This window comes from Pleuronectes platessa, chromosome 1 (assembly GCF_947347685.1).
Source record: "Pleuronectes platessa chromosome 1, fPlePla1.1, whole genome shotgun sequence".
Taxonomy (NCBI): Eukaryota; Metazoa; Chordata; class Actinopteri; order Pleuronectiformes; family Pleuronectidae; genus Pleuronectes; species Pleuronectes platessa.
Window position 1 is genome coordinate 18,175,288 of NC_070626.1, and position 144,179 is coordinate 18,319,466.

Sequence of the window (144,179 nt, forward strand, 5' to 3'; positions counted from 1 at the left end):
AGGAGCATGAGCCCTCTCCTGTTCCGTCCTCTCTGTCTTATAACACAAGCCGCTGTTTACACACTGGGGTCGTGGACTCTGTAGTTACAGATACCGCTCATATCTCTCTGTCAGGTCCCCTGAGGATTGACCATAATAGTCATAGTAACGCCATACATGGCACACAAAGAATGACTCAGTGCTTGAGGCGGGGGGAATCAGATCTGTTCCCTGGGGACCTTTGATTCCATGTGTGACATGACTGACACTTTATTGACCAAAACCCTCACACACACAGAGGAGAGTGACTGACTGGCTCACTTGTCATCTGACGCTGCTCTGATAGTGTGTTTTGATTCGTCTGGGAACAGTTAGAGTACTTAACATCGCCAGATCCTTCTGACATGGCCAAACTTTCCTCTCAATTGCGAAACATCCTGTCTCGTTCAATGTGGGACACTTGTTGAGCGCATCACATGAGGCTCAATCATCTGTAAACGCAAACACACAAGATGCAACACCGAACGCTCACCCAGTACACATGGACTCAATCTCAAATTAGTTCTAGAGAACGAGGCGGGTGTTAGCGATCAGAGCTGATGAGAGGCCAGCTCTGTGAAGTGGCCGGTGCCAGTGGAAACAAAGACGTGCTGTTTTTGGACCGGCTTCCATGTCTGACTGCGATAGGGCCGGATGGATGAGTGGAGGTGCAGGCGGCCCTAATTGGACACCTACTGAAACGGCACGCGATTGGACTGCCGGCCCCTAGTGATGTCATCTTGGCTCGGGCTTCTGCTGTTTCGCCTGCAAAAAAACATATGAAACCAATGTTCTGTCTCAGCCACAACCCGACCATATGAGGTGGAGGATTCTGCAGGTTTTCAGTCCAGCTAAATGTGGGAATGAACTAAATCCTCCTATGATGAACTTTTACCCAGAGAGGAGGAACTAATTAAGTGGTTAATTAATTGCATATTTTTGGTCTGTTGTATCACAGCATGCTATTTGCAAAGTGGCAGTTGCAAGAATGTTTTTACACACAAAATTCACCAGTTAACTTAAAGCTGTGTTTATTTGACTGGAAAAACAAAAACACTTTGAAAAAAGAAATGCAACCGATACATCCCACCCCCTCTCATTGGCACTATAATTAAAGCTACGCCCCCAAAACACATGAACGCGCACTGACTGACAACTGCTAGAGGCCGACTTCTCTGTGACTCGCTCGCTAACTTCTGACTATTGTCTGTACTTCAGCAGTTTATGTGTGAGCACGGCTGGTGAGCACAGGCTGGACGGTTAGTGACAGACAGGAACACCAGCCAATCGTTTCATTATTAAGGTCCTGCCAGGGCAACAGACAGTTTGTTTTTGTTTTTTTTCTCCACACAACCTTATTTATTAATGGTTATCAGACAAGAAGAATATTTCAAGGAATAAGAAAAATCCTTTTATTTTATTACATATTATCTTTAATGATACATGAACAGATGAGTTTGCTATAAATACCAGACATGTTAGTGCACCAACTGTAAAAATGCATGTACAGGATAACCCATGAAAAGCTCAGAGAACATTCAAGTCTAACTAAGTATTTCTGATGTGCTTGCATTTGAATGAATTTGTGTTATTGTGCGTGTTTGACTTCTGTGCAATTAAATAATAGTAGTAATTGCACATTTTGTTCATATAGTGCTTTTCAAGACATTTTCAAAATTCTCAATATATATGATCAATGAATGATTCTCACCCCTTTAAATTAAAAAATTCTTCACGGACTAATCCCTGTTTAGCTAAAATACCCCAAATCTTGAATCCTTTCATGTTGGATTTGGTTTTACGGACCTTCTTTGACCACACACATTGATAACTTGACTCCAGAGGAGGAGTAGATGGGGCAGAGGAAGATACGAGAGGCTTTTCTGAGAGAGCTCTGCCTGTTAGTACGTCACAGCCAATCTAATCAGCCTCCCAGGACAAAAGAGGGCAACAGAGGAGCTCCCTAATTGCTCATTTGTTCTGTATCTCACAAGCACTCAGCAGCACTAACTGGCCACAGTCTCAGCCCCCGAGCTTTGCCGTGCTCTCCCTAACTGCATGCACACACGCAGATGCCCACACAGTAGATGTTTACTTGTAATCATGGTATTTAGTTACAAAAACGTATTTCCTCAAGTACATGACATGGAAAATATAAATCATTGCAGACCAGGGACCTTTGAGCGGAGTACAATTTTTGCTGTGCGGGTTATAGAATTACAAATCTGCATCTTAGCTCACACTGTTATAGAAAATGAGCTGGCAGGGAATGTATCCCGACTTGTTTTATTAAGAGGTTAACTAACCACCACACCAGTGTTACAGTCAGTAGATGACATAGTTAAGAGCAGAGTGAGACTGATTGAACTGGACTTGGCAGGACAGGGAGGCAGCAGCTTCAGCACTGAGGAGGATCTGATGCAGCCACTGGGCAGGAAAACACAACCGTCACACAACTGCTGCTCCATGAGACCTCTGCACTAAACCACTCGTTTATTTATGTATCGCTTTTGTATATTTTTTCATCTTTACTGAATCTATGTGTTTACAGGCATTTAATTATTTTATCACTGCAATATAGTCAGTATAACACTTCACATCCTATTTTCTACTGCTGTGTCAGAGAATTGTTGCAATGCGACAACATTTTTTAAATTGCTATGGTGAAAAAATATATCGCTAATGTACTGATTATATTTTTATCATTGCTGTTCTTTTGGTAAGAATATACACAGTACCAGGGTTCATACCAGAATTAAGCTCTTTAATGTGATGCACACACAAATCTCGAAATAAGGGCAAATCAGTAAATCGCAAGAATTCAAACAAAAGTATGATACAATTACCAAACCAGTTAATATTATATTATTGTGAACTGCTGAATGTTAACAATTGGCATTAATTCTTCTCTTAAATATTCATGGACACACACACACACACACACACACACACAGCCCGGGCCTGCAGTCACTGGGTCACAAGGTTAACACAAGCCAATTACCAAAACAGTTAAGGAGGAGACAGGAAACACAATATTTACCACATGAGTGCCACAGTGATGTACCACACACAGAAACAGGTCGTTTATGCCTCGCTCTTTAACTCAGCCCTCAGGTTTCACTGTAGAGAACCAATTCTCCTCTCCTCTTTTTCTTTTCTTTTGGCTGAGCCTCAACCCTAATTAGGGACTCTAGGATGGACCGACTGGAAGACAGTGGTGGATGGATTTTCTTTTAAAATTGTGTCTAACATACTGAAATTATATTGAATATGAATTGATATCCAAACAGTTAAAGCCTCCGTCAGTTAATCCCACCGACACTGACCACTCAGTACCAGTTCAGTCTCAGTATCCGGTCACACGAGGCCCTGGATTCAGTTTTGGCACTTCTCTCTCTCTCTCTCTCTTTCTCTCTCTCATTTCATGTAACCTGCTAGGTTTTTGGAAGGTGTGCAGCTGTCAGGGTTTGTGGGTCACACTCGTATCACAAAATCAGTTTTTTTTCTGGTGTGCAAGGAGACAATGTCCATGTAAAGCTTTGATGTTTTGACAGTGCAGATAACTATAAATGTCCGTGTATCACACATGTTTATATTGGGGATGTTTGGTATGACCCTGGCGTGTGGCTGCGGGACAATGCGGGGGGTCCCGCTGTTTCCTGTTTATCACATCTTCCACGTGAATGTCAAACAGTTTACCTAACAAGGTACTCTCTCTCTCTGTCTTCTGTCTGTCATGCACGTGCATGCACGCCCACACACGTACACACACACCCACTCACACACACACACTCACACAAACATGTACACACATGCATCATCATGCACACTTAGAAACACCTGAAGACTCTTATAAGTACACACACACATGAACGTGCATCTAGCAAACACTCGAAAACAGAAACACATACACACAAGTGCACAAACATTGGGTGTAAATGAAGCAGGAAGTGAATAGTTTCATACATATACGTGGGAACTGGAGTCATCCTGAGGCCACAGCATCTCATCCTACAACAGCTGATATAAATAAGTATGTACTATTCATATCTTTTCCTGTAGTTTATATAAAATATTATGAAACTGAAAATGATAAGCAAAGGAACAAAAGCAGAGCAAGTTAACAGAAGTACAGTTGCAATATTAGTAGTAGTATTTGTCAGAGTCGCATAATTTGTGGGTGTAAAGTAATATTGTAAGTTGAGGATCAGTTTATATTCACACTGATCTGATCAACCAGTCTGTCTCACTTGGTTAACTGATACCTTTATAGCTACAGTATGAAATCCTGCAGTATGATGTGGTCCTACTAGCACTGCTTTTGTACAGACAGAAGGTTTGTGGTTCATCAACAAAAGTTATAGTTCCTCTATAGAAGTATACAGTCTTTTTGTTTGTATTCATATTTTTCTGCTTGAAAATCAAAACAAATAAAAAATCAATAACATCAAAACCAAAAAGCAGTGTACAAGGGAATGGATTCTTGGTATAACATGCATTTGCAATGTAGGTTTTATATCAGCAGCATTTCTTTTCTTCCAACCAACAGGAAAAACAATGACACTGAGAAGCCTTTTCAGGGACAGCGCCGGTCTTCCTGGCGTAGTTGCAGGGCTTTCTCCAGACTTAACTGTCTTGTAAACCATGTGAAAGCTACACAAAGTAACATGATAGCCTACATGTCAGAGTAAGCGAGAGAGAGAGAGAGACAGAGAGAGAGAGAGAGAGAGAGAGACGGAGGGAGGGAGAGGCAGGAGGAAAGAGGGGGATTGAATGAGAGGAGGCACGGGTATGCATGTGAACGGCTGGAGGAGGTGGTGGTAATTTGCAAGCTGGGTTTTAGAGCTTTAGAGGATCTGCCCTCTATCTGATATCCAGCATGGCTCTAAACCCCTCGGTGGGTGGCTGCGTGTTTCCTCTGGGTTTTGACCTTGTGCTGAATAAACCTACTGAATAAGGAAATGAGAAGTGATCCCTTTATTTATATAAGCACTACTACTACTATTAACACAAATACATACATATAAAAATCGATATATCTTATATTTCAAATCACAAAATCCAGAAAAAATGACGGATATCAACCAAATAAGATAGAAGAAAATAATAATACATAAATTGTAAATACAGGTGAATACTGTATTTCATTTGTGATACACAAACAATTTGCCTCGAACTTATTTGAAGCTGTCTTTTTTGTTATTGATCATTTTACACTGAAAGTCAAAAATGATGAAACCCACCCACAGCGAGATCTATTCATTATTGAATAACTGAATCTTTTTTATAGTACAAGTGGTGGTCTGCCTACGTTATCCACACCACAGCTAGTGCTCATCTCTGTTCAGGCCTCCAGGTGATGGTGGTGAGGACCTGGGGCAGCGAGGGGTGTAGATGGATGAGCCAGACATTTTAAACAGATTACACTGCGAGGGATTAGGAACCAAATGGAGTCCAGTGAGACTTGATGTCCCCACACGGATCAGACTGACAAGACGTACATCCACCAGTTCAATTTGGAAGGAAAAACACAAAGAAAAGTATCTTACACGCAAACTTTCCTCTTTCTTTTTTTCAGATTTTCCTGTTTTCCCCTTCTATATGATTTTTTTCCACCATGGAGACTAAATGCAAGAATGATGATTGTTCTGTTTGGATAGTGCACTGTCTAATAGTGTGTGTGTGCGTTCGTATAAAAGAGACAGACGAAAGGAGGGAATGAGACAGCAGATGAATGCGTGTGTGTGGGTGGTCTTCTAAAACAAGCGCGCACGGCCGTGGAGGTTCTACAACTGTTAAAGACCGCAGGAGCAGCCTGAATGAAATCACAATATGCCGGGATGAAAAAAAGAGAGCGAGAGACGGGGGGAATAGTGTCCCGCCGAGACGTGCTGAGGGGTCGTGGATGGGCCTGGCTGCTCCGCTCTACAAAGCAACTCTTTCACGAGGGGAAACATACATGGGTTGGCCGTTTCACCCAATAAAGTTTCAATAGATTTAAATAGCTGGACAGGCAGAAGGCAGGTCTGAGTGTTGAGAAGCAGGAGGCCTTGAGTCATCGGAGCCTGCTGCTTCGACTGCGGCTTTCAGATCCACATGCGCACGGAAACTGGAAGATTAAGAGAATAAAGAGATAAATGAATGACGGGAACTGGTCAGACAAAGATTCTGTATCTAAAAGATGTGACAAGTTTCATCAGACAAGTTTTGTGTTTCCTAGAAAAAATGCTGTAACGGTATAAAGATGCAGAAGATGAACAGCTCGTCCAGCATTGAGTATCCAACATCACATCCATCAACCTCACATCCATCAACATCACATCCATCACCTGTTGATTGCACACTTGTCTGTTACCATTTGTGCACTGATGCTGGAAGACAGACTAAACCTGACACTGACCCCGTGTGTATATTTAATTAGAAAGCAGCAGACAAACTCTCTCTACCTTTATTTGCCCCACTTTTCTTCCCCCCCTCCGTCTCTCTCTCTCTCTCTCTCTCTGTCTCTCTGTCTCTGTCTCTCTCTCTCTCTCTCTCTCTCTCTCTCTCTCTCTCTCTCTCTCTCTGTCTCCTGCACTCACTCTGACAGGCTTCACTCTCTCAGTCTGTCTGTCTCTGTGGATTTCCTGTGGCCTCAGGCTCCTCTATATCCACGTCTCTCTAGGGACACAGCTTGTCTTCCACTCGCACACACCCCAAACACACGAGCAAACTTGGACACACACACACACACACACACACACACACACACACACACACACACACACACACACACACACACACACACACACACACACACAATCAGCTCAGTGTCTCTGGGGCTGCGATGATAGTGATCTCTAGCCCAGTCCACCACTTCCCTCTGGGGTCAGAAAGGAATAGATGCTGCCAATAAAAGGGATGTTATTGTGTGTGCGTGTGTGCGTGTGTGCGTGTGTGTGTGTGTGATGTCAGTCACTCTCCTTTGTATATGTGAGCCTGCTGTATCCCTCTGAAGGTTTAGACCTACTTTTATTTGGTGAAGGTTTGTATGCACCAGAGAGATGGATGGAGAGATGTAGAGAAAAACAGACAGAGACAGAGAGAGAGAGAGAGAGAGGGGGACTTTGCCCTGTGAAAAGAGGATAAGGAGGGCAGAAGCTCTAGTAGCTGGAGGGCTTCAGCCTATGCCAATGGTTTCCAGATGGTCCTCATTTGCCCTGCGCTGCACCAGTACATTATCGACTGTCCTCCACTAAGGATGTCCACAAAAACACACACAAACACACTAACATGCACATACACTAATACAAATGAAAAGACACACATAGACATGTAGAAAAGAATGCAATAGTAAAAATAGAGAAGATTTGATGTGGGAAAGAAAATGATTTAGGCCCTTTACTTAAACTGTAGTTTTCACAAATATATGTAACATGTGTGTGTCTGTGTGTGTGTGTGTGTGTGTGTGTGTGTGTGTGTGTGTGTGTGTGTGTGTGTGTGTGTGTGTGTGTGTGTGTGTGTGTGTGTGTGTGTGTGTGTGTGTGTGTGTGTGTGTGTGTGTGTGTGTGTGCGCACTGTATCAACCAGTGATCATGGATAGATCCATTGTTTGGCTTTAACGTAAAAAGAAAACAATAGATGTAAAGACAATTATATTTTTTCAAGAACATTTATTTGTTTATTCATAAAACTTTATTTAGGCTAATAATTTTTTTTTCAAATGTTCTCAAATAATTATCTGCCTCAAAATTCCACTATCACTCAGATTTTAGAAGAACACTTTATCCTGCATCTATATTTACTTAAAAAGTACACATTGTGCAAACTATCCCATTTTTTTGTACTAACAATAATATTTATTTCAAACGATATATTACAGGATTACTAAATAACAAATCAACTCAAGCAAACATTTTTTAAGTTGCAGCTGATAAAGGTGGAGCTCAGTTTAAATATTTTTAGGCTATCGTAATTAAATTCATAATCTTGTTTGTAAAATCTTAATGTGCAAATGAGTAACTGGTGTGAACTAATGTCAAATCCATGTTATTGAATAAAACACAAGGTGCAGTTTGTTACTTTCCACCAATGAGAAAATGAAATGTGAGGTGAGAGATGGACATAGATGAAGGTGGTGTGTGGCAGGAGGTGCTTCCCACGCGGTGCTGTGCCCATACAAAGAGTCAGTGTTCAGGGGCGTTTCGGTGTGGCCATGCGTGACTCGGTGGTGTGAAGCTGCCTGTAAAACCACAGAACCAGGCACGGGTCAGGGGCAGCAGCATACACGGAGGGTCAGCCTGCGCTTTCTCACTGTGTCTGCGCGAGTGTTGGGCTATGTGTTTGTGTAGGGTGGAGGTGGAGGGGATGGGAGTGTGGGTCCATTCCTCTGTATTTTGGGAATCCACATGGTATGAGACAGCGTGTCCTCTCGCACACATGGCACACGCTTTCACGGAGGACTGTGATGTGTGGCCTTCCTCAGCCATCACCTCACACACACAAACACACACACAAACACACAGATTCTACAAACAAAAACACACAATCTTCTGTAGGCACCTCTCACATACACTCATCGAACTCTGAGCTCTACATATGGTCCCAGTGTTAACCCTGTCCCTCCTTTGTCCCAAACCAGAAGTTATCATCAACCAATGATAGATACATCTGTAAACTAAGGATATATCATTAGCAATAGTTAACAGCCTCACAGTGTTTACATAATTGATACACAGCTCTTGAGGACTGTCAAACAAGCGGTGTGGATAAATACGTCTTCCAGGTGGAGCGATTGATCACGAGAGGTCTGACCCCCCAGCCAGCAGCACCTCGACCTCAAGATCGATTGATACCTTCATTAGCCAATTGGGTTTGGCCCCAGCCTCAATATAAGGACTGTGTTTGTTATCGTGTGAGAGAAATGATTCCGGAGAGATTGAAGCAGGCCGCACTGATACAAAGAACGGGAGCGATGGTGACAGAGGGAAAAATAAAGAGAGGGAAGAGAGAGGGAAAGTGGCGCTGAGAGGAGGGAAATGTATAGAATTGGAAATGTTGAGGGGGGTTCAGTCCCGACTGAGAGTGAGAATGAAAGAGGACGAGCGGCAACTCATCACATCCACAGTGTACATGTGCATTCATGTGAATGTGTGCGCCTCTGAGTGCAGGTTGCGTGTTGCCCCCCCCCAGCATACGTTAGATGGTGTATGAATGCGCTGGCAGGCTGAAACATCTGGTTTCCATGAGAGCCTGAGTAGGTTGAGAGCAGCCAAGTACAGCACAGAAGGTATTAGAGGTAATTTACTTATTAGAGAAAAAAGACTCAATCTCAGGAGCTGTGATTGTAAATGGAGATTGGGCTTATCTGAAGGACTATCAGTATCCCTGCAGGGGAAATGCAAGCAGGCAAGCGGTGGCAATTTAACATACACCCACACAAACACACACACACAAACACACACACACACACACACACACATACACTATGTGATTCATTGTAACAAACACACATGCTGTAATGCAAACTCAACAACGCACAAACACACCTAACCTTATTTGGCCTCATTCTATTACAATGTTTGAACTCGTTCTTATTAACTGCATTATCGTAACTGTTAAAGCGTCGTGTCAGCACAATGACAACACAGCTGATAAATAAGACATGCAGTATCCATGACAAAATATGCAGCACAGTGTCATGCTGAAAACAGGGGTGGCCATGTAGTGCAAATCACAACAACAGATCATGAAACACAACAGCATATACGAAAACACTACTACAAATTACAAAACTTAACCAAAGATCACAAAAAAAACGATGGCAAAAAAATGTGTAAATGTAAAATTAAAATAAGAAAATACCGCAAATCAAATACCATTACGCACAAATAAGAAAACACAATGGCAGATTACAAAAAACAATGGCAAGTGGGATAGCATTACGACAATTAAGAAAAAACAACAACAACCAAGAAAATACAATGGCAAAAGAGGAAACACTTTGCAAAACATGTTTCTTCTAAGCATTTCCTCCCTGTTAGAAAGACCAATCAGCGTTGAGCCTTCTAATGGCCTTTTGTCATTAGAAGTTAATGCCATGAGTTACGTGATTTTGCGTTTCAGGGCCACCTCCGAAAAACTGAGTTATCGTGGATTTGATAGGCAAAATTTATAAATTTCTATATAATAAATCATTTAGCTAATTTAGCAACGCTGGGCATTAAACAATCATTTGAATAGAAGGTACCCAAGTTAGTGTATGTGCCATTACAAAACAATAATAATTTGGCAGGTTGTGATCATAACGTCAATCACATAACAGATTTAAGATATAAAAGATCATGCTGCTTTATTTGGTTGTGGTGAAATAATCCAGACTATCCCCCTCACCAGTCCCTTGACTCCCCAAACACAGAAGCCCTTTCTCTCCTCCCTCCTCTGTGCTGCCACACACAGACACACCAGAATAAAGCCTTTTATTCTTGCTTGTGGTGTAACAGTGGTTTCTGGGCCAAGCTGGTTCAGCTGCTGCACAATATGTGGGTGCACTGCAGGACCCAAATAGTTACTTGGAGAGCTTGGGGATGACACCACGGCAATAAAAAGAGGCAATTATTTTCCCAGTCATTTCATATGTGCGTCACACTCGACCCGAGCCGTGTGGAAATAAACCAGAAGCCGGGCCTGAAAACTGGACGGGGGACAGGAAGGCAAGAAGAAATGTGGCTGATGTCTCACGTTGATTTACCTCAGGCAGTGTGAACTGCACCAACTCCCCACAGTGGCAGGAGGCTGTGTGTTCACCATGCTGTTACAATAATCCAATCACCATCAGCGAATACTTTTACTCCATCACACTTTGTGTTGCTTTAAACCAGGCAGACCTCGTGCTTTATTGTTTGTGTGTTGCTGCTGAACACTGTCATGGAGAAGTTATTCCACTGAGGGGCACCAAGAGATGACATCAGTGTTCAGGGATGTTGACGCTGTTGACGTCGTTAAACGGTTGCTTCTATCTGTCGGTAAATCTGATGACGCTTGTGGCTGGTGAGTCATTGTGATAATACGTCTGCAGCTTGTTGGAGACATTTTTAACTCTCTGTTTTTTTACTGGTAGTTTTGCAATATTAGAGTACCTGAAGCAAGTAACAAAGGGCAAGTAACAAAGTACAAAATACTTTGATACTGTACTTAAGTCGATTTTTCAGGTATCTTCACAAAAACTGTACTCTCTTCTCCTCACGTTTTCAAAACACGCTTGTTACTTTAGTTTAATGCATAATTACACACGATGCCGTTTCGAGACTAATATTAATGTCGGAACATCCGTACATTCGTATGACACCACACGAGCAGTATGGAGGCATGTTATGTTTTTTTTCCTGTTGTATTTGTACGTCTGAAAATAGTTCACTAATTTCTTCCTTTGTATTGGATTTGGCTGCAACACTGTTTACCCGTGAACTTCCAAAAGTGTTTTGTGAACTCAAACACTTCACCCACCCCTCCATCAGCCGAGTGCTGAGTAGATAATGAGTGAGATTTCATTTCTGGGTGAACTATCCCTTTAAGTTAATGCAACATGAGTCTCAGTTTGCTTTGCCAAGATACTGCCAGTAGAACTGTCTTTCAGTATTTGTACTTCTACACGAGTAAAGAATGTGTGTATTTTTGCACCTCTGACCTGAAGTACAGATGAAAACCAATGTGTTGTAGGTGCTTGGGCATCGTTGGTATAACCAACCAAACAACCTGTCCCTCCAACCCCCATCACCCCTCACTCTTTCTCAGACTGGCTGACCTGCTCTGACGGCTGTCGAGCAGTGATCTACGTCTCTGATGTACTCCCCCAGAAAAGAAGCCTTCTCCCCTGGATTCTGACTCAAGCACTTACCAGCCACACTGAGCCTTGACTCAGCCGAACCTTCATATGCCAAAAAACACACGAGAGACATTAAACTGAACAACGCACTGGCCTCTGACCTCTGCGTATCACAGAATCAAACACGTAACACTAACCTACCCCGAAAACACTCACAAATGCGCCGTTATTGCGCACATCAGCTGCTCTTTATCTTCCAGCTCCCACTTATTTACGTAGGCGAGGAAGAGAATAGCGTTCCTGCGTTGTTACGCGTGTCAGTGTGGATTTATGTGCGTGTTTGGTCATCAAACAACCATGTTTGGCAAGAGGAGCGAAATGAACAAAATCGGCCTGAACAACTTTTTGGTGTGTGGGTTCAGCCCGGATCTGTTGTATCTATCTCCTGAACACATTTGCGATTGTGTGTCTGTGTGTGGTACAGGGAGAGCTACATGTAAGCTGATGTGCGTTTCACTCCACCGTCCACCCTCCGATTCACCTTTGCTCTTTGGAGGTGGGCTACAGCGTGGTCAGCAAGCGGTGCAGGAACAAACGCGAGATGTGTTGTGATGTGTTTGTGTGTTTGGGGTGGGAGGGAGATAGGTTGTTGGATTAAGGGAGAGAAGTTTTGGCACCCAATCCGTTGATTGATGGTGTAAATTGGGTGGGCTGGGGCTCACTGAAAGCAGGAGTGTGTGGGTGACGTCTGCCCCCGACTGTCTGCTCCCTGATCGATCCCCGCTCGGTGGTGGACAGAGGAGCGCTGCTACTGATAAAACAAGCTCACACACGTAGATTCACCCACAGATTAAATTCCCATCCTGCACTCTGTGTGTGTGTGTGCGTTTGTGTGTGTGTGTGTGTGTGTCTGTGTGTGTGTCACTGCATGTTGGTTTGTGCCAGACTGCTGAAGCCTCGCTGCAGATTTTTACAAGGCAGAGCTCCTCGTCTGTTCTGTGTCTCGGTGTCAGGGTGACTTTACCACAGTGATCTGGCTCATTTCTAGTTCTCCGTTGTTCCAAAATGTTTTTCTCTCACTTCTTTTCCCTCTGTCTCGTTGTTTCTGTTTTCCTGTTTACGATCACTCTTATCCTCCAGTGCTTGGGCCAACATTCCCAATGAATGCTGACCTGCTAGAGATAATAACATATAACAATTCTAGATTAAAATGTGGAAAAACAACTCGGCCTATTTTATATATTTTGTTGACTTGTGTACTTGCAAAATGTTTCAAACAATGTTCAATGGCAAACGATGGATGACGAGGGAGAAACCCACTCGTAGCCAGTTAGCCAGTTGACTGTTTGTGTTGGTCACTCATTTTCGTTTTCTGCTTAGCGTTAGAATACATAAACTCAATCGTGCAAATGATTTTCGCCTGAGACGTGTCAGTAAGATTTTCACTGGTAATGGTGGTGAAGACATCTCCCATGATCCCATGGGTGCTTCACGATGTCATAAAACTATCGGCCTTGTGTTGTTGTTTTGATTGAGAAACCCCTCGCAGCCTAAAGCTACAAACTGGACGTTTAAAGAGTTAACTTATACACAGTAGCCCATTTCATGTCCACTTGTGATTTTGCTTGTAAATAAGCACGCAGTCCAACGTTTGGAAGTTAAAACATAAGCCTATAGTGTTTCAGCAGATTGATTGTACTTGGCCATGATGACGGTCTTTCCCAGCATCCCTCTATCCGTCCGTCGGTCCATGTCTGGGTCCGGAGAGATGCTCTAACCACCACTGTCTGTGTGGCCTCCTTTGTTGTAATGTTAGGCTGCTGTTCCCTTTCCAGAGAAACCACAGTGTGTCATGGCCACAGAAATAGATCTGTGTTTACATCACCTTAAACCCAGCTCAGTTTTTTTGTTGTTTTGAAAGATGTTCTGTGGTGAACTCTGTGGAAAAATGTTTCTTTTTCTTTGGGTTGGAAAAGGACTCGCCAGGTATACATATAATATCGACTACGGTTGGATGAACGCGGATTTCACGTCATAAAACTTGGGCCTACTTTTAGACGGCTTTAGAAATGTGATTAAAATATCTTTACGTTGCATTTAGATGTTAATTTATGAATATGCATTTCCTGATTTTATGTCATGACTATTGTTTTAACTACAGGGGGATTGATGATGGGCCACTGTAACCCTTTAAGTGGGGTATTGGAGGATTGTGGACGTTCCATTGGTTTCATAGCATTGTGCAGGACTCCCCCTACAGGATACAGACAGCACTGCTGCAGAGTGGAAAAGTAACTCCTGAGCCACGGTACATACTGTACCTCCGTCAAGGCCCAACTAGTCCCATGGAATCCAATCAAGCTGCACCAAATAGATTTTCAATTTCACACACTGATAGATATGTGTACCCTCAATGTGCTAGTTTTTTTTTCCTTCAGGACCCATGAATTATTGCCCGGGAAATGGAAAATACCATATCTCACAATGTAAAAATAAAAAAAGGTCCTAGATCTGCCTTTTGATCTTGATCAGCACCAAAATGAAATGGATTCTCCCCTGACCCATGTACCGCATCCTTCCACCAAGTTTCATGGAAATCTGGTCAGTTGTCTTTCTGTAAACTCGCTTACAAACGGACCTCAGTGGAGGTAGGTGAGGCACGTAATAATAAAAGCCACTTAAGTTACATTTATGAGGAACTGCTTGTATATGGACAATGATTTAAAATTGTAAACTCAACTAACATAAAGAGAGATTAACCAAGGAGATAAATACATGTGCTGTTTAATTGTTACTAATTTTACTACGTGCGTTAACTCCTATGACTAACTGCGGTCTGTGTTCCTGTGCTCACGGTTCGGATGAGTCAAAGACAATAAGTCTGAGTGTCCTCCGCTTCTTGATGAGTGGCTGATAAGACGGCAGAGGTCAGATCTGAGTGGTCATCTCCTCACTGCTCTCAGAGCACGCCATAAATCACACGATTGTGTCTGGGTGCTGTCGGGCCTGCCTGCTGCCCACCGGGGTTAAACCAACAGAGCTGAGAGGGGAGGCTGACAGACAGAGGGAGGCCTGGGTAAATGCTGCTCCGTCTTCTTCACTCAAAGCAACACAACCGAATCTGTGGTGAAGGGAGTGAAGACACACTCTCACTGTAGACACACACTCACTGTTGCTGCTAATATGGTTTCTACCCTGCAGGTTTCAGTAGTGTCAGCGACTTTCCTCTGTCGTCCTCACATCTTCCCCACTCCAGTAACATCTCTTGCAATAACATAGGTGACTTTTTTCCCATAGTGACTCATTTTCACTCTTCATCTGCTGCGCCGTCTTTTTCCTTCCTCATCCCTCCATCCTTCCCTTAAGAGCCGAGCGGAGGCTTGAGTAATGGAGGCCTTACCAAGAGCTAAAGATAGAGCTCCTTAGAACATTCATCTGTCATTCCGTGACAGTATTGTAATCAGGCCTACAAGATCCTGCTTACAGGCCCAACCCGACCCGACGAGGGGCTCGAGCAGACCAGAGCCCGCTGGACAATTTCCAACCCAGGGGAGGTGTGCGAGTAAACACAGCATGACGCTCATACATCTAATCTCGGAGCACGGAGCACAAATTTATACAACACTGCTGAGAGCTGTGGAAGAACACGATAAATAAGTTTTAACGTGGAGTCGAGTGGTGCCACCAAGGAGAAGACACTGTGGGAATAAGAGTCAGAATTAAAGTGAAACTGACGACAAGGTGACAACTCTTAATATTTCTAATTCGATAAAAAACTGTTGTTGAGAAATTTACGGACCAAACAACCAAGACTTTATTTAAGAGTATGACAGAAGGCTCAAAGTTTGGATATCAGTCTGAATTTTTGAAACATTTTAAAGAAAGGATGCACAATATATTTGTAATACTTCTCTGAGTGCAAATATAATGCAGCCTCAATAATGCAATGATACACACAAATAATTAAAAATTATTTTTAAATGAGAAATTTCAGTGGAAAACCTGACCTTATCTAATGTTACCGTGTGTACATGTTAAGTAATTGTTGGGGATGAATGTCCACCCGGGAGAAATCTATCTTCCTGAAATCTCAAATCTGGGCTTCAGCAGCGCTGCTCTGATTGATAGGTTGAGGTGTAATATGCGGCTTTGCTTCATTCAGATCTCATTATTTTGGATTACATGGGAGTGTATGCACAGTGTAAACCGTCAGAGCGAAACTTTAACATCTTAACCAATGGTGGGATTTTCTAACATTTCCCAACAATAACAAATGAGTGTCGTCTGCTGGAGTGAGTGGGACCAGAAGTGAACGACACTGGATGATTCAGCAAAGTGTGATCAGTCACGTAAATACCTGGTCCAGCGTAATATTCCGGTGCTTCAACCTTCTGGTTTTGTCATGATGAATCTGTGTCTGCAAATGCAGAGGTGGAGGGAGACGGAAAGAAAGAGAGAGAGAGGTGGAGTTTTGCTGGATGTTATCAACATCCTGTCTGTGTGACCTGGTGCTAATGCCCATGTAAGACGGCAATCTGATGGCTCTGCTAATCCCTGTGAGACTGGAGACAGTATAGAGATCGGTCAGAGACACACACACACACACACACACACACACACACACACACACACACACACACACAGATGGAGGGAGGGAGAGAGAAAGTCAGAACACTGTAGTTTTATATTATTTCATAAAAAACAAGCTAGTAAAATTACATGATATGACACTCATCGTGGTGTTTAACCAGGTAATTCGGTTGTGTGTGCTATGCAGCCTATAATCCTTGAAGGGACACAAAGTTCTGTTTAGATCAGCGTGGCAGCAGAGACGGGAACAAAACACCTCTCTTTCCAAGAAAAGTCCTCCACCCTCCACTATCTCACACACTTGCTCTGAGTAAGAGGTGTAAATAACCCAGAGGATCACTACTCCCCAGCCAAACAGATGGATGGTCTCACCGTGCGTAAGGGTTAGCAGAGCGAGTGGAAAAAAGGAAAACATTGCACGCAGCCAGAGATGGAAGTCATTTCCTGAGAGAGAGAGAGAGGGAGAGGGAGAGAGAGGGAGAGGGAGAGAGCCCAGGAAGTCAGCTAATGTGGGAAAGGTGAGAGAAGAACGAAGGTTGGGTTTAAGGTTAGATGAAGGGTTATGCATGCGCCCGGAGATGCAGTCGATGTAACTAATGATGGATGGACACCCCAGAAAAGGAAATGTAAGGTGGATTTGGTGTGTGTGTGTGTGTGTGTGTGTGTGTGTGTGTGTGTGTGTGTGTGTGTGTGTGTGTGTGTGTGTGTGTGTGTGTGTGTGTGTGTGTGTGTGTGTGTGTGTGTGTGTGTGTGTGTGTGTGTGTGTGTGTGTGTGTGTGTGTGTGTGTGTGTGTGTGTGTGTGTGTGTGTGTGTGCGTGTGTGAGAGAGAGGGGGTGTTCTTCCTGCGTTTTAAAGTCAACCTCAACAATCACGTCTCAGTACTGAGAGGCGTCTCCCCGCTCACATACAGTGCACACACATCACGTACATATATATACATGCACATACAAAATCATACACACCATACGAATATGAGATTTTAAAACCAAATATGAAGCATTTGAACCACAGTTGACTTTGTGTGATGCGGTTAACGTCCGTCCAGGTCAGAACATTTTACAGCATCAGACGTGAGCAGGATTCCCAGGTGTCCAGGTATCAAGAGCTGGCATCAGTTCCCTCAAGCTGCTCTTTTATTACAGGAAATCACCGGAAGCACGAAATCACCAGAGGAACGAGCTCCTCTCTGTCTCCCTATGAGATGGAAATTGTATTTGCTGATCTTAACTTCTCAAAAGGGCTTGTTAAGAGTTTGAGTTACAGTAAAAAAAAGTTGACTTGAATATAGGGCAGCACGGGAGTTCAAATTTGGCTCAGTGTGTTTAGGGGTAAAGTTATAGTGAAGAGATAACAACTTTTTACCGCCAGATTGTGTATGTGTGTGTGTATTTGTGTACGTTATGTATGTGTGTGTGTGGTCCTGCTGAAATGATAGATGTGTGGAGAGGGCGGAGCGAGAGGCAGGGGGCCGTAAACAGTGAGACGTGCATGTAGGAGGTCTGGGTGCAGACTAATGCCAGAGCTGTCAGGAGCCCAGACAGAGATACAGATAGATTCCATCCCTCATACTGCCACCTGGTCTGCAGAGACGCCGTAAACCCTCCCTCCAGCAGCCCGGTTTAATGACCGTCCGACCAATGGATGATCAATTCACCGCAGTGCTGGGGTCACCAATAGGCACCAAGGTGTATCATCCACCAGAATTTATTGATACCCAGCCTCGTTGTGTGTTTACTGTGTGTTTGTTATCCTTTTTTTGGTTTTACAAATGACGATCACAGATATGCCACTATCGTTATTCTTCTACCTAATGCACTAGCTGAGTCTTTTAGTTAAACAGACTCTAAGATATATGCAAGATAATTAATTCCTTATTATTTCAGTTATTAACTTTATAAGATGTGACAGCGACTAAGAGAAAAACTGAGATTTAAGCCTCTAATTGCAGGTTAAAAATATTTTTAACAAAGGAAAAGAAAGTTGCAAAACAATAAAGAATCTGAAAATTCAGCTGAATATATTTTGTCATTCTTCTCTTTATGTTTTAAAACTTTTTATCTTCTACATAGAACAGTGATGCACAAGGTATACTAATTCAATCAGGCTTAACTTGTGATGTTTGGCTTGATGACTTATCCCTTTATAAACCACATTAAAGTTCACTAGAAATCGTTTTTTTTCTTATTTGGATCTGCACCAAATTGCACACACTCATAAATATCAGTTCCCTAAACATGCCGGATTTATTTTGTCAAGATAATTTTCTGAGCAATCTAGTCGAATGTTGGAAAACTTCTTATCTCAAATCTTAAGCAAACAAACACAGATGAAAACATTACCTCCTTGGTGGTGGTGATAAGTCATACTACTAACAACATAATGAAACAGAAAACTAATAGAAAAAAGCCACCTAATCATGTTAATTAAATGCAATGAGAGAACAGAGGTGAATTTGCTTTCAGAATGAGGAAACAAAACTTTTGCCAGCTGGTCATAAGAACGACTTTTGTATTGTCATTGTTATTGGTCCATTTCTTTTGACGGGGCATTGGAATACAGTGTCTACTGTTTATTAGGCTTCTATATGTTGTTGCAGGAACCTAATTCAGCCATGTGTAAAGGGAAACTGAAATAAAGACCTGAAACAGACAGTAGAGTAAAGAGGTGAAGTGGTGTTATGTACTGGTGGGCATCGCAATGCAGTTTTTATTGTTTTAATTAAAAAAAAAAAGAGATTTAATCTGCAGTCATCCTGCTGCAGGTCCTTGGTGATGTGTGTGAGCCTGTTTGAGTATGTTTGTGATGTTTGCGTGTGTGTGTGTGTGTGTGTGTGTGTGTGTGTGTGTGCGTGTGTGTGTGTGTGTGTGGAGGTGGAAGTCACCCCTCTTCTGACCCTCTCTGCGCCCAGAGGTCACACATTGTTCAGGAGGACGCAGACACGCACTCTGATGGATGGCCGTTCAGGCCGTTTCCCCAGGTTCAACTTTACTCGGGAAATCGTAATTCACCCCCTGGGAGAGGCTGAAGGCGGACCGGGTCCTCGTAGACGCTCCAGGCTAATTTTCTCCCAGAATCCAGGATGCGATGAAGAGGCTGAGAGCTCTGCTGCCTTGGCTAAGCTTCACAGAGAGTTGGAGTAAATCTTCAGTTCACAGTTGTCCCCTTTGCTGCACTAAGGACCAACGCCATATATTGTTCCACCAAACATATCGCTTGTTTTTTTCTTCACGTACATTCTACGTGCCCAGTCATGCACATTTACACACAGTCTTCGTCATCAGATGGTGTGATGTCATGCACTCACTGACCCAGTGTTGAATGTTAATGTGATTGTGGCGGTGAGTGTGTGTATGTTTTTGTAAACTTATTCAGTCGTGTCACTGGCATTTGTTGTCTCAGGATGACAACATGTAGCTATAACCTTGCTCTAGGGTTCAAGGTCGAGTGTGTTCATCATCTTAAACCTCGATTTCACATACCCTCTACTCCGGGTTTCACAACATCAAAATTCAACTAAACAGCTCTTTTCACGAGAAACAAAAAAAAAAGCCCCTCTCATGAAAACATGCTTGTTGAATCCACAATAAGTACTCTCACATCCCCAAACTTTGAAGGAACTCTCTCAATTCCATGCCCAAAATAAAACTGTAAAGCAGCTTTGACTTATTTTCTCACACTTCCATGAAGTGGACTTGCGGCGTGGACATGGAGCCGAAGCCCGGCTCTGAAGAAAGTCTGATTCTTCAAAAAAAAAGAAAGCACCATCATTGTTATGAGGCACGTTGTCCATTAGTTTCCAGGACTTTATTCCATAATGACATCATAGGTCACTCAGGCTACCTAGTGGGGGCCAATGACCAAGACTGATGATTCCTCAGCTCGGTGCACGCCATCGCCACCCGCACTCTCTGCCAAGTATTCAATTAGGGTCGGTGAGTAATTGGGTGTAGATGAGGTAGAGATCATTGTTGAACACAACATGGAAGGTCTTGGAAAAGTGTGTGACAGAGAGTGAAGGAGAGAGAGGGAGGGATGGAGGGTTGCCTGTCACGCTTTGAGCGACTCGTTGATAATAAAAAAAGGACTTTCTAAACAATCCGCATAAACACTCGGGCGGACGTCTGAGGAGCAGGGCCTGCCTGCCATCTGCCTGTGTGGATCATCAATTCAAGGACACGGAAAAAGACAGGAAAAAACATTACAGAAAGAGTAAAGTAGTAATACAAAATGTAAAAAGCTTTAAAGATATAACCACTAAAAAAATATTGTTATAGAAAAATCGAATGCATTTTTGGGGAGAAATGTTATCAGACCCTAGCCTCAAAAGTATTTTTTCAGTTAGCGTGAAAGTATGAATGTTAAAACCTAATGTGTGTTTGTGTCAGTGTGCAGTGGTTTTATGTGGTGACTGGTTTTCAGATAAGATCAGACCTCAGTTTATGTATTCAACTCCCCGATGACTTTCCCTCAATAATCTCCACCAGACTCTTCAAGTCTCTTTTCACAGCAACAATCTCTCAACGTATCTGTTTGTTCCTGTTTGCGTTTCCTTTGTACTCGAGTGTAATTGTTGAAGCAACAGACATGACTGACAGAGAGGTGTAGAGGAGTCAATGTGGAAAAAAGACACCACCAACTCACTGTCACACTGAAACTATGAGAAAGAAGCTCAATGCTGCAATACAAAGTCACTATAACCTCTTTTATTGTATCATATTCTTGAGCAACTTCTGTCGATGTTATTATCATAGCAACATCCTCCATGCAAAGTTTAATATGCAGGGTAATTCCAAGGAAATATCTTTAATTGTGGTGGTCACGCGCGTGTGTGTCTGTGTGTGTGTGTGTGTGTGTGTATGTGTGTTTGTGTGTGTGTGTGTGTGTGTGTGTTCCATCTTGGTTTTAAATGTAGCAGAAAAAAAACAAATAAACAGTTTCTCAGATAGAGATATGATCTGCTTCTCCTGATGGAATCTCTTGTGGAAATGAACGAATGGAATTGTCTCTGTTGAAAACGGATATGAGCAGCAGTGTCGAGCAGACCAAGGACTTGTGTGTTCTCAGTGGCACAAAGGCTGCATGGGCAAAACAAATACTACCTTTTGTTTCGGTCGACCTAAAGCAGCTCACATTATAAGAAACTGTAAACCACAGATCTTAAACAATGTTCTGCTGATGCTGAGCCAGTGAGAAAACTTACACCCATAAATGTACCACATAAAAGTCTTCGATATGAGTGTGTAATATGATCAGAATTTAATGATTACAAAAAACTTGTTTAGAAATAGTTCAGTATTAACATAAACCGCGGCTTTTGCTAAATGTGGTTTAAAATGTATATTTCAGAATTATGCTGTACTGCCTTTCAGCAATAATAGTCCTTGGCTGTTTTCTGCCACTAGATGGCAATACAGAGTTGTAATAGATTAGTGTGATATGGTCTTAAGTTAGTTTTCTTTCATTCAGTGCTGAGAACGTAAAGAAGAAACATGCACATAAAAATAAAAAAATGTAGATAATATAAGAAAATAAGATTCATTTCAGCTCATGTCCCACCGATAAGTTGTTTCCTCTTTTTCATCAGTTTCACTATTTCCTTCTCAGGCCCTTCAGCCCTCTTATGACATGAGCTTAGGTTTTTGTCCTAAGTTACATAATTAGGATTTTCCCCCACGCTCTTTCTATTGATGTGACCTGTAAACTGGGCAAACCATCATGGTAATACAGGATCTGCTTCAGTGGTTGCCTGTACACGGTTCACAAACATGCAAAACCTGTGACAAAAATACACTTGAACCTCTCGTCAGATTTCTGCTTTTAAACATGCAAATCATTTGCAATTTCTCTTGTCTGCTGGACGTAGTTTGAAGTTTCCCTCCACCGACCCAAGTTTTATTGATATTGTAATAAAGGTTTCATGTTCATCAATGTGCAGCCTACCAATTCATTATGAGACGACCAAACAACTGAGACATGAACCAAACAGATTCTCTGTGTGAATTATATCGGCTCTGCAGTAACAGGTAATTCCACTCGGTTATATGATGGTCATGTCTGGAATCTGGTTTTTCAAAGGAGGAAGTATGTACTGTCACTGTACTTTCTACTGAAGCATGTGGTCGACAGACAGCTTGGCCCACCGGCTCCTTCAGCTGCACTCGAACCATTTTAGAGCAACTTTAAATAATCTCCATCCCAGTAGCACCTGCTGTCTGGCCAGTGTGTGGCCTCTTCCTCAAACAACTGTTTTGTCATCATCGTGACTTATGCAGTCGGTTAAACGGTATAGTTGGAAACAAGATTTTGTTCCTCAATCAATAATGGAGAAAAACATCATCAACAAAAAATTACAATTCAAAATGCTTAGGAAGAGTGTGTGCCATGTGTTTTCTGCTTGGCCTCAAAAAATGAGGGGATCACACACAAGTGGTATTGTAATGGAGTTGATAAGCATTTTTCATATTTCTGTCACTTTTCGATATGTGTTGAGAAAGCTTTAATTCTGCTTCTCAGGTAACACATCTATCGCCTCTCTGGCTGCCCACATCCCGTCACCTCAGTGCTTTGCATGTACAAACAAACACACACACACACACACACACACTCAAAGACGCAGAGTGAGCACTGAGCTGTGATCTGTCAATACATGCTATCATGTTCCCCTGGCACCGGATCCCAAGGGACTGTCACCCCACCCTGGCCTTCCCCTCCACCCTGGGCAACTATCACCACCTTTTTACAAGTTTTGTTTTACTCGAATATGAAACCGAATCACACCATGCATAGTTTTTACTTAAAGCTCACTAACTTGTAGCTTAAGAATGTTCCTGCCTGTAAATCCTTGAATTGTAAATACTTGGGATGTTTTTATCAGTTTTTTTTACAAATTCTAACTCACATTTCACGATCCCTACTTCACTTTTGCAAAAACTCTTCACACTCTTGTTCCATATTTTAAAATCAGCACTCGCACCAGAGTTTCTCTTCCAACAAAAGAACAGTGTCATTCTTTACATTCTTTACACTTTTACCTAAAAACCATTAATGACAGGTGGCATATTTTATTTCTTTACTGTTTCTATCTGTTCAAATTTAAAAGCAACATTAAGGTTCACATGTCTTTATGTTGCTGTGGAATGGAGATTAAGGTGAAAAGTCACAATATTCTTGGATTAGCTGCAAATCTCTCTGTGGCTGGTAGATGTTAGTAAAACATTTCATTGTCTAACAGATTTACAAAGTGTTCAGTCTGTTTGTTTCCTCTATAGCAGAATTTAGCAAATCTTATCAGTCTGACAATAATCTCTGTTAATGTTTAGGGTTTTAAACTTAAATGTGAATACACAGAGTTTTGATTGTGGCTATAAATGAGAGCAATTTTCAATCATAGCTTTGAAAAGTGAGTTTTGTCCACACTGCTGTTGTACTGACATTGTGGATAGTTTTGAAAACGTTAACTTGTTACTCAGAACATAGAGATGTGTGTAAACAGATGTTTAAAAAAAAAAAAAAAGATAAAGGTATCTTTGTTTCCTGCTATCTAAAACATTCAAGGCACTGAAATATAATATTTTATTTCATTCTCCTCTCACCACAGCCGGGTGGATTCCCTCCCATTCATATTTCACTCCCAGACACCAAAGTTTACAAATGGTTTGAACCGTTAACATGTTTTTCACAGCGGGTCTGTGTGAACGACTGTTCCTCTTTTCAGGGGAGAAGTTGTGTGCTGGATCATCTTCCTTGGCTCCTTCCTGTGTTTCCTGTCCAGAGACAGATCAGGCGGTCAGGGATCACCAACGAGTGCCGCAACCAGGACACAGACTGACGCAACTCTCCGCTGTCCCTTTCCCTCATTCAGATACAATGTATACTGTTAAATGTTGCAATGGAGATTAAAGGGTAGTTTATTCCTTCATTATAAGTTTACTTGTTAACTGATTTGATGGAGGTTCATTGTGAACATGATGAATGTGAACTGTTGACGTAGATCACCACCAGATCAGTCACATGTGATGAAAGGCTTGGCGGAAATGTTTTGCTTTTATGTTGTTGTAATTTTGCGCCGGGATAATTGACTCATCTAATAAATAGAAAAGTAAAGACATTGATTTAAAAATAATCAGGTTACAAGACACAACAAAGTCTAAAGAGTTGACAGGTTGTCGAAAAAACAACATTTCTTTGTACAACCTATCTTCTAGTCTATAACATCTAAATTGTTTTAAACCTTAAAGTAGTCATCTCTAAAGTCACGACATTTTTTGATCGTCATTTGACAGAATGAACAGTTAAACCTGAAGAGGACCTCCGTAGGTGCGAGGCCTCAGGGACGTGTAGTTTGAAGGACATGAACTGATACTGATTAGAGGATCTGAGCCTTGATCCGTGGCTACCGTAGTGTGTGTGTGCATGTGTGTGCACAACATGTGTGGTTTAGCGGCTTTCTCCCTGCATCCCATGATGCGGCCCCCAGCGTCCACCTGTCTCTTCTCTGACAGTGTCCTCAGTTCTCTCCCAGTTCCTCTGTGGTTGACTATTTTCATCTCAGCCGCTCTGATTCTAAACCATCAATTTCCCCAGAGACACCACCAACGCCTCTAACGCCACTGCTCGTAGAATACAACCTGCTCAGGGAAAATCACGTCTTTCCACCCGAGGGTTGTTTGCATATGTTGTGTCCCACTCAATTGTGCATGTAAATGTTTGTTCGTCTCTGTATGTTAGTCTTGTGATTCGCTGGCAACCTTCCCTGGGTGCAACCCGCCTCTCGCCCAATGTTGGCTGGGATTGGTCCCAGTCTCCGTCCGCGACCCTCAAAAGATAAGGGGTAAAGGTAGTGGATGTCTTAGTTACCTGGCACAGCCTTGATGATTGTGTTTGTATGAATGTATAGGCCTCATTGTGTGTGTGTGTGTGTGTGTGTGTGTGTGTGTGTGTGTGTGTGTGTGTGTGTGTGTGTGTGTATGTGTTTGTGTGCGCACATGTCTTTCTTTAGTTCCGAAGGCCAATTTTGGTCCAATACCATCATTGTGAGGATATTTTTGCTGGTCCTCACTTTTTCAATGGGCTGTTTGAGGGTTAAGAATTGATTTTTGGGTTAAGGTGAGAATTAGGTCAGGGTTAGGGTTAGGGGCTAGGGAAAGCATCATATCAATGAGTGTCCTCACAACTACAGAGAAACGTGCATGTGTGTGCGTGTGTGTGTTGTGTGTGTGTTTCTGTACTCATGTCTTTGTGAGGACCGTTTTAAGTCACTACAAAGTGAGGACATTTTGGCCGGCGCTCCCTTTTTCATTGGGCTTCAGGATTGAGACTTAGTTTAAGGCTTAGGTTTAGAGTTAGGTCAGGTTTAGGGTTAGTCATTTAGTTTGGATGGTTAAGGTTAGGGAATGAATAATGTCAATGAGTGTCCTCACTAAGATAGAAGTACAAACATGTGTGTATGGTGGGGGTGGGGGGTGTCTGGGTGTTTTTTTTTCATTTTGCAGTGGAAAGCAACAGCATAACTGAAAGGTCAGTGCTGAGCAAACAACCACACTATTAAGAGGAGTGAGGAGTCAGCAGTACAGACAAATCAAGAGACAAAAAAGTGATTCCTTTTAAACTTCAAGGAAAAGCTTTCATTTGCAGTTATTCCTCTTTTGCTTAATTTCCTTGAAGCGCTGCTATTTCACGAAACACATGCTTCTTCTTTTAAATGTCTGTGGGTGAACATTGTCGATATAAATGTTATGGAGAAGATGGCCATGGTTCCGTGTGTTGGCAACATCAGTTGTGTTTGTCACTTGTCTCTAATGGGTAATTGTGGGAAGCCTCAGACGCCCACAAAGAGGTTTTGCAATACAAAGAGAAGCGGAGTGCAGACATCGAAAATGTGAGAAGAAAAGAGATGGCCTAGGCAAAAAACTGCACATGAGCATGTGTCTCCTTCTCCTCAGTCACACTCCCTGCCGGGGACAGGAGACAAAATCAAATCATGTACATAAGTTCAACAGTACAGTATTTTTTTTAAATTAACTTTTTACAGCTTTAGTAAAAGAAATACAAAATCAGAAGTAAAAGTAGTCTTTGTGAAAAAAAAAGGCCTTCTTCCTCCATCAGCATCCCAGATCTGTTTACTCACATATCACAGTGAGGGATCAAGGGTTTTAACTGAGAGACGTACAGTATTTAACAATTGACATCACAATTCTATACTTTGCTGAAAATATAAACTATTTGAGTGTCTTTCATGTGAAACCCTAACCCTAGATTACATGGCTGAAGCTGTTTTTGTATATATTTTCCTTTTTGTGATAGAAAAGAGCAGAAATTTTGTCCCCCACAATGAAAATATACAATGGTTTGAAGCTGCAGAAAAATAACGTTGGATGTTAATCTATAGTGTTGAAAACCCTAAGGAAATAGCCCAAACCAACAATATTTTATTACGTGTCTCGAACATTTCTGGATTTCCTTTCCTGTCTGAGGTTCTCAGCGGCAAACTCATTCTTATATTTTAAACACTTCTAAAATAATAGACTTAGATTTTAGAAAAAAAGTTAAATGATATATTAAAATAGCTGAGCGCTGTTGTTTTTAAGTTAATATTTCTCAAACAAGAGTCAATAGAACTATAGATAATAACAATATAGTAAATCATTAGGCTCCCCTGTTGAAAGTGGAACTTAAAATGGTAAAGTAAAATAATCATTAGGGCTAGGGGTTAGGGTTAGGGTTAGAAAATTTAAAAACTGATTTTAAATATTTAAATTCGACTTTATTATTTACCCGTCAAACTTTGGCAAGAATTATAGGACAAAACGAACAAAATTTGTGTTTGTTTCCTTGTTTTGAGGTTTGCCTTTATTCAAACCAACCTGAACCCAAACCTTATGCAAGCCTGTGATTCCTCATTCACACATACAGTAGTTGCATCCTTGATGTATATTCTATATGTATAAATACATGACGATTATCCATTCTCAGGCATATTTGAGGAGTGGGGGTAGAGTCAGTTTCCTGTGACAGTTTTTGAAGTAAGTTCCTGTTCTGTGGAACTTAGAACTCCCCTATATAGATAACCACATACACACACCTGTACACAGACACACACACACACACACACACACACACACACACACACACACACACACACACACACACACACCTGTGGTTTTATTCAGTGAACCATTCATGTAAAAATTACTGTAGAATAATTTGAGTAAGCGATTTTATCAATTACTGTAATATGAGGAGCACATGACATCTTTCACTATACAGTATTTGTATGAGTCATTAAAACTTTCGCATTGGTGAAAAACACTACAACACATGCAGCCAAGCAGTTTCTCAATAATATTTAATACATTTATTTGGGCACATTCTTCTTTTCTGTCTGTTTTATAAATCTTTTGTAGAACTTTCACCATTCAGGTAAATGTGATCTAGAACTAGACCTTTATTAGTGATACATGTACAGTATGTGTAGAAGTATTTACAAGTACCATTGAAAACACGTGTGTTTTGTATTGGGGAACTGAAATCGAATCATTGTGTGTGTATGTGTGTGCTTGTGTGTGTTTGTGCTTGTGTGTGTGTGTGTGTGTGTGTGTGTGTTTGTGTGTGTGTGTGTGTGTGTGTGTGTGTGTGTGTGTGTGTGTGTGTGTGTGTGTGTGTGTGTGTGTGTGTGACTCTGTGTGCGAGTGTGCGAGTGTGTGTGACTGTGTGTGTGGTCCAGGTATTTCTCAGGTACAACCGTCTCACTACATAATTACAGGATTACTCAGTATTCAAATGAGCAGTTATTACTAGAGTGTGACATTGCATTACATCACATTGTGTGAGAGTAGTTTTAATATGGTGACACTGTCCCGGCTGGCAGACATATTTTATTACTAGAAGTTGTTGACACCTACTGAGAATTGTTTACTGATTCTAAACAGTTCTCATTCATGCTCCATTACCCTGTTGATTTCACCCCATGCTTTTAACGGAGCAGCCACATGAGACATCAGAGATGATGAAGACTAAGAGATGTCATCGTCTCATCTGACGCATCCAGTCATTCAGAGTCAGCTCATCACTGGAGTGATGGTGAGGGACTTGTCCGAGAGTTTCCTTGTCTCGGGAAGCCAAGATCCTTCTTTTAGTTTCACATATTGTTTTAGTTTCATCATTCCTACACAGGAGTAATTTATAGTGTTCAGTCAGGGTGGTGGAGCAGTTCCCTCTATACTACTTTGCTATTGCCATTGAAGTGACAGAACCAGGGTGCTCCTTTTTAAGATGTTCCCGACAGTTTTGTTTTTCTTTTAATATTGTCTATTAAGCCTTTGGTAAATCTTTCATCAAAGACGATATGAAATGTTAAGTTCATATAATAATATTTTATATATGCAGAATTTGAGATTAACATCTTTAAACTATTCCAATCCTACCCTTAATATTTATCAACATTCCTAATGAACTGGATGGCAGTATAGTATTTTGTGTAGTTATGTTGCTACAGGTTCCTAGCTCTACACATTGATGTTAATGCTGTGTTGATAAATGAAATGGCAATGGTGTGGTTTAGAAAAATATTACATAATAAAAATATACATATGATTATAAAAAGACAAACTCATTCAGTTCAATAGAAACTGTTTAATTTGAAATGGAGTTCATACAAAATTAAGTAAAATTAGGATCACATTAAACAGTCAGATAGTAAAACCTATCCTCGATATGATCCCACATTACATCTAAAATGCTTTGCAGTTTTTTATCAATGTACATAAAGATTTATTATTTACTTACAAAAGAAAATATAAAAATATCAGACACATATGTCCATTTGTTTGGTTCATCCAATTGGCTGCACCATACAGGACATGACTCAGCTGCGAAAACAGCAAAAAAGGATAATGACACGAGTTGACATTAAAATGCTGTTTAGAGAACAAACAATTGTTTTGAGGCTTTCAGTAAAAGATATAAAAGATTTCTTAATACAATCGACAGAATGATTCTGTTCAATTAATCCAGCAGGTGAGTTGTGTGTAATTTCTGAAGACTGTACAAATATGAACCTTACTTCTATATTTATATTAGGGACGTCCTAATATTGAGCTTTGCCGCACTTGAGAGTGTGTCAGGTAAAACAACGACTCTCCCTAAGATGTGATGGATTTTTGCCTGGTACATGCTGAAGAGCTCCAGTCAGGTGTGTGACTGCTCACAGCTCAGGCAGTGATCGGCATGTTTTCCCTGTAGCAGGCGGAGCTCTGGGGTCCACTGTAGCTGCACAGGCCCTGATAGATGTGGGCCATCTGCTCATTGGTCGCAGCATCAGACAGGTCCAGGTTTGGGTTGTTGCAGTAAGGCTGTGAGCGACGCATGTTCACGGCCTCCAGCAGGTGCTGGCAGTTCACCGCAGTGATCTGCATCGGGAGAGAAGACACAGAGGTGTGTGCTGTGAGAAGGTGTCGAGACTCCAATATCCAGGTGGAAGAAAATTCATTCCTAATTTTTTCATTTTCTCAATTGTTTGAGTGAGACACGTTTTCTGTCTTGACTGGTCTTACCTGCACAATGAGCAGTTTGCTTTTGGCATTGTTGAGATTGTGGAGCTCTTCTCCAAAACACAGAGTCACTGTCGGATCAGGAGCAGGAATCTGACCCTCCTGGTACAGCTGTACAGCTGGAACACACAGTGCACGTAAACAGTTAGTGGGCAGACCATGCATTGATTCAGAGTCTTACAAGCTTTCAAATAATTAAATGTTTACCTTGAAGAAACCTTCCTGTGTCGAATATCTTGACCACAGCATCCCTCTCGAGCTTACAGGGCACTGAGCTGTACGGCGAGCCCACCTCTCCCAGCCCGCTCCAGAAGACTCGGCTCTGGCACAGCCTCTTGATGAAGATGCCCTCTTGGTTGGAACGGACCAGCACACCTCTCTCCACGTGGCCCAGGAGCTTGCACGTCACGTGGCGCTGGCGGTCGTACTCGATGTGCTCAGCAGGGGGAAAGTGAACATTCTGCATGCTGTCTGAGCTGTAGAGAGTGCCGCGGCCCAGGTGCTGCTGTGGAGAGATCCTGCAGCCTTCAGGGTGAGTTACCAGTGTGTTCTGCATCGGTTTCCCTCCATAGTAGAAACTGATCATCATCTGGGAGAACGCTGGAGAGGAGAACATGTAAAGATGTAAGGTTAGGCCTGTTGCACTCCATGTTTTTTTTATTATTACTATCAATACTTAATAGTGGATCTGAACCAATGCATACTACGTACCTGAGCTGACAATACTAGGTGGCAAAGGGTCCTGGTGCACTGGGAAAGCTGTGAATTCAAGAGAGGAAGACATGACTTAAGAACCTTTTTTAGCACAGTGGACACAACCACAGTGTCATGTCATTACTCTGCTGCATCATCAGAAATAATGTTTCTCTCCCAAAGAAATAATCGCCACAGTCAGCAAACCTCAACAGGATGTTAGTCAATCCTTCCATTGCAGAATTGAACAGACGAGCAAACAACCTCTATTTAGCACCCACAGTCAACACTGAGCTTTCCACTGTGGTTACTTTCAAACACATTAAAGCTCAAATCTCACAAAGACGGAACTAAGAGTCGTGCTTGAGAGATGAGACCAAAGGCAGAGATGAGTGGATAGGAAACAAACTGCATTACCATTGATGCTGCCTTGGGACCAGTACTCTGGACTGGCCTGGATGTTACAGCATTCGTCCTGCAAAATACAACAACACAAAAAGATGTCAACAAAGCACCTTTCTACATTTCATAGCTGTGGAGATGAAGTGGGTGTTGCTGGAGGAGGCAGCGGAGTGTGATCACATAAAAACAGTAATACTGAGGTGAGGGGCAATAAAGGCAAAGGGCATCAAAAGTGAAAGAGTGCAGCAGGAGAGAGGTAAGAGGTAAAGTTCATGTTTGAAGTGAGAAGCAGCCCTACCTCTTTTATGAGCTCCTCTATTTCTGCAGGGCTGCAGTCAGTCAGATCACCAGAGCTCGTGGGAGCTGCCATGGCCATCACTGAGTTTTTACCTTCTGTGGGCGATAGAATTACTCACTGTGATTTCTTCTCATGGTTCAAACACAGGAGGTTTTAGCCGCTGCACTGATCCACAGTTTTCTCATGATGAGTCACAGAAGAGCAATGCTGGCTCTCAAGACACCATTGGTTCAAATGTCATAGGAAATTATTAATCGAGACTTGGATTTTGACTTAAGGTGAACACGAGAGCCACGAAAACAGAAACACTCACGCTTCTGCTCCTCCTCGGGTACGATGCGGTAAACTTTATACGGCTCGGAGATGTCCAGCTGAGACCTTTCTGTCACCTCCTCAAAGTCAGGACTTTTGTTGAGGGCACAGCGGAGTCTGGTCTTCCATGTTGCAGGCTCGGCCTTTTCGCCCTCCTTAAACTTGCCTTTAAACACAGCCCAGGCCTGTGGAGTGGGGGGGAAGATTCACACATATTAAGGATAGTTTTGTGAGAAAGAAAGAAAGAGAGAGAGTCTGACTTTCTGTGAATTTGTCAAATATATTGGCTAAATGCTTTGTTTTTGAAAATAACTACACCTTTATTACTGTATTAAAAGTAAATGTATCAAATATAGACCAATTAAAAATATGTCTTATACTTAAGACAAATCCAACAATCACAGTTAAAGGTCCATACTATCCTTGGACCACAGAAGCAGCAGACTTAAAGAGGTGAGATTCGACATGTAAGTACAATCAATCGTTCCTCAAGGGAGATGTCAAACCTTGAAGATGGACGCGTCCACTTCTTGGTTGTAATCCTGTTTCCCCGCATGTTTCCATGGAATCCGGAACATGGTGTGGCTGTCGTCCTCCCACTGCAGCCCAAAGTACTGGCCACTGTGGATCTGCTCCACCAGCCACTGCTTCAGCCTCCGGCCTCCCGTGTTGGACATCTTGAGGTTTTGGGATCTGTATAATAATAATAATCTGTAAAAGCACCTAAATGATGATGAAAGGAGGGGGGGGGGGAACAACATTAACTTTTCAGATCTTATAATAATGAATATTCAGTCAATGTAAAACACAAGTAGAGTCACTGATAAATACCTGAGCTGGCGTCTCTCTGTGAGTGTGTGTGTGTGTTATCCTGACGTGATGACAGACGTCCACAGAGTTTATTGTGCTCCGCGTTGATGAATGAAATAGCTGAGCGGTGATTCGTAGGCGACACCGTCCGTCTGACCAATGGAGCGCGCTGAAGCGACGTGACGGCCCCGCCCGCTCCGGATGTGATGTTCTGCTAAAGTCTGAGCGTTTACAAGAAATGGTCTGATGGAAGCGATGGTTGTAAAAGTCTCTGCCCACGCTGCGGGACGTGAGGGGGGGGCTGAAAACGCAAGTCACAAGTTTACCCTGAGCTCCGTGTGTGTGGGGGATTTCTGCGCCCACTCAGCCCACTCGCGTCAGAGAGATAGTGCTGTGCAGGTGGAGCAGGAGCAGTGTGTGTGTGTGTGAGGGTGGAGGAGCTCCATGACACCCGATCGTGTCCCTGACTACATGTGTTTATGATCGGATCTTAATAACAGTTCAGATCCATGTGGTGACCAATACCTTAAGTTATAGGAGGGAGAGGGGACTTTCGTTTTCTATCCACTTTCCTTATCGCTGTTTACTCAGGGCTCGTGGTCACATAAATGCATACATCTACATTACAGTTATTAGTCAGGGTCCTCCTCGCTATTCTAGCCTTTCACTTTATCCACCATAATGTCAAAGTGTGACGGCCTGTTGGGGCTGGAACTGAAACAGGAGTTGGTTCATTTATAACTCAAATATCAACTTTCATTTAGAAATGTCAAACATTCCCACTTGTGCTCAGAGGACCGATTGTTTTAATTTGTTTTACGTGAAAGTTATTTGACAATTGAGGGTTATTTACAAAACAACTTCCCTTGAACACATCAGCTCAAGGGTTGGGAACAAGTAAGAGATCATTAGTCTTCATCTACTGACCAAATAGAGATCTAGTTATTAGGCCATTAATGAAGACAACAATCTGCTGATTAATTGACAAGAATAATTATTATTAGTTGTGAACCTGGAGTTATATTTCAGTTGATACAGGTATGCCTAATGTCACACGGAGTTAAAAGCTTTAATTCGCATTTAAAAAAATTCCAATCTGCAACAGGATTTATTAAATGATTTTGTTTTATCAGTTCAGTTCCTCTGCATCTGACAAACAAAAGTAAAATTAGCCAACTCAACTCACTTCAAGTATAAGTATTGGAACTGTACCGACTGCATTACACAGAACAGATACAAGTCTCGCCCTCAAATTCCAACTGCATTTCCTCTTGCTGTTACCTTTTGTTAGATTTACAGGAAGCCTAACTTAATGCTTTCTGTTTATGATAATTGGGTGAACACCTTCTTGGAATCTCAGCCAGGAATTAGCCTGCCTGAACATGTATTACCCGACCAGACATACATCAGAAAGTCGATTCACTAGGCAGCCTCAGAAATAAAGCAATGCAAATAAAGAAAATCTCAGTTTGAGGCAAATGCAATTAATTGGCCAAAACCAGGAGATTCACAGAGATGTCAATGCACCGCCTCTCAGAGATTAGTTACAAGGAAACCTGAGGTAGTGCATTTCCTGCTTAGTTTGATGAGAGCAAGTTGCATTTTTGAAAAATAAAACCTTTAAGAAGAATGTCTGATAAGTTTCAAAAGTCTGAAAACTGTTCTATATGCATATCCTTAGTACAAAGTAAATTAAACCACAGGGCTTACTTGGAATTATGTTTATGAGGGAAAAGCTGATCTACGGAGAATATGTAGTTCAATATTAACCATGTTAATATTCGCTTCATTTATTTACACACAAACACCATGGTGTTGATGGTTATTTATTACAGATTTATTCCCATTTCAATATTTTTAACAATCACTGCATCGTATTATAAACCAAACCAAACAAACGTGACATAAAAACACACACAAAAAAACTGAGGATACTCATGAAATTATAAGACAAATCAATTTAGTCACAAAAAAAAAAGATAAATCAGAGCTTCATTAACATCAGGAAGACTTGCAGAGATCCTTCATGTGTGGTTATAGATTGATGCAGCTGTGCTTCATGTAGCTTCTGTTTAACCCGTTATGTATTACTTCAACCTTTCTCCTTCATATGTGTGTGTCTTTACAAAGCCACAAAAGATGAGCAACCAATACTCTTTACATTATAGTTTATTTTAAAAAGTTTTCCCAGTGTAATCAGATATCAAGTACAGTAACTAACTAGGTGAGAACAAACACTGTTTATTACATGGCAGTGATGTGCGGCGGGATTGTATTTATGGTTGTTGTAATCTCTGTAAGTGGCCAGCCAATCTAATCCTACTTGGTTATTGCCTCCTATGAGAGTGTGCAGTTTGGTCCAGCTTGATTGAATTTAAAGCCTTGGGGGAGGTATGCACTCCACGAGTGTATCAGTATGTTCCTTTAGGACTCCAGTAATAATCAATCACATCTTTAAGGCTACCAAGCTCAATGCTGCAGGTGTGATGTGCCCACATGGGAGTGTAGTGTATTCATCATGGCTAAGGTGCTGAGGTGTTGAGAATAAGGCGTCAGTGAGAACTGATATTGTGGCTGTACTCATGTAAGTGAGCATGGGAAGTACAGCTAGTGAAAAGGAGTCTGTTGATCAATTCGAAATCAACCTCCATGGCGTCAAGTCGACTATGAGCGATTCAAATCAAATGTCCCAAAAAAAAAAGGTAAAAAAAAAGGCTCATAAGGGGGCATTCATACAAATGCCTTGGATCTAATTATATTTTAAGGGTTGATTTGGAATTGAGAACAGAATAATAGCTGCTGACTTTTTCCAGGCAGAACCGGGCAGGAGGACTTTGGCGTGTTTCAGCTGCTGCCCTCAGGATCATCAGCAACAGACGGCAGAGAACAGACAGCTATACCACGATTTATCGAGCGCTGATCGTCTCCGCTCCTCTGGCTCGCCTGCTGCTCTGTGTACAGGCTCAGGAGGGCTTCCACCTGCTCCTGGTCATTGAATGGACTGGGACGGAAACCGGACTGTAACCATGTTCGGTACTAAGGAAGAGAGGAGGGACAGACAAAAAGAATTAAAAAAACAACAACATCTCATCATTGGGTTAAATCCAATAACATCACAGTGTTCAATCCTTCAACTTTAGCTGCACTACCACAATATTCCACTATAATATACACATCCTCCCAATTTGGCGGTATATTCAAGCTGGTAATATTTCCCCATATTACCTGTTCCTTCCGTATTTTTCTACTTAGCTTGTGTACAGTATGTGCACCTTTGTGGCCATAAATATTGCAGCTGTTTCTTTTTTTAATTGTAAATTGATATAATATGTGCCTGGTATCTTGGGTCTATTCCACAAGACCTGAGTTGAGTTTTTGCCGTAGACAGACAATGAAGAATCAGTCACCATTTACTTAATTATATTTGAATGAGCTCCAACATTACTTACCCTTGAATCCCCTAATGTGTTTTATGGAGTTAAACACTTAACGATAGCAGTATAAATTGTGTGTTAAAAAATTATATGAATTATTTTGGTATTTTAAAATTTATTGCCACTAGAATGTAGAGTTTTCAGAGACTGCATCTGGTCCAAAAAGCAAGAAATTGCACAAAGGATGCCCAGGAATGGATTGTGCAATATCTTATTATTTTTTCGAAACACAATGTGAATTGAAAGTCACTCTGAAAGTAATACATTCATTTCACTCAAATTTGTATTCTCACTGGCACCTGAAAGTCCAAACAGTACAGCTCTGATTCATAGGATCCAGATAACTGTAACAATGAATAATCAATCTAAAGCACAGTATCAAGATAACACTGTTGTAAAGGCTGTGATATCAGGGGTTGTGCAAGATGCTGACCACTGTAAATCTGTCATCATGAAAAAGAAAATGAATCCAGTCATCAGCTACAAAGTCTGTTTGAGTGTTCCACATGAAGCTGACAAAACGTTTTGATTGGATGTGCACTGTAGTATATTTCAGCCACTTTGTTAAGGTTATACTGTAGCTGTAAACACGTTTGTTACTTTGAGGCTTATATCTCCATAACTGTTTGTTTGTTGGTTGTTTGTCCGTCTGTCTTTCTGCGGGATTACTAAGAAACTACTTACAGGAAATCTTGTATGACCCGAGGGCGGGACATGACCCGAGGAAGAACTCGTTAAAACTTTAAGCAGATCAAGATAAACTGGAGGATCCCGGAATTTACTTTCACTTTCTTTCACATGGTGAGAAAGGGTGTTAGCCTTAGCGTAGCGATGTGCTCTTTGAATGCCTGTATAGTTACGGTTGCATTTGCAACAAAAAAACATTATTGTCCTGAAGGGCCCATATTTTACACCTTGCTGGGATTTAATGCAAGGTATTAGTACCCCTACGATGATATATCAGTGGTTTAGAGTAAAAAAAACTGCTGCAATGTGTATTTCGATGTCCTCTCTTCTGCCTCGCCCTGGTCCTGCACATGGAACAGGCTGTTTTTGCCTGCGTCTCTTATTATTTATGAGTCCTTCCTCTGATTGGCTCACTGCAATTTAAGTGACACGCGACCAAGGCTATCACTGGTCTCATTCTGGCACATTGACGAACTCACTGGTAAACACAGCAGAAAGTCACGCTGTTATGTTTTGATACAGCTATAGCTATATATAATTATTTTGTATTCACTGTTCATTTCATTTATTTTATTGATGTTTTTGAAACATTGTTTTTTATGTTGTCGTGTTTTTTATCTGCCATGTAAGGTGACCATGAGTGCTCTGAAAGGCGCCTATAATTTTTTTTAATTATTATTAATATAGAAACCAGCCACATTTTCACAGTCGGTTACAACAGGATGTTTCTGAACGGTCAGTTACACCGTCCTCATGTTTGTTCAAGTTTTCACGAAGGAGTTTCAGTCCTGTGTAATGTCCACGTTACTACTGAGTAACGTGGACGTGGTGGAACAGCTGTATCCGTGAAGAGTTGCTGCTTGGATCCCTCCACGCTGCAGTGTTTATTCATTGTTGTTTGTTGTGGTTAGCCTGTGGTAGCTAACAAGCTGCTAGCTCAGCCACATGTCTGCTCTACCTTGAGGCTACCTAGTATATACTGACCCCGTTCAAGTAATTACGGATAGTAAAAGCCCAGAAAATTTATTTTACAAAATATGGGCCCTTAAAGGATTCCTTCCTCCCTATTTGAAGCTTATGTGAAATTCAACATACAACATACAGATTTCCCTTAAAATCCTCGAAATCACTGCAAGATCTACAAGCAACAAGTAGTTGTTTCAGTCATGTTATGTTGCAAGGTGCTGACAGTAATGCGAAACACGTGATGAGCAGAACCAACCTGATGCAATCCCAGCAAACCCCCTGCAGTTCCCCTTCTGTAGTCAATGGTTAGACAAGTGCCACCGTAATGAAATCACGCACAGGGTGCCTTCAAGTAACTACAACACTGCAACATTTTAACAGCTGTGAACAGCTGCCAACAATGTGTTCCTATACAACACATCCTGTCAATGGCAAAATGCTGTGGAGACAATCACTCGAAATAAAATCCAAAAAGAAATTCACTCACTCCTTAAAGTGTGAAAATACAATAAGTAAATGAAAAAAGCAGCAAGCTTTCTGATAACTCGTCAGTAAGGTTTAAACCAGCTTTTTAATTCAAGCATGTGTACCTGTCATATACTCAATTACACTCCCTGATCTTTTGTCTTTGTGAAAACATTCTCCAAACCAGAATGGAACTAAAACCAAGAAGCCACTTAATATTTCCTATAAGTGGTGACATTCTTCAAAGTGGAAGTAGACAATTCAAAAGTATGAGTGTTATAAGGCAGGATCACGCATTATGTACCCAAAAGGCTCCTCACCTGTCAAACAGCAGAAACCTACTTGTGTAAATATCCTCACAAAAGTGCCCCCTGATAAACAATAGCATTAGATTAGGACCCCTTGCTCTGTGCTCAGATTTTAATCTCAGAATTTAATCTTCCGACATCATTCAAATTAATAATATGAACCTTACACAAATAAATTACCGATCAGTGCTATGTTCTTATAAATGTATTATCTGATACACAACTTTTGTTTCAAACCATCTCCCTGATGTGAGATGTGATGCTCTCTGCTGCTGTTGACTTTTGGGCTCATGCTGTGAAACTCAGCAGTTTCCACACAGGCATCACAGAAATAATGATCTACTGTTTATTTACCTCGACAGTAATTACACATATACAAACATTAATGAAAACATACACAAGACAGTCCACCTGTCAGGTATATCACATTCCATGACAACATGAGAACCACAATTAACGGTAGGGAGGTTAACCACGCACTGCATGTGGAGCGGGATGCACACATCCTGTAAATTCCTCAGCAAATCACCAAAACAGCACGTAACACACAAATGCATTTGTGCACTGAAGTGATGTAGAGCTGGGGGGGGGGGGGGACGTGCCCTAATTTCTGATGTCTGAGACTTTTCATTCATGTAATTATCATCATATGAGTCAAGTGTATTCCGAGGATGACATATATCATACCCTCAAAATGTCATGCTCGTTGTCTAAGCTCTTTCCCTTCAGTTCTTTTCTATGTTTGAAATTTTGGGGTTTGAAAATTGTTAATTTAAATGTTTGTATTATTTGAGTTCGGACTACACAACTTTCAAAGTTGTCGCATCCCTGTGCAGTTCACAATAAACTCTTTGGTCTCTGGTGATCAGGAATCTTGCAGTAGTTGTAAGTTCATACTATATGACAGTGGGTCCATACTACAGGATCTTCACAAGGAGAAACCCCAGACTAGTATCTCTAGTCTCCAAACTACGTTGGATCATGAAAACACAAGCATGAAAAGACACAGTGAATCTAACTGATCTTTCTGCTCTCTTGTGTAATAATGCTCACAGAATACATCAACCTGGAGCAGACGGGGAGGACGTCATATCAAAGTGCCCCCCCAGCCTGTGTAAGAATTCATCATGTCAGTGTTCCTCTGTGTGTTATTGTGTGTACCTCTAAGACTTGCGTCTGCTGGTACTCCTGCAGCTGCTGCTGGAAGCCGTAGTTTGGGCCGACAATAGAGCGAACGGCCTTGACTGCAGACAAACACTCATCCCAGCTGCAGTGTGTGACAGTCATCAGGTAGGCCACCACCATGGTGGTGCTGCGGGATACACCTGCCAGACTACAGCAACACATGGGATCAGTTTGGTCATCGGCATAAAGCTGTTGGGTCCATAACACCATTTTTCTTCCAGATAAATGACCGGTTAATGTATGCTGAATGCTTCTCACAGCTGAAGGCTTACATGCACAGTCAATATGAACTGGTGCACTTTCAACAAGGAGCTGGTTACAGCATTAGATAAAAGAATACCAGTGAACGAGACACGATCCACCATCCAGGCGACATTCATGGATGAAGCTGATGCACCTTTTAAAATGCTGTGATCTGAAAAGAAAACAAAGCACACATGATTCTGTGGTGTATAGTATGGAATATAAAGACAAAAGCTTTGAATTCAGTATAACATCCGTATTTTGGGCTCAGGAAAGTAGTTTGCTTTTGACTAGGCAGAGTGTTGTCCTGGTTGAAAAGGTAAAAATAGAGTACACATAATAGGATATGAGAAAGAACACCTCGAATTGAAACCTGGGGCCTTAACTTCGTCTGACAAACAGTTCTGCCGAAACTGTGATGTGCAGTTGTGATTTTGACTGTCGAAACTACAGGTAAATGTTGACATTAGTCCCAGAATGAGAAAGGTAGTTTGGACGGATTTTTATTTTTAAGTCCTAAGAAAAAGACGTATCGGAGACTAGTGATTTTTCTTTCCACCACTCCAACTAGTCATGTGAGAAAAAAGGTCTGGTGTGCTCAAACAGAGAGTTGTGGTAGACCAGAGCACAGACTGTAGTTACAGACAAGGGAAGTACATGTGCTCCTCTTTTTCAGGCCAGCATTCGTTAAGTCTGTGTCTCAAAACTAAGTTAATATTTTGAACCTTTTTTATCTTAAAACAGTAATTGTGCTTTCATTAGGTGGACCATGTGTGTTTTCATTACACACATCAGATGGCCATCTCAAAGACACAAGCCAACCAAGACAAGAAATCATTAAATCCAAACTCTATTGTACAACAACAACAACATAACAAGAGGTGCTTATGATACAAGATCACACAAATCCTCAGAATGTAAATCTTTAACACAACATAGTGCAACTGCTCCTCAAATCTCCTCTTGCAGTGTCAGGAAGCACTGATGGTGTTTTGCATAATCAAGAGCTGTGTGGCTGATAGCAGCGTCTCCTGAGGAGCAGATGCTGGTTACTCAACAGCAGACAGAATAACAGACAGGGGCCAAAATAGATCGACTGCCACTTTTCTTTTTTACTCCTTCCTGAGATCCAAACTCTTCTTCAGAAGATGTCGCCTCAGCAGTTTTAACCTCCGTGCTTCTCTAGCACAGAGGTTTCCGGCCAACTTGTTTAATATGCCAAAAAATTACCTTGTGACAAAGTTTCGACGTTTTGACCAATTGAGGCAAAAAATTAAATAATAACCTACAGTTAGTTTGACCTAAAGTACATCCAGTTAATTGTGTTTAACATGCAGAGTCCTTGCACTCATGCAAATCTCCTTCCCTTGGCCAAGTAGACTATCATTAAGTACGTTATTACGCAAAAACTGCAGGACCGATTTCCATGAAACTTAGTATGACATCTAGTGTGCGTCACGGAGGAACCAAATTTGCTGTGGATGTGGATAACTGGTCTATCCAGGATTTTTTTCACTTTCTTTAACATTGTGAGATATAAGCTATTTTATTTAAATGTGGTTTCATAAGGGGACTGTTAAGCCTTGGAGGATGTATGCTCTACTGACTTTAGCTTTGGAAGTGGTTATTGTGCATCTTTATGCAGTGCAGTGTGCACAAAGAGCAAATAACCCATAGCACACTTTTCAGGAGTGTTCACCCTGGCCCTCGCTCCATTTCACCTTTGTTCCGCCACTCAGAGTCATCGCCCACTGTAAGCCTGACCATCAGATGGATGATTCTAAGGCTGATTAAAGGTCCAGTGTGTAAGATTTAGGTGAAAGGGATCTATTGGCAGAAATTGAATATTAAATAATCCTAGTGAAGTTTACACTATTGTGTTTCATCTAAATTGTACAATTGTTTTTTTCTTTTTCCTAGAATGGGCCCTTTATATTTGAAAACGTAATAGTAACGCTGGGAGCGGGACCTATACGGAGGTTTTTATGAAAACTGAAGCCGACATCAGGTTCTCTTTCATGTTTGAAAAGCAAGGGTGAGGTGAGGTGTATTCATGCAACATGCAACTCCACCACTAGATGTCACTCAATTCTACACACTGAACCTTTAAGACTGGGACGGGACCTTTTATTTAATCTAATAAGGTTTTGTGAGCTTGTCCTTGTTCTTGTAAGGGTCTAAGGTTAGCTGTAATTTTCAGAACATTTCTCTCTATTGTTACTAATATGTAAGTGATAAAGCCAATTGAGGCAGTAACTGTGGGTTACATAAATGGCCCCGACTTCCTCACATCCATCATATTTATAGTTCTTTTACACAACTTCCAACTGCTACAGTTGCTCCAAAAAAAACTTTGTAGGAAAGACCATCCCTGCTTTTGGACCATACAGAGGGGAGGGGCCATCGGAGCTGGTCATAGGGGCCCCTAGGTGGTGGCGAGCATGGTGTGGCGGCAGTTGGCCTCACCACTCCTATCAGTCAGACCAGTGATTGTGACAGAAGGGGTTTATTAAAGCTCTGGGTGGTCGGGGCCAACAGCCAGATGTCACACTAAAGTTTCCTTCCTGTGCTGCCTGAGGGAGAGACGCTTGATTGCAACAGTGGAGGTCAAACACCTCCAACAAACCCAATCAGCAATATCCAACCAAACGCTGAACCTCCAATCACATTCACTTTCACTCTGCTCCATTTTCTTTTTCACAAGCTAAAGCAACAGCGACTACAATGACTGCAGAGCACAAAGTCACAACTTGCAGAGTTAGAGCTCCAAATTTAGGCAAAAAAACCCCAACATTTTGTGTATAGACATATACACTATATATATAACTCTACAGTAATAGTCTAAAAGCTACTCTGTACATTCTTAATTGTTCTGTTCATGGTCGACTGGTTCTAAATTAACGTTTTGACACCAAGAATCAGTGTCCAGCCTGCATTCAACCAGGCAGAGAGTCACAACTTGGTCTACTTGTTTTAAGCAGGTTAATTGATGATCCCCATTCAAGCATGATGAATCCCCTTATTCTACAGTCCAGGGCACCGCAGACATGGACCTGTGGATGGTAGAGAGGGCAATGTGCTTCCAATAAACATGTATCAAGTCAACAGCAGCTTTTCACCTTTCAACAATAGTATAATGCATTGGGGATATATGCCCACCCTCCACGATCCCACCTCAGTGCAGGAACCCTAACTAACCAGTAGAGGATGCACATCTACATCCACTCTCATTAATGCTTTAAAACTGCAACCGGTGACTGTCGCTTCGGTTTCGTGCCTTTAGCCCGTGACAACTGTTTAATCCAGAATAACTACAGCTAGGGTGTGCGTGAGGTCACAGATCCTTCATCAAAATTGACACGCTATGACTAATGTGTTATGTTAGTGACCACTGCAAGGGCGGAGGGGGGGGGGGCAACTCATCCCTCTTTCAACACAGGTTCAGCCTCCTTATGAACAGAGACTCATCAAACACACACTTTTTCTCTGCATCTCCTTCTCAAACTAGCACAAGTACGACATATACAACACAGAAAATCTAAAATTTTAGTGCTCAATATTTATGAGTGTCACAGAGTTAATTTAATACTACTAATACTTAATTTAAAATCGTTCACGTAAATTTTCTGTTAAACTCTTTTAAAAAAAATCATATAATCTTAGTAACGGTTTGTGCCTGTGTCACACCCAGGGAACACAATCCGGTGGGTATTGGTGTTGAAACCATACTGCATGACTCATTTTAGGACATTTAAAATCCATGTGTTTGTGTGTGTGTGTGTGTGTGTGTGTGTGTGTGTGTGTGTGTGTGTGTGTGTGTGTGTGTGTGTGTGTGTGTGTGTGTGTGTGTTACTCACAGGTTCTGGCTGGAAGCATCTGCTGCATGAATACAAAGATATGTCATGTCCTGTAAAACATACATGAAAAACATTAGCACAGCTGAAACCAGACACAGACCATGCATGTTATATCTGAATTAAGGCCGGGCAATAAAACAATATCAATAATTAACACAGTATAATTTTTGTCAGTTGCAATATGTCAGAGTTCCAACATATATTGATATATTGCTTATGTATTGTGTAAGCAGAGGGAGGAGGTATGACACATAATTGATTTTCCTCATATTGTTGAACGTTTATCAAGTGTTTGTCTTACTCTGTTTATAAAGACAATTTAAAACCACAACCTTCATTCAGGACCAAAAATAGGTCTGCAAACTACTTAAAATAATTGTTATTGTAAAAATTATTGATACTGACTGATATGAAAAAAATTGGATTAAATGTTTGGCCATTTCACCCAGCCTTAATCTGCATTTACCTGTGATTCTTACCTACATTTATAATACAGGCAAAAATCATGGCCTATTTTTACAGATGAACATCTGTCACTCAAATCTAAAGCGAGCCGTAGTTCTTCAAAGACTTGCTCACGGAGCAAACTCTTAACTAAATCTAAATAGTAACAGGATAACAGGCGTTTATTAGCACTGTGGCCGTCTAATATGAATGTTTTCTGGGGTATAACTTAATTCTAATAAACACAGAGTAAAAGATATTTTTTCCTACAATGAAGGACATGTAGTGGATTCTACAAAATACACAGTGGAGAGCAAAGCCCTTTGAAACCAATCACTGTCATCTCATATATATGTACATGTATATGTATATGTAGAATAAATGGATATGTGTCTGTAGTAGGCAGTCTGAACTAAGACGGTTATAGCTAAAGATTCTTCATATTATTTCTGGTTTTACTTTCCCCCCATCTCTTAACATGCTTATTAATGAGCATTTAAGGGAATAGAATAGAATAGAATAGAATGCTTTTAATTCTCATTCTACAGCGACATTTTCCTTGCATTTTTCAAAACATTCACAAGATAAGTGACAACAAAGAAACGAAAGAAAGAAATAACTTCTCCTCCTCAGCCATAAAAAAATCCCCTGCTCCAACCATAACTCATCACCACCCCCTGCTGGCTGACAGGACACATCACAATATTAAAGAGGCGTGCATGATAGATAGATAGATAGATAGATAGATTACTTTATTCATCCCCGAAGGGAAATTAAGTCGTCATAGCAGCCGGTACATTTGAATACAATAAAATACAATACAATAGAATAAAATAAAAAATATTGAGGTAGAAAGAATAAAAAACAGAAACACAAGATAAATAGGTAGATAAGGTGCAGTGGCAGATGATGGTAATAGTACTGATGATATGATAATGTTATATGGTAATGTTATTGTTAGACAGTATATAAAAAATAGTACAGTGTATATAGTATATAATATAACATAATATATATTTATATATGATAGTAATTATACCAATATAATAGCAGTATATAGTAATAATGGCAGCAACAGTATATATGATAATAATAGTAAATATAATAATAATAATAATAATAACATGTACACATGTATAAATATGTGTATATAGACTTATATATAAAAAGAATATACAAAGAGTATGATATAATATATGATATATAGTACGGGTATAAATATAAGTATTTGACACAATAGATACTATAATATACTATGAGTGTAAGAATATGTAGACAGAGTGTGCAAAAGACAGTATTATTGTATAAAATGATATATAGTATCAATATGGTTTATATTAACGCATATCACATATGCGTTAATATGGTCTCAGCATGTCACAAACTGCAGGCCAACCTTGATAGTCCACTTACCTCAAACACAGGTTTGGCATTGTTGTACACAGACAGGATGTGGGTGATGCCATTCTTCGACAGACTCTCCCTGTTCTCTGAATCTGGAACCAGGAGAGAAAGGAATAATCAGTGATTATCAGACCACTCACTCAGACCAGTTAAGTTGTAAGCGGCTGCAGAGGCCGGCCAGTCAGCTGTTTACTGTCCTGCATCATGGTTTGGTACCGTTTATCCTGTGGTCACTTAAACTATTCATAAGCAAAATACTTGTGCCCTCGTGTGGACTAAAGATAGAAAGCTTCACATGCCATATTAAGTGGGAGGGGGCTGTTACCGGCCAGGGAAAGAACACACTAATAACTGTTGGTTATTTTATGGGACAGAACAGAAGAACATCTTTTAAATTCATATGTTTTATGGCTTAAAACCTAAATACTGTATAAGGCACAGCATTTAAATTGAAGCCTTGAAATGCAAGGTTTAAAATACCCTAATAACTCAGGTTGCTATAATCCACCACTCATTCTTTTATGCATTTGTGCCCTATTATAGTGACCTTGTGCCTTTTGGACCGAAGGCCTGACCCTGCTCTTCTGATTCTATCACATATAGGAGAACCAAATCAAGTCACATCATGTTTCTCTTACCTCTTATATTCCCCAGGTAGAGTCCGTCAACGACCTGTGAAGCAGCAGTCACAGACATCTTGGGTTTTCGAGTTAGATATTCAACACAGTCCAGCATCAAAAACTTCACATGAAAGCAGCAAAGGGTGGTGGGTTGAGCCAGATTGGATTTAAGGCTTAGGGCTTAAGAACCAAAGTACCAGCAAATGAAGCCTCGGCTGCAGCCAAACAAGGCCCGAAGCAGCTATGTGTGATTATCAGTGCCGGGAGCAGGGATCAGCCACTGAGTGTTAGAACCTAGGCAGTAGTACCACGAGAGGTCGAAACTCCAGCAACACTTACAGTATAGACCTATATTGTCAGACCAATGCATTTATGTGTTGACCAATCAGTCTCCAACATCGGCCTAGGCAATAAAGTCATGTAAATAATTACATAATATTATTTTTATCAAGAGCAATAAAACAGAAGCACAATATATATTAATATAATACGTATGCATTGTGTCAACACAGTGAGGAGGTGTAACACTTAACTCTTCCACCTCACAATTGTTAAATATTTAGCTGTTGATCATTCTCTGCTCATAAAGAAGTTTGAATTGACAACCTTTACCCAGGAGCAACAATGTGTAGGAAATAATAACGTGACATTTATTGGGATATTAAACGATATTGACAGATTTAAAAAAAAAAAAAAAAAGTCCTCTGTGCTTGTTAGACGTAGGTGAATTGTGCCAGAAACCTTTTCTCTGTTTGTTCTAGCACTATGAGGCAGCGGCTGTCTAAAAAAATGTTAACTAAACATGAAATAAAAACTAATAAGCACAGTACTAATGAACAATTTATCTGCTAATGTAAAGTCTGTTTAATGCTAACTTCTCTTGGTTTTACTTAGGTGCATGGTTTCAAAACAAAATGCAGCTGAACAAGTGTTTTCACAAAACATAGTTTCACTTTATTTCCGTAATAATAGTCTGGTCCTGTCAGCTTCAATTACTGATTTGAAACTAAATGCTTGGAGCAGCATAAATCTTGTTTTGAGCTGTTTACACATTTTGGCAACATTGAACGTTTTGACATAGTGTCAGGATCAGAGAGGCAGAGCAAAACATGTGACGTGATGGACTAAGATGAGTCAGGCAGGCATCACACACCCACACTTAACATACCACTAAACAACAACAACAACAACAATACAACACCGATAAGTAAAGCAGCACGAGCAGAGCTTACCTTATTCATGCCATTGCCCATGATGCGTCTGGACCAGTCTGAGCTGTTCACATGAACTTTGACTCTAACAACAGGAAGCTGAACTAGGCACAGCAGAGACCAACCTCAGCCGCTACGTTTGTTTGTTGATCGACAACATCATCAGGTAAAGTTACACGATAAACATCATCAGTCCTGAAACACTGACGTTATGCAGCGGCGCAGACAGCAGTTCCGTCACAGTGACTCGTCTTCCGGATTGTTTGGATCGCTTCATCCGGTAAGTGACGTCATTAAAGCGTGTCGCCGCCTTCAGACACCGGCTCATATGTAAAAGCTTTAATATAAATACATATATATACAAAACGTGTGTGCATTTAAGCACGTGTGTTAAATTCTTACCCAGCGAGCAAAACTGAGGATTTATTTATTTTGTCAACATTTGCTGCTTTCTATATTTATACTGTATTTTTAACAAGATGAACTTAATCGATCCTCGGCCAGATAAAAAAACAAGAGAACATATAAAGGTATAAAGCAGAATAAAAAGTGGGCTTTAAAAAGATAATGTATACTGTATTTGTGCATTATGTATAATTCAGTCAGACTATGTATTTGGCACTTTTTTATATAAACACATCAAAACAACATATAGAGAAACCATTAACTTTGTAAATGACAATATTCGGACTGGGAAATGTTGAGAGCTTTGGGTGAAGTGTTTGTGATGATGTGTAACTTTGCAAATGTATGTAGTGCCCCCTCCTGACAGATATAAGAACTTGCCTGTGTATATACACTAGCTGAAATTTACAGTAAGATTCAATGGGTGGAAATACCATCAGTCAGAACACAGGGTGACACCAACGCATGTTCAAATGTCTATCATGAAATATAGTTAGTCTTTTGTCAGTTAAAATGGCATTTGCCACTGTTACGGCAAATAAATATATTTATCCTTTCAAGTCAATGCACTGTTGACAACACGATTGAAACTTATTTTCATCACTGACAAAGAAAAATGTCAACTTATATCATTGAATAAATCCAAATAGTTCTGTAGTCGTCTTGATAACTGCATGGGAAGGTCTGTACAGGTGTTTGTCAGCGATGGACACTGATGGGTTATTTTCAAAGCCCATTGTTATTGTTCATAGTTTGTGTAGTATGTGGTTAATTTTAACAATTTAAATGACTAAACCTATGGAGACAAACACAATGGTACTAGTCTGAGATACAAGTTTGGCAAATGCCACAAAAGCCTCCGTCGTTAACTTTTTAAAAGTTAAAGAGTAGTTTTTAAAAAATGCAAAGCTACTGCTTCTTTTAAGGATAACTTTTTGGGCGCTAAAGGTACCAAACACTATACTATTATTCCATCAAAGTGTCCATTCAAAAATACAGTATTTTTCAAATAACAAGCATTAAGTAATATTGTGTTGTTTCTTCTAATAGAGCAAATTACCTCAATAAAAATTGCCTAAATCTACTGCCCCAAATTACTGATAAACTTATTTAATGTAAAAACGTTATTAATGCAGAAGTCAAACTCCTCACAACTGTGTTTTATCATTTTACCTTTATTCTCATTTTTATAATACACAACGACCTTAAGAGGAAGAGGTCTTCCAAATCCACGATCTGAGGTATGTGGACAACTGATAAATACAGAAATATAAGTTCTTTTGAATTGAGTTGGTCTGCCTTTGTTTTCAAGTATGTGTTATTGTCCTCTTGGTCCTTCACTTCTTCCACTGCTTGTTTTCGTAGTCCCACTTGGCAGAGAATCCCTCAATCGGGTTGATTCTCATGTCGAGCATCCTCTGCAGCTCCTTCTCTTTCCACTCGGGTGCGAATGTGTGTGGGACTGGTCCATACACTGCAGACAGAAAATAACACATGTCAAGCAATAAGCCTTATCAGTAGAATAACACAGATAACTACAATCCTCTGTTTTTCAGCCATATTTCTCATGCTTACCATACTTCCTCTGCCAGAGCACAACGAACCCAGTGAAGCCAGTTAGGAACAACAGCCCTGCGACCACAGACTTCCACTCTGCTGATCCCTGGTTCATCTCTGCAAAGCTCTGGTCGAAGCTGATGCGGTACACTAACAAGTAGAAACACACAATGACAGGTGGTATAAAAATTGATAAAGTGACAGAAGCAGAGAGATAAAAATCAGTTCCACTAAATAATGTGAATATTAGAGCAAGTCCTACATGCAATCTTCTCCTCATTGGAGAGTGTAGCCCAGGAGCCCATCTCCTTCTCCTTCAGGGACTGCTGCTCTACAGTCAGGCTCTGCACAAAGCGGATGTCTGGGAGGGGGTTATCTGGCCTGTCAAAGTAGGCAGGCATAGCGTAGTCGTCAATCTTAGCAACACCTGCAGAACACAAAAGCAACTTATTAATTTTCTGGGACATAAGAAAATTTGCAGGTGTGATGTTTGGGCCCCTGTGCCTGACCTAGTATCCAATATACACAAAAAAATGACATCACTCAATATTTCAAATATATTAGAGAAAGATTACAGTATTAATAAATATGTGTCTAGCAATCTCTAATTAATTCACTGTAAAATAATCAGTTACTTTTCCAGAGTACACAGCTATGGTGCGATACTGAGTGAATGAGAGGGAAATTAGGTCGTTTCTAAAGCACCAGTCAGACTCCCATTGAAGGATGGACAAAAAACATTTGATTTTTTCCTTTCGAGATAAAAAAAAAACAACCATCTGTGCTTTTGAAAGGTCACCAGCTTCCAGAAAATATTAAACCTACATCTGGGACACATCAGTGACTATTAATGTCCACATTTCTCAAGTACACACAGTGACTATTAGACGCAAGCGGGATCTGTTGTTATATCACCCACCAGAAATACAAAAAGGACCAATGTCCGTTGGAGTGGTACTCACCATGTCCTCCTCGTAGGCAGATAGATGTGGAGAGGGCACGTTTGCCGACGAGGCTCAACGCTCTGGTGGCCAGCATTCTGCTGAAAAGGTCACAGGACAGATTGGAAACTCATTAAACATACTATCAGCTAGCTTACACATAATCACTACATGTAATATTGATCTCACAGCTACACTTTTCTAACATCGTAAATAAAAAATGATCCCGATCCTTCAGGGGACGTGATAATAAGGATATAAGGTGCATTTTCCTTCAATGGTAAATGAAGAACTGCTGTTTATAAATTAGTACGTTCTAACATTTGATAATCTAAATCCACTATATCAAACTGAATGAGTTCACATAGTGAGAAACATCGCACTATCTGTAAACATGTCAGTAGAGTTGTTGATGTTGAGACAACGCATCCGCCGACAGGTCAGCTAGCATTAGCGTTAGCCGCACACACAAGGTCACAGCACCAGAGAAAAAAATAGCATAGAAACAACGGTTTCTCCGGGACATTCGACTTTAACTCAACCTTACACAACCAAGCAAGACTAAATCCATGTGCCATTATAATAGTATCTGTCTGCGCAGTGCACCTGCCTTCGGGAATATGATGCTACAAGCTAACGACAGCTAGCCGGTAATTTAGCTCGTCCTAGCTCCGCTCGGCGCTGACAAAGTCACCGGGACATTTCTGCTCAATTCGGTTAAAACTACCGCTTCGTCTTACATCTAACGTGTGTGTAAGGTCCCCGTGTGTGTAGGTGACGGTGTGCGGTGGGTTTCCAGCGGCTGAGTAAGATGCAGGTGTTGTTTAATAAAAACGACCTACTCTGTCTTCCTCGCTCCGTCCGCTGATGATCAAAAAGGAAGTGTGATTGCGACCGGGAGCGGAAGTACGTCAGCTTCAATAGGTCATACTGGGACACAGCTTGAAGTGTGTCCCCCACCACCCGAGATGGACCAGGACCCGGCTCTACCTTGCCCCACATTGGTTGAAATTTTGACAAAAACCGCAGTGATTTGTTACAGTAAGAGGATGCCAGGATAGTAAGCCAATCAGAGGCAGAGTGGGGCGGATCTTCGCTCATCTCGGGTGGGAAAGAACCCATACGGCGAGAAGGAAGTTCACCTCGTTTTACGTCTCTCCACTCTGGTCTACGGCACCACCGGGGCTGCAGAGCAGAAGATAGATTAGCTTCTCTCCTCCTGTTACATCCTGGGACTCCTTCATTTCTAAAGAAGAGTATAAACAGACAGGTGTGGTTGCAACGCGTTCGTGTTCACGCTACAAGGATCAGCTTCCACCACGTGTTGCGGCAGGAAGCGGTCTCTTCTCCGGGCATGTTAGGATCCGTCAGCTAACAGCAGTACTCCCTCCTCTGCGTGTAGCCTCTTCTCTGCTGCTGCTCCGGCTGCATCCGTCTTTGTTTTTCTCTTAATCAGCCATTCTGCTCATCGTCTTACGAAGATGCCCATTCAGCTGACAAGCCAGGCTTACTGCAAAATGCTGCTGCATGCGGCCAAGTACCCGTGCTGCGCGGTGAACGGGCTGCTGGTGGCGGAGAAGAGCAAGGAGAGGAAGAAGGACAGCCACGGGGACATGGTCCTGTGTGTGGACTGCGTGCCGCTTTTCCACGGAACTCTGGCTCTGGCTCCGATGCTGGAAGTAGCTCTAACACTGGTAAGTGTCCGTCAAGTTAAATATATACTCAGCTGCAAGTGAACTGGATAGACTGGTCTGCTACAAGAGTCCTGCAGGGTCTTGCAACATGACAAACTGTCATGCGAGACGAGACCCTTTTTATTTTGTGTTCAACTTTTTGGGTTGTAGATGAATAAATGTCAAGGGTCACCTGCTGATCCAATAAATAAAGAATCAGCACTACAGGGATGATTAAGTTTAATCAACAGCTTACTAAAGTAGATTTGACAAAAATGTAGAGATTATAACTGTTATTAAAGGTTCAGTGTGTAGAATTTAGTGACATCTAGTGGTGAAGTTGCACGTTGCAGCTGAATACCCCTCACCTCACCCTATCCTTCCAAACATGAAAGAGAACCTGTGATATCCTTGAGTTTTTATAAAAACTCAAAAGATGTCTAGTTTGGGCTACTGTAAAAAACATGGTGGCCTCCATAGAGAGGACCCGCTCCCGATGTAAATACAAAGTATTTAAATATAAAGGACCCATTCTAGGTTTAAGAAAACAACATTTCATTCAATTTAGGTTAAACACACTGAGTGAAAACATCACTAGTATTATTTTATATTAAAATTCTGCCCATAGATCACCTAAATCTTACACACTAGAACTTTAATCCAGAGCAGTTTTAGATTACAATCAGCTACATGTACCTATCACCCAAAATAAAAGAAATTGGTAACTTTTTACTTTTCAAATCAAAGTTATTAATTATGTTATAACTGGTTGACTTTAATTTCAACAAACTTGACTAATTGAAGTGTTTTCTTTAAATTGGTAAACAAATGTTTTTATTAAGTGCAACTGCAAATTGAGTGTAGGTCTCTGATCCTGTTTGTCTTTACTGTCCTTCATGTTGGCTCCACATCTCCTCCTCTTTCAGATCGATACTTGGTGTAAAGAAAACAAATATGTCATCGCTGGATATTATCAAGCCAACGAACGCACAAAGGATTCAAGGTACAGAAAAACAAATCTAAACTTACATCGAGCTGATTTGGGAAAACAACCAGTTAAAAACTTTGCCACAAACTCCCCTGAAATGTGATGGACTAATAAATGTGTGGATCCTCTCTCTTTCAGACCCAACCAAGTAGCAGAAAAAGTAGCTGCCAGGATTTGTGAGAACTTCCATGATGCAGCAATTGTCATGGTAATAGCAAATATCAACTGGTGTTTTTTGACTAAAATGGTGGTTTTACATGTTTTTGTCCATTTACCTCAAGTAGTGTCTGTTTCTGTCTCCCAGGCAGCCGCTGCTTTTATCTCTTTCTTATATAGAAATATCTAGAGAGTTTGAAAACCTGAAAAAAGTTATTTGTCCCAACAAGCACGTGGCTCAGCAATCAGAAAAGAAATGTTTAGCTGCAGTGCATCATTGATTGAAGATTGTGTACAAATAATCCGAAAGGGACCACATGAGTCTGTTGTGCTCCTGCACTGAACAGACTGCTCTTAAACAGCTTCTTCACAAGTTTGGTGATTCTCACTAGTGCCTCCATGAGGCAAGACTTTTTTTAAACCGGATGTTTTTTTTACTTTATCACCAGCTAATAATGACATAAACGAAAAGCATCATGCACAGGGTAATGGGTTGGATGCACAAAGCAAGTTTTCGAGTTTCTACAAAATTAAATGTCAATGTACAGACAAAATTCATTCATAAGCTGTCTGTAAGGTGCTAGAATGTGTTACTATAAATGGTTAGCCAATGGCCAAGTACACAGTAAATGAATTGTAAATTATTTCCCTAAAACAAGCCAAACACTTGCGTGTTCTTATAAGGTGGTACACACCAGTTATTTAACCAACATAAAGTTGCCTCAAACTTATTCTTTCTGTTTTTTTCAGGTGGACAGCAGTAGATTAACAATTAGCTGTTTCGAGCCCATTGTGCTCATCTACGATCATCATGAAAACAAGTGGAAAACCAGAGAAGTGACTTCGTAAGTTTGTCTCTGTCTGGGAACTTTTTCACTTCCGGCTTGTATGGTCTTTGTGCTTCTGACTTCAAAGTTTCCTGTGTTTTTTCATTCATTCTTCCTATTTAGTAAAAATGTTATATGTTACATTGTGTAGGAATCTTTTTTGGTGTCAATTTCCAAACAGATTTGTCATCTTTCTTCCAGTGAAACTTTTGAGGACTGGAGCGAAGCACAGAAGATCACGTCTGCACTGCTAGAGGGCAGGTCCTACGAAAATCTGATTGACTTTGATAATCACTTGGATGATCTAAGGAACGACTGGACCAACCCTGTGATCAACAAGTCCGTCCTGGATCTCTGCTAAGACCCTGAGTCAACAGCAACCTGGACACACACACACACAAATATTGCTGCCATTTCAGCGTGCATGATGCTACTTGCTGTGTAGCACAGATGTACATAAATGCTGAACATGTCGTCTTTGTTCCATCAGAAGGTTCCAGCTCTGATGGGAACATGTGGAGTCCTGACCAGTCTGGCCAAAATCTCTTAAGGGCAAGCACCATATGTGCACTGTTTGCATATGTCCGCCTTTACAAGGTGCTGCTGAGGCGGGGAAGGAGATTCTGTTTTTGAATGGAACTTAATGCATTTTTTTCCAGCAATGGTTTGTGTTTATTGAATGATAGTTATGCGCATAGAGTTAAATTCTAGATTATTTGATCTATTTATCCTCTCAAATTGCACGCACAGTAACCATAGAGATTAAGTCCTAAATTATCAAAGAGATAGATTATTTAACTACTGAGAAATTAGATCAATGACTATGTTCTTTATTAAATTTTCATTTTTTTTATAAACCTTAGACAAAATCCCCATGTCAAAGTGTAGTCTGAGGATTTCTGTGTAAAATTTGATCACTAAAAAAAAAAAAAACTAATAAAGAAACATAGATTACATAGAAACAAAGAGCCAGGAATTGTTTAAGGTTTTGTATTATTGGACTTAAAGTAACATGGCAGCTGGATGCATCAGCACTGACTGAAGGTTGTTGAGTTAAGATATTTGAGTTTTAAATCATTAATGCAAACATTTCTATAATGCATGTCTCAGAACATCAGTCTCAGTGAAATATTATCAAATTGATGATTGTTGCTTTGAAGATTCGCTCACAGCTCCACTGAATCAGATCTCAGGGATGGGTGCATTTTAGTTGTTGGCTGTTTTAAGAATTAGATATAGTAATATAATTTATACTTAATTGACCACTTTAAATTCATCTAGTACAGAAGTAAATTACTATTTGAGATTGGAATAAACTAGAAAGAGCTAATTACTTATTAAATGACTGTGGAAATCACATTTTACAGGGACTTTATAAACTGAATGTAAAATGAAACTTTTTTTGTGGAAAATTATAAAAGTCTTTGTTGAGGTTGTCATTAAGTAAATTATTTTGTTTGTATTTGACCACTGCCTTGACACTAATGTTGATACAAGTTGGAAAAGATGTTTGGTTTATTTTTTCTGTAGCATAAAATAGCTGGACCAGGATTAATTTAAGGATACAAATGTACAATTGTAATCTTGTAAACTTAAAAACTCATTGATCACCAACTAATGAGGTTAATTACAAAAAGACAGTTAGCAACTCGATATATATTTCAAAACAACACTTAAACTTAGTGCATGAACAAAATTTCAGTGGGAAACATTACTTTTTTAAAAAGATTTTGTATACAGCAATGGTCAATAACATACAATTACTTTATTAAATGTGATCGTACAAATTAAGCCACAGAAGAATATATTAAGCATTCAACAACATGAATCCTACTTACACAATAGTGTATGTAAATACTGATGCTTCTAAATTTGTAATATTAGTTTTCTAATTTCAATCAACAGTACTTAAAGGTTAACTGTGTGTTATATAAGTAAAAGACATATATATATATATATATATACATCCACGTATGAATAACTAATACTGTCTAAAAACCCTCACTTATTGGTTTATAGAATCAACGTTGCAATGCTCTTCATCACTTGGTCAATGTGTGCCACCTAGCGGTTATTATATGCAACTGCCTTACTATCACATGACCCTCCTTTGACTTTCCGGGCCGGACCATTTAAGGAGCGGACAGTGTTCTCAAAGGCAACCGGTTCCTTAACAAAAAGCCTTTAAACTGTAATAATGTAGAAATCAGATTTCCAGTGTTGACGTTATTAGAAACATAAAGTGAGACACGGAAATAAATTGTAAAAGCGCGTTAAACGCCGCTCACTTTTTTGACGACATCTCACTTCCGGTTGATGACGCCGCCGTGCTTCCGGGTGTCTCGCAGCGCGGGAACGTTTCTCAGTGTTGCGGTGAAGTTTGTGTGAAACAGTAAAAACACACGGACGTGATGGATCCTGCAGAGGTGGAGTTCCTCTCGGAGAAGGAGATCGTGAAGATCATTCCAAACTTCAGTCTGGACAAGATCTATCTGATCGGGGTAAGGAAGTGCGTTGTGTTTGCTAGCACCTTATTTTACACGGTTCCACAAGTGAGCGTAAACCAAACTGAACCATCTAATGGCTTGTTTATATTTACCCTGAAGCTCAGTGTTGTAGTCACACGTGAAGCTATAACCCCACAGGTCCACTATACACAGCTTGTGTGTTGGTGAAGGTGGAGTCAGGAGCTTGTATGTGTGAACTGGAACCTTTCTGCTCGGTAACGTGTGTCCCTGTGTCTTCAGGGGGACCTGGGCCCCTTCAACCCTGGGCTGCCAGTGGAGGTCCCGGTGTGGTTGGCTCTCAACCTCAAACAGAGACAGAAGTGCAGAATCGTTCCTCCGGAGTGGATGGATGTTGGTAAGAGTTGAAAACAAATAAGTAATAATCTACATGTACATCTACATGTTTTCCAAAGCAGAGGGTTCCAGCTAATTACATTAAGAATCTGTTACCCTGTTAATATGCTTTTAATTTTCTAAAACGTACTACTATGATGCTACAGTCAGTGTTTGTCTTACTTTATTTCTTTTACCACACAAATACGTTTCTATATCACTCTATACCTCTCCACACCTTTTAGACACTTCCACACAAACATCATCTGTCCAAAAGTAAATCCCTAGATGCATAAAAAAGCAGTGACTGGGACCCTATTTTTCTCTGTTTGAACTAGACATGGGATGATTTGTAATAAAAATGAGATTAGGGATTATTTAGAATCATACAAAGGCAGTTAAGTAAGATTATTTCCCTAAAGTTAATGTTAAGATTCATGTTGATGTTTATTTACATTATCAAGTTTTATAGACTTATAGGATAGGGCTGGTGTTATTCTATATATTTCTTGTTTCCTATAAATCCCAAACTTTATTTTTTGTAGCCTTTGGAAACTATAGCACAGAGGAATATGTTATACCAGGCTTTCTTTAGGATGATGCTTTCATTGGTGTCTGATTTCATGGAAGTATCCTTATCCCTCAATAATTTCTGACCTTTCCTATCAACCTGTCCTTTGTTGTTCAAATGCATCAATACATGGCAGGAGGATTAAAAAAACCTCAGATAAACCTATATTTAATAACACATACACAGATTGGCTTCATGTGGTGATTTGGTTCATGGTCTCTCTGTTTGGGACCTGGCTGTTGATGCTCTGCTCCACTGTGCAGAGAAACTGGAGGAGATACGAGAGCTTGAGAGGAAAGAGGGAACGTTTGCTCCTGTTCCCAGTCCGTACTACATGGAGCTGACCAAACTGCTGCTGAACCAGTGAGTCGTAGAAACCCGAGTCACGTTCATTATCATCCTTGTATTGGTCACTGTAGCTCACGTAATGGTTTGTGTGTTTCTGCAGCGCGTCAGATAATATTCCTAAGGCAGATGAGATCCGCACGCTGGTCAAAGACATCTGGGACACGCGCATTGCCAAACTCCGCCTGTCCGCCGACAGCTTCATCAATCAGCAGGAGGCTCATGCCAAGGTACCATTTGACACCAATTTGTTTATTTGTCAACATAAACCTAATTTGATTTAAACATTTAAGCAAAAATACTTGCTGGTTTTCTTTCTCGGCTGTGATAGTTAAGTCTTAATTTTTGGGTTTTGAGATGGAGGTCTAAGAAACAAGCAATATGAAAATGTTGCTTTGGGAAAAGGCATTTTTTCTGACATTTAATTGTATGCATAATCAACCTGTGAATCACTGATACTTAAAACATATTAGTTAGGATATTTGTAACCGAGCTATACACACATGGAATCTGACAAACAGCTCTGAACATTCATGAGGTTAAGTTGAACCTTGGAACGCTTTCATTCTTTCTTAATCTGAGCGATTGTCTCAAAATATTTGGGATTTCCCTCTTATTCTTTATTTCCTCTGCTTCACTGTGATATTTAACAGCAGGAGGACATGAGCTCAAACAATCATCAGTCATTAGAGAATAAATGTAATATGCAGGGTTCCTACGGTCATGAAAAACCTGGAAAAGTCATGGAATTTTAAAATTATATCCCAACAGTTGTGGAAAACTGATGGAAATTTGTTATATTCATATTTTCATGTCGTTCATTTACGCTGAGTTTAAAATAATTCATATGCTTTGAAAAAAATACGCTCAAAATATAAGCAGGCATACTTGGGTTTGTGTCATTTAAGGTATACTGAATGCTTTGGAATTCTCTTTGTTAGTTTGAATGCTGCATTTTGTCACTTTTTTGCTTATACACCGAGAGTTCACAAAATGTTCGGTCATGGAAATTTAGTTAAAAGTTATTAAAAGTCATGGAAATCCATTGGTCAAAATGTGTATGAACCCTGAATATGTTATCTTTGCTTGTCAAAGAACTAACATTGTCCTCTGTCTCTCTGCGTCCTTCCCTCTGTAGCTGGACAACCTGACTCTGATGGAGATCAACACCATTCGATCGTTTTTCCTCGACTCTCTTAACTTTATGTACAAGCTACGTTCCAATATGCAGCCTGCTTCCAGTAAAGGAAAGGCAATGGACTATTGATCCACTAGTTTAAATCATGCTGAAGTTTGAATATTGTCCCCTTGATGTGGGACAGCTGAGGACAAAGCCTTGGACCTGTGGATTTATTAAGAAGAAAGGAGAAGAGTTTTCCCCCTGTGTATTTAAGGGTTACACTTCTCAAGGGGAAACTCATCCATCTGTACATATTGACAAGCATATAAGCTTTATATGCGTCTGCTGTTTGCAATGTGCTTATTTAATTTAATGTCAGTAGTAAAAACAACCACCTTGCATTTGTGTTTCAAAATGTAAGAAAATAAATGTTTTAATGTGTATGTGGAGTCGTGAACGAGTGTATATGCTCTTCTTTATTCTTTTACATTTCTTATTTATGTACATGTATAATTGTACGTGGACATGTTAATCGTATATTTTGTGTAGTATACATAGCAATCATTTATTTTTAAGAATACTAGTTTAAGTCCTAGTTAAGAAATTTGCCTCTTTATCTAGAAGACAGTGCACCATCCTCAAACCAACTCCAGTTTGAGGGTTAGTGCATAAGTGGAGGGTAAGTGAATGTCTTAAGTTGGATGGACAACCACATAAATATAGTTCTAACCAAGGATCACTGTATTTCAATCTAAAACCAGTGATTAGATAAGATCAGGGTTAAACCATTTATGAAAACGTCCAGGAATCTTTTTGCTTTTTAATTTATGCAGCACTCCTGATTTGTTGTCTCGCCCTCTGTGAAATTGTTAAGTAACTACCAGCACCCACAAACGGACAAAGGTTGGTATTTAACATTTTTGAAATATTTTATTTTCTTTTTTGTCTGAAATCACAGCCATATATTCATAAATACCTAATTACTACATTCAACAAAGAATATATTACATTACAATGAATTCAAACAAGTACATTTTAAAAACAGGATTTCACAGCATCTAGACATCCTCCACTGAGTAAGGGGGGGGCTATTGCATGGGCGTGCGTGGGATGGAGACACAGGGGATGCTGGGTAAGCGGGGCTCGCTGTACGCCACCGTCCTCCCCAGCTGATTGGCTGCTTCCCTCAGTGTGCGTGCTCCTTCATTAACTGGTGGGCTGCACTCTCGGCTCTTTTCTGCTCTGTAAAAATGACAGATTATACTGTATCCCTCTGATCCTCATTCATAAAAAAACGTGTTATGATAAAATTGATTTCTTGGAGATGCCTTCGGATAAAGGGATTCTGTACCCGTTGACATGCACAATATCTGAAAGGAGACAAAGACAATATGAAATGTCCCTAATCTATAATTTTATGTGTAAAATGTCCATGAGGACTGCAACTCATTCACATGCTCCCAAATTCTTGAGGCACTTGTAAATCCTATGTTTTAAGTATGGGGTACGTCTCAATTAGTAACTAATTGTGCTTTAGTCCTTTATAAGTTAACTTTATGCACATTTTCAAATTCGTTTTACTTAAAAAAGAGGAAATCTGTATAATCTATACCCGGAGTAGATGAGCTCTTGGGTTTACAATCCCACATAGGACCATGAGGTGAGGGGACAGTGTCAGTGTGAAACGAGCAGAGTCAGGAGGAGGGCAGGTAAATCAAACCTTTCTGTTTTTATGTGTACTAGGAAAACCCCAGTTTGAAATGACTTTGTGATTTCCAGTTTATTTGTAACTTGTTGGCAACTTTGGGCAGCGAGGGTTCTACAAAACGGGGGATATGCGGGAAGGAGGAGTGTGATATTCAGAAGTGGAAGATGGCCGTTCTGGTTTGAATGTTTGGCTACCTAATTTCAACTCCGTTTTAAATAAAAAATCCGAGATGCTACGATTTTATTTTAAATTTTTTATTTTGGCACTACATCCTGTCATGACGTTTACGGCTTGATCTTAAAAGGCGGAACATTATGCAAACCCTCATGTTGTTTCAGTCCAATGCTACATTACGTCGAAATGAAGGTGAAGGTCGGACATTAAGAGAAAGCATCAAGAACCAGTTTTCATCAGGCGGCTGCTTAAAGAGACTCTTCATGTCTTTAGAAACTAAACGAGTGAGTGAAGAACTTAATGTGTCACTGGATCTCGAGTTGTGTTTGTGGAGCTAATGTCAGCGGCAGTGAAGCCGACAGGAGGAGCTGTTGAAACGGTGATTAAAACAGAGACATGTTGCTGTGAAGGAGGTGGTGGGGGGGGGGGGGGGGGGGTAACAGGGCAGGAGCCATGTCTCGGGACCTCTGACTGAGCTTCTCTGAGCTCACGGGTCCGGCTGAGGCGGCTGTGGCGGGGTTTCGGCTGCGCAGAGCCGGGAGAGAGTAACGAGAAGAGGAGGCGTGTTTCCTGTTTGCTCTCACTCCGCTAAATGTCTCAGAATGAGCTGTTCTGGCCAGCAGCAGTACAAACACTAAAAGCAAGGCTTTTCTTTTTCCAACCCAAAAAAGCATAAACATATAAAAATGGCAGGCTTTCTTTTAAAAGAACAATGATTAAAGTAATAAAAACATACAAAATTCTTTTTAAGTCTTCATATTATATACAATACAAGGCTAAAGCGCCTTTTAAAATTCATAATTCTCAAATTTTCTATTTCGAAATAAAACATTTCCTTAATTCTTTGCAAAAAAATGTGCATTTTTCTAAGTTCCTCCCTAACGTTGAGCAGTTCTTTGTTGTAACACAGTACCACCAGGTAGTTCTTCAGCGTTTTATTCGTAAGTGCATTTCCAGTTCAAAAGCTCATGTGGCCGCTGTGATGAAAATCCGTCCCGACTGGCCAGGAGCCTTCGTTTGGGCGTCTGTTGACGACACCCCTCCTGGGGCAGCTGCTCCCTCATTGGCAGGATTGTCTGTAGATGTGGCAGTGAGGGAGGCAGGGACTGAACAATAGAGCCGCAGGGACCGAAGAGTGTGTGAGAAGCAGGTGCATGTGTGTGTTTGTGTTGAGCTGCAGGTACTCCTGCCCTGGAACTCCCGCTGATCTCAGGGGGTTGGCTACATTGGCACACGTTTGGTGGCTTGTGGCTCAGGCCCTGGCTGTTCACAATCCAAAGACTGCCTGCCCTTCACTGAACGTTCCCGTCTCCTGTGCATTCATCAATCCATTCACTCCGTCCATTCATTCATCTTATCTAGCCTGCCACGCTCTCCGCTGCAGAGCCACGCGGGCCAGGCTATGAAAAATAAACTCTGGGTGTCAAGTCTGAAAAGGGAGGTGGCCGCGGCCCGGGAGCCATCAGGTCGGCGTGTCGGGGTCACCTGGGAGGGTAGCCTTTGTAATGGCCGCCTCTCGGCCAGTGTGTCTGTGGCAGCGTTAAACACTTCCTGAAGTGCTCCAGCTCTGTTTGTAACTTCTCCCGCTCCAATGCCAACTTCTGTCTCTGGGACATCAGCTCCTGCACAACCACAGAGGAAGAGAGGGACACATAAGATTACAAAGAAACCAACAAGAATGAGGATGGGATTTCAGATATACAACAGTGAAAAAAGTAATAGAATGATGAAGAATTGTATGTAGGTATTTTTAAACAGTGAAAGCCTCTAGTTCTGGGATTATACACATGATCATATATTTATATGATTTCATCCTACATTACAGAGCAGCACCTTCTATTAGTGCAGAAATCGTCCTGCTATGCTGCAAATCAACATTCAATCAATGACTTGCCAGTGGTGCAGTTACTTCAGTTAGTATCTTTGTAGTTGTTGAGCTGTTTTGTTCACTGAGTGCATGTTGTGTATGCACATAGACACCGCTGACAACTTGCTACCCAATGTTGTTTGTGTTCGTGTTCGTGTGATGTGTGTGTGTGTGTGTGTGTGTGTGTGTGTGTAGCTTACCCCCATGCTATGAGACAGCTGCTCAGCAGTCAGACTGAGGTTGTAGTTGTGAGCTTCCAGTCTTCGACACTGGCTCTGCAACACTTGCCGCTCCAGACTTTGCTCTAGAGAGAAAAAGAAAAATCAACAGGGGTTAGAGAACTATAAGAAAAATGAAGACACTACAAACGGTCTGCAGCAAACTGAATATATTGAAATACAACAGTGACGGTTTTACAGATCAAATCCATTTTCTTAAAGATGGTCTATGTCCTTGACTTATATACTTATTGTGAAAAATTCCATTATTTTACCTGAACACATGATTATACATCAGTTCCTAGTTTAAGTAAATGTTTTTTTTCCACCTACACAATTATAGAATTAAGTATATTTCGACAAAACTGATCTGTGTGGAAAGGATAAATACCACCCTCTAGTGACAAGAGAATGATGCAGCAACCTGAAAACTAGTCTTTTAGCTTTTTTTAAATATTACTTTTATGAATTACATTTTTTTCATTTTGTGTATTTAGTCTCCAGTTATTTTTACATCTGTGAAAGCAATGTAAACCATTAGAATGTCTTCTGATAAACATAAGTAACAAAGTAACTGCATATTCAGTGTGGCTGCTTACCTTCTACATATTCCTGATAAGCTTCAAATATAGATTCAATTCCCCGCCACTTGGAGGCAGGAGCCTCCTCTTCCTCCTCATCCTCCTCTTCCTCCTCATCCTCTGGACCAGAGAGGTCTTCTCTCGCTCCCGGCGCCTCCCGCTGCAGCGGCACTGAGAAGTGCTGCCCGTTGGGTTGAAGGTGAGGGTGCGAGAGCGGATGTGGAAATGGATGTGTATTGGAGTGAGCCTGCGAGTGTGGGGGTGGTGGTGGCGGCCGGCCAGGGGCGCTCTGCAGCTCTGGAATGTTGTAGTGAACTGACGACTCCTGGAGGTGGGACGACTCCGACATCCCTGGGGCTCCACCTAGAGGACAAGATGGAAGAGAGGAATGGATTTATCCTTTTTATATATTTAACACAGAAAACTACAATCAAGACATCAAAACAGTCAATTTGTTGAAAAAATATATTGATTGTTTAAGCCTTTTATTATGCAGAGCCTTTTCTTTGTGGTTTTTTAATATATTTAATATTTGATACAGAAAATTGTAAAATCTATTAATTTACAAAATGATTGATTAATGATACAAATAATTGCAAGTTAGATCCTTAAGGACTGATACGTTTGATGCTTATAGAATAATTTCTTGAAAACATATTCAAAACATAATCAACAAGGAAAATAATTGTTATTTAAAGCTCGAAATTTGTATTCAATCGACCCTATAAGAAAATTCTCTTTTTGTTTTAATCAGAATCAGAGAAATCAGAGAACCGTTAATGAATGACATGTTGAACTTTAAAACATTTCAGTAGATACTGGCAGACCTGGAGGTTGCACCTCGGTATCATTCTGCTGCTAATTAGTCAACTTTGCAAACATATTTCTTACCTTTGTGTTTCTGCAGCGACTTCTGAGTGGACTGAAGCACAGAATCATGGAATTGCTGAGCAAACTCTTCCGGGGTGAAGCTGTCCCAGGGTTTGGTGCGTCCGTTGATGCTGTGATGGCCCTCTTTCGCCTGGTGGGGGAGCGCGGGCCGCAAGCTGTTGAGCAGACTGGAGCTCCTCTTAGAGATCGGTGCTTCGCTGGGCCCCCGGGCCTTGTCTGGGTAGACAGCTGGAGAAGGGGGTTCCTTTGGTCTTAATGTGTCCCCGAGGGGTTTCGGGTGGCCACTGGGGGACGCTGGGCAATGCGAGGAGGGGCTGTGTGGTCTGACGTTGTTGAGGTCCTCTGATTCAGAGGGAGGCTGGGCAAAGGTAGAATCTGCAATCATTTGAACACATGTTGAGTCAACATGAGGTCAAGATCTTCATTACCTACAAACGTTGCAATTAGAAACTGTTGCTCCTTAGATGCACCTCCTATACAACTGAATAAACCTCTCACCCAATAGACTACTTGAGCAAGTGTGCATGTCTTATGTTCCTTAGTAAGTGTCTCACCTGTGATCTGAGCTGAGGGGCTCTTACACAGTGGATGAGTGGCATGTCTGATGGTATCAAGGGTTACACTCTTTTCTTTAATGGCATGAAGCAGCTCCACCACTTTTTCATTATCTGAGAGACAGAGATAAAGAACAATATGTAAAACCTTGGTAGCATTAGTCCTGTCTGCAAGTATCTAACAATTCCATAAGCAGTGATGCTTCTTAGTTGCATGTTTGTAGGTCTGTGGTCTGAGCACTGCCCTCTGTAGGCAGCTAACAGTAAATCAAGAAGGTTTAGATGGTAACGAAACTCACTGCTGTAGCTCCCAATTCCTCTTCAGTGAAGTGTGTGTGTGTGTGTGTGTGTGTGTGTGTGTGTCTGTGTGTGTGCGCGCGTGTGAGTGTGTGTAGCTGCATGCTTGACACCACCTCAACTGCAAAGCATTATATCACAAATACATTGTTTAACACAGGCTGCCCCCTCTATGTTTTTTTTTCCAAAGCTTGAGTCAACATGCTAATGACAACATGACACAGGCACAGCTCTGAAGTGCAGAATCATGAAGCTATAGAGCTGAGGAAGGAGGCTACCAACCCATTACTTAAACAGTGAGTAAGAAGCGGTTTATTTAATTAAGAGTAGCTAACAAAATCAAAATGCTGAAAAAAACAGTCCACACATCACGTCACTATAAAATCCTTTTACCTTTTCTCTTCTGCACAGTGACATGGGACAGTTTGAACATGGTGAGGAACCGCTTCTTATCCTCCAGCTCCGGCGCTTGGTCCATCTCCTCCGGGGTGAAGCGCGTGCTGAGTTGGGGGGGAGGAGGAGTGCGTTTTGATTGCGATGCAGGTGGAGAGGGGCTGCGCTCCCTGAGCATCCTCCTCCTCTTCCGTTTCTTCTGCTGCACCAGCTCGTCCCGCCGGCCTGCTGTGGTCAGGCCAAACACTCCCAAAAAGTCCACTTTCTGCTCAGAGAAGCAAAAAGAAAAAAACATCACCTTACTGCAATGTTTTATCACGAGTGCTTGTTTGTGCTTCCATCATGGAAGACACAGGAGACGTGTGTGCTGGCAGCTGTGCTTTACCTCGCTGGAGTCATCCAGTTTGAGTGGGGGCTGCTCTGCCACTCTCCTGAGATGGGCTTTCACCTCCTCTTCATCACTCTCATCATACGAGTCATCCAGCTCATAGTAATAACCTGCAGCAGACACAAACGCATTTACTGATGCTGCACTTAAATTCTCTAAAAAGTTGATATACCACATTAACCTTGCTGTGGCTAGAATTCCAGAGGGTAGTTAACAATAGACCTATTTTACCTTTGTCTCTCGCCTCCCTTCTCCTCTTCTCCTCCAGGTCCAGCTTGCTGATTGGCCTTCGGTGCTGCTGAAGGTACTCATCGTAGATCAGCATTGTTTCTGGGCCCATTCCCAGTGTAGCTACCTGTCCCGTCCCTGACCCAGCGATTAGTCCTAGCCCTTGTCCGTGTCTACTGTGCCCTGGGTGTCCCTGGAAGCTCTTTTGTCCAGCGTTGCCTTTCAGAGCTCCCTCCAGCTCGTACTGGCTGGACAGCGACAGCGATGACCTCTGTTGGCTGAAGAAGGACTGTGTGGATTTCTCCAGATCAGCAAGGAATGTGCTGGGCTCCGTCAGGCCAGGAGGACCTCTCATTTGGGTGTACTTCTCCATTGCTCCCCCGTCTCTCCTACGGGCTCCGTCCTCAAATTTGGAGAGCCCCAAAGGCAGCCGACTGAGCTCGTAGTGTCCCATCCCTGAGGGCTCGTGGTTACGTCTGGAATCTGAGGTTGTTTCTATGAGAGAAGCGGGGTTCCACAGGGTGGTGGGAGGTGGAGGGTGGTGTTCGCGTGGTGGTTGTGGAGGTTTGGGGGAGATGAGGGGAGGAGGTGCACCTAAGTGAGCGTGCAGGTCACGGCTTCCTGGTTCATGGTGATTTGTTATGGATCTGTGGAGACACAATGGAACAGGGATGGTGCATAGCTGTTAGACATAGAGCACAATGCCCATATGGAGAAATTGTGTTTCCCAATCACACATTCTACGCAATGACACACACCCTGTGAGTAAGTCTGTGGGTGTGTGTGTCTTTACAAAGCAGTGTTATCAAGCCCAGACAGAGTAGCCCAGAGCAGACTGAGGATGTGGCCAAGGCACACACTGTCCTCCAGATATACAGGCCTGGTTTGATCTGTTAGGCCCTTGAAGTGTGGCGCACACACACACACACACATAGAGAGAGGGAGAGAAGGGAAAGGCGAGAAAGTTCAGAAGGGCCAGGAGAAATGTTTTCCTGACAGACAGACAGGCAGAGAAGTATAGGACTTACATTGGAGTGGTGAGGAGAATGATGGATTTTTAGAAAGGAATGACATTTAATTATATTAGACAGAAGAATAATAAATCTACAGGGAGAATGAGGCTGAAGCTGATAAAAGGTATGGTGGATAAAAAGAAGAAGAAGAAGAAGAAGCAAAAATGAGGAAGAGGGAAAAGCAGATGGTTGATAGGTAATGTCTGGAGCATCTTTCCAAATGAAACCTGGCATGAGTGCAAGCTGCATGACCAGTCAAATTATCTGTGCTTCCCGTTTGTGTTTGCATTTCATAGTTGTGTGAGTGTGTGTAAGCAAATGCGTGTGTTATCCGAAATCTGCAGAGAGATTCTGCATGAGCTGTGATTCTGCGATTATACCATTGGGTTACTGATAGCAGACGTGCGTGTGTGTGTGTGTGTTGTCGTCCTCAGAGTTCAGCATTAACCACAACCTCACTCCTAAATCGCACACAACAACACAAGCACAGTCACAGTAACAAAGCAGGGTAAGTCGGGGGCTTAGGCCGTGCAGGGTTGAGAGGATTAGCTAAGAATTAGCCTTTGTGTATCTTAGCCGTCCTACCCTGCTGCCTGTATTAAACCGCTGCCCACTTCTCATGGAGCAGCACTCATCAGGACCCTACGTCGACATCTAAACATAGCTGCCTGTTTACCTACGTGTCAGGCCTGGAAGGTAGCAAGGACAGAAATAGAGTGGATGTGATGCTTCTGACAGGGTTCATCTTTTCTTTCCAGCCCTGCCTGAAAACAAACTTCTAAAGCCTGCCAGCTTCTGAGGCTTCAAAACAAAAGCACAACTGTCCCCATCAGGCGAGCAGGGACAGACGAACACCCCAAGAATAAGGTGTGCACCGAAATCATGAACACCTTTTTAGTGCAGCGCGTCTCTATCAACTGCAAACCAGAAATGAATGCTTCTGCATCGTATGATTTACTGAATCTAAGTAGGTTTGAATTATCAGCACATTTCTGTCTGACCCACCTGTGTGCGTCTGCTGCGTCAGCCGGCCGGCCCAAGTCCAAGTGCTGCTCCAGAACCTGCTGACGGAACTCAGACACCTGGTACTGACGATCCTCCTTCTCCTGCCGCAGCTTACGTTGCCGCGCCAGCCACCTCTCCTCCTCGTTGTTTCTCTGAGCGAGCAGGGCCGCAGAGAGCCCCGTCCCGACTGCGCCGGGCCCCATGAAGAGTCCGTGACCTGAGATCAAACCGGGGATGGGATGATGCGATTGAACCATGGAAGAGTGGAGTCCTGGCGGGACGGGTTTGGGAGCGGGGAGGGCGGGCTCTTTGGTTTTATCTGCAGAGAGAGAGAGGGAAAGGTCAGACACTTGGTTATTTAAGGGTTCCAACCAATTATTTTCCTTTGAAGATTATTTTCTCATCTCATCAGGGCATGGGTTTGTATAAAAATGATAGAAAATAGTTAGAAATGCGCATCGTAAGTGTGGATAACAAAGACTTCTAAGTGACCAACAGTCCAAATCCCAAAACTTTCATAGGAGAGTAAGACATATCACGGATCAGGTAATGTTTTCAGGGGAAGAAAAAACAGCTGACTGGCTATTAGTGTGTTTTTACAGATATGATGCGATTAAAAGATACCTTGAATAAAAGATTTTCCTGGTCTGAACATTTTGGAAACATTTGTCATAATGTACGTACACAAGTCAACAAAATATATAATATAGGTCTCGTTGTTTTTAGGTATTTTAATGAAGAATTCTTTCAGATTATATCTATACATTATTAACCTGCAGCAATTGTTGCAGATTCATTTTCTTTCTATTAATTAATTTGTGGACAATTGTACATGCATTTTTTTTTGTTCTGTTATGTTATTATATGTTTGTCTTTATGTGAGGCTATGGACATCTTGGGATGCAAGACAATTTTCAAAAGAGACTCTGACAATAAAGGGTTATCTAATCTAATCAAAGTGAATCGAAGCTCCAGGGGAAGCCACACACATACCAGCCCGATTCGGGGTGAGTCTCTCAGGCTTGGTTCGGTCTTCCTGCCCCCTGATGGCGTGGAGCTCAGCCAGATAGTGGCTCTCCATGGCCTTGGATGCCTGCAGCTCCTTCTCCCTCAGCGCTCTCTCCTTCTGCCTCTCCAGCTCCTTCTCCCTTTCTCTCTCCTTCTCTCGTTCCCTCTCACGATCCCTTTCTCGCTCCCGCTCTCTCTCCCTCTCCCTCTCCAGCTCCTTCTCCCGCTCCCTCTCTCGTTCTCTCTCCCGCTCCTTCTCCCTCTCCACCTCGCGCTCCCTTTCCTTTTCGCGCTCCCGTTCGCGGTCCCTCTCTCTATGCCGCAGCTCATCCTCCAGGTGGAGCCTATAAAAAAAGCAGTGGTCAGGGGAAACACAGGCAGAGAGAAAATGGACGTTAAATTTGAAATTAAATTGAGATATTCATAATCACAGCTGATATCTAAACATGTTCTTGTATGTGTGAGTGGGGGGGCCTTTACCTCTCAGACTGCAGTGCTGACAGTGAAGGGTGTGTGAAATCTCCGGGGTAGCGGACCCCTTGCAGGTGCATGTGAACAGCAGAGGGATGCATGGGGGGCAAAGCTCCCCCTGCTGGCAGCTGATAGAAAGGTGACCTCAAAGCAGAAAGGCAGAATGGATCATCCATCCTGGTAGATAAGGATTGCAATAAAAAAAGAGAGAGAAAGAGAAGAGGTTAGTCTCCCCGTGTGACGGTGCAGCGTTCACTTTCATTAACCTGTGTTCCTCCATCTCCCAAAGAAGGGACATCACAGGGTCGTCCATCTTTCAGGAAAGCAGCCGCGCCCCTCGGCAAACCTCAATCACCACCACCCAGCAGATACAGCGAGAGACTGCACTGTGTGCTAATGCACAACTGTGCGTTTCTGTGTGTATGTGTATGACATCCACCACTCATCCCCTCATTAAATCCATTACAGCGCGGTGTGTGATGGGTGCTGCAGTCCTGTGATCTAGCTGTGCTGACAGACCAGGGGCACGCAGCCTGTGTGATGGCCCAAAGCAAGAAGGGCCCTTGTCAACACACACACATACACACACACACACACACACACGCACGCACGCACGCACGCATGCTAACACGCACGCACACACGCAAACCAAAATGTTCTACTGCTGGTTATTTCAGTATGATCCATTTTTGTATGATTACTACGCTGAAAAGAAGGATTCTGTCCCCTTGTATATGTTGCATGTTTGGATCGGGTTTATTTAATAGGTTTTAATGTGCAATTGAACCATACATATATTTATAAATGAACTTTAAATTACTGAAACTCTAGATTTAGATACATTTATTTTGTGCAGCCACTTGACACAAGAAGATTAAGTAAATCCTACATAAAAAATAAATGTCAGTGTATGCTGGCATTCCGATGAAAGAAGGTCCCCATATAACCTATAACAAATTCTTATTTTCTGAATTGAAAAATCCACAAATAAAAGTGGCAAACAGGTCAAATCTCATTTCAGATTTTTGAATTGTTTTTTTATGGTCATTTGTCAAAAAGCATTGATAAGCAACCTCCAGATAAACAGAGTTAAATGGCAAATATTTCGGATATTTTAATTTTATCCATGACTATAACAAATTAAGGCAAAGTAGAGGAAAACTGCACATGTTATAAATTGATGTATCTTCAAAACATACGCAAACTCCATCTCTCTTAGGCTCAACAAAACCTCTTCCTCAGTTAAATAACATACAAATAAAGAAAATCAACATAAAATATTACAACCTTGGGAAAATCTATTCAAGGTCAGCTTCACACAAACGCATTTACTGCTGAGTCTAAGCAGTGCAAATACTTAGTTCGGATACATGCACTGGTTTGCACAATTTGCTCTCAGAGGGAAATGGGTGCCACGTCAACAAAAAAGACAGAGTGGAGAGGCCTACCTGTATGGTGTGAAGGAGGGGTGGGGCAGGTAGCTGGGGTGATAGTAGGCAGCTGCGGCGGCTGCAGTGGCGGGGTCCAGGCCAAGGGGCAACGAGGGCATGCGGAGGGCATCCTCGGCCGTGGCGTAGGGCCGGAAACCACGGAGGTACTCTTCTGGTATAGGACCAGGGGGCCCTGCGTTAGACATCTGTCTGGGCATACTGAAGATAAAGAAGCAGTAGAGGAACAACAGAGATCAGAACATATTAGTTGAATGTTTTGCAAAAAAGAAACAGGATACAAATATTTGTTCAGCAGAATCAACAAGACAAATGATTGTTGTTGCAGCTTATTCCAATGAGTTTCATTAATGATCATATACCAGAGCGTTCAGAATGAAAAAAAGAAAAATGGCAGAGCAGTGTGTGACTCACTTGAGGGGCTGGAAACGTGAATCCTGCATGACAGCACCGGGGTTGAGACCGAAGGCATAGGGGTTTCCCAGGAGGTGGGCCGGGATAGAGGGGCCACCCTTCTCCTGGGTTAGGGTCCCCTCGGCACTCAAACGTTCCCTGCTGGCCCCACGAGGCCCTGAGTCAGACTGGGGAGAGAGAGAGAGAGAGAGAGAGAGAGAGAGAGAGAGAGAGAGAGAGAGAGAGAGAGATTCTTGGTCATTGTTCGTTGGAACCTGTGACCGTCATGGTTGTCAGGTCTCATGAAGCCCATCCTGTGAGGGGGCAAGGATGGGGGAGGTGGGGGAAAGAATAGGCCTGTGTGTGGCGCCGCAGCCTCCCTCACTCGCCCTCTATTCCGACCTCAGGAACTTTCAACCACTTTCTCACACATGCAACAACCCCTGTAAATATACATGGAACGCTTCTTCGAGGGAAATCTGTTGTAAAATGAAGGAAACAGGATAAGAAGGGTTTAAAACAGCCTTAAATTGAAAGAGAAAGATGCCGTCTGTATGATCGATGAGGATGTGGGAGATGCACAAAAGCAGTGCTTCCACAGAGAATACGATTTTGATCTTGAATGAGTGTGTATGTTTGTGTGCGAATATAACCTGCCCACCAACATGTACAGAGGAAGACAAGAAAATCTAAAAAGCAACATCCCTCTACCTCGCGGTCTCTCTTTCTTTCTTCTTCTCTTTCACCTCCCTCTCTCCCTTTGGCAGCGAGCCTGGTCTCACTTATTCGATCCCCACAACAAACATACACACACTCAGCAGGCACACACACACCGTTTCAGAGCTACAAAGGCGTCCTGCTGTGCGAGTGGGAGAGCATTTTTTTTCTCGAGGTTTGGTTTCCCTCGGCCTACAAATGCAAAAACGCAGAGCTGGGGAAATTCATAACTCAAATTGGAGAAGGGGATAGGGTTTATATAGGGGTGTGTACAGTTGAGGAGGATTTTTTTATTGGAGTGGCAGAACAACTATCTCATCACCGGCCGAGCGACTGGAAAGAATCAGGAGGGAAGAAAGGGAAGAGAGATGAAGCCGTAAAAAGGGCGAGAGAGAGGAGAGGGCACTTCTTGCCCCGCTGAATTAACCTCTGGGATTAGAGAGAGACCTTACAGCGGCACTGTCCTCTCTCTCACTGCAGCCTGATAAAACAAATCCTATTTAGTGAGCCATTACCTCCACTCCCTCCTCTGCAGCCACTGACCCAGAATGACACTGATGCGCCAACATCCAATCTTAACTGCCTCTAATGTTCAGACTCCCCGCATCCCCCTTTGTTTCCCAGCCCTCCCACTTTCTGGTAGCTTGCTCTGTGTTGTTTGGTTGCACTTCACTAGACAGGGAGGCACTTTATTCCCTCAAACCCCTCTGTCCCTCCCCGCAACCACCCCTGCGCTCACTCCATCCCTGTGCTTTCAAAGCTTTATGAGCACAGGGGAGAAGGTGGACGGTCCCTCCCAATCAGCAGCCGACTGGAAAACAGGTTCATATATGTCAAAAGAAGTCAATATCAGACAGTAGCATGCAAACCACAGAATGCACGGCTCTCGGTTTGCACACTGCTGCTTCCTCTTTTCTCATTTCTTTATCTGCCTTTACAAACAAACGATTGCCGGCTCTGTGGAAGTCTGAGATATTTGTGGCAGGCAAATATACATCCACCTTTATTCAAATTTCTATGTTCAAACAACATGAACTTTACCATTGAGGCCACGCACACATATACTATCAAAAAGATCTACTGCATGTGAGTGGTGACTGGTATTCTATCAAACTGTCTGTCAGGTAATTAACTGCTTTACTGTCATCATTCCTTGATGGAAAGAATTGCACTTTACTCAAGTACTTTTCTCTACCCACAATGTTCTGTATAGTGAAAGGCTTAATTATGTACATTGATTTTTATGTCCTACTTTTTCTTATCTATTTTATACTTTCACATGTTCTCTTGTTTACCTTCTGCTGCCCAGCAGTAAAGTTTACCTTATCTCATCTGATGCTACAGGTTGATGTATGTTTACACCATGTCTCTTGTGTTTTATCACGAGAGGCCAGCACCTTGGCCTGTATGCTCAACTACACCTTGAACTCTGTATGTGCTCTAACTTCAACCCTCAGGCTGCCACAGCAGAGAACAACCAAATCTATTCGGTACTTCCGCTAATTACTTTTAATGACGAATTAAAGCACGAGAACCTGCTCAGCACATAAATACATCAGAGATCTGCTATAATCTATTCAAATCTCGATGAAAACTGACCATCTGGTATTAACCTGGTGACCAGCAGTTGACATCAATCAAATGGGGTTGTTTTTTAAAGTTTTTAAAGGTGCAGTTGGTAAATTTGATTTCTGAAACACAGCTCGGGGTACCTTCCCAAAGACTATTCTCAACATAGCTGACAATTGCTTCAAGTCTTTCTTTGTAAAAAAATACTAACGCTGCCTTTTGTTTGGAACGACCGCTACAATTAATTGGACTCATATTTACTCTTTTAAGTAGCTGCTTCAGTTAGCACATTAGCTCCTACAGGATTCTACATGATAGGCCCATCAATTACTGCCATTATCTTCACATACAACATTTGTAGCTTTGCAAGATGATTGACATATTTCTTTTGTTAACATGATTAGAGTCCCTACAGATTTCTACTGAACTGCAACATTTCACAGGAATTCCGTCATAAGACGATAGAACAAAGATGCTGGTAAAACAACAAAGCATTGCAATGCTTCTGCAGTTTTACAATTGACTGGCTTTTCATTCCTCATATAAAAAATGAATACTCTTATTGAAAGCCAAAAATCCCTCTTCTATAGGAGATGATCAAGAAACATGAATTTAGAAGGTTTTTGTTAATGATTACGAGTGCATGTGGCAGCCATGTTGCATCTTTATGGTGTCATCTTTTTTGTCAGAGCCTGATCCAGGTCTGTGTATAGAATATATGCCACAAAAAAACATGCATAGGTGTGGGTGTAAGAGGCCAGAACCTTGAAAAACCTCACACGCCAGAGACGGAACGCTTTGATCCCATTAGAGAGGCACCTTAGACACTCGGGCATCCAACCAGCCATCCCATTCTGACCCCTCACCCCAGCAAAAAAAGCAGCCTTCCATTCTCAAACACACACTAATAAACAGCAGCCGGCCATATACACACTACAGAGCACAAATACAAGCACTCAGACTCAAAGACACATCCATTAACAGGGCATCTTCCTCTGTGCGAGCCAGGCTCCTGTAACCCCCAGTGAGGGTGGGAGACCCCGTGCATTGTAGAGTTCTCGTTTACGCCTCTCAGATGGAGCCATGAATCCAAATTGCCAATTAAAAAGCAATTACAGGCAGCAGCGGGAGCAGACTCCTGCAGTCATTAAAGCAAAATGCCAACACACCAGGCCCTCCCCCCTTCACTGACTTGCACATCACCCCCCTCTGAAAGAAAGACTAATATCTCAACCAGAGAGACACTAATCAACCCTTCTAACGCACAAACTAGGACACACACACACACATGCAACAGACAAGCTTTACAGGGGATCCAGAGAACAGCCTCTGTAGGTAACTATTTATCCTCCCTCTGTCAAAATCTCCTCTTGTCTTCATATCTTCATTTCTAGTTATTCTGCATCACACTTTTTGTCAACACTGTGCATTTCCTGTAAAACACAGGATTGGCATGAAATTGAACACATGTAACTTAACCCAAACTAAAGAATTGCATAAATATTGGAGACACATGCTACATCCACACTACTACGTTGTCATACGCGAACACATGAGCTCTTCTACAGATACGTCTGCCCTCCACAATGCAACAGAGTTTTACAACAGCTAAATCAGAGTGGTTTGCAAATGCTGCCGGCTGTTTTTCAGTCTGGATCGGTCATGACCTAGCCTTTGCTAATTAGTCAGGTTCCTATCACATGACCCCCTTCCGGATGATAACAACCTGGATTAGCCTCGGCCACCAGTGTAGAACGCAACATAGATAATCAATTAAAAGCTTTACTGACCCCGTTGTCTTTGCAAAAAGCTTTTGTGTAGTTATATTCAGGATCTTACAATGATGTAGGGGACGAGCTATAATTCGTGCAATCTGTGACAATTCCCTTGTCCAGTGGGACGAACATGCCTCCCTGTTTACACCACCAGGTGCATGTCAAGTGTAAGTGAGTGGTCGTGTAATATGTTTTAAAACGGAGATTAATACTGATGCAGAGCCAAAACGCTTGTGTGGATGGAGATCATTTTAATTTGAAAATGCCATTTTCAAACAAAAACATAGTAGTATTGATTGTAGCCAGAGAAGGTTTTAGAATACTACAATTGTAAAGGGCAATGACAGAAGGTAAACGCACTGATGCATTCTTCCTCATCAACCATTAGTGATGTTAACAAAGCTCCAGACAGTATCCTCTTTGTTAAAGACGGGCCTTTTGATAGCTGCATACATGTCTTTTATAGCCACATAGCCCTTTGTTACCAGAGTTGTAAGTGCTCCCTGAAGCAGCACCACAGAAACAGAGGAGATGCTATGACATCAGCTTGCGCACCACATCCCCAACCTCTACCCCCAACCTTTACCCCCTCCATCGCAACCTCTTGTCCACACCTTAACCTCCTCCATTCTTCAGCTGGGTGGCCCCAAGCTGCTGTAGGCACCAGAAACTCAGTGACACAACCTTTTGGAGTCATGCTTGACTTCTTGCACACACACACACACACACACACACACACACACACACACACACACACACACACACACACACACACACACACACACACACACACACACACACACACACACACACACACACACACAGAGAGAGAGAGCCACCATGCAAAAGCACTTAACCACAGTATACATTTGGGATTAGCTACAATATATGTGGAAGGTAGAGGCGGAAGCTTCTGTCCCTTATTTCTTCTGTGGCACTTTGAAACTTGTTATGCAGAAGGAATGGCGAAGAGAAAAAAAAGGGGGTGACATGATTGGGAGAGCTCCCCTGTTTCTGCAGCCCCCTCCTACTTCTGGTTGACCCTTGAACTACGGAGGGGTCACTCCATAAAGGGAGGGGGGGGGGGGGGGGGGGGGGGGGGGGGGGGGGACAAAAGCTTGAATGTTACCACACTGACCTCCTCGCTCACCCTTCGCCGTGCCCCTTCTCCCCCGTCTCAGGGGAACCGTCAAAGTGTCTCACCTAGTTTCTGCGTGTTGCCGGGTGCCGTTCATAACTGTGTGCTGGACCTCGACCACTAGCCCTGAGCTGAGATAACAAGGCTTAGAGCGAGGCCGTAATCCATAATCCACTCCTTATCAAAGCAAGCAGCTCTCCTCCTCTCTCCCCTCTACGTAACAGAGAGCGGGTGTCGGGGTGACGAATCAGAGGATGCACTTGGCTGCTTGAGTGAATAGGGTGAGGCTGGACATGCTGTTGGGAGGGGGGGGGGGGGGGGGGGGGTATAAAGGCTGGGGACTTGGGAGGGGCTCGTCCAAGGGCAAGAGGGCCAAGTAGGAGGGGGGGCTGGAGGGGCACAGATGTTAGCTGCCGTTGAGGCCGTCACCTCCACGTCCCAGTGGCAGCTGGCATTGTTTAACGCATGGCGCCGTGGGGGGTGGTGGTGATGAGGGGAGGGGGCACACACTCATAGACCCGCTATGTCACATGTACATATGTCAAGTGCATAATGCCTCACTACTGGTTCCAGGCCAGATAAAAAATCCAGTAATCCCTCGAGAGCCTGTCTGTGCTCATGTTTGTGCTAGGGGGCAAGCTGAAGAATGAGATCACTAGAATGTTGCTTGGACAACAAGATAAGACACAGAAAGGAAAAAATATGAAAAGGAAGGGTGAGGAGGTGTCTGGATGTGGTTTTACCTGGCGTCCCTCGTTCCTCCAGAGGCCGTTGCTGGTCTTTGTTGGAGCAATGGTGACTACAGGTGGAGTGTTTGGCACGCTGTGGCCCACCGGGGGACCCAGGACTGGCCCTTGACCGAGGGGGCCCCTCTTGGGTGTGCTGACTGGAGAGCTGTGGTTGGTGGCCGGGGAGGACACTGGAGAGGACTCACTGCTGATGGAGGACGCAGCTGGAGAAAGACAGAGAGTAATCACATGAGCAGTGTGAAAGAAAACAGGTATCTATAAAAGTGTGTGTTGTTTTGCTAACAAAAGACAAATAAAACAACGCTACGATCCCATGGCTCCTTCATAAGGGAATGAAAGGAGGTTGCAGCCCTATAACAGCAGTGCACACACACGCATAGAGAGAGAGAGAGAGAGAGAGAGAGAGAGAGAGAGAGAGAGAGAGGCAGATGGATGGCCCTAGGCCCCTATTATGAAGTGACAGTGATCAGAATGAGCGGCCCTGTGACAGTCACACAGCCTTGACATGCAGGACACACACACCACAAAAACACGCTGCTTGAGAGAGAAAAGCCACACTAGACGTGTATACAGTCAGTGGCGCTTGCAGCAAGGCACAGCCCCCCCCCCCTCAACATACACACAGCCACACAGCAGGTGGTGAAAAGCCGGCCCAATGAGCTTCTCTGTACTGTAGCGGTGCCACATTAACAAAGCCCTCCGGGGAAACCCAGGGTCACGGTCTGGTCGCATGCCTCGCTTTCTGCACATCTCGCTTTCTCTCGCAAAGCTATATGATATGCTCACATTCACATACTTATATCATTGCAATTTCATCTTTCCTAATGTCTGTGTTTGCCTCACCCCCTGCATTATGCACATTCTCTTCCTCTGTCTGCCCTTTCCTTCAGTGTTTTTCTTTCCTCGTCTAACCTTATCTTTCTCTTCCCTCTTTTTTAACCTGTGTGTTACACATTTCCCATTTCTTCTCCCAGCCTCCTCCTGTTCCCCTGACAGTAGAGTCTGCTGTGAGTCTCCTCTGCTCAGAGCGAAGCCCAGCATTACACAGTCAAACTGGGTCACAACCCTCTCAATGGGACACACACTTCAGTGCTGCATCAAGGACAGCAGCCAATGTGTTCTTTGTTGTGTGTGAATGTGCAGGTAGTGTGCTTTTATGCATCGTCAACGTGCATGCAAGCAGCCATGAAAAAAAAAAAGGCAGCTGAAACCTCAGGCCAGTTTCAGGTCTACTTCCTCTCCAATTATCACCAGCAGAAAAAAGAGCAACCACAGATCTCCACCCAGCCGCCATTTCTTCACTGTTCCCGTGGCAACACAACCCTAACAATGTCCGCGGATTGGTCGGTGCAGCCGGGGTATCGACCGATTTGAAACACCTCATTCTGACTAATACTACTAAATAATGGAAGGAATCAATAGTGGCAGCGAGGTGACGCTTTAGAGAAAATCTGAAAATCTATGTGTCAGTGTGTGTGGGGGGGGGGAAAGGAGAAAAAGATGTGTGAAGAAAAGATGGTGATGATACATGTGAGGTGAGACATGAAAATGAAAAATTATAGGGAGATGGGGGAGCGATGGGGGGGGGGGGCGCAGCAAGTGAGATAGTGGTGCGGCGGAGGTGAGGCGAGAGACGGGAGCAGAGGGGAGAGTGGAGAGATAAGGGGTGCAGACGGGTGAGTGGGTGGCAAGGATGGGGTGAGGGATATGGTGGGAGTGTGGGTGTGGGGGGCATATCTTGTCTGCACATTGGCAATTAGTGGCCCAATCCCCCCCCCCACACACACACACACACCTCACCTCGGAGAGCCATTACTCTGCCCTGCAAGACTAGGCCAATCAATAGCAGCCCACTCAGCCTGGGGACTGGGTGTACACTTAATACAGCTCTAGTGTCACAGCCTATTCACTCACCTCACACACATACACAACATGCATACACGAGGATGGGGGAACAAATAAGGCTTGAAAGAAGGGGGGATGTGGAGAGGAGAGGAGGGGCGCTGATCACAGTGACTCTGAACTGCTAAGCAACAGACCTCTGTTCCCATCTATTTCTCTCACCCCCCCATCTTCTCCTCTTCCTCCTCGTTTTCCGTGTAGAGGCAGAGCGGACTGGCAGAGACTAAATAATTAAAAAGAGGAAGAAGAGAGAGGCAGGTGAGTCGATGATGGAAGGAAATAAAAGTGACAAGGGGTCGCCCGACTGACAGTTTCATTCTCTTCTTGCAGCCTCTGCCCGTACCTCTCAGCATCCTTCCTCTAAATGCAGACCACACACAAACAGCTATTATAGCTCTATGGTTCGCACCACCACACAACCACCCACCCACCACTTCATCTCAATAAACCCTTGTTCCATTTCCCCTCTGTTCTTTAACACAGTACCAGCCGGCCAGACACAGATCAGATTCCAAACGCACAAATTTCAAAATCCCATTTACAAGTCGTCAATACTTAAGGGCTCAGGGAGACGTTACATGGATGCATTTGTGGTTCTTTTCATGTTTGGCCCTCATCTTCCTGTTTAAACCACAGACAGCCACGTTGGCCGTAAGCCTCTTTCCTTTATCAAGACTTTATCCCTCTCTCCCAAGATTCCCTCTCCTCATTTTCAACCCCCTTTGCTCCAATTTCCATACCAATCGCCCTGTCCCCTCCCTCATTTCATCATACCATCTGATAGGGAGAAAAATCAAATATGAGGGAGGTGATTGGCACCAGGCTGGTGTCACTTCTGCCACATGCTCCTCCCACCTTCCATCTACACAGAGAGAAGATGGCCACACGAGCAGGCGAGGAGGATGAGTGAGGAAGAAGCTTTCATCCCCAGAGTCGAAATGGGCTCATCAGCTCTCGACCTGCACTTCATTAGCTGTACTGATTGTCACTCGCTTTGTGTGTGAGGGGGGGCTGGTTGTGTGGTGATGGGGTCGGGGGGGATGCAAGAAAAGGGAGGGAGAGAGAGCAAAGAGAGAAAGAGGGAGAGTGCACCGTCTTAGTCCCAAGCTGTGTGTGATTTATGTGAGGCTTCTTTCTCTATCGCCTCCTCTATTACCAGTCCCACTCTCCCAGGCTGCCTCCACACTTGACTGCTCAAGCTAACACACACACACACACACACACACACACACACACACACACACACACACACACACACACACACACACACACACACACACACACACACACACACACACACACACACACACACACACACACACACACACACACACACACACACACAAACACACACACACACACACACACACACACACACACACACAAGATAGAACCTGCAGCGGCAACAAATAAACAATCCACACTGTGGTCAGAGGCTGTGGCCAAGTGTCCCTGTGCAGATGGCACCTTTTACTTCAGCCAATGACCCAATCGAAAAGCCAGAAAAAGTCACCATGGCTCTTCAGCAGCCTCTTTGATTCACTGACAAGAGTCCAGGGGCTGGAGCAAGGAGTCCCCCCGGATCACTGAGCCCTGACAGGAAGACATTGCTGCACCAAAAAATGATTAGTGTTGCCAAATGGTCCCTTCCAATCCTCTGCTACCACCACCACCTTTGCCAAAACAGCCCAGCACAGCCAGAAGCAGCTCTGCCAGGCAGAAGGTGCTCTCCTCCACCCCACCACACACACACCCACCCTGCCCCTTCTCCTCAACCCTCCTCCCTCCCAGCATGCATTACAACAACATCAGCACTTAATTAAACAGTCCATTTCACACCTGGTGTGCATAGCAGTGCCCAGCCAACCCTGCATCCATATGCCACCCCACCAGTACACACAAGCCTCAACATGTGCACTCACACACACATGACAACCACTGATGCACGCAAACACCACACACACACCTGCTACTACAGTCTTGGCCATGCACTGACAACACAACACAAAGCCTGAAATTTGCATCACTGAGTGGGGGGAGGGGAGAACACACAGTGTGTGTTGCTGTGCCAGCGAGGGAAAAGGAATACGGTACAAGATGGCGGTTGGAAGTAAGGGGCACATCTCTGTGCTTTCTGCTGATTGTACAAACTGTACATTGTGCTTAAATTCAGCTTCCCCACTGAACAGCGTCCTGAGAGGTGTAAGGGGGTTGTATGTGTGTGTATGGAGAGAGGGAGGTATGGAGAGAGAGAGAAATGGGGAAAGCAAATGAGCTTGTTTGTGAGCGTTTCAGGGACAGTCACAGCCTGAAGGGTTTTGCCTTCAAGACAGACACACACACACGCACGCACACGCGCACACGCACACACACACACACACACACACACACACACACACACACACACACACACACACACACACACACACACACACACACACACACACACACACAGAGAGAGAGAGAGAGAGCTCCAGGCAGGCTCCAGATGGAGAGGTCAGAGACACACTGCCCTGCTGTCCCAGCATGCTCTGGGCTCCCATAAACAAGGGGAGCCTCCGGCCACACACACTCGCGCACAAACACTCACTGACTCACATACACGCACAGACACATCCTATCTTACAAACACCTCAGGTTTTCACAAATCTACTAATTACTTCAGATTCTTCTTTTTTTCCAGCCAATTCATCCCATCTATCTTGTTCACCTTTCTTCTCCCTCCCTTCATTCTCTCTCCAGGCAGTGTAAAACAGTTGGTATGAACGCAGTCATGAAATTCTGCTGGTGTGTGTGTGCCTGAGACTTTGTGAGAAGAAACAACTGAGAGGATTAGACCCAGATCTGCCTAATTAATCAGATATCAGCAGGGCTGCCTTTTTGAGGCAGTGTGTAATCTGTGTCTTTGTGTGGTGTCTATTTGCTTGCACATGTGAATGGTACCGTGTGTATGTGTGCTCATGTGCGTGTACATGGGATGAGAGTGTGTCCTTTGCACTGCTCAGATACTCATTATACATCACCTCCCCTCTTCAGCACAGCATTCAGTTCACAGAGCTATTCATTATACTCGCCACAGACAAGTGACAACGTATGTGTCTGTGTGAGTATGGGTGTGTGTATAAACAGCAGCCGTGCTCAGGGTCTTAAATCAGTTCAGCAGCCTGTGGCGGTGATACTAGTGCTCGAACCTCACTAATTCCCCCAGGCCACTGAGTCATGGCACATCACGTACTGTAAATACACGACTCACCTCAAAGCGTCAAACAGAGCTTGAGGGAGATGATGGGGTTTGGCCGGATCGGGTCGGTACACTGAATGTGAACACTGGGTGTTGTGTTTGATTCAGCAGAGGCTCCCGAGGGGACGACAATGAGACTGAAAGAGCCAATAAATGAGAGCATGGAGACTCCAGTCCTGTCGGTGGCTGTAATGCACATGCAAACCGAGTAAAAAAGAGGAAACAGATTTAAGCAGGGCCCCACTCAATGGGACTACAACCATTCCACTTCAAATCCAATATGACAATGTAAGTTGCAAATTATTCTACAGACACTGGTGACTCCGTTAATCACTGCAAAGCATTATGTTCACATTGTCATATTGCTTTTTAAAAATGCAATACAACTTGGAGTTAGTGCTGTGACGCCATCGGCACAGGTTGCTGATGTAAGCTCCTTTTTCCTCTTTAATTTGCCACAACCTGTCATACTATAATGAGAGAGAGAGAGAGAGAGAGAGAGAGAGAGAGAGAGAGAGAGAGAGAGAGGGGGGGGGGGGGGGGGGGGGAGTCAAAGCAGCTAATGATAGGACAGCAGGCTTCAACATGCTAAGAAATCACGAGGCCTACCCAGTTGCAAAGACAACTGTTTGTATGTGTAGGGGTGTTGCCTATAAATACAGGCTCCGCAGACAGAGAGGTGACTGGAGCTCCGGGGGTCTCATGCCTCTCTGCCCACCCTAGAGCCGGTGCTCCTTACACGGGCAGCATCACCTCTTACGGTATGATTGATGGCTGACTCACCCACACACATAACTGCCTACACCAGCCAGACTCTAAAGTAAAACATTTTAAATGAAGCTGGTGTAAGCTTCTGGTGTCTATATGGCATACTCAGGAGCTCTCGGTCTCTGTAAACATGAATTACAAGCACAAGCAGCACATAATGAAAAACAGAAAAAGAATAAGTTATACAAAGATGACTAAGAGAGAACTATTACTATAGAATTGTTATTTTTTCCGGCTACAACTGACAAAAAAAAGAACAGAAATAAGAAGGAAAATATATATGCTGGACGTGCAGATGGATGCTGGTAAGCAGAGGGAGAGAAAAGAGATGATGAAGAGGAGAAGGTTTGCGAGGAAGTTGAGGAGGAGAAGTTGGGGCTGAGCGCACGTTCAGTCTCCCTCTCTCTCTGGGTAATAAATTATTTGCTGGGTCATGGGTCCCAGTCTGCGGTGGGCTTTGGAACAGGGTGTCCAGGGAAAGATAGTAAGGAGGGGACCTTCTGATTTAGGAGCAACCACAAGGGTGGACAGCTGTGGTAGCTTGGCCTGTGTGGAGCCAATACACACACACACTATTGTGCAGATTCTGCTTTGTTCGCTCACATTTTTGTAATTAAGCGTCACTGGTCACATCTTTGATTTTATCAAGTATACTAGAAACATATCTCCTCTCTCTGAGCATCTACACAACAACACTTGCAAAGATCTTTGAACAAGCAGCCTTAAAGGGATAGTTTGTATACGTCAATAACCAGTTTTTCAACCACCTCATGCTTATTTCATACCCACACAACCGCAGCGCAGAGCTGAGCACAGTGAGGTGAGAATTCTGCTGTCTGTGTGTGTGTGTGTGTCTGCGCACACACACCGAGAGGGTGGAATGAATGAGGGATAATTGGCGAGCCAACACATACACACATCGACAAGCACACCAGAGCACATCTGCACTCATATACAGTGCATTAAGTGGGTCAGCTGGAGTGGCTCCTCTTCGTCCCTTCATCTCCAGGGACACCAACTAATTCAATCCTGTGTGGATATCACTCTTTTGCCATTAGCAGCTCAGTGCTTAGCTTCACATACTGGAAATGGAACATACATGTGAGCACACACTTCAGCGTAGAGAAGCTACAGAGCACCTGGCTTCCTCAGATTTACAGGTAAGGGTCAGAACGGCTGGATGGAACAGTATATTTAGCCCTTTTCTAGGATCCTTGTTTGATATTATAATATTTTTAGCAAAACAGAGAATCTAAAACCAATTGCAAACCATGACCTGTAAGCTTGTTTCAATGCATAATAAATGTGATAAAATAAACGTAATATCATCAGCCAATGCATGTAAAGTAAAAGCCACAAAAGAAAACACACACGCTTGCACAACCAGCATACATCTGTCTATTCAATCAGACTAAAGACAGAAATAGTGACCATTTCATCATCAATCAACAACATCAAAACTATGCTGTCATTCTTTCTGGGATTAAAAACTCTAAAACTCTACAGTGCCCATAGGCAAATGTTTAGTGTCCCATCCCGACAGGCTGTGTGGCTTTACCTCGAGGTTCTTCAGCCTGTTTTGCCAGTTTACGAAGGGCTGCAGCGAATCCGGAGTGAGAAGACTGTGTCGCCGGGCTTCCATTGGCTACAATAGAACCGTTGAGAGGTGACGGGGTGAGGGGGCTGACCGTCGCCGTGGTACGGGTTGCCGTGGAGATCATTCCTAATGATGGTGACTTTGGCTCATGGCTCATGCCTACAGAACGGACAGTGGAAAAAAAGAATGGGAGAGGTTTAATATCCAATGCTGCCCTCGGGCCTCTGTAGAAACACACATGATCTACAAGACGTGGAAAAGACCAATGAGGACAAATGTATGGGAACAGATTGAAGTGCACGTAGCTGCTCGCTCAAACACATGATAGTGGGGACAGAGTGTGGTGCTGGGTATCTGTGTGTGACAGCTGGGACGGATGGGGATTGGTGGTGTGAGGCGCTGAGGGTCTTTAGTTGTATGGCTGAGGGTCAGAGGTGAGAGGTGAGAAGGGCAGGTCACCCTTCCCTTGGTCAAAGAGCTCCAGTCTGGCTGCGTGTCTGCCAGAGAGGACCATGGTCACAGAGTTTACGCAACACCTCAACTGCGCATGCTCCAACACTACCAGAGCAACTCTTTCCTACCTAGTGTTTGTTACTACTTCTGTCATCACACTTAGTCGTCACTTTTTTTTTTTTTAAATGACAACTCGTGCCAGCTGGGTATTTCTGAATTTCATCTTTTGACACTTGCAACACATTACAACATTTTGCTGAAAACTTTCTTGTCATCCTATTGCCTCAGATTTATCAGAGCCCAGTGATGGCTGGGGGGGGGGGGGGGTTAAGACGGCTGTCCCTTTCCTTCCTGTGTATGTGTGTGTTGAAAGGTGACACCGTGTTGACAGCCCCTCGGCCAGTGGAATCCCCAAATGCCAGAGTGTTGTGTGATAGTCCTACATGTTCATGGAAAACACATTAATTCATCCACTCATTCAATCAGACTTGTTTCGTTTACACAAACACACACCCACAGAAACACATACACATGCTTGGGTTTGTTCAGAATTCAACTTAAATCGGATTTCAGAGAAAACAGCAGACTAACACAATAACTTCTCAAACAAACAGTGCATCAATAGCACAATGAGATCAGGAGGAATTATATCTGAGAATACCAAAGAGTGTAGCAGGGGTATAAAAAGAGAATGTGCCCTCCCGAGGAGAGAGCGGAGGACCCTGTATGTGTGTGTGTGTTTTAGTGGGGACAGACACACACACACAGCGGCACGTCAGGCATGAGAGAGTGAACAACATTCCCTAACACCTCTTAAATTGTCCTGCCTGTACCCTCCCTGTAACCCGGTGCACTCTGAATGAACCCAGCACACAATTAATAATGGAATTAACAATGAGTACTGTCTGAACAACACACACTGCACCATTGAGAGTATGGCAAATGAGCAAAACACACACAAACACACAGAGACACAGATTGCCCGGTCCAATAATGTGACTTTGTGGGGATGTTAAGAGTGCTGCTGCTGCCGCTGCTGCTCCTTCTCTTTTTAAGAGAAAGTCAGAAAAAGTGTGAGAAGAGAGTTTAAGAAATACACATGAAACTTTTCACAAAAACACACTAAAGAGACAGAGCAGAGTGTCTTTCAAGTCTGTATCAACCACACACACAAACACAAAACCACAATACTAACAGACACACATGCACGTGAGAGAAGAAATAGACGAGTACAAATACACACAGAGGCACACATCCGGAGGTCTGGCAGTGGTTCATGACCCCCCCCTCATAGATTAAAGCGTGGCCAAAGCTCCTTACTGCACAAAGGAACGGAGCTGCCTGGATCCCCCACGGCTGCATCTTCACGTTGAGCCCAGCCCAGCACACACCGGCAGCCAGCGACAGGACACAAACCATCTTCCTGCTCCCCTCTCTCTCTCTCTCTCTCTCTCTCTCTCTTCGTCTATCTGCTCTCGCCCCGTCCACCCTCTTCCCTGCCTGTCTTCCTGTCTCTCCGTGCCGCTCACAAAGACCGTTTAGAGCTTATCTAACAAAGCAACACACCACACACGCTGCCTATCTCTCCCGTCCTTGCTCTCTCTCTCTCTCTGACTGAGAAAACAGAAATTCTTAGCCTAGCAGCTGCTGCGATGTCACATGACCTCAGCACCCCCCCTCCTCACACTCTCCCTCACTCCTCCTCCTCTCTCAACCTATAATTCCTCAGCCATTTGTAGATAACAGACACAGGCATGCATACCCTGCCAAGGCAAGCTAGAGGAGGGGGAGGGGTGAGGAGAGAAGAGGAGGAGAGGAGCCGAGGAGGAGGGGAGGGTGTTCAACCGGTCACCACATCTGACCCCATTGCTGAGGAGTGACAGGCAGTGTGTATGCATGTGTACAGACGAATGGCAGGGGTTAGGTTAAATATGTAAGATACCCTTCGCTTCTTGAGACAGAAAAAGAAAGACACTGGAAGAGAATGAGAGAAAACATGTCCCGGCCTGTGTCAAGCCCTACAGCATCAGAAAGACAAACCTTTTGTGTTTGAGTATTTCACTGAATTAAATCAATTTGACTTTATTTACATTGTTCTGTAACTCCTGAAAATGCTCAATGTATTGGAACTAGTAAAAGTAAAGAAAGCCACTCGCTCTAAATCAATCACCACCATCTCACACAAACAAGGAAGTTCGGCCAAAAAACGTGCATGTGCACCTTTACAGTAGACACGCAGAGACGCTACATGCTAACACATGCTATACAATAACAAGAAGTTGTTATTAGGGTGGAGGAGGCTATACTGCAGGATCGTGGTCGGGGGTGGACTTCTCAAGAAAAGGATAAAAGCGTGGGTTTGGCTTCCCCTCTGTCGATCCTGTTGTCATCGCAGGGGTGAGAATGAGTAGTTTCTTTAGTCACTTCCTCCTTCCGTCACTCATTGCTTTTTATTTTTTTCAGATCGCAGAGTGAGTGAGCAAGAGCGATGACAGCGAGAGAAATGATCTCGGGGTTGAAGCTGCACGGTGGCCAGCCATGTTGCCAAAGGCCACCTTTCGACAAAGCTCCTTTATGGTCTGGACCCCCCGCCCGACTTGAAACGCAGGGCCGCCAACTTCTGCCCACGTGTTTGTGTCTCTCCTCTACCCCCTTTCCTCTTGAGCATCATACAGATCATCCTGCTGCTTTTGGAGAAAGGGAGTCTCTTTGCTGTTTGAATTGATGGCGTCCGTCTCAACTGTAGCCGCGGACCATATCACGCCACAGGGGTTGCAGGTGCTAGCGTTGCCTCATATGCCCCTTAGGCTGGCCCTCAAAAGGAGAAGTGCAGCTCATGGGGCGTCGTGGGGTTTGACCAATCTCACAGGTTCAAATCTGACATTGCTGCTACAGTCTCTTTAATCGCTCAGCCCTCAGAGATGTCTCATGTTGCAAGAGGCTAAGAAATAAAGGATTCAAAGATACTAGGAGATATTGCAGCTTCTAACAAAGGTGTCGAGACACTACACAAACAGCTGAAAGCTCCAAGAGCTCCAAAAGAAAGCTGTTTTCATTTATCCCCTACAATAAGAATAGTTTGGTTTAACATTCCTACTTCAAGGGCCTGTAAATTAAAATAAGCCCAGTGATATTAAGTGAAAATCAATGACAGTACTAAGGTTTCGCTGGTGCATGTTGTCGACAAGCAACAGCTCTCTCTCTTCTCTTGTTTCTACTTTTCTTTCTAAACTGAAAAAAACAAAAGACATGCAAGTCTAGCTACTCGTTTTCTGAATAACTAATGATAAATCGCATGATCTACGCCACCCAGGATGAGTAACGTCTTATGAATTTCCAGATAAGTGAGCCTGCCTCCGCCTCTCAACATCACTCAGTTTCAACACACTCACTAAGTGCCTTATCCATGTGGGCTCAGACTCTACGTTCTTCAAACATCCAGCAGATGGCATCGTCTCCCAGTTAATCACAAGGGAGACCTCGGTAATGAAACAGCATATGCCAAAGTCGTTTAATCCAGCAATAAACAAAAAGAGGAATTTCATTTTAAATCGATGTGGCTGCGCATTATGAAAATGGACAAAGCGTGCATCCGCTTATAACATTTAGGAACCTAATGCAAAGACCTCAGGGACAATTAATAAATTACATCAACTGGATCGCAAAAGTTGAAATTTTTTGCTGACAACCCTGAGAAGTCAGTTACATAGCAAACTTCCTGATGCAATTAACCCTTTGAATGCTGTTACGCCCTGAGGAAAAACAAAACAAAGCCCTGACAAAAAAAGGAATGCAGATTACAACAAACCACATACAAACATGATCCGCCCATACTCGCACACGCGAACAAACAGCACGCACGCACACGCACACACACACAGACACAAACACACAGCAGATTGACTGCTAAATGGCATAGAGTAAAACACACAGTTTTAACACCCTGCTGGGACTAAAGCCGATCATGAACTCTATAGTCAAACAAACACACTGACACACAGTTCCACCCTGTGGCTGGTTGGAATGCAGATTACTCTCTCTCACACACACACCAGCGTATAAAGTAAATCCTCTTGGCTCCTGTATTCCCCGGCCAGTAGGGAGATAATGCAGCGGCAGCTCTAGCGATTGGTTAATCTTTAACCAGGAAGGGATTTGCCTATCAGCTCGTTAAAACTAGCTGCACAGTGCTGCTGGCCAATTTATCGGATCCAGCCACCAACCTGGCTTGATCAAGTCCAACAGTACACTGCACACTGTCCTGCCTATAACTACACTGAGTATCCATGCCTCTCTTCACTGGAGCAGCAGATGTCTCTTTTCCAGTGGCCTGGTATAGCACACTTTAGGCATGCCACAATATTGTGGTCCTTAGGAGAGGAGCCAAACCAGTCAGTGTCTGCCCTCAAATGAGCAATGAAAATGTCATTGAAATATAGTGGTTGGCTCCGCATGTGCGGAGCAGGCGACTAAAGCACCATTTCTAAAAGTGTTGCTGAGCTGTGAATAGCAGCTTCTGAATACTTCTGTACCGTCAGTGTAGCCGCGGCATGGTTCAATGTTTTGCTCCAGTCTAACTAATTGCATCCTCATTGTTTTCAGAGCTGTTATCAAACAAGCACTTAATGCTGCATCACTTTAAATCGTTTTCACCATCAGCCGACCGGTAGGCTTTTATTGTGAAGCAGCAACCAGAAGATAAGCCCAATCTGTGATGATGATAACCAAACAACTGATGTTACGTGTTGTGATGTGGATGTTTTATATATTTTGGTCAGCAGACCAGTTTTAAATACTGCCAGGAAGAAGACTAGAAAACAAGATATGGTGAGTTGAGAAGCTGGATGTGATGGAAGTGTGTGATCAGCAGCCCCATCAAATCATCAAGATAAGGGACATATTTTACCATGCCTGAAAACCTCCTTATTATTCAGATCATGATCTCCGATCACAGTCACCGGTAGCAGCACAGGACAGATCTTCAGAAATGAAGGTCGACCATCCGCTCAGCTGATTCGGAGTAAGTAGCTGTACCACTGATACAAGGGGAGTCAGCCTGAGGGAAACTTCTGACTGAAGGCAGAAAAACGGGGGTGTCTAAAATGCCAGTGATGCAGCAATATGCATGAAACCAACCCAGCAAAACAGGATGTAATATGGGAACAATAGCCGCTACCACATCCGTATTACTGTGCTTCAACCTTAAGTGAGCTTTAAAGAAGACAGCAAGTACAACGGCCTGCACAAAAGCAGGAAGCATGTAGAGTCTGTGGCTGACAAGAGCAACACTTTAAAGCTGTGTCTCAATTCGGTGGCTGCATCCTTCCGAAGCCGCATTTGCAGACCAGAGTCACGGCAGAGACACTAAGCTGTACCAATTCGAAGGCTCTTCCAAATACGGCGGACATATGTGTACTTCTACCCCCGAGCAATGGAGGCTCCACCGGGTGGATCCTTCCCAACCCAGCTTATCCCATGATTCCTTGCGCTACAGTGACAAACAGTTTTTCAGCGGTAATGGCGGCAAGACGAGGCTAATGTTAGTACTCAGCTGACCAGCTAACGGTACACATGTTAAAAACACATGTTTTCAACATTTTCAATTAACCGAAGAATGTTTTTGTCTGTAACTTTGTTGCTCGGCTACGGCTGTAAGGTCAGGCTAAGCTGGTGATGCAATAGAAAGACCAGACTTCTCAATTTGGTTTCGACCGACGCGTATGTGAGGCCGTCAATACAGCCAACGTAGGCTGTGTGGAACAGGTCCCCCAAAGGACACGGCCGCTGAATTTGGACACTTCTTAAGTGATATACTGTCTATAAATAGAGCTCATGTACAGTATCCATAAGAAGCCTCTGAAGGTGGGATAACAGAATAAAAGATAGAACATCGTCTGATAGTTAAAGAAAAGGTGGTTCATGTAGTTTAAACAAGAAGAACAGTAACCTGGCTTCAAAAAAAGCTATAAATGCCCTTACACAAGAATGTTAGGGCCTAGACTTAGACTGTGCAAACAGATGTATGGCATACTGTCATTCTTGTGGATGCACACACACACACACACACACACACACACAGACACACACACACACATACACACACACACACTCGCACACACACACACAGTATCCAGGACCACAGCAGGATAAACCTGCCTGGGTAGTTCCAAGTTTGTTTGACTTCTGAGATGAGATGTCAGAGCAATCTACCCCGAGGCACCGTAGAATAAGATGTGTGTGTGCCTGCATGTGTGCACACCTGCTAACTCCAGCCTGTGCGCATGCGTGCCAGCTCTTTTACTTCACCCCAAGAGAAAATTTGATATCAGAGAAACCCTGAAACGGCAGCATTAAGGCTGCTGAGCTGAAGAATCAAAGTGAACAATTCCACTGGAGAATGAGGGAATGGAAAGACTAAAGGAGAGAACAAGAAAAGGGAGACAAAGAGGCACAGATCAATGAAAAAGCTGAGACACACACACGTTATTGCCTCTGTCTGAGATGTCATTATACAGCAGGCCTCCATTATAGAGCTACAGCAGAGAACAGAGTACATCTCCCTCTGACCTGGCTCACTCTCACTGTCTTGACCACACACACACACACACACACACACACACACACACACACACACACACACACACACACACACACACACACACACACACACACACACACACACACACACACACACACACACACACACACACACACACACACACACACACACACACACACACACACAGAGGAAAGAGAGCAGCCTGCCTCTTTTACCTTGAGCGGCTTTAAATGATACGGCTGTGTGTGGGTGTGCATGTGAGCGCACACCTTATTATTCATCCCTCACCTCCCGCTTCTCTTCCTCTCTTCCACTCGATCTCCAACCTGCCTGCCAGCAGCTCGCAACAAAAACACTGAGATTTCAAAAGACCAGCCGGCATCGCTCTCCCCCTCTCTTCACCTTGCTCTCTTTCAACACACAAACGCACACACTCACAAAAACAGACACAGCGTGTGTCTTGAGGGTAGGCACGAGCCAGGATTATTTCCCCTGCTCTCCTCCTCCATGCATCCGACTCATCCACCCCAGCAGCACAATTTCCTATGTCTGTTAATTACATAGCGACTGTGGTGGGGGTTCCTTGTGTTGCGTGTGTGTGTGTGTGTGTGTGTGTGTGTGTATGTGTGTGCACGCATGTCATCTGCCGAGTGTGTGGCTGTGTTCTCTGAGACACCGGTGTGGGCGTACGACAGAACAGTCTGGTTACGCTTCACAACGCTGCTTGGTAGTGTGTGAACACACACACAGTCACACAAACAGACATACGTAAGTGCCTTCTGTCTGCGTCTCTGGCTCTTTGTGGTCCATGCCCCGGGAGTCAAGCTGCTGCCTGTGAGGCTGTGCCCCTCTGTAGCCTCTCGCTGAGGGGGAAGCAGCCCTGCCACTCCCCCGATGTGAGGGCCAGCCTCAACCCCAGCCCAGCTGTTCCACTGGCAGAGGAGGAAGCTCTGACTCATTATCATCCTCATCATCCTCATCATCACTGACTCTCTCTTTTAATCACCTGCTACAGAGAGACAGGAAAAGGCGGCAGTGTTGCTCTCGGAGAGGATTGACAGATGACTTCACGTGAACCCAAAACACAAATAGAAGAAGAAGGCACACATACAAAAGAGGGGCAGCCATGGAGCTTATCATGGTTTTTTGCACCTGTGATAGTCTTTGGTGAACCTTCAGCCACACCAACGTGTACATACACACAGACAGCCTTTATGTCATGTCCCACACGGCCAGATAAACCCTATTGTTCACCACTGTCAAACTCTCCGCGCCTGTAGACATCACTGCATGTAACATATTTCGGTTGTTATCGTCTTTCAACATCCTCCCTTTCTTCCCTCCTCATCTCTCACTTCGCAAGCCACCTCAGGAGATGAGCGCTGTTTTTTGCCGGCTTCCCCACACACTCCTTTCTTCATCCTCTCTCCCTCTCCCCTCTATTCTCCCTGTGATGTACTCTGCTGGGTTGTGGTTGCCTAATTAGCACTCCAAGTACTCTGCATGGCTCCCTACTCCTAAGAGACTTCATCGCGCACAAACGCAGATACACACACACACACACACACACAGGCTACAGACACACGCACCGCACACACTTGACTTTCCATTGCAGGGTCCGGCTGCTGTGAGTTGCCCTGTTGAAATCTTGTAATTGGTATAACGAGTGTGTGCTCCTGCTCGTACATGTCTGAAGGGGTGGATGTTGTTCAGTCTGATGAGTGAGCCTCTTTTCCTCTGGGTGCGCTGGAGACAACCCACTGTCGCCATAGCCACACATCTCAGCGAGTAGCCAATAAGACTGAATAGAAGCTCATTGAAAATTATATAACTTAAAAACCTGTTAAGGGTCAAAACAGTTAAAATAAAGTGCACAGTGGAATCTGTGCCGTTCAAAAATAAAGAATAAGATAAATCACTGACCCATCCTTGAAAAGGAGCCTAGGCAGGAAAATATGAAGATAAAAAATGCACAGATTCAAAGAGTAGAAGTGAAATGATTAATTAATTAATGGATCAAACAATCAACAACTACTTTGACAGGCATTTGATCGTTGAAGTCCATTATGTTAAGTCTCATTTTCATCAACAGACAAGGGCTTAGGCTCTAGGATCGGGAAAAAAAACGTATCTGCCTAAAAAATCAATAATGGAAATATTTGCTAGTTGCAACCTTACTTAACAGTTTCCAAAATTCAGTTCCTCAAAAGATTTTTATCTACAGCTAAATTGCATTGCATTCAAATTCTATTGACTTAATTGCGAGGTATTGTCAGTCAGTTGCAGTGCAAAAAGGAAACGTATATGGTTGATCTGAAACTGAGAAAAGAGACAACACGTGGAAGATGTGAAACCGTGATATGAGCAGAAATAAAAAAGGGACCAGAGCCCAAGATGGATACCCTGTAGTTGTGCAAATACCAGCCAGATAAAAACAAATCTACCTGGCAACGAAACCTCCTGTGAGAGCACTTTTTCATATGACAACTGTGGCCTCCGCCGACACAGGCCCGCAGCTCCGTCCATGAGCCGATTAAAACAAATGACCACAAGACCCACTTCGCTTCTTCAGGCACATATCTGACCTTGCTCTCATACACAAGGAGGCACGCTAACAAACAGACACACACAATATGACAGTCAGCTGATGTAGCTGATATTTCGGAGAGAGAGAGAGAGAGCGAGAGAGGGAGGGAAACGGAGGAAGCGAGAGAGGCAGACGTCCTCTGAGAGACAGAAGCAGACAGATAGAGGCAAAGAGAGAGATGATGATGTGATAGCAAAAGAAAAGGGCTTTGTTGAAGAGTAGCCTTTAGCACAATGCTGGGTTATACAGTGAGAGGATGACACGAAAACGCACAAAGACAAGACAGATGGACACAGACGCACACTATATGATACGTGCTGACACACACGCAACACAAAAATTCTGAATGAAAGAGGCCCTATTTGGTGAGGGCAATAGTCAAGTATGGTCTGAACAGAGTGTGTGTATGATTCGCTTATCTGCTGCTCTCATGTTGCCTGTGTTGTGTTTGTTTGGCCAGAGCTTATCAGGCCCTGCGGTATGACAACGACAGCGGCAAACATCAGCTACGCACAAACACACACACACAATCTAAAGATATCTAGAACATGCTTTGGTCTGGTAAATGTAGCAAGACTGACTTGAGTGAATAGGAAGCTTTTTTCCTTTTTTTTTCTTCTTTCAGTTCCCCTCAGATAATTTAATCAAAAGTGGAGATGGAGAATACAAACAGAGTTAACATTGTGGAAAACTTGCTGCTGATTACTCCAGTGGCGAGCTGCTAAATGAAGTCACACTGGCTTGGAGAGCGTGTCTGCCTAGTTCTGGGAACCGGGTCTTGAAGCATGGGACCGGGCAATACAGAGAAAGAGAAAGTGTGACTTGAAGAGCTCTTATCATCGGCCCCTTTAAGAAATCGAGCGAAATTACAAGAAAGAGAAAAAAGCTGATTCATTTGTGTGTCTATTGATGGGAATAGGTACTTGTTGACTTCTGCTTGCTGCATACACTTCTACACCTACAGATAGTTGGTTAGTTTGTTGTCCAGGAAGAGGAAATTCAGTTTTCACAACACTGCACATTCATATCTACATTCAGCCCTACAAACCACGACCAATGATACAAACATCAGAGACACACTCGTAAATCTAGATTCAAGCCAAGCCTGTTTTCTTTGACGGCCTATCTCTAAGTGTCTCTACGTGTATCTCTACACGTGGAGGTAAACGTTGAGATAAAGCTGAGCGATGTTTCATGTACGCAGCTCGAGTCTACACAATGGGGTCAAAATGCATTCACTTTCTGTGAACCAGCAGGTGTACAGAGACTAACTGTAATAACCGTCTGATTTTGAACGCAGTTTGGGACCAGCCCTTGTTTACATACCATCCCCACAACCCCCTCCTGCAATTATTAGATATCAGGCTGATATTTGATGCAGTTTCTAACAAGTTTTAATGTAGTTGCAAGTATTTTCTATAGCCATACATTTCTGTAGTGTGTCATTTATGACAACAATTCCATATATAGTTAAAGTTTGAGAGATTAAAAACCTTGGTTGTGGAATGGGTTCAGGGAATATTTGGTCGTGCAGATCGGAATGTGAGAGCGATATCCAGGGGTTTGTTTTTTGACATTCTGAGATAGCACATTGTTATAATTTCCATTGATTTCTCAGAGAAAAATTCATGGGTCCTGATGAAACTAATCAGGCATGTTCAGGGGACTTTAGTTTAAATGTGTTTACATAAGGGGACTGTTTGCCTTGGTGGAGGTAAAAGCAAGTTTTAACCCTCGGAAAAGTGAGAAGCGGCCAAAATGCCCTTACTCTGTACAGTCTTCACTCAAAATGGTCCTCACAAAGAAGGACAAGCTTCCACACAACCACAAAATACCTTGTGGTAATGAATTAAGTACTGTTTAATGGCAATGCGGAGTGACATGGGGACATGAGTCTAAACAGGCATGGCTTACGGAGCAGGTTAGGCTTGCTCTCTCTCACACACACACACACAGAGCAAACACACACAAAGTGAAAAGCAGCTTTATCAGTTAAATATGGAGCAAAAAGCTGCAGGCCTGAGAACAAAAGTCCGGAATTTCTAGTTCAGCAGATATTATCTTCTCTGCAACTTCTTCCCCTGCCTGTGAATCCATCTGTATGTCCACCCCACTGTCTGTCTGTCCGTCTTCCCTGCACATGAATTGTTTATGACCTGTTTGTTCAGCTGTCTTCAACGGTCATCACATTTACAGCTTACCTCTGCTACCAGTTTTTACACACCGCAGGGGATGCTTAGACACACACAATCACTCACACCTACTCTGTCCATCCTGAGGGGAGATGCCGTCAAACAGGGCTTAACACGAAACCGACACAGACACATGGAGGGAGTTACAGCTGGGGAGACAGGAGGACAGAAAACCGAGACAGAGACAAAGGGAAGGGAGAGACAGAGGCAGACGGAGGGTCCAAGCAAGTCCGACCACACAACAAACCCTGCTCTGGTGGTGACACACAAAAAGAGTGGTGAGCGCGGCCACATTTTCATACCACCCCGGGACATTGTTGTAACGCAAGTCAAATCCAGGCCTCGCCCATTTAAACGCATCCCATTCTCTCTTATAGGGAACTATGTAAACCCAATGCAAAGGCCTCCCCTACACTCTGTGCTATTCAAAGCTATCAACGTGGGCTGTTGATAAGGAAATGCAAAGTGGGTCACCTTTAACTCCAGGCTCCCTGTGTAAACAGTATGGGGAGCTGCTTGGGACTCTCCTAATCACTCTCTAAACAGAGCCAGGTGCTGTTGCCACAGACAAACTGTCACCAACACTCTGCTCAACACAGCTGCTGTCTAGCCCCCAGACACCCACAGCACTGCAGGCTACCGCGGCACGACACACAGCACCACGACACCTGAAAACATGCCAGCCCTGTATAGGTTCCACAACTTCTTCACCAAAGAAAAAAAAAAGGAAAGGCAGATCAGAAGCGAGAAATTCGGTTCCCGAGAGAAAGATTTGCATAAGTAATCTTAAACTCTTATCATGTGCTGACACATAAGACACGTGTAAGTCTTGACGAGGGAGGATAAGTCCACCTCAAATCAGCTCACTTACAGTTTCTATTGCTTCTGCCAAGGAGGGTTTGTTTATTCCTGTTACTTTAGTCCGTTTCTCTCCGTAGATAGAAAACTTGCCTTTCGTGAAATCTGGTACACAGATAAAGAACGCACGTTTTTTTTTAAACTGTCAACCCTCTCAGAGATGAAAATGCCTCTAAAATCCTTGTGATTTTTGCAGGGTCAAGAATTCAATAAGAATTCAAATTTATGAAAGAAGTCTCGTCTTAATGTGTCAAAGCAATTTGGAGAAATCAATACTTTTTGAGATTGTTTGTTTTCATCAATTTTGGTGGACAGAGCGGATTACTCCTTTAAGGGTAAATCACACAGACTATGTGTGCATTGAGTATGTGATTTACTACTTGTTGCAACGTAACAACAACATTGTACATGACCACACACTCTACACTGGTGTCTGTGCCATCAAAATCACAATTTGACTAAATAAGGGTCCATTTAAGAGGCAGTTAAGTGAAACAATAAAGACTATCACGCTGCCTTCTTCTACAATGTGTTCAAGACAAAGCTGCTGGAAATGCTGGATTTTCCAGGTGGAGTTCTTGTCAGATCAATTCTGGAATACCACATATCCAGATTGGATTAGCCTACACGTCTGCACAAACACTTCACACACTTCCTCGGAATTCACTTCCATTACTTTGATACATTCTCACGTGACTTCTGTGTAGCTCTTATTCAAGTCAACTTCCATGCCAGGGGTCAGAAGCACCTTAAGCTCACATCACAACAAGTGACTGATCCTAATCCGGCAGATCCTTGACATGCTCGCAGTTCTAAAACACAGACTTTCTCGAGCTTTAGACCTTAAATGGGCACATTTCAAGCCTCCCTGTTTTAGGAAGACTTGACACCGTGAAGGCACTGGAAATGATCTTTCATGGAATCAAACTAGGAGATCTCGGATGTGAAAAATAAAGCCTCCCCTTGTGTAATCACTACCAGGACATCAACACATAATTTGTGATCTCAATCAAAAAGCAGAGGATCCTAAATAAAGACTAAACCCAAGAATAGAAGCTACTTTTATTCACCAATAGACGGGCAGATCTTATTAAAGGGAAAAACTTACGCAACTGATCTATCCTCTTAATGTTTTCTGAAGGTGTACAAAAGAATCTTTACATCAGTATGATATTTGCAAAAGGTGGAGTTAAATGAGACACATAAAGCTGAAACGCACAAAACCAGAGATTATCCGGTGACAGCAGCCTAATATGAGCAGGTCAAAGGCTGTGTTGGGTGTTAAGTGTGTGTGTGTGTGTGTGTGGGGGGGGGTTGTCCTGCATCAAAGAGTTAACAAGGCAGCAGTAGCACTGGCTGCCATCAGCGGTGGAGGTGAGAGTTCAAGCTTTGCTTTGACCTCAACTGAAGATAAAGCAAAAACAGAGAGCACTCAGCGCTCATCGCCACCGAGGCTTAATCTGGATCAAGATCCTCATCACTGACGACTGTAGAGATCACACGTTCCATGTGTCAGGCTGGTTTTTCATTTAGCTCAACTGTGCTGGAGATGAAGAGTAAACATTTTCAAAATCCCCCCATGAAAAAATATTTAATCCTCAAACAAATTCCCATATCTACACCATATCATGTTTTAAACACTGGGCACCTTAAAATCAGACTCTTGGTCACGTAGAGAGATAAGTATGGTTACAACTAGATCACAACTAATATTTATCATCATGTTATATAAAAAATTTAACAATTCTCTTAAAAGCGTAACAAGATGATTTCCGTTGGTGAGCAGCAAACAAGGAGGTGAAACTTAAGACCACATCTATGGTGTCAGAGACAAGTGAAAAAGGACAAAGACATCCCCTATTGTCAAGTCCTGAAAATAATTGTGTCCCCTCATTAATTGTGAATGTCCGCAACATGTGTTTTTTCTGTACCTGGCCCTGCTGCCGGGGGCCAGCTCGGGGTCATGTGTGATAAGACTGTAATCTGTGTGAGGTGCAGCGAGTGATAATGGCACTAGACACCACAGCGATGGTCAAAGTGACACCATGCAGGTATGTTACATGCCTGACAGGTGGCTCTGTAATGAACGACCCATCCCCAGCACCAGTCAGGGGCTGTTAAAGACACCAGGGGACAGTGTCACTACAGGACGCTCTAATTCAGTGCTTGTGTATTTGTGACTAACCTTATCCGCAGCTAAAACACACACGAAGGCTCCTTGTGGCTGCAGATACACTCAATGTGTCCAGAAAAGCCTGTTGCTCCATCGTTGTGTTTGTAGTGCATGTTTCAAACCCCAGATACCTGTGCATGTGTGTTTGTGCTCCAGGTATTACTCATGTTGTGGGGACCTAGCTCTCGACAAAGTCACAATAAAACAGGTCCCGATAACGTGAATGATTAGATTAGGGCGATGACAGGTTTTGAAGTAAGGTTTGGTTAAGTTTGGTGTTAGGCAAGTAAGTATAGTTCAGGTTAGAGTAGGTACCCAGGTTTAAATGAAATAAAGTCAATGTGATGTCCTCTGGAGACAGGACTGTGTGTGTGTGTGTGTGTGGTCCAGGTATTACTCATGCTCCGGGGAACTCATTCTGTTTACACTGTCACATTTTGGGGACAAATCCAAATAACTCAAATGATTGAATTTAAAGGTTAAGGCATGTTTTAAGGTTTAAGCTATGGTTAAGTTTAGGTTCATCTTAGGTTAGGCACGTAGGGACTAAAGTTCGAGTGACACTCCAGGAAATCAATGTACGGTCCTCTGAAGGCCATGAAGACATGTCTGTGTGTGTGTGTGTGTGTTCGCGAGCGTTTACTCAGAAGCTGCTGCTTAAAGAGAAGTGAAGGAGCGCGTGGGAAGTGATTCAACGCGCTCCACCTGCCACGCGCACACATGCACGCGCGTGCATACATAAACACACCCACACAAAGGGTCAAACCCTTAACCCGGGAGCACCAAATGGTCAACATGTGTCACTGTGGGAGTCACACACACACACACACGCACACACTGATAGGGAGAGAATGGTGCGTTCAGGGGACGGCTCGCCGGCGTCAGCTCAGCCAGACGCCCCAGTGATATTAATGGAGGCAGCGTGACTGCCGACTGAGAATTAGCAGACGAGTAAAGCCAACAACACAGTTTTACGTAAAAGGGCCTCCAGTGGACGTAAATGGCTTCACGCAGAAAAGCCTCCGGGCTGCGCTTTACATATTAATCACAACAGCGCACCGGTAACAATGTTACAAGAAGTTCATTTGAAAAAGGGGAGGGGGTTGCCCGCCGCAATTCCTTTCACTCCTTCAGGCTAATCTGCATTTTAAAACACGATTATGTGAAAATCCCTCAAACCCAGTGACACATTAACACTGGACGGATAAAAGAAAGCGCTTAAACTGCCGTCTCTCTGTGGAGCGGACTCTTTTTGTCCTGTACGCGCACACAGGCACGCGACCTTCGGATACTCAGAGATATAAATACAATCAAAATAACACGCAGCCGCTTCCTCGACACCGGAGCGACTTCCTCAACACAATAAACCCTCCGCTGGGCGCTCGCTCGCTCGCTCGCTCGCTCACACGAACAACCTCCGGGTCGGAGAACACAACTACACACAGACACACAACCACTCACCGCAAAAACAAGTACGGGCTATTCCAGTGTTTATGAATTAGTAAGAAATCCTTCTCCTTCGGTCAGCGGTGAAGACGCGGGTCCATCCCTCGCGTCCAGAACGCAGAGTCCGCACTTTTTGTCAGGAACCTCCGACCGGCGTGGCCACAGGGACGGAGCGGAGCGCAGAGCCGGGCAGAGGAGGAGAGAGGCGGCCGGCTGCTGCTGCTGCTGCTGGGAGCCGGGAGGTGGGGCTTCCTCTCCGACGGGGGCCGGACACACACAGACACACTCACTCTCACACACACTCACACTCACACACACACACACACACGCCAGAGGGGGCGGGGGGTAGAAGCACCTGCTCCCAACCCCCCCCAGCCCCCCACCTCCACCCCGTCACGCCTCCAGTCCAGAGGGCTGACCCCGCATTGTTCCCCAAATGGGATAAAGAATGACCCCCCCCCCCCCCCCACACACACACACACACATCCCTGACCAGGATGGACAGAGTCACTTCCTTCCTTAAATATGAAAATATGTGACTAAATTACATACATTCTTATTATGTTGTAACATAATTATTACTAATTATACGGAACAGTATTTAATAGGTAAATTTGCAGGAATAAGTATGCATAATTAGTGATGTTTATTTTATCAATTTCTTATTAGATATATCGATTATTAAACATATGTTATTGATTTTATCCACATTTCCTGCAGGTTTGTGAAGCTACGTTGCAAAATGACTGTTTTTTTTTAAACCTCGATCGCTCTGATGATTGCCCTTGTACTGTCTTTCTCTTCTCTACACCAACCTCTCTGCATATTATTAACCAAATATGTATTATATGTATATTATATGACTATTATTCATACAGAAGATCAGCTGTGGGCCAAGAACAGTTGCCGGGCTACTATAACATCGTAAAGGTCAAATGGCTTATTGTTAATACCGGGGAATATTTAAATCGAATGAATCTTAAGCTTTAATACATTTTTTCAATAATCAGCAGATTTTAGGGTACTAAACTTTAATGTATTTATAATTACTAATATGCATGACCATACAGTGAGAGTAATTCCATCAAGTGTCCACAAGGGGACAGCCACCTACCAAAAGCACGGAGAAGCCTCAGCTGACAACCTCTCCCCCTGTCTGGCTTATCAATGGTTTTACTGTGGATTAGATACCAGCGGCTGCACCGGCTGTAAAATCAAAGCCACACTTGTAAGCAGCAAAGACCGGGTTGTTCTCTCAAAGCCAAGGATGAAAACACGAATTAAGCAGGTGATGGCAGGGGTGGGTGGGGTGGGGTGGTTCATGGAAGTGGGATGAGGTCTCTCTCTCTCTCCCTCACATTGTGCTGTGTGTGCTGCTAATTGCTGTGATGCACTGGATCAAATGCGAGCCTCATTATGTATTGTGAGTCTCTCCTGCAGCATACCCACTTGTCCAATGCTATCAGGAGCCCCGGCAGAGCAGAGAAACACGACCCTGATGCATGCACACCGCATCCCCCACATTATACTGCCCTCCTTCCTGCATGTGAGTGAATATATAATACATGTGATAGCGGCCTCCTCACCTCTGTTTGACCTGAGAGCGAGCGAGAGTAAGTAGACAGGATATCCTGACTAACGATGCAGCTTCAGGACCTCGGCTTTTGATCCACCATGCTGTCTATCCACATGCTGCTCCCACACACATCTCTGCGAGGATCCCCCTTCTGTTCAATTCCTCAAATCACAAGTCCTTAGAGTATTAAAGCGCCTTAGTTGACTCGGAAATCTTTAGTCAATTACTCCTTTCTACGGTCTACATCGCTAATCACCAAATGACGTATTAGTCATTTCTGGCAATTAGTCATTGTTATTAAGAAAAGTCATTACCGATGTTCCACAGACACATCTCGTGCATCACAATGATATTCACAAATACGTCTTTAATAAGCACAGGAGCCCTCAGCATGACTGCATTCCTCTGTGGAGTGACATGAATACTGAGAAAAACTACGATTATTATTTTTCAATTAAATAGACTAATGGATTTGTCAAAAAGAAAATGTTTTGACTATTTCTACGCCTACTTCTTTCAAGTCAAGAGCAGCACGTCAACAATGATCGTGTATATGATTTTATCACCTCATAACCTTCTCATCCATTGTAAATAACGACAAAGATTCAGCTTTTTGGGCACAATGTTATGAACATGTATGAACTAATGAGATTTAAAAATGGGGCCTTAACCTACTGATGCATGAGTCCTGCAGCAGCCGCAGGTTGGACGACAGCGATTTCCCCCTTAGAAGGTCTTTTCATTAAAAAAAGAGTCTTATTCATCTTTAAAAAAGTCTTATAAAGAATAAAAATGATTGCCCCATCATAAACTGTATTAGAGATATTAAACATGTATGTTTTTCGTCACCGGTTCTTGGCACACGTTCACACACACTTTCAAAAACACACTGTTGCACTGTGTATCTCCCACAATGAGGCTTTACCTAATTACCCGTCCTCCTCTCGCCCCAGGTGCACTATACTGTTCAACGGAGGGAGTCTGCAGAGTATTCCTCTGCTCCTCCTTGTGTCCTCTTTCCAGCCATCCTTCTATACCTCCTCCAGCTTCTTCCTTTTGATACTGAACACCCCCACCCCGCACACATTCTCGCTCTTACCATTGCCCCCTCCTCCTCCTCCTTATCTCTGCAGCCTTTACTTCCTTATGCACAACCTCCCTCCCTCTCTCACTTTCTCTCTCTGTCTCTGTCTCCCTCCTCTCCCCCTCTTCCTCTGCAGCGGACCTGGCCTTAGGCATCGTTAGCTTAATTTAATAAAGGAGCTTAAGCTTTTGAGAGGCTTTTGAAGGATCTGACTGCTGTTACATTCATTACAATCTATCAGCCACAAGAGACACAGCCTTGTTGCATTTCTGAGAAGGCGAGCAAGTGTGTGTTATAAAAGTGATTTGTTAAAATGATGGAATCGCACATCTTATAAGGTCACAACTCACTGCTGCTCTACACAGTAAACTCCTTTGTGCAAATTTGGTGTGTCTACATCAGGCAAACACTGTATGTGAGGATGCATACACTTAATATATATACTGTATATATAGTGACTTTGAGGAGGGTCTGGCAGATGAATTGCCCGGCTTTTTTTATTTCGTGGAAGCATGCACTTTCCTGCAATCAGCATCTAAAAAAATGTCTCATTCACCTCCAATGTTGAAGTCCGCAATCCTCTCAAAGACAAACCACACACACACACACACACACACACACACACACACACACACACACACACACCTTCTAACACACACACTCCTGCTTCGCCTCTGTTATGTGGATCACAAGTGGCAGGTCTCTGAGCCTTTGCCATGGGGAGACAAGTTATGGCAAAGGCAAAGCAGCTCCCTCTCTGACCTTGTTTAATCTCCACACTGTTTTGACTTGTACCTCGAACACTTAAAAATTCTGACGCAAACCAATGTGCATATGTGCATGACTGAGTGAGGGCTACAGGGCATATGCTATACCTCTCGGGTGTGTGCTGCACGTTCTTCACAGGCAGATATGAAATTAAGGTGATAGAGGTACTTAACATGCAAATCAGACCCCACACAGAAGGCGAGACGAGGGGCTACGCAAAGTGACAGTTTAAGCAAGAAGGAGACATTGGAGTGTAAGGAAAGAAATTTCCAGAAAAGGGAGAAATAACGAGGAAGAGTGACGCCCTGTGTTGTTATTTACCTCGCTGACTGACACGCTGTCATCACTGTTACCACCCAGCTGTGCACACCTTTCTCATTTCGAAAGATAATGTCTTTGTTAACCAGTTTATAGGGCATGAATTTACAATTTAATTCAATAGTAATAAATGTCCTTGCAACAAACTATATCTTAACACACCTTAAAATGTTATGTACGTCATTTTCAGAGATACACAAGAAAATCTCTATACAGTTCTTGTACGCAGCATATGAAAAAAAAAATAGATAAGTCACATAATATATTCTGTAATCCTGCAAAAATGTTATATTGAGATCTAAAATTGTTAATCTAACATATACAGTCAAATTGGAAAAACAGACTGAGCCATATGCTGCTTGCCTGACCCTTTAACCCAGACCCCAGCGTCACAGCCAAACACTACGCCACACACATTTTGACTGGCAGCTCAACAGGACCAATCGCAAGATACACGTGCATCCTCCGGCCTATCAGAAATGCAGGGGATGGTTGTCTTTACAACGCTTGTGCGAGAATAGACTGTGAGGAGATGTGTTAAGGGTTGAAGAGAAATCTCTTTCACAGTTCCTTCCATTACTGTAAATATGATGCTTTTCTCCCCCACTGCCCTTAATTACATACATACACATGCAGCACATGGTCTGGCACCATGTGATGAATGGTCTGCCCCCCGCCCTCCCCCCCCAATGGTCTGGTCTGGCTCCAAAGCTAAAAACAGAGGAAAGGCTCAGAAAGAGGGAAATAATTAAAGTAAAGAATAAAGGAGAAATGTGGAAGCTGTATGGGTTAAAGCAGGGAGGTCTTTTGATTTTGTTCCCTCCTAACTATGCTTTTACTATCTGGGCGTTAGTGTGTGTATGTGCGTGTGAGTGTGAGTGTGAGTGTGGGTGTGAGTGTGTGTGTGTGAGTGTGGGTGTGTGGGTGTGTGTGTGTGTGTGTGTCTGAGAGCAACAGGGGATGTGTGGTGAAGCCTATTAACAGACGCAGTGGTAATAGGCATGGGGAACCAGGATGTGTCTGAGCCACTGACCTGCCCATTAGCTCTCTCCACTCCGCTAAGCCCTCACATCGATCACCCAGCCACACATCATTGATCTGGAAAACCAGGCACGAGCGAACTACTTGGACATACCCTCTGTCTCTCACGCCTCTGAGTGTGTGTGTGTGTGTGTGTGTGTGTGTGTGTGTGTGTGTGTGTGTGTGTGTGTGTGTGTATTTTGTTACTATGAATGTAAGGCAGACCCTTGTGTCTGATTGGACGCACACATCTACCCACATCTACACACACTTCACTTAACATACAAAAGGGCCAAGGAATTTAAACCTGCTGTTATATCATTTCTCCCGTTATTCAAATGCATTCCACCTTCCCACCTCTCTGCTGTGACATAATTAAGAATGTACACTCCTCTATTAGCCACGCTGGCGGCAGCTAATTGTTAGCTGTCAGTTCAGAGCACACAGACCCTCTTAACCCGCTATGCACTGCGCCTGTGTGCAAACGGGTGTAAACACACATAAACATAATTGAGCACAAAGGAGGTATGTGATCATATAATTGCCCACACCTCTACACCTAGTGTACCTCCGGTTTATATTCTCCTGTACATTTTGATCAGGATGCAGGAGGATTTAGTTAAGACTTGAATCTTAATGGACGATATCTCAGCAGCTAATTAGGTTAAATTGTTCCCACATCACTCTCTTTGTTGAGTTCTCCCTAATACAGCAGCAGGCAAATGCACCAGAAGAACTATTTTATACCCTGACAAAGAAAGACAGCAAGAAGAAGAAGAGAGGGGTTAAGGACCAATGGGAGGCTACTGAAAATTACTATTTTATGGTCAAGCTTAGATCAGATAAAAATAAACAAAAGGGAGGAGAAGACTAAACGTGATTGAGGATATAAGTGGGTGAGTAAAGAAAATCAAAGTATCAGTAAAGATAAACACATGTGCACCCAGTCAGAGCGTTTTAACACATATAATTGGTCTAATCTAATACAAGGACACAGCATGGACGACATGCCGTCTCCCCAAAAGTTATTTTGTATTTTTTTCTCAAAGATGGTTTATGTCACTTTAAGGAGTTGTCGTTACACTAATTTAAGTTAAAGATCAAATTTTTCTGTTTATTTTGGTTTTTAAATATATTTATAAATGTGTTGAAACATCAAGATTGACGGCTGAGTCTGGCTGCCGATTGGTCGAGAGTGTAGATCAGCGATACTTTGCTACCACGGTGCCATCCCTTGTTCATTCCTAAGCAGACTCTACCTCTAAATGTGCAAAGTAGCAGTGTTTGTATCCGTTTGCCTTTAGTTCTGGATAGTGGGAGGAAGAGGGGACACGTGGCCCATCTTTATGTACGGTCTATAGTAGCGATATAACAGATTCATTATTCACAGTAATCAACTGCAATGGGAAGAGTGGGAGAGTTGTAAATCTACGCGTATTTTGTGATTTGTTGTATCTTTATCAAGTTAAAACATAACCCATAATAACCCTGGGATCTTTTCCATTATCGCTGCCCACTTACACCCACTCCCTCCTCTATCCTCTCACCCACACCCTCCCCCTGAACACACACACACAGCCTAAAACAGATGGCAGCGGGACAATGATAGTCAAACCAATTATTTATCTAATTATGACTTACCACTTAACAGCATTATCTCCCCATGCAATAGTTAGGTTCTCAAATAGGGGTGAGGGGAGTCTAAACAGAGTCATTACGATTGCAGTTACCAGGGAGGACCCGGCATGCCCACTCGACCGGTCCTAACGTACACCAACTGGCGTGTTTTGAAATGCTGATTCTTATTCATTTTACCACAGACATGCCTACAAACACACAATATATTATGATGCAGAGGGGAATGGAGAAAGGGAGGGAGAGATGCAGCAGCAGGCAGTGTGAGTTCAAACCCATGCTAATAGGGTAATTGCATTGATTTCCATTTAGCTGTGCTCTCTGATGTTATTTACAGCATTTAGTCCGACAAACAAGGCCCTGCTCTCTTCTCCCAGCTTGCTTTTAACCAGCCGTGACATGCTGTCAACCCCTCTCCCTCTACCCTCTGCCCCCCTTCACCCTTTTCACAACTGCCAAAACAGCCAAATACATTATTAGGCCATTAATAGCAGCAGCGCTTACACATCTCTCCCACCCCCCCTGCGTGATTCATTCCGGTATTGCAGTCCCTCCCCCCCTCCCTCTCTATCGTCCTCTCGGGCCTGTTGGCACAAAAGCTGGGCGGCTTTGAAGTGGCCTTGTTTATCCAAACAGTCTGAGATGCGGTTGTGTGTGTGGACGGGGTGACGGGTGAGAGGGTTCAGTGAAGGTGAAACCCAATGTCAAGGCCTCACAAGTGTTGAGGCCAAAGTACAATTTTTCAATCAAGGCGTTCTGGGCCCTTCATTACAGATGACAACTGATTACTAATGATACAAAATGCACAACACTGTCTTATGATCCATCAATCAGCATGACACAATGAGCAGGTTGAACTGAACCAGAAGTCTGTCCTCTCGCACCTCGATGTCTCTTAACAATAGACTATATATAAGAGAGAGAGAGAGCCTGGGAATGAGTGTGGAGGTGATTAGCATGGAGCAGACAGAGCTTTGTATTAGTGCTATATTAATATGGCGGTCACGTCCGGGACACAGACAGACTGCATTAAGCTCATCACCACTCTTCTGCACACATCAAGGACTCAGCCCGAGACCTGCCACCTAGCACACTGGTTTAAAAGCAGCTTGAGGTGGGGAAGATCTTATATGTCAATGAAATGTGAGTTCATTCCCCCCCGCTCCATTGATGTGTGAGTTAACAGAGGAACCGGGCAGGAAGTTGGTCTGCACAATGTATGTAGGGGGGTTGTAAGCATGAGGGGAACATATGTGTTCGGCTTGTTGTGTTTGTGAAGCGTCCGCAGCGCACAAATGATTCATTTCATTCACATCCAAGGGCTGAGTGGGTGCTATAGTGGCCTGGCATTGACAGCACAGACGCACTAGCATGTAAAAGTACGCGTGTTATACATACATATGAATTTAACATATGTCATGGGGTTTTATTCAAAACATGCAGCAGTACCATCAGTGCCCACACATTTCGGCCTAACCCCGCTTTACCACTCCCTGTGGGATTCAAATGAACAAAAAACAAATCTAGTTTCTGCATCAAGTAAAAAAACTAACAATCCACAAGCCGCTCTTATAAATAATTAAACAAACTAATTAATAAATAAAATAAAAATGCAATAGACAGCCAATTAGAGTTAGTCTGTTAAAGGAGTCAAACTTCATTCATGACAAAGATGTCATCCTCCAACTACAACCAGTATGTGTCTCTCTGTCTTTATGTCCCTCGACGAGATCCCGACCCTGACGCCCCCTATTTATTAGACACTTCATCCGCTGTGATGTCGAGTGGAGCGTCGACATTGACTTTCTCTCCCTCCTCATCCACCTCTTGTCTCATCACTGAGGGCCTATTAGCTGCGGTGCGTCTCCCTCCCCGTCAATGCAGTCGTCTTTTAACCGTGCCAGCTCTCTCTCTCTCTTTCTCTCGCTCTCTCTCTCTCTCTCTCTCTCTCTCTCTCTCTCTCTCTGCCCCTATGAGGCACTGAATTAACTTGGCTGATGAGTCTACCGTATACACAAAGCTACAGTGATGTCATTCCTCCATTGTGCTATTTGTGCCGTGCCATCAATCACCGTGTCCCATTGCTGGAAAGCCACTGATCTTCCAAGGAAAAAGGTTGTTTGTCTGAATGGCTCCAAATAAAAGATTTTGACACTGAACTGACTATAAATACAGCAGGTACATTTCCCTCTCCCTCCATCACTTTCTTTCTCCCTGCAGGTGCAAAGTGGAATAGCGAGCACCCCACTGTAAGACGATAAGGGAGGCTAAAGCGCTTCTATCCCAGCAGAACACACACACTCAGAGGGATAAGCTTTGGACTAGCCCGGATCCTTGAAACACACAAACACGGAGAAGCAGACGTTACAAAGCAGAAGCTCTCATCTCACCGCTAAGCAAGCAGGGGAAGGAGGGAGGGAAGACGAGGAGAGAATGAAAGGATTTAGTCTTCATCTGCGGATGAACATGCCATCTCCTCCCCCCTGTTCGCACAGATTCCCTTGCTTCCCTTTACCTCTAATTGCCACTTCAGCCCACTTTTCAGCTCCGTCAGCCTGCCCTCGGAACACCCACTGTCTTCGGACAACTGGGTTACCGAAGACCGATACATTAAGTGTTTGGTAACACTCTTTACATTCCAAAGCAACATAAGCTGTGGCTATGAACATTGGAAACACATTCCTTGAGCCAAGCACACGCTTCACACTCCTCCGACACACTTTCTCGGCGTGCAGATGGTGTGTGTTTAAAGCCAGCAGGGCAAGGCAGCCCGTGTCAGTGAGCGTGCATCCGCAAAGTGTCTGTGTGTGTGCTAATGTGTGAGTGTGCGCTTGTCTGTGTGTGCGAGTGCTCAAGGTCTCACCTGGGGGACGAGGAATTAACACAAGCAAATTTTACTGCATTCATTTTCATTTTGCTGGTAACTAGACCATCTGTTAGCCATGCTGCTCCACACAGGCAGAAAAAAAAAAGATAAGTGGGCCGCACTGCAATCACTCCCACAACCCCCCCCCCCCCCCCCATCCCCTTCGCTGCACTCCCTCTACCCCCTCTCCAACACAGTGCGGGGCAGAGATAACACCTCAAGGCCATGGAGTTGCTGCCAGCCTTTAAACCTCTCCGTCTCCCTCTGCCTTGCTCTCAGTGTTTTTCGGGATGAAAGAGCGGAGTCAGATCATAGGGAAACATGGCAGCCCAGAGACCTGTATCCACCGCCAAGGCTAAAAACCAGAGCACGGAGTCAATGCCCTCTGCTTTCACCTGCTGAACAGACTTGTGGACACCCACCTATGTACACGATGCACTCACGCAAGCAAACCTACACACTTACACATATGTTAAGAAAGCTTAATAATTACAGTTCTTTCTACACACAAATTAAATAATACAATATTTAACCACGACTCTAGATAAGATAAGATAAGACTTTATTGAACCTCGCCCCAGGGGAATTGATTTGTTTCAGCTGTAGATAGTCAGAATGAGGTAGACAAGAGAATCAAAAAAAGGCAATAGAATAAAAATTAAAAAGTAAATACAGAATATGTACATGATATACACCCTTTACTATGGAAATATTGTTTCCGGAATTCACTTACACCCTCTCACATCTGGCTTTTGTCCGCACTGGGACTGGATACAATCGGCATTCACTACCAGCCTGAATGACTCTGCAGCTGACACTGGTTTGTATCAGCACTGATTGAAACATGACACCTGGCTGAACATGCTAATTTCTCCTCCTTCTTTATTCTTATTCTAGATGCTGATGCTGCACTTTTTTTATACAATGTTATGACGCCCATTGAGCTGCCGGGCATACATCCTGTACTGACAATGGGAGAGGATTCAATGGCCTTATTTGAGCAGGTTAACCAGCATAAAAAAAAAATGAGTACCTGCTAATTTTGGTGTAAAAGAGGTATATGCTTGCACTGCCATGAGCTCATCGGTCTGTGTGTGTGTGCACGTGCATGTGTGTGTGTGTGTGGTAAGATACAGATGGGCTCCAGTGGGCTGTTACAAACCCTCTCTGACAACGGCTTAACGAGGGCACTGGCCTTTGGCTGCCGCATCTGTGTCGGTGTCGGAGCAGCCAAAACACACAATCACTCCGATTAATATAAGCTCAAATGTAAAAAGAAAATACATTCAACTCAGTGTGTCCTAGATGTCCAGTTATTGTCCTCTGACATCTGTTATAATGACCGAAAAAAACAACACACCATCTCCTCGCTTCCCACACACACACCTGGGAGTACTCAGGACTTTTTAAGTAAAACACTCGGAAGTGTTTTGTTCAAATAATGACACAGGAAGAGAGAGCGGCAGCGAGAGGAATACACTGATCTAATTAGCAGCTAGTTAGCAGCAAAACAGTTGAGTCCAATTAGGGGGTGTGCTGTAGTGTATGTCGAGAGGCGTTTAAATGTTATCCTGATTATCAAGACTGTTTATTTGTTCCTCTACCAGGAGACACACTTAGTGCATCTGACGGCAAGATTTAGACAAACAAGGTACGAGTGTCGGAATGTTTATTTTACACTGAGAATGTGTTAAATACCGACGTGTGTGTGTGTGTCAGAGGTTTTAGTGAGTTTGAGTGCTTGTATTTAGTGTATCTACCTGAGTGTGTGTGAGTGTGCATCTCCACTGTATTAGTGCACTCATTAATACACTGTATAGAGACCATTTCCACGTAGCCCTTCACTCCTCTTCACTGTCACATAAGACGCCACCGTCTCTCCCCATCTCTCCCCATCTCTCTCTCTCTCTCTCTCTCTCTCTCCATCTCTCAGCCCCCCGCTCCCTCCCTTCCCTTTGGCAGACTGTCCCATTGTCGGCAGGTGCACGCTCCGGTGGCAGCCAAAGTGCCAACCTGCCCTCCATATGCCCGCCTCCGCAGTGCCAGCTTACTCCTGCCACTCCCCACCAGGATTCAGCTGGCTGACCACCCCAAATCTGTTCCCCGCTCCCCGCCACCAATCCTCACCCACACTCATCAGTACCCACCCCTAGCCTTTCTTCTTCTCCCACACACACACACACACACTCATGCACGGACGCACACACGCGCCAGTGCTCCCTCGTCTTGCACTAGTGGGGCTCTCTCGACAGCCCACTAGCATCCGCTTGTCATATCTTCCTGTGTGCTTTATCCTCCCTCCTATAGCCCTTTTCTCACCTTACACAGCATTCCTCTGACCTTCATCAGCTGCTCTTCAGCCTCCTGAGCATGCCCGAGTTGTCCAGCCCTTTTCTGAGATCCCCCCCCTTGACATGATGCCGAGAGACCAGGGCAGACACTCGCAGAGGCAGGCGCCAGGCCACATCAATCAGCAGCGCGGTGCAGGACGACTGCATGTCAGATCGATGCGTCATCCTTCAACTGGTTATACTCTGGGATTTATAGGGAAATCCGCCCCCGGACCAATGGTGTAGGGCATATTATGCCACTAGCAAGTTACTTTCAACGTCATAATGGGATCGGGGCATCGATGCCTAGTGTAAGTGTGTGAGAGGAAATGTGTGAGAGTGCGTTCATGAAGAGCCTCTGATGTAACCTTGTTTGACCTCTCAGCTTGTACAGTTTCTCCTGAGGGTGTGAAACCACAAGTAAACACATAAACATAAACACAACAGCCATGGGGCTGGAAACGAGAGAGGACAGGATATACAAACAAACCCTATGCACCCTTTTCGTTTTTTCCACTTCATATTGTAAACACCCATGGACAATCATAAACGTGGCGTGTGAGATTTATACTGAGCCATAGCCGCCGTGCTATTTGTTATGCGGTTGCCTTGAGACCTCTATAAACACAAAGTGATGGAGTGCTAATCCCGTGCCCTCTCCTCATTACTCCTCCTCCTGAGGAAGCCATCTGACCGGCCCGGGGCAATCTATTCAGGTCACAACCATCATCTATCATCCATCATCAAGTCTCTCCTGTCTCTCCGCCTCACCCTCACCCGCACTCACACACACACACACACACACACACACACACAGAAATTCAATGTGTGACACTAATTTTAATAGGATGCTTTAGACCCAGTCACCGATCACTTGCCCCGTGCCAACCCACTGTCTTCGAACGACCTGCAGCGAGGAAAGTAAGTGGAAGAGAGAGGATATGGACGGGGGGTAGAGGGACAGAGCGAGGGAGAGAGGAGAGGGAAAAATAGAGAGAGGGAGCGGGAGAGAGAGAGACCTTGCCTTGAGTCATCTCCAGTCTTTAACAGGATGTGATGAGCTCTCGCCATTCTCTTAATCTGCCTCCCATGATTCATTTCCATTTCCTGTGCCCCGACAGGCTGGCGGCTCAGCACCAATCAGCTCTCTCACCAATTGCACCTCCTGTTGACACCCTGAGGTCGCCGGCCTCTAATCCTTAACCCTTCCAGCCCTCACATTTTCGGAGGAGAAGAGAGAAGCTTCCTGTAGAGACAGGTATTTACAACCTCATCTAAAAATACAGCGGCACTTCACGTCTCTGCACCGTGGAGACTGGCCAGAGGAGCTGAGTGGAACCCCGGCTATTAAACAGATCACGTGGGGCAACAGGACGGAGGAACAAGCACAGACGATATTACATGTCTGCATAACAAAGAGAAGATGCCTAACAGATTGAACAAAGAACAGGAGATGGGATTGGAGACGGGCAAATTGCATTTTCTCCATTTCTTGTCTTAAGTGAAGAGGTTGCTTTAATGGCTAAGCTCCGAAATCCAATCGACTAATGATTGGAAAGCTGTCGGCTTAGAAGCCCCCCCTCACAAGAAATGTACACAAAGATACACATAAACACACACTCGTCTACAGAGCTCCAGAGTAGAAAAAGTGCGGTTGCCAAATCCTGTTTACCCTCTCTCTGGGTGGTACAGTTCTATGTTTTCTCCTCCTCTTCCCCATAAATCTTAGCCTTGCACACTCCTAATTACCCCAGGAAGTGAGGGAGGATTACTCGGCTTCTCCCTCTAACCTCATCTTTCTCCTTTTTTCTGCTCATACCCGCTGTGCATTTACGGTGCAGTTAAAAGGGAAGGGGACATTTGAGATCAAAGGAATTTGATAGTTCTCAAGTATGTGCGTGTGTGTGTGTGTGTGTGTGTGTGTGTGTGTGTGTGTGTGTGTGTGTGTGTGTGTGTGTGTGTTTGCTACAGTGCAGTGTTTGGAAGTGAGGCTGTACATGTTCACCGAAAGTGTGAACCTGGTGGTGTGATCTTCTAGGGAGAAACTGGACAAATCAAAACAGAACCTCAGTTGCCCTGCAGAGGAGGAATCACGCTGTAACAGATGCTGCCGATCCTTATTCACTCTGTCGGGCTCCGCATGTCTGTGAGTGTGAAGGCTTGAACATTAACGTGCCTTTCAGGAACACTTCTGCTCGGACGGTTTTACATTACAAACGCACATTCCTTGTGGTTTCTCCCAGTTTAGAAAGCTATGAGGAGATCGGTCCGTGCCACCGAAACTTAAAAATGACATCTGAGTCCACTCAGCTTTGTAGGAAAACTTGGCCAAACGTTTAAAGTGATTAAATGTGATGTCACTTGGAAAAATAGAAGACAAAAAGATTGAAGTACGTTACGTTCAGTGCCCGGCCGATATGAGCCTTTCACAGATATATCAGTATCTGCGTTTGTGTTATATATATTTTCTTGATTTTCTTGTGTTGTATATGTTTTTATAGGTATCTGTGATCGAATTTACGGTTAAAATATAACAATTCAAGCCTTAGTCACATTTCAAGTGTTAGATAACACGCATTGCCATCTTTAAATGTACATGAATCATCTGATATATCGGAGTCTGCATCAGAGTCAGCCCCAAAAAATCCATATCAGTCTGGCTCTATTCTAATATTAAGACATTCCTCTGAGACATGATCCTGTGTATTTATATGGGACGTACATATCAAGTCATCTTATGCAATGATCCAGGGGATTGATGGAGGTGAGTCGACATCTTTGCATCAAATTGAGTTTCTCTTCCTCTCTCTGATCAGACACAATAACTAAGTTTACACAAGTCATTGCTCACTCTGAACATCCTTCCTCCAACATCGTGTTTCCACATTGGAACAAATCTTTTACGCAAATAATCTCAAAGAGAGCCGCTCATTCTGCTGGTCATCTGCTGGAGAGCTTGTGTCACCACTCGGCTTTCTAATGTTAAACCCCTTCTCATCAATGCTCACATATGAAAAGTAATACTGACTCTGTGTGCATGTGTCATTGTGTAATGATGTACATCCAGGGTAGTGTGTGTGTGTGTGTGTGTGTGTGTGTGTGTGTGTGTGTGTGTGTGTGTGTGCCTGAACCCAGCACCATCAGATGCAGGCCGAGTTTAATTAGAATTCTCTGTACTCTAATTTGATTAGATGAGGCAAAGGAAGATGAAGGCAATTAGAACTTGGCTATTTCTGCGAGAGTAATGTTTCAGTAGGTGACACACACACACCCACACACACTCAGACAAACAAAACACATACACACATTTAACCACAAAAGCATGCCCACATGCTCATTGCTCTTTCCAAATAGGGTCCATGTAAGTTCACAGCGACTTAACGCAAAGGGGCAGAGGTGAGTGTCCGTCATGACTGCCGAGTGTTTGACAAGCACCCAGAATGTGACACACAAGGCCAGTCAGCTGATATGCACACAGCTCAGCTGTGAAGGAACCGTTTAACATCCCACTGCTGCCTCTGTGTGTGTGTGTGTGTGTGTGTGTGTGTGTGTGTGTGTGTGTGTGCGTGTTTGTGTGTGTGTATGAGGAGTCCACAGCCGCAGAGGAGCAGAACAAACAAACCCACGTACAACACAATGCACTACACAAACAACACTGCATCTCCCTGGAGCCAAACTGACGGGGCTAGCAGAGACGGAGAGACAGAACTGACTGCAGTCTATAAATCATAGTTGTGTGCTACCGTGATACCAGCAAAGCCCCCATTACCCCCCTGCACCTGTTAGCCCACCAAATGTCCTTTGGAACAGTGTGTCAGAGTGTGAAGGCTTGTGTGGTTTTGCTTTGTAAATGAGTGTGTGTGTCCCTGTCTTTCAAGGAAGAAGAAAATCCTCCATATGTGACTTCATATAAAGTAACAGTTCAACATGTAGGGTCAAACATTCATTAGCTATATTTTGAAGAGTTAGATGATACGGTCGATATCACGCTCCGATGGTTATAAACTTTATATTTGATTTAGCTTTAATTCCGAGCCAGACTACATGTTTCCTTGGGCCAAGTCAGTGGCCTGACTCCAGGCTTGTTTTTATCGTGCACACATCGTCTCACCCTCAGCAAGAAAATGAGCGCACACATTTGTTTCAAACTATATTCTCAGCGTTGATTTATCAAAATTGGACATGGCAAGAAAATCTTAAGCGAACAGAGCTCCTCATAATAGATAGAAACAGAAACATTTAATCAATAACAAATACAAAACAACCATAATAATACTAATAATCCTACTACCATTAAAAAGGACTATAAGATGATAAAATAAATCTCAGTATCAAAAATATTCGACCTATTTATAAGACAATTTCAGAACATGAGGAACAAACTAGAGGTCACGTCCTCTAGTTCTGCTCGTGGGCACCATGTGCTTCCTGTGTTGTATCTGGGCGTTAAGGCTACATGTCAAATGTTTCCTTTACGTACGGACCTGGACATGTTTAGCTTTCCTCGGCATAAAGAAGAAAGGCAGCGGAAAATTAACTATGAGCGGTCTCTTTACGTTATGAAGTTTGCATACTGAGAAATACAGTCCCCACAAGTATGGTCCTACAAATGTGTGATTGTCTGTGTATTTCTGGAACTCCCCAGACACTGTTGCTGGCTGTGGCGTGCATCCAGAGAGCAGTGGAGGCCACAGGTGCGCAGGGTCAGGGTTTAACAGCCCTGGGTTTACGAGGAGACTAACAGGGCAGCCAGCGAGACGCTCCACGGCCGACCATTACAGCCATAACCGGGGCAGTGCCACCTGCGGACTGGCGCGGAACAGATGCCACGCCGCGAACAGGTCAGGCCTTTTATAGCAAGGGCAGAGCGAGGGAGAGAGAGAGAGAGAGGGCCAGGGATCCAGTATAGTCTATCATTGTGACTGCTTTACTGCTGCTACTACCATCTAATGACAGTGCTGTCAGAGCCCATGAAGTGGGAGGGATGGAGGGACCGAGGAGTGGAGTAAAATAGATAAATGGATACCGCGATAGAGTGAACCGGGGGATAAACGCAGAGGGGGAGGAGCAGGAGGATGCAGAGAGATGGGTGACACTTAAGAAGAGGCGAGCATATAGACGCAGAGGGCAGATTTGCTGGAGTTGATTGGAGGGGATGGCCTCAGCGGGGAACAGACAGAGGAAAGATATTGTAGTTAATTGGATATAATTATTACACGACTGCATCGATAATCCCCTAACACGGTATAGACTCCTCTGCTGGTTTTTATCAATATGTGCTCTCCTTTGGCTAAGTTAACACACACACACACACACGAGCAGATGCACAATATGCATGTTTATTGCAAGACGCTCTAATCACACACCGCTCTCGCCTTTAATCCGAAAGGAGCACTCAGTAATCACCAGTGATTAGTCCGCAGGCTGATCCAGGGCTCGACAACAGCATGCGGCTCATGCACTTATTGATCATCTGATGTGTGTGTGTGTGTGTTTGTGGAGAAAGGATTTTTGATCCACGTCGCTGCGGTTTCACATTTGGATTTTGAGTGCCAGCGTGATGTGAAAAGAGAAGGCTATGCTAGAACAATCATCAGGCTGGTTTGGTTCAAGATTCGTTTTTTTTTTTGGTGATAATCTTGAAGACGGAGAAAAAAAGAGGAGACCCTGAGAAACATGCCAGTAAAAAAGGTTTGGTTGCCATATCTTTTCCCAGATTGCAAATCTTGTTGTTGCCTGAATCAATCCCCCTCTGAGCAGAGGTGAGCTCCTTTGAGGTGAGTGAACTTCACCGTTGGGTTCAGGATTAGCTCTCAACACCAAGACACAACTAAACTCTCGCCCCTGCTGCTTTTTAACCTCACTTCCCCTTTGTACTTGCCTCTGTGGTTTGCAGTTTCCGTTTTCCACCATTGACGCTCTTGTTCTCCTCTTTTCTCTGATGGCCCATCCAGTTTTCTCCCCTCTTCTACTCTCTCACTTCCCTGCCCTCGGGCTACATGCACAGACAGTTTTGCGGGGAGAACAAACAATGGCAGAGAGTGCTCCTGTAGATCTGAGCACGGCAATCAACTTTAACACACACATCCACACACATACATCCCAATATAACACACACAGGCACGTATACCGAAGAGAGGCATTGTGAACCGAGCATAAAAAAAAAAACACACACACAGACATGAAAGGTATATAAGAGGTTTAAACATGTTTTTAAGTATAAGATCACTTGGATGGGGGGTGGGGGGGGGGGGGGGGGGGGGGGGGGGGGGCAAGATAGTAAGAAGTGCTATAAACAGAAAGAGTGACCATGAGCCATCCTCCATTAGTTCCTCCCAACCCCTGCTCCACCTTGGCTGTGATGTAAATGCAAGTTCAAGTGCTCCTTCTCTCCGCCTTTATCTCGGCCTCTGTTATTCTTTCTTAATCCATTTCTTTCTCTTCTCTCCTACAATTATCCCACCCATCCACCCCAACCCCACCCCCCCCTGCCCCCCCCCCCCTCCTCTTTATTTAACCCAACCTTTTTTTTTGGGTTGTTGTCAAATAATCATGGAGAACGAGCATGTGTCTGACATGGTCTCCAAGGCAACAGCGGTTAAGACGGGAAGGCAGGCAGGGGCTCATTGAGAGGCTGAATGAAAAAAGAGGGGGGGGGGGGGGGGGGGGGGAGAAGAGGCAACCCACAGTGCTGGGTGTGTGCGTACACACACACACACACACAGATTCAACACAGAGAGGGAGAAAGAGATGGACACACACTCAGGCCAAACTCACCGGCTTTGGCCAATACTGAGAACCTCTCTCTGTGTCTCTAATCTGTGTGGTTCCCCTGCTGTGAGCTCGGTTGGTGTGGGACGGTTAGGAGTCTCAAGGGGCGACACACACACACTCACTCACACACACACACACACACACGCACAGTAATGGAGAGGGATGAAAGGGTCATAGATGCCTGGAGACAGGAGTCAGAAAGTCAGAGAGGACAGTGAGGAGGTGATTCAGCCAGAAACTGAATCCCTGTATGTTCCTGTCGTTCCCCTGATTTGTCTTCCTCATCTGTCCCATTCCTTCTCTAATTTCCTTTTTGCATCGCTACTTCTCTTTCCTTGTCCTCGCTTTTTCTTGCATTAGTATGTGGGGATCAAATCGTCCAATTGAGTTTAAAGGGCACACTCTGATCAGAGGCCGCGACACATGGAGTGAGGCTGTCCTCCTTCTGTGTGAACTTGCTCACACACAGACACACACACACCTCTGTGTTTCTCTTTATGTCTTTTTTTTTCTCACACAGCAGGCATTCTGTGGCCTTTACCAGCAGATCTCCATTTCAAAACCCAGCTCCTGAACAATAGAGAGAGGCTCGCACGACAAGAGAAGATCACTGGCGACATGATGAAGAGCGAGGAACAGGACAGTGCAGCAGATAAACAAGCTGTTTCACATTGCCCATCTAAAGTATTAAAAAAAAAACACTGAAAATTATTGCAAATACATTAGCTTGTTTAAACATTACATTTTGTGGTCATCACTGGCCACATCTGAATTGGTTACACACAGGTTTGCTGCTTAGGGAACTCACGACAACAAACACATATAATCTTGTGCATATGAAAACACTGCAATCGGGAATCCATTTAACAAAGAGCCTGTGTACTCATCCGGAATACTTGTGTTATATCACTGTTAGCCGTGCAGTGTAGAATTCAGCATAAAACAGAAGAGAGAAAGAAAAAAAGAAGAAAAGAAGGAAAGTGGGAATGTGGGAAAGAAAGAAAGAAAGAAAGAAAGAAAGAAAGAAAGAAAGAAAGAAAGAAAGAAGGAAAATAAATCAATATTTAATACAAAATAATAATGTTTAGGTGAGGTGACGCTGGGACTTGTACCACATATAAAAGCATCCCTGTTAATTGGCAGGTTGGCAGCTGGCAGGTAAAAAGCACTAATAGAAAAAGTGTGGGGTTGTAGAATGAAATGTGAGGGGGCAAAGTAAAGCGGTGTCGGCTGTGGTGTGACTGCACTCTCTACCTGCTGACTGGAGCTCTTAAATAATTTAGCTGCGCTGTCAGGGAAGTGTACCTACAGCTCCTGCAGTCACAAGAGGATGAACACACAGCGAGCAAAGGACAGGCACCTTTGTGCGGATTTTGAATATCAATTATCAAATTCATGCAAAAAATGATGCCCAGTATTTGTATTTTTCAAGTGGACAGTGTGCATGTGAGATATATTGAGATATATATTAATGGACATTCCCTTTGAATATACACGGGGAAATAAAACAAATGAGCCCAGAGTAAAACATTACATACAGTATCTTCAGTTCCCTTCTCTTTCTTTCTCCTGTTTTACTCCTGCCATTCTCTCTCCCTCTCCCAGTGCCCTCTCTTGGCTGTCCTCTCCACAATCAGTGCCCAGTGAGCCGTGAGACGCACTTAAGCGGTGAACGGCGGTAACCTCACGCCGCCTCGGTACTCACTCCGTTTTCACACACAAAGCCACAGCCGTGCACATGCGCGCACACACACACACACACACAGTCACCTGCACACACACACACACACACACACACACACACACACGCATACACACGCATACACACACAAACAACACACACACACACACACACACACACACACACACACACACACACACACACACACACACACACACACACACACACACACACACACACACACACACACACACACACACAGTCACCTGCACAGATACACACATAAAAAGATGCGGATAGACTGATCCCAGATACACAAAACTAGACATTTGCGCCTCTCCTCTACTTGCTGAGTTGTTGTGTTGAATAAAGAACACATAGGTTGCCTCCTGTGTGTTGTTTACCTGTTGGATTCAGTGCAGATAAAGGGCAGAGAGCTTTAGTGTAAAGGAGTGAGAGCTGCTGTCACACAGCATTACTAGTGTCGGAGCTCAGGTTCCAACTTCAGGACCAGCAGCACAAAGACAAGCGTCTCCTCAGATGCACTCCAGAGCTAACCTCAATCCCTCAGTGCACTTCCGCAGAACACACAGACGCACATGCACACAGTGCTGTGCATAGACAGAATGGATTTGCAAGCATGAATGAAATACAAAAAATATGAAAATGTTCACATCGCACACAAATTGCCATTAGCTTACCTGGCAGGTAGTAGAGAGGTGCTTTTAGTCCGAACATAGTTACTGATTAAGTGTCATGAAGAGAGAGGAACTTGTGTGGAACGCGCAGGCAGCCGTCCTGTCCTGGATGACTGCACCAGAGAGGGGCTGTGCCCTCGCAGCCACCCAGAAACAAGGCTCTGTGTGTGGAGAGGCTGGGCTGGGACTCAGCCTGTCATCCCCGCTCTCTGGTCCTCGCTAACCAAGCGTGAGGCTGGGACCGCCCAGCCAGCTAGGACACACACATGCACAAACACACACACAGACACACACACACACACACAAAGACACAGACAGTCACACAGATACACACAGACAGAGCGGTGCAAGGGGTCAACCCGTGAGCACGCCCTCGCTCTCGACCCCTTTTCTCTTGCACAAGATCCCCTGGGCGAAGGGTCACTAGCTCTCCGTTTCCAAACAGGAGCAGGAAACACGCTCTTTCTTCCACACAAACACACAAACACACTCAGAGAGTCTCTGGACAGCCGGAAAAAGATGTAAAAGCTCGCTGTCCAGTGCCAGGAAGAGGTGAAAAGAGACAGCAGGGAGGATAAAATACAGACTGGGTAAATCCTGCAGACGAGAGCAACGACTGATTCCCGGGACTGTCTTTTATCCCTCTATCCAAGAAAGATGATCAGAGGAGAGTCAGCTCTGCTTCCTCCGCTACTGCTGCCACTCTCTCTCTCACTCTCTCTCTTTCTCGCTCTCTCATTTTCGCACCCTCCCTTTTTTCTCCCTCTCTTTCACTGCCGATACAGAGAGAGGGAGGTGGAGGCGAGGAGGAGAGAAGGAGGGCAGAATGAATTCCCTCCAGGCAACAACACAGCCAGATAGCAAGAAAGTGTGTGTGTGTGTGTGTGTGAAAGAGAGAGAGAGAGAGAGAGAGAGAGAGAGAGAGAGAGAGAGAGGAGAGAGAGAGAGAGAGAGAGAGAGAGAGAGAGAGAGAGAGAGAGAGAGAGACACACAGAGAGAGAGAGAGAGACAGAGAGAGACAGAGAGAGAGACAGAGAGACAGAGGGGGATGGTGGTGTTGGAGCGAAAAGGAGATAGAAGAGGCCGGGGCACAGATGAGAGGGAAATACCGGCCAGTGCTGATGCATCACCCGAGCAGGAGAGTGGTCACAGTTCAATGTGGAGTCAGGGTGACAGCTGATCGGACGGCCCCTGTGACAGTGAGAGGCCAACGACTATCAAGGGAGCATCTGTTCACACTGTATCAGACGGCAGGAGAGCATCAACCAACAGAGTGCAAAGAGAGAGAGAGAGAGAGAGAGAGAGAGAGAGAGAGAGAGAGAGAGAGAGAGAGAGCGCTCTGTGGGTCTTCAAGGGCAGCTCACAATAGAACAGCTACGTGTTTGGAAGAGGAAAATATAAAAGATCCCCCGCATCCCTTCTCGTCTCTGAAAATGAGAGTCCTCATCTCTGTCTTTGTGTGTGTGGGTGCTCTTGTGTGTCCGTCTAGGAAAGTTGGCTTATGCAGCCTTGTGCACAGACTGCTCACCATGCTGCGCCGACAGCAGACTTCCCCCCCTTCTCTCTCTCTCTCTCTCTCTCTCTCTTTTCATCACACACACGCACTTTCAGTAGCCTGCTCTGCACACAAACCTGACTGAGAGCGGTGGCAGTCAGGGTGAGGAGTTAACTATCTGCAGGGGAGCCGCCAGTAGAGAGAAGGGGCCAACAAAAGAGAAAGAAGAGAAGGCGACGGGGAGAGATGACAGGACGTATCCTAGCAGGACAGTTTGCCCTCGGGGCTGACTTGCTCTCAAATCCATTCTATGAAACTCACAGTGGGGGAGAAAGAGAATTGGGTTGGGGGCTGGCAGGAGTTTAGTGTGGAAGGAGGGGAGGGAGGCTCACTGTGGGGACCTGCGTCTTCAGGAAGACTCAAGAGGACAGGAGACAAAACTCTGCAGCGTCTAACCAAGCACAGGCACGGCCAGAATGAGTGGGAGTGGAACAAGCATGCTCACAGGCAAATAGGTTAAATAAGCACTAATAAGGTCTAATGATTGAAGGAAGAAGGATAGACAGCAAGAAGAAGAGAGAAGGCGTGGAAGGAGAGAGGGGGGATGTATTGAGTGAGATATGGAGGGAGGCAGAGAGGAGGAGTTATTCTCAGAACAAAGGCCTTTTTATTAATGCACAGACAGAAGATCAGTAAATGTTTAATTAAGACAAGACTTGCCAACAGTGTTTGTCTATGTTATAGTGATGCTGCTCAACATGTTTACACAGCCTTCATTCTGGATCGCACGGCTGAATGTGTGTAAACAACACACTTAAAGATCCCTGGAAGGCATGGTGCGATCTTCTGGGCTGTCCCGGCTCACAGCGGAAGTGTGTGTCTTGCACCTTGTGTGACGGGTCGAGAGGAACTACTCCACCACGTCTAATGATGGGCTGGCGGACAGAGACATGCAAAGAACTAAAAATACAGAATCAGATTTCCTGGGTGGTGGATACGATGAAGATGAGGTGCAAAAAAATATCCATTCGTTTTGCCGCATTTGACTACAGGTGCATCCTGATGCGTTCTCAGTAATTCAAGAAAGGGTATATAAATGTTCCCAAAAAAGTACACATTTATCAAAAGAGCACATCAAACACTTTAAATACTGCAAACACGACGTGCTGCCTCCTACCTGCAACAGCCGCTGTGTTCAAAGTGTTTCAAAGAGAGACAGGTTAGCCCACATCCTTGAACTCAGTGCCGTTTGAACTGCCTTTGCATCGCACTATAAGAAAACCATTCAGTAAACTTCCCATTGCACTCATTATGATGAAGGTGTAGGTCTATGAGTTACTATTCTGAGTTATTGCCTCTGCCAAAGGGGTTATGATTTCAGCTTTGTTTGCTTTTTAGTCGGTAGAATGAGGCACAAATTACTCAAAGTAATTTCCATGAAATGTTGTGAAGGGGCGGGGCATGGCCGTGAAACCCAATGAAACCCAGTAAATTTAAGAGAGGATCCAGATAGAGACAGATTTTTTGTTCACTTTCTCCAACAGGACGAGATCGGGCGTTAGCCTCGGTGGAGGTATGAACTCTCAAAGCACCTTTCTGGTTGTACTGATTTCAGACATACTGTTATTGGACACACAACAAATGATACACTGTTCAGATCAGAGGGTTGTTCCTAACAGAGGTGTAAGAACCCATGAGTTATAGAGCAAACCTCTACAGTTTTATATCTGACAGAGGGGAGAGAATTTTACAGCAATAAAATGTTACGTTAATGTGCGTTACAAAGTTCAGCGATGGAAGGGGACGTTGACATTTTTTATGTTTATTTATAAAGGACAGGAAATGCTATAGAATCGCAGTTGTTCTGTATAATTTAATGTGGTGAGATGAGTTACATTTGACAAGTCTCTCTCTCTCTCTCTCTCTCTCTCTCTCACTCTCTCTCTCTCTCACACACATACACACTGAAAGGCTATAAAAGCTCCCCCGGGGACAGAGTTAGAATGTGTGACTGAAAACACTGTGATCAAGAAGTAACAGGAAGAGGGAGAGGAGATGGGAAGGGAAGAGAAGAGAAGAGGCGAAGAACAAAAAACAAGTGAAAAGGGGATGTCAGAAAAAAAGGAAAAAAGAAAAAGATGAAGGTTGGGGATGGGAGGGAGAGAGGGAAATAGAGAGGGGGGGGGGAACCAGAGACAGCTAAAGTGTTCTCTCTCACACACACACGCATACATACCTGCCATGCCCACTTCCTGTCAACCCAGTATGCAACTGTCGTCCTTATAACCTCCCCCCTCACCCACTTGCAAAAGATAATCACTTGTGTATGTGTGTGTGTGTGTGTGTGTGTGTGTGTGGGTGTGTGTGTGTGTGTGTGTGTGTGTGTGAAGGGGATTGAAAGATGGTCTGTCTTCTTCCACAGCAGGGAAAGCAAAGATAAGGCATCACTATAATCTTTCCCTGCCACACACAGCCTCTGGAGGTGCCAGAGTACTCACCCACACACACACACACACACGCACACGCACACGCACACACACAGTCTTATCACAGTGCTGAACTCTGACATGATTGCAATAACAGGTTGCTTCCTATACGGCAGGTGCTGGGTTCTCAAAGAGAAAGACAGCGGGTGGAAGTGAGCAGGAAAGAAAAAGAAGGAAGGTGTTTTTGTGCTGAACAGGTGAGAGTTTGAGAAACGTGTTTAAATGAAACATCTGGACAGAGGTGAGTCGCCACATATCAAACAGTGCAAGACATGAGATCTGGTCACCCTTCACTCACCCCTATTTGCCGCGACCCGCAACCACTCCACCATTACACACGCCCATTTAACCTGACCTCTTGCCGGTGATTAGAAGCCTGTGAAGTGTGTGTAAGCGTGCGTGTGTGTGTCGGCCTTTGTGTGTGAAATGCTTCTCTCCGTATGCTAATCACAGCCTAACACTGAGAATTAATTTGCAAATGTGTCATTACCCATCAGGCTCAGCAGCAATAACCCTGCAATTACACAACTATCGCCTGACCAGCTGAGCACCACACACACATGTAGGCAAATATATGCGCACATACACACACACACACACACACACACACACACAGAACTGAACAAAGCAAGCTCTGATGTAAAGACGCTCCGTTATGAAATAGATTACATTCTATTCCTGCAGGAGTTATCCAGTGTGTTTATGTTGTAATCACAGCTCCTCACCTCAGTGTCAACAGGACAGTGACCAAGGTCAGTTGTGCACTTTCACACATTTCTGTTTCTTAGCAACATTTTCCAGGAGTCTGGCCTCACTGGGAACTTAAACGCTGTTGCACAATGGCTTCAGAACACAGATACACTAACTGAGCAATGTGCAAGAATGTGTGTGTGTGTGTGTGTGTGAAGCACTTACCTGTGAAGTGAGAGGTCAGGATCAGAGGTTTGTTTTGAAGCAGCCACGAGGAGGAGGAGGAGGAGGAGGAGGAGGAGGAGGAGGAGGAGGAGGAGGAGGAGGATTGACATGCGGAGAGAGAAAGAAATCAAACAGTTAAGTATAGATATTTACTGTATTTTAACTGAGCAGACATTTATAACCTCTAACATAAGTGTTTATAAATGAAAAAGATACTTAATTAAAGAGTTGGGAAACATGACAAATCAACATGATGAAAGAGATTTGAACCATCTGCTACAGACTTTGAATTACGTATCTCAATCCAACACCTATAGGAGAAGTGTGTTGAACAGGGTTTTGCACCTTATAGATTCCCAAAGGAAATATAATAAAGAAACTGAGCAGGGCAGCTGTTTTGGAAGCTTTTGGCAGCAAATTTTTTTTTTACTATATCCTCTAACATCTGGCTTTTTTCTCCAATAAGAATGGATATAGTCAGAATTCACTCCCAGATCAAATGGCTCTGCAGCAGTCATGGGTTTTATCGGCTACAGGTCTAATTTGCAGTGATGGAAACATGACATCTAGTTGGACGTGCTTATTTCTTCTATATTTTTGCGGTGTAAACACTGTGCATTGAACTTCCATGCGTTTGACGCTTACACAACCATGAATATTTGTGTACTGTTTTGTACATTTTAGGAACAACGTGCAGCAGTGACATTTTTCTTTATTTCGTGCAGGATGCGACCCACGCAGGACAGCCAGGTGAGAGAGCTTCTCAGTTTACGCGAGCTCATGATGTCAAACATGACAGGGGAAGAAGGAAGGCAAAGTCCTCCACTGGCAAGGAGTAAGGAGTCAATCGAATGTTCACTTGCATTTAAAAAACTGTGATACCCGCTAAAGTTGGTTTAAAAGAGGTATAAGTCCTATCACAATGAAATTGTACTGTGATAATGTGTGTATTACAAACAGCAGAGGTCTTGTTTAGCTCCTTAACCCTGAGGTTGAGGAATGATTGACGCAGAATACCAGTAGAGCTTGTGTTTTGTTAGCCTGGCGAGAAGACAAAGAAACGGCACCAACGACAACCTGACAGTTTTTTCTTTTCAGGTCATTACCTCAACGCAGCGTTTTAGGAACTCGTCTGAAATTCAAAGCTGAGGCTGAAAGTAAATGTTTGCTCAGTGACTGGATGCAAATCAGCCACCTGCTCTCAACGTGCACGTATCATCACATCCCCTAAGAGTCCGCCACAACAACACTAGCCACAGCGGCGCACGCACATCTAAAGCATGTCACACACCTGTCACTCCTCGACACACTCATGCCTGGCACCGGACCTGTCGCCCGGCGCAGTGAAGGTAACGGTGTGTACATGCACGTGCATAATGTGTCAGTCTCTTCCCTCACCGAGAGCTGAACCTGCTCGACCTTGAAATCAAACAGGAGATGTTACACAACTGACAGCTGTAAACACTCCACACAAAAGGAGTCTATTTTTTTAAACCTAGAGAGAATGTCAAATACTAAAATAAGAAAAAAAAAATTGTGTTTTTCCTAAGATCAGGCGTTCGTAGCAGATAAAGGGAAACATAACCTGACATGACAAACAAATCAGAAAACCAAAAACAGAGAGAGGAAAAACTGCTGAGAACTGAGGGTTGTGTTGTAATTAAAGGGGCTACTGTCCAACAACTGTTGAGGCTTGAGTGTTGCTAATTCTGCCTGTAACTCACTTTCTATAAGACAATAAACAATTGAGGCCCAGGTTAACAGATACATGGAGTGGAGACACAGCAAGAGAGAGTCCTTTCTGACAATTCACTGTATTCAGACAAACCAAAGTAGATTGTCTCCATGAGAAACCCAACACACAACAGAGTCATGTCACTTAGTAAGATAATAGCTCCTTGAACTTTTACACACGATTTTTTTACTCAGTAGTAATACTAAGGCGAGAGAAAACAACTTTCCACATAGTAACTTTACTTCAGACAAACGTGTTCCAGACTCATCTTCCGCAAACGTCATCTCAAGTCACTAAAAATGTTGTTACACAAGTTATAAACAAAATATTACAATCTGCTCTAAATAGAAGCTTCTGATGTCAGCTTGTGTAATGTTACTTCTGTCACTTGTAAACCTTGTGTTCATCGCTTACAAGCAACTTACTACACTTTGTTACACATACAGAAATTTTTATGATTGAAATTTCCATATATCTGTGAAACCTGATCTCTTTTCCTTGCTCTTCGTTATTATGCAAATAATGGAACTATGACTCAAGGTGGTGTTTAAACGCTCTAAACACATGAACACAACACATTATGTTTTACAGCACCCATGTTTTTCCACATTACAACTTCTAAGCACAGGAACACACCGAAGTTGGACCTTCCAAGGAGCTAGTGAAAGCACAGTCGGTCACATATTTTTTTTAAGCCAGAGAAGTGTTTTCAATGTGGGCAACGTGATCCAGCTATGATCCTTGTTGCCTTTCTGCTCCACCTGAGATGACAAGTTGCTGTTTGAACTACTCTTCATGCAAAGTGCAAGATTAATCCACACACTCCAACAAAAACAAAATGGAATCATACGGAAGTGATCTGAATGGTAAACAAACAAAATTATCATACTGTTTGCTTCTACTTTGAGGAAACCAAGAACGTGCCAAAGCCTTAAGTCGATTCTGGATGAAGGCTGAAATGTTGTTTTTTTTGCAAGGTGGATCGTCCTGTGAACACACTCCAGAATTTCTCTTGATGACATCTTCAGGAGGCTCTTGGCAAATGCACTTCTTGCTTTGAGAGTCACATTTTAATATTCACAAATCAAGCTTGCACCTCTCATTTCCACCAGGATACTGTCACACCTGATTTAAAGTGGATTTCCCTTTCAAATGGCTGCTAGCCCTTATTGTAGCAGACACACACACACACACACACACACACACACACACACACACACACACACACACACACACTCGAGGGAGCCAGGTGGGGGGAGCTGGCCAGAGCTGACAAACTGATGTGCAATCATATCATATCCCTCCCACAATGCCTTGTGGCACACCTGCTTTCTAGCACAGACAACAGAAGCGTCCTTGTTCTCAGCCGAGGGAACGCATCGCGCCACACGTCTCTGCTCTGATGAGGCTTTTTATAGTCACTCAGCTCTCTTACCTGCATCTTCCAACGCTTCATCTGTCTCCATATCAAACACATTGGATCTGCTGCCTCTCCGCGAGTCTCGGCGTTATTAGACAGAGGAGCAGAGAAGAAGTGAACCAGACAAGGAGGGAGGGAATCTTTAAATGTACTGCTCATTTGATTAACAAATACATATGCGTGTTAGTGTACGTGTGTGTGTGTGTGTGTGTCTGTGTGCGCATGGGGCATAAGTGGGCGTCTGTCTGTGCGATCGCCCAGGGGCAGGTGTGTGGTATGCTAACGTAGCTGAGGGATCCTATCAGACGCAGCAGGAGAATACTGCTTTACAACAACACACCACACAGAAGCTGACACCGGGCTGACAGGGCGGGATCACACACACAACCTACACATTTACATATCTACGAGCATGTGCACAAATTGGAATGGCACACACAATCCAAGGTAGTTGACTTCATATTTAATTGAATCCATGCACAAGACTGCATCCACAAGCACAAGGCACACACTCACAAAAAGCTTCCGGCAGTATGTTTTACACTTGACTTGTGCTCTCCTGTGACATTTCCTCATTGGCTTGTTTGTCTCAATTATCTCTGCTTATTGGACAGAGATGGTTAACCCATTAACTTATACCCAGCGAACGAGGAGAGGAGGAGGAGAGAGAGAGAGAGATAGAGAATGACTGGAAGGAAGTAGGAGAGAGGAAAGAGCCGGATGATGGTTCAAACCTGCCGTAGGCGTGTTGTGAATCACACAACTGTACGAGGCCACAAACACACACTGGCGTGGCCGGGCGCCAAGCAAACACACAAGTTGTACACACGTACACACGCGGGCGGCAGAGTGCAGCTGAAGGGGAAGCGGAGCACGGACACCTCGGGGCCTGTAGGAGGGCCGGAGCTGACCTTCTCCACTCATCGTTGTGCTTCTAGATTTAACACACTATCCTGCATTAGGGCCACAGCTCTGTGTGCGTGTGCGTGTGTGTGCGTGTGTGTGAGTGAGAGTGTAGTACCAGTGGATAAGTGCGTCATTAGATGTCGCTCTCTCTGTGCCCGCGAAGTATGTATGTTGATGTATGTGTGTGTGTTTGTGTGTGTGTGTGTGTGTGTGCGCGCGAGGAGGCTGCCTTGCCCTGTGTCAGGCCTCTGCTGTGTTCAGTAAGTGAGGCGTGCTAATACTGCGTGTGCTCAGGTTTCACGCATCAGCACACAGTCGAAGAGCCTTACCCGAGGTCACAGACTGTCAAACCCTCCTCCCCCTCCGCTCCTCACCCCTTACCTCCGCCTCCTCCTCCTCCTCCCCCCGGTGACTCAATCCCTCTCTTTCTCGCTAAATACTTTACCTTTAGCCAAGCTTCGGCACTCTGGCAGTTTCCGTTTTGCCCCCCACCCCCCTCCCTCCTAGTTTCTCTACTTTGCCATCAGTCCTCCCTTCTTTCTCTCTCTCTCTCTCTCTCTCTGCCTCTCCTCCTCCCCCATCTCCTTCCTCCCTAGAGGATTCCATCGTGCTCAGTCTTTTAGTATCTTTCATGTCTTTTACCTGTCAACAGAGGAGAGAATGTGCGAGCCGCTCCCCAACAAAGGAAAAACACCATCCTGTCATCTCAGAAAAAGCTACAGGGGGAGAGGGGGGTGGGGGGGGGGGGGGGAGGCAGGCAGGGAGATCGACAGGGGGACAGAGTGAGCTAGATAACATGGAGAAGCAGAATTAAAAAAACAGAAGGGAGATGTTGAGGGATATGGAGAGAAACTCGAAGGCAGAGGGAATGTTGTGTTGCTAATATTTGTTGAATAAACACAAGCTGTGCGGTTCTTGGAAAGGTTAGTGGTTTGAAATTAGTCTATAAAAGGCAACGTGTCATTTTTTTTATATCTTAGTACAATCGGAGACGGCATGCACTATTTGTTAACTAGCTTCATAGCCCTGCATGAGCCCTTGGTTTAATGTCAGTGAGTGATTAATTACAGACAGGGTGAGCGTTTTTAAGTCAGTACACTTTGTCAATATCTGTTCATCGTCTCTCTACGTTCTGTGTAGGCGCTGGAACAAAATTGGCTTCCACATCCCTGTCTTTGCATTTGTAAAAAGACCCAAACACTCCAATACTATTTCAGCCAGTCAGTAACAATTTATGCTCGTGCACAAGATTGGTGGGAGCAAGAAGCAGGTCTCCGAACAGGAAACAGGGATCATCAGTACATGCTAGCAGTACGCTAAATCTCTTTCTTAGAGGGATTTGTCAATAAAGCACGTGGACTCATCACACGCTCATCACAGATCTTAAACAATTTAAAGTGATCATTCCTCTGCCCTCTAATATCGATTGACGGCAGGATGACCTGACAAAGGGTCCTGGTCGACTGTCTCAGAACAACTAGTGTCAGCTACTGGAAAAGTGACTGCAGCCGTCTCACAGGACATCATACCCACAACCATGTTCACAGTAAGATTCCAAATGCTACAGCCAACCCGAAGAAGGTAAAATAAGAAAGAAAAGGCAAAGATCTGTGTGATTATCGGTGAGTGATTTCAACAGTGGACAGTCCAGCAAGAGTTGAAAGGGATGATACGTTGTTTACTTGACAGGAGGGTAACATCGTTTTCTTTAGCTAACATTTGGTCAGTATTGTGTTGTCCCATTTGCTTATGTTTGTGCTGACTAATTCTAACTCCCGTGTTTCACCGTGGTAATGCATGGATGTGGAGGGCGGAGCTTGTGAAGGACCGTCGAAGGGTGTGTTTGTTTTCTCCGATCCCAAGAATTGCTTCGCTCAACTTTAATGAATTTATAAAATCTAAAAACGCAACATAAACATGTGCACACATGACCTCTCCAGCTCGAGACGACTAGAGCCTGTGCATAACATTCACACAGGAAAACGATTAAGCCATACAATCCAATCGGCACCACACTCAATGGCTGTCTCTCCGTCCCATGCCCAGTGTGTGTGTGTCTGTGTATGTGTGTGTGTGTGTGTGTGTGAGTGAATCCTTTGCTATAGCACTAATCTGCAGGCACAGCCCCCGTCCTCAACATTGCCCTCGTCTCCATATTATTCTGGGATTACCTCGTGTGTTAGCCTAGCTGCAGCCCACAGCCCGAGCTGGAGACAGAGAGGCAGCCATCTTAGAACAATGCCTATTGATGAACCACTAAGAGGTTCGATTGGATTAATCATCTCTCCCTCTCCTTTTTGTCACTTCTCTCCCTTCCCTCTTTGTTTCCACTCCTCCTCTGCCTTTCCCTTCTTCCATCGAAAGCTGAATAGCACCGATTTTTGTTCCCCCCTCCCCCCCCCCGGTGAAGAGTGACGCTGATATAACGCCCCCCTTGTTGGATAACGAAGGCAAATAACAGGCTGCCGGTTTACGAGGTCGCTTCAGTGTAAAAAGTAAACATCTAATTAAGAGGAGAATCAAATAGCTGCTAACTGCTTTTGTGTGGTCGTACGTTTTACATTACAGTGCTCAAGTGGTAGGCCTCGCCTTGAAGAGAGAGAAAACACAGCCTCTGATAAAGGCTAATTATGATAACGATGATAAGTATAATCACATACAAGAGATTGAGAGGAAGAAGGCACAAAAAATTGAGGTGTGAGTTTCTCCTTCTTACTATGAAATAGATCAACAAATACGAGTGGCCAAACTGGGAGCGATCTGACAGCACCAGCAGCAGCAGCACACAGAGACAGCAACACGGGTGAATCTCTGCTGATTTGGCCTGTGTTTAGTTGGGGCACTCTACCAAGTGGCAGTCACTTGCCTGGGCGGCCTTTGGCCCAATGTCCCCACCAATCACATTTCAGCCCCAAGCACGCCAGCGTGGACCCACAGCAACCCTCCAGTCTGGTGCCAAACACACACACACACACACATACACACACACAGGCAGCCACAGCTCATACAAACACTGCAGCCAACTCCATTTTCAAACATGGATAACAACTGAATTAACACTGTGATCCTCTGCCAAAGCAGAAGGATGCCCCTTTATACATTCAAACACATACACATTCATATATGCAAACAGCACACACACACACACACACACACACACACACACACACACACACACACACACACACACACACACACACACACACACACACACACACACACACACACACACACACACACACACACAAACATGTGTGAAAGGGGCTGTTAGGCTGGACTTATCTGTGGTTGGATTTTTTTAAATGCATCATTCTTTCCTTGTGTCTGCCTCTCTGTCTCTCTCCCTTCCTCTCTCCCTCCATCTTTCCTGCTGCTACAATACATTAAAGCGAATTACTGTCTCATGCTGGTGTTGTTATCGTTAAAGCTATTTAGACGGCGGCACCTCTGTGTGATGCTCCAGCATTTGGGATGCAGAAATTGGATTGAGAACAAGGCCGAGTCTAGTGCTGGTGGATGAGGGCGGCAGAGGCAGATAAATGAAGCAGCTGGGACATCATTTGTTTCCTGACCTGAAGCACAAACCACTTACGCGACTCATTTATGTTTGGTAAATTAATGACCAGAGATGCACCTCCTCCTTCCACATCTCATCACTCTGTTCCTCGCTCTATCCAAGGCCGAAAATGGTCGTCTTCCCCTCTATAATCCTCCCATCACATCGTCTGTAAAATCTGACTACGGATCGCCTCCCTAATTCCTCCTTCTTTCATGTCCTCCCCTGCATTTCCCATTGCCATTTTCTCTTAGCTTTGTTTGAAGATGGAAACTGCGCGATTAATAGTGTTGCATACACATCCACAAGAAACTCACATCCACACACAAGCATGCTCTCAGCATCTGAGAGTAGTTTTCTTTTTCTTTTTTAAGCTAAAGACAATTGTCACAGCTATGGTTATTTAAGGATGTTTTCTCTGTTGAAAATCTTAGAGGGGAAAAAAAATGGCAACCAGCTAAAAACAGAGAGGCAATCACCTGACATCACAGCAATTCATCCCGCAGCGAGGAGAGAGTTGTTTGGTCCTCCACCAGCATGAAGACGAGAGGCCTTCCAAGAATCTCTCTCTCTCCTCTCTCCTCTCTCCGTCTCTTTCCGCAGATTAGTCTGTCCAGCAGCCGTATAAATCCCTCACTATGGAGAAATCCTCTATGTGGATCAGTTATGTATGACACCAAAAGGAGATGAACCTTGGTAAACCCCTCGAAACGAGAGCGAGAACAGAACGGAACACGGTTTAAATTGGACTCGACGCGTTTCTTTGAGAGTTAAATCAACTAAATTGACCTCATGGCGAACACACACACACACACACACACACACACCGCGTCCAGCACCTTGTGGCAAGAACGACAACAATGTGAGATACTGTGCTATATGAGTGAGAACTGAGATAACCCTGAACTGTTTGTTTGTGCTTCCCTCTGAGCTTGTATGGTTGTACGAGCGCGCATTGTGTTGGTTGTGCTGCTTGTTAAGGTGTCGTGATCGTTTATGGCGGAGGTCAAAACAAGTCCCTCCTTCACGAAAAGATGCAGCGAGAGGAGGGGGGGGGGGGGGCAGGATGAAGGAAGGAGAACTAGAGCAAGAAGGAAAACACTGGAGGAGGGGCTGAGATGGCTTCAAAGGGTCCTGCCGTAACCATGGTGCAGCTGAGCCGGGTCACTGTGGGAACAGACCTTCTGCTGAGGAAGAGGAGGTGGGATGTGTTCCTCCTCTTTCACAGTTCACTGTTCTACCACTTCAACAGGAAATATTCAAGTCACTTGTAATTTAAAAATACAAGAAATCAATATTAAATGCTACAAAAAAAACGTATACGCTGAATAAACATTGAAGTAGACTTTGAAGCCAAATAATTAAACTTCAACACAGAGGACTTTTAAACTTAAGACAAACACTACTAGTAGTAGTATGGCTGCCAACATTTCCCCAATCCATTAAGATCATCTGGGACAAGTTTTCTCACCGACCAAACATGCACAAGCAGCTTTCAGTTTCTATGCACCTCAGATCTGGTATAAACTTCCAGCACACTTAGACTCTGCCCCAACTCTCTGCATTTTCAAATCAAGGCTTAAAACTTTTCTGTATGCCATTGCTTTTCCTGAGGCCACTTAAAGATGTTACACTGTTTTACATCTGCTCGTCATAACCTTTATATTTACAGTCTATGGTCATAACATGTTTTAGATCAATTCTGTTTTCAACTGTTCGTTTTTGTGTGTAATTTGGTGCAGAACCAAATCAAAATCTGGATCTAGTAACTTTAAATGATTTTTCATAAGGGGACTGTTAGGCCTCTGTGAAGTGATACGCTACTGAGGGACAATCTTGTTTTTCTAACGATATGAACCAATAATAATTAATAAACAATAAGCTTTTTTAAACTTGATGAAGAATTCAAAAACATCAAATATCTTGACCTTTCTTAAAAAGCTTCAAAGCTATGGAATGGAAATGATTGGTGTTTTACTTGATGAATGGACAACCTTCTTGTGTAATTTGTGCACTTTATAAAATACATACAAATAACCAGATTTTCTTAAAAAATAACAAGGCTTAGGCTTTAACACTTTAGACCACAATATGGAAATGTATCTGTTCCACTTCACTGACAGCATTTCCAGAGTGGGTGTAAATCCAGTTTGATGGAAACAGGTTGTGTCTCCTATCAAACTCTCCTCCTATTAGACACAGATGATAAGCAGAGTTTTTCAAGGATTTTATGAGGAGGTAGAATTCCTCTGTTTCAGGACACTGTTAAAAGCAAAATTAGCTTCATCAATCTCACCGGCTGCATTGGCAAGACCAATCCCTCTGCTCGGGCCTCATCTGTGTGTGTGTGTGTGTGTGTGTGTACGTGTGTGTGTGTGTGTGTGTGTGTGTGTGTGTGTGTGTGTGTGTGTGTTTCTCCCAACACAACCCAATAAGCAGGAGCTGTGTGATTTAGATCAAATTTGTTAGCATGGATAAAGCACAAGCTGCGATGGTGTGTGTGTGTGTGTGATTGATTTCCTGTCAAACTAAACAAACCAGCTGAATCTGTCATTGTGAGTCAGGCACTTTTTAGCAGTGACCACTGCAGGAGGATTTACAACACTCCTAACGATCACACCCGCAATTAGACCTGCACAATATTGTTTGTGTGTGTGTACGTGTGTGTGTGTGTTTTACTAAGTACCACACAGAAAAGTAGGATGGAGGGGTTATAAGTAAGTGCTGTAACACTTCGATTTCACCTCCCGCCATGATGTCACAAAATGTATCACCAGTTCTTGCTGAAGACCATGGTCGGCATATATCAGACACACACACACACACACACACACACACACACGCACACGGAGACACACACGTCGCTGTCTGTTTGTGTCGGGGCTTATGATGAGGAGCAGAGCAGAGAGAGGGACTGTGATGAAGGGGAAACAAACAGAGCGTGGAGACGGATGACGGATGGCTCCTCTCATTCGACGAGCCAATCTTCTGAGATGAACGTACACTTAGGCGATGCGTTCCCTCAGACTCGGCCTCCATCTTCCTGTCTCCTCCGCCGGGACAGATAACTTACAGTGTGGCACCTTGATGTGCTGATAGTACGACTGCAGACCAACAGCGGAAAGATGATTCCGAGGGCTGATATAGGGTGAACGTCTCACACTGGCGGTAGTAGAGATGTGAGTCATGGGCTGACACCACGAGCAGAGTGATGACTCCCCCTGTGTGAAGAATGGGGATAATAGAGGAGGGTCCACTTAAAGTCGGGCAGGGAGAAGTGTGGGGGGGGGCGCTGGAACTGACCAGAAGGGAGAGTAATTGCCTCACCACACTCAAGGTGCTTGAAATTACCTATTCTAAGTGTGCGTGTGTATGTGTGTGTGTGTGTGTGTGTGTGTGTGTGTGTGGATGCAAAGGGGGGGAGGCGAGAGGGGGCACGGAGCAAGAGAGAGGGCAAGAGAGAGAGAAATGACTATTGCAAATGCCCATTTCCTGCTGCTGCCGGGTCATGCCTGAGCGCCGCCAGGAAGTGTGGGATGGAGCACAAGGTGGAATAACAGAGGGATAATCTTGTCTGAGCTCCAGCGAGAGAGGGCAGGGGGCTTGTTTGGTGAAAATGAAAGGGGAGAGGTGGAGGAAAGGAGAGCCACAGGCCATTAGAGTCACCCCAGCTGGACATAATGGCAGGTAGTGGAGAGGCGGACACAAGTAGCTCAGTGGAGAGGAGGTAGGGGAGGAACAGGGCAGATATTTGCCCCATGAAGACACCAACAAATACAAAAACTAAAGTAGATGTGTGTACATATGTCAAACACGACATTTCTGACCAGATGCCGTGATATTGTTTATTAGGGTTGGTGCTTTCAGGGGAAACAGAGCTCTTTACCAATGAGATCATGATGAGCTCTTACACTCATTGTTCATTGGCTACAGCGTGAACAGAGCAGCTCATGGAGTCACTTACTGAATGCACAGTGACAAATATTACAAATAATTTCTAGGCTTTTGTTTGATATAATTATGATTCACTCATAGTCAGCACTGCAAACCAGTTACTGATACCAAAGCCTACAGACCAATAGTTATCTTTCACCATGTTGTCTTTATAACTGTCTCTCGTTTTCAAAAGCATTTCAGACATGCACTGAAGTCTGACATTTTTTTCTGACATTTTCCAGAGTGGCTGCATGTGAGAAAGCAAATGTCCATGTCGGCTGTAAAATATCTAGGAAATGTTCGAGCGAGCCCAGGTGAGAATACAGCAGGAACATTTGAGAAAATGTCACAGCAGGCAAGTGGGTGTGTTAATGTTGTTTCCAACACATATCGGACACAGAACAGGATGAATGCAAATATCTCAGGTGAAAAAGACGAGACCAGATTTGAGAGCTTTTAGCTTTAAGGCCAATAGTGGCCTCCACGTGCTGTGAACAAATACGTCAGTTCATGTCCTGCCTCTCCTGAATGTTCCTGATATTTTCCTGTCTGAGCCGAACACTTGCCTGCCACGTTCATCATATGGGAAAGGCAAACTCTGGGAAATGTCCAGAAACAATTTCCCAGACATTTTCCCCGGTTGAGTGGCAGGGAACCCCCTGGACAGGCCGTCAGCTGATTGCAGGGCCAACATACATCCACTCACACTCACATTTAAACCTACTGTCAAATTAGAGTCTTGAGTTAACTCCAATCTGCATGTCGGAGGACCCACAGAAACCCCCATGCAGACACAGAGGAACAGCGAACTGTAGGAGTCGAACCGGGAACCTTCTGGCAACAGTGCTAACCTAACCACCACTTGGGTAACCTTAAAACAGCTGGTCAGTAAGTGTGCAGGCTGATGAGAGCATAAAAGGTACATCAGATTGTGTAGGGAAAGAAATAACAAAAAAAACAACAATATTTATGTTTTCTATAGTCAACTCTCAAATTTCTCCTTCCTCTCCCTTCTCATCAGTTTCTTCCTCTAACTACCTCTCGGTCACACACCCTCTAATCACACAGTATCTGACGGGCAATGTTTGGGAAACATTGAAATAACATATCAACGATCTCCACTGTGAACAGGTCCCTATGACTCTCTCTTCCTCCTTTCTGCCTCTCCCATTCACCCTCTCTCTTTATCCCTGACTGAGTTACATGCTTCACTTCCCCTGCTGTAATCTCTCCAGCATTTACTGAGCTAATTAATGGGGCAGAGGGTTGAGTCCTGCTCAACTGAGACAGCTCCTTCTCTGTGTTTCTCTCACACATGGATACCTACACAGAACACACCATGAAGCAGTGGTTGTAAAAACAAAAGGCAAGAGGGTGAAAAGAACAGAGACTAAATAAAGACTCGACACTTGAACTCAAGTTTAAATATGTTGATGGTATCAAGTTAATCATCGCACAGGTTTTCTTGATCAGAAGTAGCTCAGTCCACTGCTGTGAGATGAGGTATTTATCTGTGATAACATTAAGGGCACTTGGACTGAGATCAGATTCATACACCATGTATAACTTGTTGAAAGGAATATTTGTGAATGCACAATAACTGATTAAAAATCCCCCTCTTAAAAATATTGAATTTGATTGATAAAATTCAGATGATTATCTGAGCCTTCACCAAAGTTCTTCTTTCTGTTATACCCGACATAGGCCTGATTTTTACATCCACCAAAAAGTTATGATTTCAACTGTGTTTGTTTGTTTGGCTGTTGTTGTTAGTTGATAGAAATACGCAAAAAACAGTGGACGCATTACCGTGACTTTTGGTGGACGGATGCAGTGTAGGTCTGTGAAGTGCCATATATTATTAATGTGGATCCAGGAATTTGTTTCACTTTCTTTAACATTGTGAGTTAGGGTGTTTTTCAACATTTTTGTTAATTCTTCAGAGAATTATTAATGAATCTTGATGTTTTTTTTATTTTTAATCAGGTATGTTTAAGGGGACTGATATTTATGAGTGTGCAATTTGACCCTAACACCAAGTTCAGACAAAGAGCAAAGAACACGTAACATCCTTGAAAAAAACAGGATTGGAAATTTATGATCAAAACTCAAGTTTAAAAAATTGTCCTTCGACTATTTGAGGAGGCACACAGCTCGTTTTAAATCAATAGATACTTCAAGTTAATAATGGCAACTATATTTTTAATTAGAATTTGAAGAAGTGCAAATGAATTCTTCAATATTTCCTTAATAAAAGCCTGGGTCAACGTTTCAATGTCGGAGAAAGAAAGAGTCTAGACATTACTGAGCCGCCTCTGTCTCAACGGCATCATATTGTTTCCAGCCCACTTTAAAAAATCATATTTATTTTCCTATTTGCGTTCTCTAAGAAGTGGAAAACCTAGACAACAACAAACCAGAATATGTAACATCACATCAACTCGACGCTGGATGACAGACAACAGAGGAACCAAGCTGGGCGACCAAGAAAATCCTTTAGTAACAATCATTAGCTACAGATCCAGAGCTCTCTCATCCCGACTTGATTTTCGCTTCTGTTTAATCCATCTTATTTTCTGCCTCCTAACTCCATCTTCTTCTCTCTTTGGTTGCTTTTCTTCCCACTCCAAAACCAGACTCAAACACCCTCACTACATTTACCGGGTGTCACGGTACAATTCTTCCTGCTTTCTCTCCGTGCTCGACCTGTTCACTTGCACCGGCTTTGGACACACACACATGCACAGACTACAGAGTGTCGTGCTTTTTGTTGCGGCTCTAGCTGTGCACATATTTGATTGGTCGAGCCAGACACCGAGAATAATGAACTCATCATGACGAATTCTGTTTGTAGAATCACAGAGCAGCAGCTGAGCATGGCCGTCGCTGCCACTTCCTTTTGGGTGTTTTTGTTTGTCTGAAGCTTCAGTGGATTCACATATACAGAGCATGCTTTATTAGCTGTGAGACCACCAAGCAATATGTCTCCTGTGCAGGCTCCACAATACAGTGTTTTCTAAATTAGATTTTTCTACAGTACAGTGAGCACTTTGTTCTGCTTGTACTTATTCATATTCAAAAAATTCAATCAACTGCTTGTCAATATATTCTTCAAAATAATTCCACAATATATATAATTTGGTGTCATATTTTGGCAGAGAAATGTCTAGTGTTATTGAGCTAACTACATAGCGTCTGCAAGCAGGGTTTAGTTAAGAGCCTTTCATCAAACGCAGCAGCTCTGAAACTCTCGATGCAAAAGGGGAGTTTTTTGCAGATCTCTCAAGCGCCAGGGTCAAAGTCCGTCAGCTACGTGCTGTGATGGAGAATGCACAATGGAGGAAAAGCTGATAATAGAGTGTAGCTTGGACCATATTTTCGTTTTCAAAATCATCCCAGCCAGAGAGAAAACCCACCGAGCCTGACAGGCCTTCTGTTTTATGAGTTTACCTGTATATCGAGACCTGGGGAGGAAAAGCATAACACAGTTCTAAAACGTTGGGAATCAAGTTGGGATGTTGGGTGTTTAAACAGTCCGGTTGCTCGTTGTACGTTTTGTGTAAATCTAAAAACTACGTCTGTGTTTTCCTCTGAACCTAACTGAGCAAACTGCTCTCCATCTGAAGGGCCCTTTGCAATGTTCGTTCAATAGTTGACAGTAGCTCAGGTTCGCCCTCGTTGGTTCTTTTATTTCCTCACCCTCTGCACTGGTAGCCATGTTAAACTCTTTTTTAAGAAACCCACTCAACTAAAATGGGTCATAGGATAATGCAATGGTATGATACAAAGAGCATATTGAGGTTTGGTCTTGCCACTCTCTTGCATTTTGGAATTCAACCATTTGTGGAGCAAAGGTGTTGATTCAGAGCAGATCAGGGTTAGAGATCAATGCTGTGTGTCATTTATTCCCAACCTGCCCCCCTCCCCTTACTGAATCATTGTCACCTAGCTACGCACACACAGAGAGAGAGAGAGAGAGAGAGAGAGAGAGAGAGAGAGAGAGAGAGAGAGAGAGAGAGAGAGAGAGAGAGGAAACAGAAGCATCCAGGGGCCCTATGGATGCAAGTGGTGCTGCAGGCAGACCTGGCCGGGGGGAGGGGGGAGGGGGGGTTATTGATGTTCGCTCTCACAAAGCCAAGGTCTAGGCCATGAATTTCGAACTCCAGCCTCCACTGGCCCCAGACATTAGCAGCCTCAGATAAGACATGAAGGATTACCTGCATTATAGGAAAAACAGCTCCACTACATTACAACCCCCTCCCCCCATCCCCACCACCAAAAAAAAAGCATTCCGATATAAAAAGCATTCCCATACACACTCCATACAGGCGGATACGTGTACATCCACAATAGACCAGCATTGATTTTGAATAAAAGTTTATTTTTATTAATAGAGAGGAAGGGATGAGAAGGAGAGATGAAATGTTCTGGTATTGTTTGCAGGATCAGAATTGGGGATGAGAATGACCTAAACTTTCCTTAATAATCCTTATCATAGATTTTTGTAACATGTATGCTTTATTTTATCAAAGATGAACTGTTCCAGTCTCACAAGTATATAAATTATATATTTTTTTATATTTATGGGGTATTGAAACTGTAAATAACAGCTGACTAAGCTGAAGGAGCTGATTCAGCAGAAGCTCCGTGGCAAATACTGAGTGATGGATGGACCTGGCTCTGAACTGGCATCACTCAACATAAAGAGCAGCTAACTTGGTCATGGATGTTACATTCTCTGTCACCAGCAGGACCACATAACGCAGTTTTACCTTTGACCTCTGCTCCGTGCTGATCGGAGGTCAGAGGTCTCGCTCTGGTGCCTTCCTGCTGGTGCCTGGACCCTTTAGGTCAATGGGGTTGAAAGGTCGAGCTGCAGCTTCTAAAGGCTCTGGACATGTGGTCTACAGCCATCCATTACTATCTGCCACCCACAGGCAGCAACAGGCTTTAATAGCCTCTGACCTCTCACCCCACTGGCATGGAAACGCTGCCCTGCACCTGAACCATGAGCAACACGAACACAGCTCTGAGCCAGAGGTCACTCAGACCTGTGACATGCACGTCTTCCTCCGGGAGTTTTATTCTATTTGTGAAGATGTGATGGTTTGAGTAGCTACTTGAGAAGATGTGTTGCAAAGGCTGAAGCTTGAAAAACTTGAAAAGACGTGACAGCAGAGACACAAGGTCAGAGTATGACGCAGGCCTGCATGTTGCACTAGGTGCATGAATTTGAGTGTGTACAAACACAAAGCAGTTCTTTGCTTTGTACCTCAGCAATGATGTTTAGCCCTTTTTCTTGTCATGCGGATGTGTGAAGATCAGCCCTGCTTGTGGTTATTATGGGCTGGGGTGCAGTCCAGGAAGAGATAAAACTGGTCCTCAGCTCCAAAACACACATGCACACAATCTTGATCATCAATGCCAACCTCCTTCATTATTTAATCAGACCCACTCTTTGCAGTGGCTAAATAATTGAGAGAGTGTATGTTCACACAATCCCTCGCTGAAAGGTAGTACAAGGGTTTTCTGAAAACCCAGCACTCCCACACACAGCAGCCGTGCAACACACAGTGCCGAGCCTCTAACAGTTTTTCTTTCACCGCTTTCTTTTCCTCTCAGCTCCTGATCTCCAAAGTAAAACCTTTTTTCAAACCGAGAGAAATCTGTCATTTTAATCAAGGCAGCAGTCTGTTCCGTTTTGTTGCCGGTCAATGGTGACACGGCCCCTTTGTACACGGCTCAGCGTGGTGTTTGTCTGCCATGAAGTGGTACTAAAGTGGTTTTTACAGTAGACTTTTAAGATCTTGATCATTTTTGATAGAAACAAACCCTGTGTCCACAGATCAGCTCTGATTTTAAGGTGAAACTTCTTTAATCAGTGTTTTTACTGCGTTT

The 144,179-nt window shown here is 43.7% G+C and overlaps 6 protein-coding genes across 12 annotated transcripts; 2 read left to right on the plus strand and 4 right to left on the minus strand.

Moving 5' to 3' along the window:
- Positions 1 to 29,027: 29,027 nt before the first annotated feature.
- irf8 (interferon regulatory factor 8) lies at positions 29,028 to 32,653 on the minus strand. Of its 2 annotated transcripts, none has more exons than XM_053411722.1 (9): positions 32,496 to 32,653; positions 32,171 to 32,357; positions 31,666 to 31,849; positions 31,353 to 31,447; positions 31,070 to 31,127; positions 30,671 to 30,718; positions 30,167 to 30,559; positions 29,963 to 30,078; positions 29,028 to 29,818 (listed from the first exon to the last, which is right to left on the minus strand). In XM_053411722.1, exons 2-9 carry the CDS (start codon positions 32,339 to 32,341, stop codon positions 29,621 to 29,623), a joined length of 1,263 nt encoding a protein of 420 aa, XP_053267697.1. In that variant the 5' UTR covers positions 32,342 to 32,357; positions 32,496 to 32,653; the 3' UTR covers positions 29,028 to 29,620. The 2 variants fall into 2 exon arrangements, with proteins under 2 accessions (XP_053267697.1, XP_053267624.1); XM_053411649.1 differs by having other exon boundaries at positions 32,171 to 32,387; positions 32,496 to 32,650.
- Positions 32,654 to 34,284: 1,631 nt separating this feature from the next.
- dusp22a (dual specificity phosphatase 22a) lies at positions 34,285 to 47,568 on the minus strand. 3 transcript variants are annotated; one of them, XM_053440177.1, is made up of 7 exons: positions 47,320 to 47,568; positions 46,106 to 46,139; positions 45,477 to 45,559; positions 43,620 to 43,669; positions 39,860 to 39,934; positions 39,496 to 39,667; positions 34,285 to 35,510 (listed from the first exon to the last, which is right to left on the minus strand). In XM_053440177.1, exons 1-7 carry the CDS (start codon positions 47,338 to 47,340, stop codon positions 35,319 to 35,321), a joined length of 627 nt encoding a protein of 208 aa, XP_053296152.1. In that variant the 5' UTR covers positions 47,341 to 47,568; the 3' UTR covers positions 34,285 to 35,318. The 3 variants fall into 3 exon arrangements, with proteins under 3 accessions (XP_053296152.1, XP_053296080.1, XP_053296002.1); XM_053440105.1 differs by having other exon boundaries at positions 46,106 to 46,163; XM_053440027.1 differs by having other exon boundaries at positions 46,106 to 46,208.
- A 1,294-nt stretch (positions 47,569 to 48,862) lies between these two features.
- Positions 48,863 to 51,122, minus strand: LOC128456261 (cytochrome c oxidase subunit 4 isoform 1, mitochondrial). 3 transcript variants are annotated; one of them, XM_053440389.1, is made up of 5 exons: positions 51,044 to 51,122; positions 50,223 to 50,302; positions 49,523 to 49,687; positions 49,279 to 49,410; positions 48,863 to 49,177 (listed from the first exon to the last, which is right to left on the minus strand). In XM_053440389.1, the coding sequence occupies exons 2-5, from the start codon at positions 50,296 to 50,298 to the stop codon at positions 49,041 to 49,043; spliced, it is 510 nt and encodes a 169-aa protein (XP_053296364.1). In that variant the 5' UTR covers positions 50,299 to 50,302; positions 51,044 to 51,122; the 3' UTR covers positions 48,863 to 49,040. The 3 variants fall into 3 exon arrangements, with proteins under 3 accessions (XP_053296364.1, XP_053296446.1, XP_053296524.1); XM_053440471.1 differs by having other exon boundaries at positions 50,223 to 50,299; positions 51,044 to 51,115; XM_053440549.1 differs by having other exon boundaries at positions 50,942 to 51,058.
- Positions 51,122 to 55,281, plus strand: emc8 (ER membrane protein complex subunit 8). The gene is made up of 5 exons (XM_053440289.1): positions 51,122 to 51,895; positions 52,801 to 52,877; positions 53,001 to 53,070; positions 53,769 to 53,863; positions 54,047 to 55,281. The coding sequence occupies exons 1-5, from the start codon at positions 51,683 to 51,685 to the stop codon at positions 54,204 to 54,206; spliced, it is 615 nt and encodes a 204-aa protein (XP_053296264.1). The 5' UTR covers positions 51,122 to 51,682; the 3' UTR covers positions 54,207 to 55,281.
- An 867-nt stretch (positions 55,282 to 56,148) lies between these two features.
- Positions 56,149 to 59,164, plus strand: gins2 (GINS complex subunit 2). Its single transcript, XM_053420921.1, has 5 exons — positions 56,149 to 56,346; positions 56,593 to 56,707; positions 57,520 to 57,619; positions 57,705 to 57,831; positions 58,740 to 59,164. Exons 1-5 carry the CDS (start codon positions 56,257 to 56,259, stop codon positions 58,866 to 58,868), a joined length of 561 nt encoding a protein of 186 aa, XP_053276896.1. The 5' UTR covers positions 56,149 to 56,256; the 3' UTR covers positions 58,869 to 59,164.
- Positions 59,165 to 59,631: 467 nt separating this feature from the next.
- On the minus strand, positions 59,632 to 101,300 carry gse1b (Gse1 coiled-coil protein b). 2 transcript variants are annotated; one of them, XM_053419319.1, is made up of 16 exons: positions 101,098 to 101,300; positions 84,776 to 84,973; positions 77,301 to 77,509; positions 71,380 to 71,546; positions 70,966 to 71,166; positions 69,527 to 69,694; positions 69,032 to 69,390; positions 68,039 to 68,357; positions 66,024 to 66,667; positions 65,790 to 65,902; positions 65,405 to 65,669; positions 64,715 to 64,828; positions 64,161 to 64,535; positions 63,288 to 63,632; positions 62,671 to 62,774; positions 59,632 to 62,225 (listed from the first exon to the last, which is right to left on the minus strand). In XM_053419319.1, exons 2-16 carry the CDS (start codon positions 84,969 to 84,971, stop codon positions 62,085 to 62,087), a joined length of 3,720 nt encoding a protein of 1,239 aa, XP_053275294.1. In that variant the 5' UTR covers positions 84,972 to 84,973; positions 101,098 to 101,300; the 3' UTR covers positions 59,632 to 62,084. The 2 variants fall into 2 exon arrangements, with proteins under 2 accessions (XP_053275294.1, XP_053275301.1); XM_053419326.1 differs by lacking the exon at positions 101,098 to 101,300 and adding an exon at positions 86,588 to 86,975.
- Between the last annotated feature and the right edge of the window lie 42,879 nt (positions 101,301 to 144,179).

Excerpts from the sequence above, each read along its gene's own strand:
- irf8 (XM_053411722.1), bottom strand. The coding sequence starts at position 32,341 with ATGTCCAACACGGGAGGCCGGAGGCTGAAGCAGTGGCTGGTGGAGCAG. Across the intron at positions 30,079-30,166 it reads CACAGGAAGGTTTCTTCAAG|CTGTACAGCTGTACCAGGAG; the intron begins GTAAACATTTAA and ends TGTGTGTTCCAG. Across the intron at positions 29,819-29,962 it reads GCAAACTGCTCATTGTGCAG|ATCACTGCGGTGAACTGCCA; the intron begins GTAAGACCAGTC and ends CTCCCGATGCAG.
- dusp22a (XM_053440027.1), bottom strand. The coding sequence starts at position 47,340 with ATGGGCAATGGCATGAATAAG. Across the intron at positions 46,209-47,319 it reads TGGGCAATGGCATGAATAAG|TTTTTGATGCTGGACTGTGT; the intron begins GTAAGCTCTGCT and ends TTTCATGTGAAG. Across the intron at positions 39,935-43,619 it reads GATGCTTCCAGCCAGAACCT|ATCACAGCATTTTAAAAGGT; the intron begins GTGAGTAACACA and ends TTTTCTTTTCAG.
- LOC128456261 (XM_053440389.1), bottom strand. The coding sequence starts at position 50,298 with ATGCTGGCCACCAGAGCGTTGAGCCTCGTCGGCAAACGTGCCCTCTCC. Across the intron at positions 49,411-49,522 it reads CAATGAGGAGAAGATTGCAT|TGTACCGCATCAGCTTCGAC; the intron begins GTAGGACTTGCT and ends TCTACTTGTTAG. Across the intron at positions 49,178-49,278 it reads GCTCTGGCAGAGGAAGTATG|TGTATGGACCAGTCCCACAC; the intron begins GTAAGCATGAGA and ends TTCTGTCTGCAG.
- emc8 (XM_053440289.1), top strand. The coding sequence starts at position 51,683 with ATGCCCATTCAGCTGACAAGCCAGGCTTACTGCAAAATGCTGCTGCAT. Across the intron at positions 51,896-52,800 it reads TGGAAGTAGCTCTAACACTG|ATCGATACTTGGTGTAAAGA; the intron begins GTAAGTGTCCGT and ends CTCCTCTTTCAG. Across the intron at positions 53,071-53,768 it reads ATGATGCAGCAATTGTCATG|GTGGACAGCAGTAGATTAAC; the intron begins GTAATAGCAAAT and ends TGTTTTTTTCAG.
- gins2 (XM_053420921.1), top strand. The coding sequence starts at position 56,257 with ATGGATCCTGCAGAGGTGGAGTTCCTCTCGGAGAAGGAGATCGTGAAG. Across the intron at positions 56,347-56,592 it reads ACAAGATCTATCTGATCGGG|GGGGACCTGGGCCCCTTCAA; the intron begins GTAAGGAAGTGC and ends CTGTGTCTTCAG. Across the intron at positions 57,832-58,739 it reads AGCAGGAGGCTCATGCCAAG|CTGGACAACCTGACTCTGAT; the intron begins GTACCATTTGAC and ends TTCCCTCTGTAG.
- gse1b (XM_053419319.1), bottom strand. The coding sequence starts at position 84,971 with ATGAGCCATGAGCCAAAGTCACCATCATTAGGAATGATCTCCACGGCA. Across the intron at positions 71,167-71,379 it reads TCACGTTTCCAGCCCCTCAA|TATGCCCAGACAGATGTCTA; the intron begins GTGAGTCACACA and ends CTTTATCTTCAG. Across the intron at positions 69,391-69,526 it reads TCAGCACTGCAGTCTGAGAG|GCTCCACCTGGAGGATGAGC; the intron begins GTAAAGGCCCCC and ends CTTTTTTTATAG.